The sequence below is a fragment of the Rattus rattus genome, chromosome 10, assembly GCF_011064425.1.
Source record: "Rattus rattus isolate New Zealand chromosome 10, Rrattus_CSIRO_v1, whole genome shotgun sequence".
NCBI lineage: Eukaryota > Metazoa > Chordata > Mammalia > Rodentia > Muridae > Rattus > Rattus rattus.
In genome coordinates, this window is record NC_046163.1 from 64,291,969 (window position 1) to 64,436,147 (window position 144,179).

Here is a 144,179-nt window from a genome sequence, read left to right on the forward strand (position 1 = left end):
CAGTGTATGAAATATTGCTCACATGATTTGAAACCGGAGGTAGTGAAAAGGCATGAGAGTTGATAGTAGAAAAGAATCCGCATTCTGTAAGATAGCAGAATATTCCCAAGATGGAATTCTTCAGATAAAAAAACTAACAGATTTTTTAAACCTAATTTCAAGTAGCTTAAACTGATGAACCTGGTTCACTATTTTATCTCGTTCGCTCAGTCTGCAATGGTCAGGTGATCGCGTTATCCGTTTGTGGATTTGCCTCCAAAGCAACACCAGTTGTTTAGTCTCTATAAAAGTTGACGGGCCGGCCTAGTGCACTTGAGTGGGATGCTTTTTTTTCCCTCCATCTTTATTAAATTGGGTATTTCTTATTTACATTTCAATTGTTATTACCTTTCCTGGTTTCCTGGCAAACATCCCTCAATCCCTCCCCCTCCCCTTCTCTGTGGGTGTTCCCCTCCCCATCCTCCCCCCATTATCGTCCTCCCCCCAACAATCCCGTTCACTGGGGGTTCAGTCTTGGCAGGACCAAGGGCTTCCCCTTCCACTGTGCTCTTACTAGGATATTCGTTGCTACCTATGAGGTTGGAGCCCAGGGTCAGTCCATATATAGTCTTTGGGTAGTGATTTAGTCCTTGGAAGCTCTGGTTGGTTGGCATTGTTGTTCATATGGGGTCTCAAGCCCCTTCAAGCTCTTCCAGTCCTTTCTCTGAATCCTTCAACAGGGGTCCTGTTATCAGTTCAGGGATTTGCTGCTGGCATTCACCTAAGTATTTGCCATATTCTGGCTGCGTCTCTCAGTAGAGATCTACATCCGGTTCCTGTCAGCCTGCACTTCTTTGCTTCATCCATCTTATCTAGTTTGGTGGCTGTTTATGTATGGGCCACATGTGGGGCAGGCTCTGAATGGGTGTTCCTTCTGCCTCTGTTCTAAACTTTGCCTCCCTGTTCCCTCCCTAGGATATTCTTGTTCCCCTTTTAAAGAAGGAGTGAAGCATTTCCACTTTACGGAGGATAATGTGACAAGTGAATGCTCATTTCGTCTCCAGGAAGCCATGAAAATAAGCTAATTCACAGTCGGAGGTGGCTCAACTGCTTCAGTGCTTACACGTAAGAGCCTTAGGGTCTGAGTAAAAGCCAGGCGCAGAGGCAACTGCCTCATGATGCCAGTGATAGAGGGTAAGTGGGTCTCTGCTGACCATTGTCCAGCCACCCCAGGCAATGAGAGCTCCAGGCACAGTGAGAGAACCTGGTTCAAACAAATCAGGCAGAAAGTGACTGAAGAAGACACCCAGAGCTGATTTCTGTTCTCCACACACGTCTGTACGCCCGTACACAGGCACTGTATGGAAGCATCACCTGCCAATAAAAGGCTGATGGCCTATCAGCTGAGGCAGAGAGTGGAAGGCGGGGCTTCTGGCGGAGAAGGATGGGGAATCTCGGAAAAGGGTCAGACTGGAAAACTCGTCCTGAACTGAGGAAATTGGAAGCATGAATCTGAGGAGAGGTAACCAATCATCTGGCAGACATAGACTAGAATAAATGGGTTCTGTAAGTTAGTTAGGGAATGAGCCAAAGTATTCATTCATTCATAAATAATTAAGTCTCAGAGTCATTCTTATGGGAACAAAGGGGCTAGGGAGCAAAGCTTGTGGCTGTACTCACTTATCACACATGCATATTCTCTCTCTCTCTCTCTCTCTCTCTCTCTCTCTCACACACACACACACACACACACACACTGCTTTGTGTACCATGGATAACTGTTCATTATCTTTCTCTCTCTCATTGTATGCTGTCTCACACCCTAAAGGATTGATATTTCTATAAGAAATGTCTTGCTCCAATTTTAAGATGCTCTTAGCTTCCCTTAGCTTCTCCACGCCACCTGTGTGAGTCAGGTACATCTTCCTTTTCTCATACTGTATGCTTTTAAAAATACTTTTAAGGGAGGTTTCACCAGTGTGCATGCATGCTTCTGCTCATGCAATGGCTATGTAACATAAAGGGTGATAGACTAAAGGCCCAAGAGATCCCAGCTCAAGCCAAAGCACTAAGCTCTGTGAGCTGGAAAACCTCACGAGCCTCCAGGCCTCTGTGTTGTCCTCACTTGTCGGATGGGTGACTTACTTACGGGAAAGAAATGAGTTAATGTATGCCAGGGACTTTAGATTTCTGCTTTCTCTGTTCATCATCACGTGCGTCTACAAGATTTAACTTCTATTTTAATGGTATGATGTATGCTTTATCGTGTAACTTGTTGCCTTATCATTGCCTTAGTTGTACATTTACTTTACTTATGATATATTTAATGATGCTCAAAGAGGAAAGTTGGTTGTATTAGTATTATATTATAATATTAGTATTATAGTATTATAGTATTATATTATAATATTAGTATTATAGGAAGTGGAGACTTAGTTGTAAGGCCACAAGTTGTACACACACACACACACACACACACACACACACACACACACAGGTGCATTTCTCACTCCCAGGGCGTGTGCCTTATCTACACTAAACAAAGCAGCCAAAGGACCGCCAGCTCTCTCATACCCTGTCTGTGTCCTTTTGATTTCTAAATTCTCCCTACTTACGAAGAATAATGTTTACTGCTGTTTTGAATTTTTCCTAATCAAACCTGGCATCAGAGACCTAAACAAGCTTAAATCTTGACTAATTTTGTTTTTATTTCCCCTAAAACATGTGGAATGTGTTTGCTCTATTGTTTTAAAGGGTTGTTTTATTGATCCTTTTAAACGATCCCTTTAGTTACATCAGAGGGGTTTAGATACAGTGCCACAGCCTGATACTGTAATGATGTTGTTAAGACTTGAGGTGTGTGTTTATCTCTCAGTTGCTGGCTTTTACCTTTGATGCAGCCTTTGTCACCCAACTTTCAAACCTTTCTCAAGTTCTCCAGAAGCAGATGCCGGGTGCTGGCTTCTCATCTTACATCACCTTCCCCAAGACAACCATCACTGGGTTGTGAGCTAAGATTCCTGTCTTCTCTCACGATGCTGATATTAAACGCCCCCATTCTAGTTAGAATTTAGTGGGCAGAGTAGCCTCTACCTGTGCCCCTCTGTCCCAAGAACATACAAGTCTCCCTTATACTTTGCCATTTAGTCCTTTTGACCATTGCTAAAGAGAAAAGTCCTTACCTTGTTTCAGGTCACTTCCCCAGATGACACCCCCAGTTCTCTGTGCTGGGTATCTTTATATTTTTGGATACTTCCTGAACATAAAAGTTTTATAGCCCATTTCCAACCGTAGCATAAATACCCCTTTTCTGGTTGGTTTTAATTTGAAGTTGTTTTGATTGCTGGGTATTGAGCAGTTTAAAAAACTAGGTTTCATCGTCTTACAGAAGCTCCCAGAAGCCATCAGGAAACTGAGTCAGGGGCTCCTGGGTTTCCCCAAGGTCAGTCCAATAGATGACCTCCTCACATTTATATACAGATGGTTGTTTTCTTTTTTTTTCACTCATAGAATATTTTTATTAGATATTTTTTATTTATTTATATTTCAAATGTTATCCCCTTTCCTGGTTTCCCGTCCATAAACCCCCTATCGCATCCCCCCCCCATCCAACCACCCCTTCCTGCCTTCCCACCCTGACATTCCTCTACACTGGGATGTCGAGCCTTTGCAGGACCAAGGACTTCTCCTCCCACCAGTGCCTACAAGGCCATCCTCTGCTACATATGCGGCTGGAGCCATTGGTCTGTCCATGTGTACTATTTATATGGTGGTTTAGTCCCTGGGAGCTCTGATTGGTTGATATTGTTGTTCTTATGGGGTTGGAAACCCGTTTTTTAAATCATCTTTTATTTATCAACAATTTCACACAGGAATCCAATGTGTCTCTCTCCTATCCATTCCCCACACTTCTTTCCCACTTCCTCCAAACACTCACGACATTTCCCCATCCATGTAAACAAGTGAGTCTAATTAATGTTGCCTGCTGGAAGGTTGAGTGCATGAGTTCGCCTCAGCTATGGGTATTTGCACAAGATCAAGCCAATAAGAGCAACCGCATTTCCCAGCAACCCTCCCATCCTTTGCTCTCACAAGCTTTCTTCTCCCTTGGCATCTCCTGAGCCCAGTGGGTAGAGATGGTGACACAGATTTTCAGTTTAGGGCTAAGCATCCAGCAGCAACCTGTTTCACCACTTTCGACTCGTCATGAACTTTAACTGCTGTCCACCACAGAGGAAGTCTTCCTGGCCAAGGTTGAAGGAAAGATCAATCTATAGGTACACAGAGATATTTTGAAGGAAGTTTTACATCATGTACAGTTTCTCACCTAGGGCCATAAAGTCCTGAAAAAATTTACAGTACCAGACATAGATGCCTTCTTATGAAGCAGGTCTAAGATCCAACAGTAAAGTGGTTGGTTCCCCCTTGCCCAACCCAATCTCCATGCCACTTTTGACCTAGTCAGTACATCTTTCTAGGAAGGTCGATATTGTATTTTGCAGGTCAATGTTGCATGAGGCATGGATGACTGAAGAGGTACCATGGATGATTTTCCTCTCCCAGTGGCCTGCATGGCACTTGGGGCACTATAGAAAGCTAGTCAGTAGGTAGGAAGTGTTCAAACCAGTCCTAGCTTGAGTTCTTCATGTCTTGTAATCAATGCATGTTGTCTTTATCAACAAAGTCTTACCATCTATTTATAGTGGGCAGCCAAGAACAGCAGTGACTCCTGTTTTGAATGTCTCTGCACACTGCAACCTCGGCCTGTCAGTGACTCGTAACTCACAGTGAAGTACCCCGCCTCTGGAAATGAGATTTTCATTTAATAACCTTTGTCTTATGACAAAAGCATTGTCCACCAATGCAAGATAACCATATTCAAACTCTTAAAAAATGAAATCATATTCTAAGCATTAACATGCAGAGTAGTGGGTTTCCATTAGTGTTTTTTATACAGCTTAGTTTTGGTGATCCTGCCCCACCTTTCTCCCCTCCCCCACCTACCTCACCCCACCTCAGTCTTCATCTAGCCTTTAGCCCTCAACAGTCCCTCAGCCATAGCACACCTGTTCTACTCCCTCCTTACCCCTGTTTCTACCTGTCATCCCCGACCCCCTACCCCTGACCCCTGACCCTCGACCTCAACACTGCCTTGTAGTCACTTTCTTGCTTTATGACCTCTAAGGTCATTCTAACCTTATGTATATACTTTAAATGTGAGATGAAGTATATTTCTTTTTTAAATTGTGGCTCTTGGGGGGAAGTCGTGAAATATTTAAGAAGTTGAGTCTCACTAGAGGAAATTGATCACTGGGACCAGGACATGAGGGTGTACGGTCTCACGTACTCCCAGCTAGCTCTTGTTGCTTCCTGTAGGTCATCAAAATGTGATCTCTCAGCATTCTACTCTGGCTTCCTGCCTGCTGCCTGCGGCCATGCTTCCCTGGACATTTTGTTGTCTCCTTCTTATACCTTAAACCCAAATAAAGAAACTCTCCCATGCGTTGCTTTTGGTAATACACTGCAACACCAGGGTGCACATGAGGACACACTGCCACATGTTTCTCACAACTCACCCCTTTCTGATACCTTCCATGTACATAGATGACATATGGATCATGTGGTCTGTTCCTTTTCCTTTGACACAGTTAGCTACCAGTGGATGGGTTGTCTCTCACCCACAGGAGCAGGATATTAATTTCTTGATTTAATCTTGCCTGTCTGATCATCACTATTTATCTTCTGGGGCTTTATTTTCTTACTTTCTGTCCTTTCTAGCACAAAGCAATCAGATTCATAAAAAGTCAGCAAAACCTTTCCCTTGGGCTCTGAAAGGCTTTCCCCAGGTTCAGAAAGGTAAGGCCATCCTATGTCCAAGTATAACTATTTCTGAACAGCTGACTAGTGTGTGTACAAAAACCAGCAACTGCAGCTCTCTCCTTTCTCTTGACTGTAGCCTCCTACTGAGACTAGCTACCCCCTCCCTCTGCTGTATATAATCAATGCAGTGAGGTTCTGGGTTATAGCCATTGGTGGTGTATCACCATCAGAAGAGTGTGCAGAGCCTAGCTGATCCCAGCTTTTATGTGTCTGTATGTCTGTCATTTCTTTCCTGTCCATCCTTTCTGCATTGCCTCACATTTCCAGACCCATGCTGTGTGGGATGTTGCACTACCTGCCACCACCCTCCAGTGTTTTATTTGCCTAGATCCCTTCTTTCTACACACTAATGCTCCCTATGGATGACCACATAATTGGTTAATGATATGCATCATTGATACTCAACAAAGACTTACTGAGTATGAAATAAAGGCTGCACCATGATCTGCAGGATACACATAGATCTAGTCTCCCAATTTCTATCTGGATTGAACTTAAAGTCCACTGGGAATTTAAATCAAATTAACAAAAAGTATCTTTAACAAGAGGAACACTGTATTCAACTATGGGCTAAGAAGGAATTCCAGGAGGAGATGGTCCTTGCCAGAAACATGAAAGAGGTAATAACATGATCAAGAAAAAAAACATGGAGTAGAGACTGTTCTGGATAGAGTTTATAGCACACCCAAGGGTCTAAGAAAACTGCAGCATGTGCAGAACCCAGAGGGGTCAGTGTGAAGGTGAGGGCAGCATGTGGGGGAAGGGATGACCAGGGCATTTCTACAACTGCTTCCTGCTGCTCACATCGTTTTAATACCTGGAATGTCCTTTGTTTTCTTACATCTTCTCACATTGAGTTTTATTCCTGGATAACATCATGGTTTGGACAGCAAACACCTTACTATGTGACGTACAGAGCACAAACCTGAAACTGGTTTTCATAGAGAGGGAGCCATTGTTCTCCTTCACTAGAAAAATTTCATAAACATCAGATGCAGTTATTCGCTCTGTCAAAATGACTTGCGGTGATGTGCGAGACCACAGTTACAGTCTCTAGAGGCTGGGCTGGGTGATCCTGGCCAGAATGTGTAAGAGCAGGCGTTCAAGTAGAGGCAAATACTGAGTCAAAATTAAGAGTCATGTGAGGGCTCAACCTTAAAAAGTAAGACAGAAATATCTAGGAATAAAACACTTGGATACGAGACTCATGAGTCTTAAACTAGAGCAGGGGATTTGGATAAAAGAATGGGGGTGGATTCTGGTTCCACTCCATGCTATGCTGAAGCTGCCCCAGGGACATGTTTTATAGGGTGCAGATGGTCTTAGCTGGGAGTGAGGAAAGACCTGTTAAGGGTTGAGCTGGTTATTGAAGAGGTCTCAGTGTTTTGGAGGTAAGAACAAAAATATCCCAATGCAGTCTGAGAAGCTCCACATGCAAGGCATTGTCGAGTGGCAGAGAGCGTTAAGGCTTTAATGAAGATTTCACAGAAACAGTGTTGAAAAGAATGCTGGGAGATGAGCAAGGGGATAGAGACACGTTTTGTGAACATCACCTCACATGGAAGAGAGAGATGAGCGAGTAACTTCATAGTCTGTCAAGGAAGAAAGAGCAGTGTGGGACAGTGTTCAGTTTCCAGAGCCCTGAGAAACATGAGCAAAACCCTGGAACCATTGATCACCAGCACTACAGGAACTAACCATGGTTATTCACACACACTTCCTGCACTCAGGATGCAGAGGGAAGAGAGCCCCAGGCAGGCCAAGGTCACTTTTGAATACATAGTGTGTTTGAGGTCAGCTTGTTTTGTAATACACTGTCTCACATTCGACGAAGTGGATATAATAGAAAGCTATACTCTGAAAATGTAACCTATATGATGCATACCAAAAGTGTGTTACAACCTTGTAAACCTGAGGCCATCCTGGCACACATAGAGGTAAGAATGGAGACATTGTCTTGCATATTCAGGGCACACAGGAAATAGGTGATGCTATGCAGGTTGACACTAGCAAGCTAAAAAGTCTGGTTCACTGCACGGAGCCCATGATTGGTGGCCTTGGGTTGGCTGGTGGTTTTAACGAGATTTCTGAGACGTCAAAGAAGGCTGAGATCTCCGATTAGCAGTGAGGATTCAGCCTATGCCACCTGTTAGAACAGGATAGGGTGCTACAGTTGTACCCCAGTATGCTGACCTTCAGACCAATAATTGAATTTTAGTAGTAAATGTAGAAGAGAGACAAGAAACAGAATCCTTGGCATAATGGTGGAGCTCTAACAAAAGTCCCAGGAGTCTCCAAGAAGGCTGAATTTTGGTAGCTATTGAGGGAAAATCCAGTGTAAGAAAAAAAATCAATAGCTGGTCAAAGGTCTTGAAGAAGCTTAGGTCCAGATCCAGGTTAACAGGTAGCGATGGATTCCAGCTAACAGCCTGCTTTACTTTCCCCTACCCAAACTCTGCTACGGTAGTCACCACCTCATTTCTGATAGTCTGGGTATAGTACTGCTACCCGAACTAGTAATTTACATTAGAAAATGTCTAATATCCAAGATTGTCTAACAACTTCCAGATATGACAAGGTCAACCCTTACTCAGTTTGTGTGCCAAAAAGACAAAGGTAAGGGAAAGAAGGAAAAGATAGACCGGGTGATCTGAAAGACTGATGGATCACCCACTCAGGGACACCAATACTGTTCTCTGCCTTAGTCAGTAGCTTGCAGTTCTGGGCTGGGACCTGGCAGTAAAGCCCTAGACAACGTGCTTCCCTCCTGTCACTCTGAGCCTTCAGTGCCCTCACTGTGCCGTGAGGAGTCATTGTTCTATATCCAGGATGTCACAAGTTACTAGTCTTAGGGTACCAAGACTTTCTTCAGGCCCTGCTCTTCTCCTCAATCTCAAAGGGAGCCAACAGAATCCATTTCAGACTCTGGTAGGGTTGACTGACCCCTGAAATTACTGCTTTAGGGTCTGCCTGCACTGAAAATGCCGTGAGCAAGAACATAGAGAAGAAAGAGCTTATTTGAGCTTGTCATTTCAGAAGAGGAGTCTATGATGGCAGAGGAGGTCAGACAGCAGATGCATGGAGCGGGAAGCAAAAGATCACATCTTTATCCACACTCATGAAAACTAAAGGGAACTACAAGGGGGTAAGATATTAGACTCTCAAATCCTCACCCTAGTACCTACTTCCTGCAGCAAGGCTCTACCTCCTAAAGGCTCTACAGCTTCACAAACAGTGCCACCAATTAGGAACACTATGCCCCAATAGTTGAGTCTACAGGAAGCATTTTTTAAAAATCATATCACCTTCAGGTCCATGGTTTCTGCAAGTCAGTGACACCCAGTGGAATGGTTTTACATAGAGAGAAGTTAATGGATCTTGTCCTTGGTCTGTCAGAGTGGTCTGAGACAGAGCTATTTTGATACATTTCTGAAATGGTTTTTGGTTTGGGTCTAGGCATCCCCTTCCCTGGGTGGACAAGTTGGGAGTGAGATTCTGGGCACCATTCCAGGAGCAAAGCCTAATTCTTTTCTCATCCTCAAAGAGCAGCCAATCACGGGCTTCTCCTAAAGTGACCACTTCCTCCTCCAGCAGATTGAGTAGACTCTGATATCACTGGGGAGAGGAGTATACCTGATAACTGCTTTTACTGGACTTATCACGGTAGCAGCTAGTAGGAGCTGGAGAGAACAGAAATTGTGTTCTGGGTAGAACGGGAAAAACTAGAGAAGAAAGTGGGCTCCCACTAGCTTGGATTGGGATTGTATTCATTCAATCTTATAGAGTCAACAAGATAATTTAGTTACCTGGATGTATGTTACCTTTATTTATTTTAAGTAAAATACTATCCCAGTGACTTAGAAGGAAGTTACTGGAAACATTTTCTCATAATAGATATATTCTGACTTTAGTAGCTTTGAAAATTCACAGCCAATAGTTTAAATATTCAGAAGAGGCAGAAATTCAATTTTAACTATATCATCTTATCCCAACCAACTGTGGAAAGCCGTTTTTGACCAGAATAATAGTAATAAGATTATCTGAGTGGCTCAACAACAATTTATAGTTCTCTTCCATTTAATTTAATATTTATTAAGCGCTTATTGTAGGTAAAAGATATTGTCTGGCACCCCTGACCCAACATAAAGCAAAATGAAATAACTAAAACATGCCACAGACGATGACTCTTTATGAGAAGAGTCTGCAGTCCTAGAAAGGAGCTGCACCTGCCGAGTGTTGTGGTAAAGGCTCTGCTAGTGCTTAGAGTCTATTGTGGTTTGAATGGCAAATGTGCCCCCCAGGATCATGGGTTGGAACACTTGCTCTCCAATGGGTGGCACTGTTTTGTGGAGGCTGTGGAACCATTAGAAAGCAGGGGCTTGCTAGAAGAAGTAGGCGCTGAAGTGTGATCTTCTATGTGACATCCCTCCTTGTCATTGAGCTGATCTTTCTCCCTGCTTCTTGACTTCAGAGACAATTCGAGAGCCCTACTCTCACTGCCATAGAGCCTTCCTGCCTTTGCCATCGTGAATGGCTGTGTTCTCTCCGATGACTAAACGTAGCAACCCCTTCTCTCCCAAGCAGCATTGGCAAAGCGTCAGACAGTGACAGCACAGTTAATGTAGCAGCCTATGTACTTTTCACCTTTGGCCACACTCCATATTGCAAATGCAGAATCCTGGCTTCTACCTCCAGAATTTCTATTGTAGAGCTCTAAGAAGTGTGGTCTCCATACTGTGGTCTTAATGATACTCTCTGCTCATTCCAATGAACATGTAGATTAAAGTCAAGGTTCATCGGTCTGAGACATGGTACCTAAAAGAAATCAGGAGATGGATAAAGTAGGATCATACCTTTCTAATCATCCATATATGCATCCATCCATCCATCCATCCATCCATCCAGCCAGCCATCTATCCATCCATCCATCCATCCATCCATCCATCCATCCATCCATCTATCCATCCATCTATCCATCCGTCTATCCATCCATCCATCTATCCATCCATCCATCTATCCATCCATCCGTCCATCTATCCATCTGTCCATCCATCCATCCATCCATCCATCCATCCATCCATCCATCCATCCATTCAGCCAGCCGTCTATCCAGCCAGCCATCTATCCATCTGTCCAACAATTACTGTATTTGCTTTACTGTTTGGTGGAGTAACAGAACTAAGTCATATAAAAGAATTATAATGGAGCTTTCTCTTTTTTTGTCTTTTCAGCACACGAGCAATGCTGCTTTGATCTCATTTAATTTTCTCAATAGCACTGTGTAGGATGCCTGAAAACTAGAGGGGCCATTCTTTTTTTCTTCAGGAAGCTGATAGTGAGGTTGCTCTGCGTGTGAGGGAGTTCTGCTGCCAAGACTTCACTCTGCAGATTCGGCTCTTTTCCAGTAGCTGTTCTTATTCTTGGGAGAAGTCAAGGGAATGCAAAATTCCTTGGACTTGGGTCAAGAGAGAGAAAGAGAAAGAGAGAGAAGGGGAGGGAGGGAGGAAGGGATGGAGAGAGGGAGGGAGGGAGGGAGGGAGGGGAGAGAGATCTGGAAAAAAGAATGATGCAAGGCTGTATACTTGGGTGGAGGTCAAAGGAAAATCTTGGGAGTCAGTGGCCAAAAAGCAAGCAAAAGGGGTTGATGGGCCTTGCTGCCATGACTCCGCAGTAACCGAGAGCACTTGGGAAAATCAGCAGGTCATGTTGAAAACAACACGTTCTGAGAAATGATGACAGATCCAGTGATTTGCAACTTGGATGGAGACTGCAAAAAAAAAAAAATGAACAAAGGAGGCTGCTGCAAGGAAATGATGTGCAGAGGGAGGCTTCTTAAGCTGCACACGCAGGCCTGGCTCTAACAGTAAACAAAAGGATCTGAAGCCCAGCTGTCAGATGCGTGCAGTTTGCACAAACCATTTAAACCTTGCGTCTGTGAGTGAAGGGATACTTCTGCTCGGTAGGGTGTAGATTAGCTTTGTTTTGTAAAGCTTGTTTGTGTCATAGAATAATCAGGCTCCTTAGGAAAGAAATTGAGGCTGCAGAGTCATGCTCCATCATTCATCCAGGCAGAGCCCAAATTAAAATCAGAAACATATGTGGAGGGGAGGAGCCATGACTGCACATTTAGCTGCTGCCCCCTCATGGATTCCTGTGCAGAGGAATGCAATAATAAAATTGATACAAACATACACCCCAAGAAAACATAATGATTTGTAGTAGAATACGATTATTTTCTCTCAGTCTTTTCTGTAACTATTATAATGAGATGATATTGGAAGCTAGAAACTCCCCTCTTCTCTGAGGAAGTTAGTTAAGATGGATTAAATGCATGAAAATGCTTCTCCAGCTCCTCCTGCATATCCCCTGTCCTCCAGACCACAGGGAAGGTGAGCCGTTACAATGTGGGTGTTGTCTAGAAGAAGCTTGGTTGCCATTTTCTTTTCCTTTCATGGTTGCCTCCTTCTGTGTGTCTAGACTAAGTGTCCCGGTGCCTTCAGAGGGCAGAAGAGGGTGTTGGAAGCCCTGCAGTTGGCATTTGTGAGTCACAGTGTGGGTGGGTGCTGAGATCAAACTCTGGTCCTCTGTGGACTGCTGTCAATACGCAGGTGAGGGCAGGCGTAGTGGAAGACTAGAGTCTGTGATTGGACAATGCAAAGGGTAGGTAGGGCTGAGAGTTTCAGAGACAGAGGACAGGGGACAGAGAAGGCAGAAGGACAGAGAAGATGGAGGAGGAAGAGGACAAATTTGATCCACGTGGCTTTAAATAGCCACAGGTAGCTATGGATATTATGAAAGAGCATAGAATAATATAGGGAAATTTGTCCAATCTAGGTGGGCAGTTTATATCAATATGTATTGGCTCTGAGTTCATTGTGTGGGCATTTTGTGAGTTGAGAATTTACTGTTATAAATCAGGCTGATAAATTACAAGCTTCTAGAGTTTTGATTTTACTCAGTTGTGGGAATTTGTGACAGCTAGCCACATTGGGGTGGGGGTGGAGGTGGATGGATGAGAAGGTAAGAGTGGTTCAGAGGCAGGCGAACCAAAACAGGATTTCCAATGGGGGAGGGGAAACTGCGTTACTAAAGCATACCCAGTGATAGCATGGGTTGATTTTTTAATGTTACATGCAACAGTCCTCTACCACAATGACTGCAGAACTCCCACAGCCCAAAGTGCATTTTCTTAGTGACTGCTTATCTGGAGAGCTTTTCAAATTCTACTTGGTGAGTGTCTTATTTTCTTTGTTGAAGGTAGTTGAAAATTGTTATGTATTCAGGGTATGGATTCTTGTTCATGTACTTTATTTGCATATAGTCTCTCTTAGTGTACGATTTGTCTTTTTACACACTAATACCCCTTGAGAAATATAAATTCTCATTTTGGTAAGTGTGTATATTATTTTCATCAGATTAAGCTTCTGATGCCAGAGTTCAGAGCTACCCCTTGGATTTTCCTCACCGAGAGCAGAGCTGTTGAGGATGAGTGAGTTCAGCTTGCAACGGATCGATGGGAAGTGAGTTGACTCATGGTGCAAGGCTCACCTAGTACAGCAAGGAAAGAAACAACCGTCTATACCATATAGACTTTTCAGGAGAACTGAAGAGTCAGTGTAGGCAACAGTATGGCCTATGGCTGCCTATTAGAAATTCCCAGAGTATTTTAGCCAAATACCAATCCTTGGATAAGTTATACATAATGTCTTGGTATAGACCACAGACAGTAGAACTTTGAATTTGTTTGCATTGTCCATGTACAGGACAAGAGAAAGCTCAAGTGGGAGCACGGAGGTAAGGGGAACATTTTGTCCTTACATCAGAAGTTTTCCGCCCAGTTCCAGTTTACTTGTGTCTGCCTTCGAGCCAGCCATCACAGCTCAACTGCTCTAAGCTCATGGTTTCTCTGGGGCAGGGAATGGATGGAGGAATGAATACCCTGCTCTTCAAGTATGCTGTGCAAGAATGTGGTGTCTACCCACAAAAAGGCTCTCCTGGTTGAGTCAGAGCTGAGGAGGCTGGACAAAGTATGGCTGTCACAAATCTACCAGATTTTGAGAGAATATGAAGCGCACAGAACACGATTGACAGGAAAATGCATCCAATAGCTGACTGCCCAACGAAGTGAGTCAGCTAGTAACAAATTAAAAAAAAAAAAAAACAGCTTAAGAAAGCTCAACGACAGAGGACAGTAGTCAGACCAGTAACAGGGAAAATTGATGATACAAAGACATGGGGACTGTACGTGAAGACCTGAACAAACTCAAAAGCTGAACGGTATAACCTGTCTGAATGGAGCTCAACAGAAAACTCTGGATGCTGACTTTGTCATGCTGTATTAGCTGGCTTTTGCACCACTGTGACAGAGTCCCAGAGTGAGACAATGTAAGCTAGAAAGGACTCTTGTGGTGAACTTGATGCAATTCATGTAGGTTGGAATATGTAGAAGCTGGCTCTGTATGACGAGGGGACCAGGAAGCAGGGATGAGTGCTCAAAACTCAGCTCTCTCTCTCTCTCTCTCTCTCTCTCTCTCTCTCTCTCTCTCTTCTTCTTCTTCTTCTTCTTCTTCTTCTTCTTCTTCTTCTTCTTCTTCCTCTTCATCCTCCTCCTCCTCCTCCTCTTTCTTCTTTTTCTTTACCTCTTCTATTCCCTCTGGGTCCCCAAGTCAGGGGATGTCACCATTCACTGCAGAGGATGGTTTACCCTTTCCTTTTAACCCTTTATGGAAATGCGCTCACAGAAACACCAGTCAGGATCGTGTTACATTATTTCTTCCAGCTGAACAGGACACGTGTACTGTGTTGTCTTCACTCATCAGTAAGGGGACATTGTCCTTGCCTACACTTTGAAGGAACAATGGTGTATTAATGCTGGGACTGAAGATGTTGCTTTGATGTGCTGATTCCATTTCCTTTGGAAATGCATCTCTGAGCAAAATTGTTGGGTCACACAGTAGTTCTACGCTTGGGTAACTTTTGAGAAGCAGCTCTCTTGCCTTCCAGAACTGTACTAATTTAGACTTCAGCCAACACTGTCCCAGAGTTCTCCACTTCTCCCACACCTTGACCAGTGTTTGATGCCTTCGATCTTTTGACAGTGGCATTCTTACTAGAAATAGGTGGTGGCTTGCTGTGGTTTTGATTTGCATTTTCATAAAGGTTAGAAATGGCGAGCATTTCGTTCACCACGAGCAGCCAAGTGTCTGGCTTCATCTAGGAAATTCTGTTCAGAGCTATTGCTCGTTTGTAAATCTGCTTTTTAAAAAACGATCGATGTTTTGAAGTTGCTTCTGCATTCCTGATATGATGCTTGATACCGATACCCTGTTACAGCATAGTTTGCAAATAGTATCTCTCTGTTCAGCAAGCTGTCATCTTTTTCTGTTTTGTGGTTGTTGGATTTTTTAGTGTAATATAACCCAATTTGCCTGTTTTAGCTTTTGTTTATTGTATTTTGATGGGTATGAATATACATATGTTTGCATATCTTGAGCAGTTCCCTGATGTTCATGAATATTATTTTTCTGAGACCCATATATCATAGAGGGTAATTTCTGGATTGTTCTGTATTGTATTCAACTACAAGATACATTGTGCACAACTCACTAAAGTGGCTACATAAATTTATATGTCCAAAAGCAATGTACAGGAATACTCACTTTTAGACTTGACAAAGTCACACTCAATTTTTGACAATCTATTAGATATGGAATACCTCCTTCTGGTTTTAATATTAATTTATCTGATTGCTTCTGAGGCCTCATAAGCACTATTTCTACATACCCAGAAATTCTTTTCCTATAAATTCTGTATCCGTATCAAGTTTTCTATTTCTATGTTTTTAATTGGATACTTTACATATTTACATTTCAAATGTTATCCCCCTCCTCGTTTCCCCTACAGAACCCCCTTCCCTTCCCCTCTCCCCCTTCTTCTATGAGGGTGCTCCTCCACCCACCCACTTCTTCCCAACTCCCCACCCTGGCATTCCCCTACACTGGTGAATTGAGTTTTCATAGGACCAAGGGCTTCTCCTCCTATTGATGCCAGACAATGCTATTTGGTTTGTAGTTTAGTCCCTGGGAGCTCTGGGGGTCTGGTTGGTTGATACTGTTGTTCATCCTATGGGGTTGCAAACCCCTTCACCTCCTTTAGCCCTTTCTTTAAGTTCTCCATTGTGGTCTTCAGTCCAATGGTTGGCTGTGAGCATCCACCTCTGTTTTTGTCAGGCTCAGGCAGAGCCTCTCAGGTGACAGCTATAACAGGGTCCCATTAGCAAGCACTTCTTGGCATCCACAATAGGTCTGGGTTTGGTGTGTATATATGGGATGGGTCCCCAGGTTGGGCAGTCTCTGAATGGCCTTTCCTTCAGTCTCTGCTCTACACTTTGTCCCCATATTTCCTTTAGACAGGAGCCATTCTGAGTTAAAAATTGGAGATGAGTGGGTGGCCCCATCCCCCAACTGGGGGCCTTGCCTAACCTCTAGATATGGTCTCTACAGATTCTCCCTCCCCTTTGTTGGGCATTTCAACTAACCTCATCCCTGTTGGGTCCTGGGAGCCTATTACTTTCCTTGGATCTAGAACTTGATGGCTACTCTCAGTTCTCCACCCCCTACTGCTAACCACCTCAGTTCAATTACCTGACCCTCTGTAATCATCCCCTGTCTCTCCTGCACCTGATCCTGCCCCTCTTTCCCCCCCCCTCCCCTCATCTCTTCCTCCCAATTCCCTTCAACCCTCTACCTCCCTTGAGTATTTTGTTCCACCGTCTAAGAAGAACTGACATCCACATTTCAGTTTTCCTTCTTCTTGAGCTTCATATGTTCTGTGAATTGTGTCTTGGGTATTCTGAGCTTTTGGGGCTAATATCCACTTGCCAGTGAGTGCATAACATGTGTGTTCTTTTGTGGCTGGGTTACCTCACTCAGGATGATATTTCTGGTTCCATCCACTTGCCTATGAGTTTCATGAAGTCTTTGTTTTTAGCAGCTCGAATAGTATTGCATTGTGTGAATGTACCACATTTTCTGTATCTAGTCCTCTCTTGAAGGACATCTGGGCTCTTTCTAGCTTCTGGCTCTTATGAATAAGGCTGCTATGAACATTTGTCGATTGTTGGTCTAAGAGCATAAGCCATTGGTATTCTATTCAGGAAAATTTCCCCTGTGCCCATGTGTTTGAGGCTGTCCCTCACTTTCTCTTCTGTTAGTTTCAATGTATCTGGTTTTATGTGGAGGTTCTTGATCCGCTTGGACTTGAGCTTTATACAAGGTGATAAGAATGGATCGATTTGCATTCTTCTACATGCTGAACCAGCACCATTTGTTGAAAATGCTGTCTTTTTCCCACTGTATTGTTTTAGCTCCTTTGTCAAAGATCAAGTGACCATAGGTGTGTGGGTTCATTTCTGGGTCTTCAATTGTATTCTATTGATCTACCTGCCTGTCTCTGTACCAATACCATGTGGTCTTTATCACCATTGCTCTGTAATACCGTTTGAGGTCAGGGATGGTGATTCCCCCAGAAGGTTTTTCTTTTTTTGTTGTTGAGAATAATTGTTGATATCCTATGTTTTTGGTTATTCCAAATGAATTTGCAAACTGCTCTTTCTAACTCTATATTTTGATGGGGATTGCATTGAATCTGTAGATTCATTTTCGGCAAGATGGCCATTTTCACTATATTAATCCTGCCAGTCCATGAACATTGGACATTCTTTCATCTTCTGAGATCTTTGATTTCTTTCTTCAGAGACTTGAAGTTCTTGTCATATCGATTTTTCACTGGTTTAGAGTCACACAGAGGTATTTTATATTATTTGTGACTATTGTGAAGGGTGTCATTTCCCTAATTTCTTTCTCAGCCTGTTTATCCTTTGAATAGAGGAAGGCTACTGATTTGTTTGAGTTAATTTTATACCCAGCCACTTTGCTGAAGTTGTTTATCAGCTGTAGGAGTTCTCTGGTGGAATTTGTGGGGTCACTTAAGTATACTATCACATCATCTGCAAATAGTGATATTTTGACTTCCTTTCCAATTTGTATCCCTTTGACCTCCTTTTCTTGTCTAATTCTTCTGGCTAGGACTTCAAGTACTCTATTGAATAAGTAGGGAGAGAGTGGGCAACCTTGTCTAGTCCCTGATTTTAGTGGGATTGCTTTAAGTTACTCTCCATTTAACTAAATGTTGGCTACAGGTTTGCTGTATATGGCTTTTACTCTGTTTAGGCATGGGCCTTGAATTCCTGATCTCTCCAAGTCTTTTAACATGAAGGGGTGTTGAATTTTGTCAAATGCTTTTTCAGCATCAAGTGAGATGATCATGTGGTTTTTTTCTTTGTGGTTGGTTATATGTGTTCTCTTAGGGTCTGTATGACATCTGCCCAAGATCTTCTAGCTTTCATAGTCTCTGTTGAGAAATCTGGTGTAATTCTAATTGGTCTTCCTTTATAGGTTACTTGACTTTTTTCCCTTACTGCTTTTAACATTCTTTCTTTGTTTTGTGCATTTGATGTTTTGACTATTATGTGACGGGAGGAGTTTCTTTTCTGGTCCAATCTATTTGGAGTTGTGTATGCTTCTTGTATGTTCATGAGCATCTCTTTCTTTAGGTTAGAGAAGTTTCCTTCTATAATTTTGTTGAAGATATTTACTGTCCCTTTAAGTTGAGGATCTTCATTCTATACCTATTATCCTTAGGTTTGGTCTTCTCATTGTGTTCTGGCTTTCCTGGATGTTTTAGGTTCGGAGGGTTTTTTGTTTGTTTGTTTGTTTTTGTGGGGTTTTTTTTCTTTTTGCATTTTTCACTTTCTTTGTCTGTTGTGTCAATGTTTGTGTGTTTGTGTGTGTGTGTGTGTGTGTGTGTGTGTGTGTGTGTGTGTGTGAATGTTTTCTATTGTATCTTCTGCACCCGAGATTCTCTCTTCTATCTCTTGTATTCTGTTGGTGGTGCTTGCCTCTATGACTCTTGATCTCTTTCCTAGGTTTTCTATCTCCCGTTGTGGTTTCTTTATTGTTTCTATTTCCAGTTTTAGATCCTGGATGGTTTTGTTCAATTCCTTCACCTGTTTGGTTGTGATTTCCCTGTAATTCTTTAAGCGATTTTTGTGGTTTTTCTTTAAGGGCTTCTGTTTACCTGTGCTCTCCTATATTTCTTTAATGAAGTTATTTATGTCCCACTTAAAGCCCTCTATCATCATTATGAGATGTGGTTTTAAATCGAAATCTTGCTTTCCTGGCGTGTTGGGGCATCCAGGACTTGCTGTGGTGGGAGAGCTGGGTTCTGATGATGTCAAGTAGCCTTGGTTTCTGTTGCCTATGTTCTTGCTCTTGCCTCTCGCCCTCTGGTTACCTTTAGTGTTAGTTGGTCTTGGAGTCTCTGACTGGAGCTTGTCTCTCCTGTGGGCAAGTGGGCCTTGAGCCTTTGCTCGTAAGTGTGCCAGCACTCCTGGGAGACCAGTTCTCTTCTGGTGGGATTTGAGTGTGGAGAGCTGTGTCACAGAGTTAACTTTGCGGCACTGATGGGAACCGAAAGGATCCTGTCCCAGCTGTTTTGTGGCAACTGTGCCCTGTGGGTTCCTGGCAGATCCCTCTTTAGACAGTTATTTGAGCAGAACTGGTGATCTCACCTGTGAACTTAGAAGTGACAGTATTCCTAGGAGACCAGATCTCTCTGGGCAGGTATGGAGGACTGTGGGACAGCCTTAGCTCTGGGGTGCAGATGGAGACCAGAAGCTATTTCTATGTTTTTTAAATCAACTTCTTCAATTTCTTTTTGGATTTAAATTCTTTGTTAAGAAAATAGTATGTGCTGTTGTGAGCTTTTGTTCTATTTTATTTCATAATCTCTTGATGAATAGTTGTTCTTTGTTTTTAATATAGTTAAATTTATCATATTTTCTCTTTTTAAAATTTGTGACTAAGCCTTGCTTAATCAAAAGTCAGAAAAACATTCTCCTCCATTTTTACTCAAATGGTTTTGTAACTCCTTTGGACTTGTTGCTCTCACAATAATTGTTTTAAATATTTGAGTCCTGGATGATGGTTATAACCCATTGGCTGTCGTGCTGCTTTTCTGCATGACACAAGCTGGCAATAGCTTTAGTCAGATGCCAGTGTTTCCTATGGAACTTCAATTGTTCTCCATCAACACTGTGTCTCTATGTGCTTGGTCAATGCCTCTTTATATTAGGTAATAAGTGTACCTAAGTTTCTAAAAGAACTATTTACTTGATTTCTTCTTTGTTTCAGGATATCTCAATTATTTTAGTCATTTGTTTTTTCACATACACTTTATAAATAGCTTTCAAGCTCCACTTGACACTAAATTTGTCTAGAATTGATTTCAATATGAAGTTCTCTTTTGTTAAACTCTCTGTTTCTGTCTCTGTCTCTCTGTCTCTCTGTCTGTCTGTCTGTCTGTCTCTCTCTCTCTCTCTCTCTCTCTCTCTCTCTCTCTCTGTCTCTGTCTCTCCCTCTCTCTCTCTTTGTGTGGTTGTGTGTGGTGGTATATGTACATTTGTGTGAGTATATGGTTTTTGCTGTATGTGTACTCATATATGTGGAGGTCAACTTGGCTGTCTGTGTATTTATGGAGGCAGTGGCTGACCTTGGGTGTCATCCTCTATTGCTTTCCCCTTTATTATTTATTTTTCAGGCAAGGTTGCTGACTAAATCAAAAGCTCTTCACTTGGCTAGCATGGCTGGCCATTGAGCCCTCAAGCTCTATCTGACCGTGTTCCCCAGAACTACAGTTCCAGGTGTGCATGCTATCCTGCCTAGCCTTTATGTATGTGCTGGGAACCTTCATGTTTGTTTAGTGGGCAGTTCCCTCACTGGACCATCTCCTCATGCTGTGTAATTTTTAGTAGATTTTAAATTGGCTGTCTACGTTCCATTCTTGAATCTATTTCATTATATCTTGCTTCAAGTCTTTTTTGATATTCTTTGCTGACATGAAAATATCACCTTTTAAAATTATACACCCACACTGTTAGTAGTATATAAAACACAAATTAGACACCCACACTATTAATGGTCTATGGAAACGCAGTGCATTTTTGACACACTGCTCTTGCTTATTGCTCTTATTGTCAGAAATTTTGCCTTGGAGCTCGCTCTTTCTGAATCCCATGTTTTCTAATCATTTATCTATTTTTTGGTACTTGAAAACAGATAATGTTCTTTAAAGATGTGGTAATTTTAGAATTTTACCAATCCGTTTTTGTATATTTGCAGTTTTGAGTTACCTGATGATAGCATTCTTTAGGAAAATATTGACAGAAAGGCACACAACACACAGTATACTTGCCTCCTTTCTAAAGAGAACACCTCTAGGATTTTCCCATGCTGCTTTGTGTCCTGACTTCACACACATCTCATAAGAGTAAGAAAACCTTTTGACTCTTGTTCCATAGCAATATTCTTATGCATAGTTATTTTTACATATTACTTTATCCATATAGAATATTAAATTACTCTGCTTATTTGATGGGTAGGACTCATTAATTTTTTAAAATGTAAGCGGACTCAGGAATTTTATTTTAAAGTGGAACCTTGTTATGGGGGATTATGCTTCTTAGTACTGTTTCACTCAGTTTTGTTCTTTATTTTCAAAGACTTGACTCATTTGTAAGAATGAACCACGGGCATTCTCTGCCATGCTTGGTTGGTTTGGGGACAGAAGAAGTACAGGTCTCAAATGGTGGGGTGGGAGGATACTTATGTTTCCCTACATTGAGAGGAGCTACAGTCTGCTAGGATACTCCAGGGAAACAAGTTCAGTAATCTCAGTGTGGTGTTAACTTTGGGGAGCATTTTAACACCAACCTCATCTTTCCATATCCATGGGGTTTTGCCAGTTTCATCGATTTGCACCTTGAATCAATTTCACAAGATTTTTCAATTAATTCTTTTACAAGTAAAAAATTCAATTTATTGAATTTGTTACTGGTTTTTATTACATTGTGTGTTAGTGTGTGTGTGTGCGTGTGTGTGTGTGTGTGTGTGTGTGTGTGTGTGTGCGCGCGCGCATGCACTCGTGCCCATGTATCCCCTATACATGGAGGTCAGACAATCTATAGGAGTTGGTTCTCTTCCTCCATTATATGGATTGAACTCAGGTTGGCAGCAAGTGCTCTCTCTCAGGTATATTGATTTTGTATTATTTTGTAAATCTTTATTGTATTGTATAAAATATATACATACATATACATATATAATTTTAATATATATGTAGTATGTGTGAATGTTCGCTTATTTGGGAGTATGTGCACATATGAGCTATGAGTAGAGGCCTCAGATTGATATCAGTAATATTTTGATTGTTTGTTCTTCTATCTTTCTCTGTGAGTTAGGGTTTCTCAATCAAATCAGAGCTGGATGATTCAGCTGATCTTACTAACTAGCTCGTTCCTGCTCTGAAGCTGGAATTACAGGCAGGCTGCCACGCCAACCCAGAATTTACCCATGGACTGGAGATCCCAACTCTGTACGGGTTTGTGCATTTGAGTCCAGTGCTTGTGGAGGCCAAAAGAGGGCCTTCAGCATCCAAGCCATTTGCCTAATGCAGCCCAACTTGTAGGTGCTGGAATCAGAATTCAAGGCAGCTCCACATGCTTCCCAGGTCACCAGCACTCATCCTTTCATATAGTCCATCAAAGTTGTGAGACAGGGTCTTTCTATGTATCCATGAGTGGCCTAGAACTCACTATGTAGACCAGGCTGGCCTTGAACCCATGGAGGTCCACATAGACCAGGCTGGCCTTGAACCCATGGAGGTCCACTTGCCTTTGCCTTCTAAATGCTGGGATTAACGCTGTGCACTGCCACTCCCTGCCTCCCACAGATAATTTTAAAGCTTTCTTCTTCACTCAGATATTCTGGAAGCTGGCAGGTTACATGTTGATTGCCAAATGCAGCTAAGGAGTAACTTAGGAACTGAGAGGTCAACGCCCAGATGCTACAAATGTTCATGCCTTCTTGCCTTTTGTTTGGGAAAAAGTTCTTCTCCCGGGTTCCTTAGCTGGCGTATATGATGAGATGGATTTAGAAACCCATGGTCTCCTACCCAGCCAGGCTCCTCCAGCTCTGTGGCTTTACCCCACATGCTTTGGCAGCATGATCTCCTGTCACACAGAGAGGCGGGTGACTTGACGTCCTCCATCATCTCTCTGGCCTAACAGAGGGGTTCTTTGAGGTCATGGATGACTTTCCCTACTGAAGGCTTATTGAAAGTCTGTGTGCTCATGCTCATTAAGTAACTTCTAGAAACCTTGGCAGAGTAAGTGGATAAAGGGCTGAACTTACAGTCAGCAGGACTTCGTAATGCACATACACGTCTCTCATAATATATGTGACAGTGGACTTACTTAAATCACCCAATTAATTTTTGTAGCCCCGTATAAATATAATAAAGTAGCCATAGAAATGAAAGATGTTTTCAGGTTAAATTTGACTCCGTTGAACTTGCAGAGTCAGAGGTAAGTCATTGCCGGAGCTCCCAGGATTTTTACAGAAAGTGGTTTTAAAGGTAGAAATCCTTAAAAGATTGAATTTGTGTCTGCCCCCATTTTTCTTAATCACAATCATGAGAAGCCCACTGCTTTTAGAATCCATTCATTTGCCTTGGAAAAAGTAGACTTTTTGTTGATGCAGGAAGTTTATTCTACCAATAATGCATGGGCATGCTTGTAGCTCTTAACTCATTTAGTTTCAAATCACCCCTAGCCCACACGAAGAGTTCCTTGTTCCTTTTCTTTTTTCCTTAGCAGAAGATGCTGTTGCCTTGTGTGGTACATTTATGTGTAAGTGAAGAAGAGCTGGGCGGACACTGTGGGGAGACTGAAGGTAGACAAGATCTTACTCCTCTCTCCTTGCTGACTGTGACCTGGACTGTGCATCAGGGGTCCAGCCTCTGTGGGAAGAAATAACCCAGCTTTCACAAATGGCAGCCAGGTGTGTAAATTAAACCAAACTCGTCTCTGTCAACGGGGATTTGTTTCTTGAGAGGCAGAGAATGAGAACACAGAATTAAGAGAGAGAGTATTAATTTTAGCTGCCACACATGGGTTGAATTATTCCGACAGGGGCACTGGTGTTTGGTGCTTTCCAACTGGCTGCAGGACTACAACCAGGAGACACACAATGAACATGTGTTGCAGAAACACAAGACGTGTTGTAGGAGTGACCGAGGAAGGCCCACTGGGACCGAAAGGTAATAATATCTCATTCCAATGATTCCTGCTGCTATTAATTCAGTGATAAACTGGGAGATGTTGCTTACCTATCCTAAAACATAGAACGATCCAACAGAGGGACAAAGAGTAAGTGTGTCAATTATCTGAAGTAATCTTTCTAATTTTTTTTTTTTTTTTAGAAATTGGACTCTATCCAGTAAACGTATGTTAAAAAATTCAACACTCTTAGCCCTAGAGAAAACTATATTGAGATTCTATCTCATACCAGGCAGGATGGCTAGTAACAAGTGACAGCAAATGCTGGCAAATATATATATTCACGGTGAGAATGTAAATTATGATGTCTCCTATGGAAATCAATACAGAGGTTCCACAAGGAACTACAAGCAGAACTCCCATACTATCCAACCATACTACTTGTGAGTATACACTTGAAGGGATGTCAGTCAGCGCACCGCAGAGACACCGTCACCATTTACTGCAGTCAAGGCAGGGAACCAGGGTAACAACAGGGAAAAGGAATAAGAAAATGAGATCATGTATGCGGAATAGTTTTACTCACTATAAAGAAGAATGATGTCACTGCATTTTCTCTCATGTGTAATCTAGAGTTTATCTTAAAGACTGTGTGTGTGTGTGTGTGTGTGTGTGTTGTGTACCATATCTGTGAAGTACCCACAAAGGCCCAAAGAGAGTAGCATATCCCCCAGAACTGGAGTCACAGATGATCATCAGCCTTCATATGGGTTCAAGAAAACTGCTCAGAGTTTTCTGCCAGAGAGCCAGAGCTGTTAACCTCTGAGCCATCTCTCCAGTTCCCCAGAAATTAACTTTTAAAACTATTAAAGTAGAAAGGGGACTACTTTTGGAAAGAGGAAAGGTATTGGCAGAAGGGCAAGACAGAGTAATGGGTGAAGACTTCCAACGCAGATTGCATGCACACATGGAAATCGATGACAACACCCATTGTTTTTCTCATGGAAGGCATGTTAATTTTAAAAAGAACAAGGTATCTGCTGATGACCCTAGCTTTTATGTTCTTCCACCCTGACTCAGACTCCAGGAGAGCAATGACAGGTTGGCTCTTCTTTGGTTAATGTCAGCAGTCCACCAACTAGCTTCTAGAACTCATATGGCGGCTCACGACTGTCTGTAACTTCCGTTCTGGGGGATCTGACACTCTCTTTTGGCCATCGGGGTACTACACACATATGGCACCACTACGAACTTAGGAAGGGATGGCGATGAAACACAGAAAGAGATGAAGAACACAACTGGAAGATCCGGTTGCTCCCTTGTCTCCTTTCTTCTCTCAGGCTGAATACAGTGGCGTGCTGCTACATTACACAGTCACGCTAGCAACTAACACCGCTAAATGAATAAAGTTGTGCTTGTGTCTCCAAATTTCGTCTATAGACTTACTGATCGCATTGGGAAAAAAAGAATTACCTAAATGCCACTCTTCTTTCGTGTTTCATTTCCTTTCTTTATCAGATCTATGCATTTGAAGTTATTCTTTCCTCATTAATAACAAAAGGGAATTTACTTTTCGTTAGCTAGAGGCTTTAAAACCCTTTATCTTATGATCCGCTGCTCATTAATATTTAGGTCCCTGTGCTTTGGGAATACAGCTGGGATTTCAAGAGCATTTTAAATCTAACAGTCATGACTCATGTCTGACCTGTGTATTAAGGTGTGAGAATACATCAGTGAGGAGAACAATGTTCTCAATTCTTCACTTGAAGCTTCTAGAACATTTAGCAGCAGTTCTTCACCTGTCTTTAGAGGATAACATGGACTCACTCAGTAGGTCCCCTTTGCACTGTTATTTTCTTCTGAAGATTCTTTGTCCAGGACAGTAGTGAGCAAAATATCTGTACGAGACTTAAGTCCACACTGTTTAAAGAATCTCTGTTCATCCCCAATAGAAAGAAACATGGACAACGTTTCTAAATAACCGCTCTCAGGCAAATCAAACGTAGTGTGAGAAGCAGAACACACCATGGGCCCTGGGTGCTGTCTGCTGGTGCAAACCCCTTGGGAGCAGTAACATAGGGTGCAGCAAATAAGTATTTGGTTCTGGCAGCTGTAAAACACGCCATAGGGACTGGGCTAGGCCCTTCCTTTTCTTTACTCTGCATTTTTTTCCTACTCACTGTCCACCAACCATTTAGTTTATCACAAACACCAGTTAATAGTAAAATCATCTGAAAGCACTACAATTTGGATAATTTCCTGACTGCACTGTACATTTTCACAAGTGTATTTTATCACCTATGTTGAAACAACGTAATTCTGCTAATAAGAAAAATATATGATTCCTTGGAAACCCAGACCACACTTGGTTGTCTGCTGATTTTGATATTTCTTGTATGTTCCACTACAGGATAGAGCATCAGATTTAGATCATGCTAGCTCTGGGAGACCGGGAGAGAGTGTAACAATTTGTGAATCTTTTATTTAATCTAGAAGACAGGAAACGTACCTCGCAGGATTGGAATAAGAATTAAATTAGACAAAGTACATGGAAGCCCTTTGTAAAATGGGCAGCCATTCATTGGGATTATCCAGATGTTTAGTGGGCTCCACCAACGTGCCTGCTCACGTGTATTCCAGAAACATCTTGCATTTTAGTGACACCAGTTCCCAAAGCCAAAAGGATATGGAAGTCCCATGACAGAAAATTAAACAGCCTAAGTTGGATCCCCCATTCCAGCTTCATGCTGTGACTCTCAAAATGGTTTTTAGGGGAAATGCCAGAAACAGATCTGTAAACTGCCCAGGAGACATACTATAAACACGGAATGACACCAGGCTTATGTCAGGGCAGGTGATCAAAACACAAGAGAAGCTGAGAGCAGAAAACTCTGCAATTCCAGATGGTCTCCATCTAAGGGGTGGTGGACACGGGTGATAAGTGACTCAGGGAAGCCGTGGTGGACATGTGTGTCTTCTCTGAGGACTGATGCTGTGCAGGTGCTGGGTCTGGCTGGGACGCCACACCTGTCTTTGTAATAAGGCGTGCAGTGCTGCTCTGTCTGTCTTTTATCAGAATTCTTGACAGGTTTTGCAGGCATTGCTTTTGTGACTTTCAGAGAGGATGTTAAACCCGTTTTGGAGAAGACAGAAATCTTAGAATCTGCTGCACGGGTAAATGTTTGTGAGTGGCGGAATGGGCTAGGAAGGGACAAAGAAGCCCTCACTTTGCTTTATAAATAATTGCAGTGTATCGCTTGATCCAAGTTTTATTAAAGCAATCTCTGTTTACATTTGGGCCACACAAAGTTAATATTTATAAAGCTCCTACTATGCAGGAGGCAATATGTAAAGCATACACACACACATATATACACACAATATACACTTTATATATTCATAGATAGATAGATAGATAGATAGATAGATAGATAGATAGATAGATGAATATAATAGAGTCACTGTATATGAAGAATTTGCATTTAAGGGAGAATGGGATACATAAAGTGGATATAGTATCAGAACTGTGTAATAAACGTGTTAGTTGAGCACAAAAGAAGCAATCTCATGGCATAATTGTTGGAAGTGTCACAGGCTGAATGTCCTGGAATAGTTAAATGGGTTTCTATAGAATATATAGAAGAAAGAAATAACAGTCCAGACAGGGTGACTTGAGTAACTGTGCATACATGTGAAGGTTTTTGACAATTTATAAATTCTCAAATAGCCTGGGATTAACAAGGGGTCTGGACTGGTTGGGTAATGAAACATATTTGAATGACTGAGAGGGTGGCTATAAAAAAATCAGAGATAAAGTCAATTACAGGAAGGAAGGTGGGGGGAGGCAAGGGTCATTGCGGGAGACCCTTGAAATGATGAAGAGGGATTTGTTTTCTGGTAATTGGGAGGAGGTAGAGACTAGGGCGAGAATGTGAACTTAATTCCAGTGAAAATGTGGACAGTAGATGAAGGAAGGAAAGCAGGAGGACTCAAGTGGACATTAAAGGACATCAGCTGTGGCATAACTTGGAAGCAGGTGGTAAACTGCAGAGTGACTCTGGGGCTGGGGTGTGGCTCAATGATAGAACATGATTCTAATGCATAACTGAGTGGACAGCGGTATCATTAACTAAAAGATGACCCAAACATGGGCAGACAGTTTAAGATGAGAAGGAAAAATTTAACGGGATTTTCTGTGTTTCCTTTGGCATGAGAGATTTTCATGAAGACGCTATCAGGAAGTTGAAAAGGCCCAAGACTTTGCCACTTCCAAGAGTCCAAATGGATTCTGAGCTCACAACACACATGGAGGACCACACATGCCAAGCTGCAGATGCAAAGGTTGTAAACACGCTGAAAAATGCTTAATGCCATGCAGGCTAATCCCCTCATGACAAACATGTTTTTCCAACTGTCTTGAAGGCAAGTGTGCATTAGAATCTGTGCCAAAGTGTGCGGGTAGCTTCGGCAAAGCCCCTTTCCTCTCTTTCCTCTCACCAAGCCTCACACAAGGGAAAGCCAGCCTGTATGATCAGGCATGTCCCAATCTCAAGTTCTGTCTGTACCCTCGTTCTCACTAAGGCCTTGGCCATTGGCATACACTGCCCACAGTAAGCGAATATTCTCAAATTCCAGAAGTGACCCAAACCTGAAGTCAGATGCAACCAGAAAGATTTGAATAAGTGATTCAGAGACCCTGGGTATAATATAGATGGGCCGACACAGCCATGTTCTAGGGTGTGGACAGGCAACGTGTTCTGTGAGTGTAGCATGAAACAAGACATAGGTAAAGTGCTTGAAATCCATGACGTCATTCTCTTTCTCCAATCTAGAAGTACTATCAAGAAAAAACACTCCTAGAAGCGTTGATTTGAGAGTCACATATACCCAGGAATAAAGAAATTTATTAGGGTTTCCACTGCTGTGAAAAGGTACCATAACTACAGCAACTCTTGAAAAGGACAAGCTTACGTTTTCAGAGGCTGAGTCTATTACCGCCATGGCAGGAAACACGTTGGCACGCAGGCAGAAAGGTGCTGGAGAGGGAGCTGAGAGTGCCACATCCCGATCGGCAGGCAGCAGGAAGGGAGAGTGGCTCTGGGACGGGCTTGAGCATTTACAAACCTCAAAGCCTACTTCCAGTGACACACTTCCTCCAGCAAGGTCACACGTCTTAACAGGGCTCCTCTCTACGGGCCTACGGGGGCCATTTTTATTCAAACCACTCATAGCTTATCAAGGACTCAGAAAGAAAAGGCAATAGTGGATACTCTATAGAACAAAGTAACACAGAACAAAAAGATAGGACCTGGGGACAAACCAAAACAAACAGACAAACAAAAACCAATAACAAAAACAACCCCCCCAAACCAACCACCCAAACAACCAAACAACCAAACAAAGCATACTGTTCCCTATGTGTGTTAAAAGCAGAGGGCAGCCGGAGGAAGTGTTTTCGAAGGATCAGAACCAAGGCAGGTTCAAGGTTCTGAAAGAGAATTAGAGAATCAGATTAACTTGTTGAAATACCTTGATGCATTTTTGAATGCTCTCTCCCCAAGTGAGAGTCGAGGCTTAAAAAACAGAGACTCATTTCTCATTTCAGACAAGATTAAAAAGAAGAGTGGAGCCAGCTTTTTTATTTTATTTTTTTTTTAAAACACTTGCCAGTCTGTGTCCTTTATTTCTTTTTTTGGACATTAGGCTATGAATCCGTATGGAATGGGCTCCAATAACTCAGGCTCCTTTCCGATAGTCCTCACAAAGTGGGCTTCTCTTGGTGGCACAGGCCCGTGCTTCAGCTGAACCCAGGTGCCCTTCTCTTTGGCTTCCTTTTCCTTCTGATCCTCTCCTTCACCCGCTTCAGGAAGCTGTCTCTGCTCTTCGAGTGCTTGATGTGCTCAATCCACACATTGATCCTCTTGGCCAGAATCTTGCCCGTGACTTGCTTGTTTACAATGATGCCCCCCACATGCTGGGTGATATTGTAGACTCTTCCGGTTTTGCTGGGGTAATATTTACCGGGCATTCCATTTTGAACAGTGCCCATTTCCTTGATGTCTACAGTATCACCCTTCTTGTAGATTCGCATGGTTGGTGGCCAAAGGAACAACTCCAGGTTTCCTACAAGGCCTAGGGAACACCGAGTGCCTCTCCTCTTTCCCTTTGTTTTCGTCATTTTGGTGAGTTACTGGAAAATGGCTGCTGTAGCCCAAAGCCCGATTAATCTTTTTATGCAAAACAGTTGTGCTCACTACCATTGGTGAACTTTAATGGTTTCTAAGAAGATACCTCTTGTGATATTTCCAGCCAGTGACTCGAATGGGCTTTCCGAGTGCCATTTTATCTAATGGCAGGTATGAACTCATGCCCATGCCACAAGCCGGTAACATGGTTTCCGATCCCCAGAATGCAAGTCCACGTCTGGTGCGGTAGTGAGGATTCTTAACCCCGATGAAGCTACGCCAGCAGATGGAAAATAAAGACTGGGGAATCCAGAAATTCACTGGCTTACTAGCTTGCCGTACACAGTGGCAAAGAGGCTAAAGAAAGACAAAGACCAGTTTCCGGTTGTCCTCTAACCTCTAGGGTATCTGGGGTGGGAGGTCCCGGATCTGAGGATGTTAGCGAGCACATCCTGCTTCCCTAATTCTTCGTCTTCCGAGTAAAGTACTCTACATATCAGACTTGATTCCATCAGTTATTTTATAAAACTTGGGGCTTTTATGCCCTAAAGCTCTTTTTTATCAAGCCTTGTCTTTCTGGGAATCGTAAGGAATGGGAGTCTCCCGCTCTCCACGGACATGGCTGCTCTTCCCGCCTCTTCCCATTTTAATGCTCCTTCCGAAGGGCCTACTTTGCACAGTCGGAAAATATTTGAGCTAGATAATCTCCAAGATCCAGTTCAAATACACCCTCCTCTGAGGCAGGTGCCCCTTTGGACCTTGAGTGGCTCTTGAGTGGGCCTTTGAAGCTAGGCCTTGTGTTTGGATTAGTGGTAGGAAGAGGGAAGATATTTAAGACAGGAAGAGAGGCATAATAAAAGGCATAGTGAAAGGAATAATCCCATCTCCTTGGCAGAGGATGTGGGAGTCCTAAAGAGCTCTTTCTGACTAAACCCTACGGACTGTAAGGTAGAGCTGTGGGAATACGATTTTAGTACAGTGCCCTTCCTTTTCCTATGAGACAAGTGTTTTTCCTGGAGACCTCACATAACTTAAAAAGCAAATAATTCAAAACAAGTTTTTCCAAAGGGAGGGAAATTCATTTTTGGAACTTTTCAATTTACAGTTATTTAAGTGTATATTTGCTTTGAAGTTACTTTTTTTGTGTGTTTCCTTGATTAGGCTGAAGGGCTCTTTCCAATGTGAAACTAAGAATATTGGTGGCTGGCTGTTCTCCGACATGCTATGCTGTCACATGGACTCCAGTGTGGTCGCTTTGGAGTTTGTGTCTGAGCATAGATGCAACACTGTGCAACAAACTGTTATGTCACTGTGGAAGTGTGTGGGAAGGGAGGAGCCATGATCATAGTGGTGTTCGCTTGGGTTGCAAAATGAAGAATTCCCTTCTTGGATCTCAACTGTTGACAAAAGAGAGTCTGTGATTTATCCTGCCAGTGCTCTCAGGGAGCCATAGCATAAACAATGTTTGCTGCTCACTCTCCTGCCAACGTATGTCATTTTGGAAGAATTTAATGAGTTGGATTTCTCTCATCTCTTCAAATTAGCCATGGACATTTCTTTAACACCATGGTTTCAAGTTGGTCCTAATTTACACTCACTTCTTCTACATGTTGTGGAACTGGTTTGAGGATGAATGGGCCTTACTAATCTTTGTAGCCTTCAAGACATCACTGTACCTTTCCAGAAATATAGCATTTGCTAAATGGGAGAGACTAGTTTGTTAGATAGTTTTTAGGATTAGATGGGAATTTTATAATTTAGATGCCCAGGAGCTGTTTAAACACTAAACATAAGTGAGATATTCATTAAGACTTGGTGGTTTCTTCACTGGGGGAGGGTGGCCTTTGCTAGCCTTACCTTTCTTTGTTATGTCTGCATCATAAAAATTATGAGGATTAAACACAAAGTGACTTAGGGGACCAGAAGCATAACCTAAAACTCAAAGAACTAATGTCTGGGGCCCAGTGCAGCTGGTCTGACATACAGAGGACAATGTATGGAGTCACAGGTAAGGACAGCCAAGAAGAAAGGTGAACCGTAGTTTAGAACCGAGAACGCTAAAGCCTGGTGAGTCTCACAGCTCCATAATGCTGTGCCAAGAGTCTAGGTGAAGAGTGGAAAACTCAAATCAATCATCAGGATGATTCAAAGCATCCAGATGTGCAGTGTCATCAGCTCCATCACTAGCAGCTTTGTCGGGGTCAGGCAGATGTCAGTCTTTCCACAGTCCTCCCTCCCCTCAAACATGTATATCCACTTGAGGCCATCTTGAAGTCAAGGCTTCCATGATAGTTAAGTCATGAATGAGCTCTGTGTGCTGAGCTGTGAATGATAGAAAAATGAATACTCCTTTCTGCCAGAGAGGCCCTGCAAGCAATCCAGAGCCTCAACTTGTTAGCGTCTGGACATAGCAACAGCGCTTCTGCATCAGCAGTGACTAAATCATTCATCTTCAAAAGTGAATTATACCCGGTTCTTTTAGTCCAATGATCTGAAACAGAAACAAAAGCATGAAATGGGTTTCATCCAGTGACACAACGGCTTCGAAAATATAGGAAGGCAGCTATAAATGAACAGGAGGATCCAGATGGCTCCATGTAGACCTATAATGTGATACTTAAAAACATGTCTTAAGATCAAACTTAGGACAGAATGGAAATACCATCAGGAGTGAGGCCACAGAGTCTTCTCTTAGAAACCTGCTTTCTTGTTTAACTTTTTTCCTAAGACCACAGGCTATGACTTCGGATATGCAACAGACTGTTTTGCTTGGCAAAAATACGTGCCTCAAGTGAAGAGTAGGAGAAAGGGCAAAGACCTTCAGCCTTTGGTTTGGCCACTAGGATATCAGGGATCAGAACTTATTTCCAGGTCAGCATTTAGAGTCCTAAGCCCGGCTATCTAACAGGCAGTTCAGAGGAAATATGGGTTAGGTTTCTAGGCTGGGCTCAGCAGCACTGGAAAAGATGTGCGAATGAAGCAGAGAGAAAGCAGAAGTTAAGACCACTGATATTGAGAGTTCTAAAGGCTTTGGCTGCAGAAGAGCTCAAAGCCATGGGGTCAATATCAGAAAGCGGTCCATGTAGCGAATGCATTGATGTTCTGGTCTTCAATAATTAGGTGACATTCCTAGCTTTATTCTTTCCTTCCTCCTTCTGTTTCAGGTAGAAGGAACACAAAACCAACATCCTGTCCTGATGAGGCTAGCATTCCAGAGGGGGATTCAGGCAGCATACACACAAAAACTGAAGGCACATACTGTGTGCATGTGTGCATGTGTGTGTTCAGGCCCTTGTATCCTCATGTGCAATTGCATGAATGCCACAGTGCTTGTGTGGAGGACAGGAGACAACATTCAGATCCTCCCTATCCATGTTGTTTGAGATAGGGTCTCTCTGTTGATCACATCTGTGGATACCAGGCTAGCTCCCCTGCAAGCCTCCAGGGTGTCTCCTGTCTCTGCCTCCCATTTCACTGTATCACGATCACTGCCCTGGTGTGATAGATGTGAGCTATTGGGGCCAGGTTTGCATGGGTTTACTTACTGCACCATCTCCCCATCTACAATGTATCTCATTTTTATTAATTCATAAGAAGTAATCAAAGAGGCTTAGGGAAGGCAGAGTCATGGGATATGCTCCCAGAAAAGTGACAATAATTTTAGGAAGTGGTAGGTAAAGACATTGGTAGATATGACCTAGATTCTTGTCTGGAAAATATTTCAGGTAGCCTACAGCCAATGTGAACTTCTAAGTATGAAATGTGCTATTCTAGACACAGAAAGGACAAGGTGGCTTGATGATGATGGCACCCAAACACTGAGAGATGTACTAAGTCCTAGTTTTCCATTGCATGGGGACTCTTTAAACCTGAATATCTACAAGAGAGGAGAGCAAACTCCCCAGACACTAACAAGAAGGAGAAGGAAAGATTGGGTCATCTCCATGAGCATGTCTTGTATGTGAGTTTTGAGTTACCGTCCTAGATCCATTAGTATGTGTAATTATACATGTTAATCAAGAGTCCCAAGTAAGATATTTATGAAGTTAGGCATGTTAAGTATTTTGATGCGATAGTCACAAACTCTGTACATGTATTATGTGACCACATGATACCACATAAACATATACAATTAAAATAGTAATTTTAAAAATCTGTGTACTTGAAGAAATCTGAAGATAATACCAAGGGGGTGGGAATCTTGATTCAGAGCTGGAAGAAATACTATTTTTTTTTAAACTTTGGTCCAAACGTGAAGACATGAGAATGACAAACTGGGGCGCTAAAAAATAAAAAAAATAAACTTTTTTAATTAAAAAATATAATTTACATATTATGAAATAGACCCATTACACGTCAATGGTTCTTACATATTTATAAAACTGTATCGTTATTATCAGCATTTCATCCAAAAACTGTTTCTCTTTATCTTAAAATTGAACTCCTTGTCTATCAGCAAACCAGACTGTCATGTCCCCAGTGCTCCTGGTGACCACTGTTTTGAGGCTGTCTGTCTGTCTGTCTTTCCCAGACAATGCCCGTGACTGTAATCATGCATCATTTGAGCTTTTGTGGACGGCTTCTTTTGCTCAGCACAGTGTTTTTGAAGTCATCCTCGGTGTAGACATATCACTACTTAATTTTTTGGCAAGGATTTAGTTTGTCCGGTGGATGTTCATTATTCTGCTCATGGACATTTGAGTAGCTTTATTTTTCTGACTCTGATGCAGAGTGCTGTTGTCAAAATCCGCACAAGAGCTTTTGCTTGACATACATTTCATTGTCATGTGGGTGTTCCTAGGAGTGGAATTGCTAGGCTGTTTCTGGTTTTTTTTATTTATTTATTTGTTTGTTGGTTATTTTGTTTATGAGATACTGTGTAGCCCTGGATGGCCTCAAACTTGCCATTTAGACCTGGCTGGCCTTGAACTCCTGAAGGCCTACTTGACTCTGCTTCCAGAGTCCTGGGACTAAACCTATGTGCTACAACAGCTAGCCAGAATTTTGAGGTTGTATGGAAACTTTATGTTCACTTCTTAAAGAAGGAATGAATGATTCCTCAGAGGAGGTGTAACACTGGCATTCTATCAGTGCATGGACACTGAAACTCTCACATTCTCTTTACGGCTCGCCATTTTTCTTTCTTACATTCCGACTGCAGTTATATGTCAGTGTGACCCGACTCGATGGATAGTGGGTTCTGTTTTCCATTTTGTGGGGGATGGGATCAGTGTCTCCATAAGCACAGCCTGGCCTCCAACTGAATATTTAGCCAAGGCTGGCCTGGACTCCTTATTCTTCTGCCTCCAGTTCCCGAGTTCTGAGATTACACCACCACATCTGGTTTGCATTTTCGTAATGATTAATGATATTGCATGTATTTTCATGTATTTTGTACCCATTTGTGTTTCTTCTCTGAAGAAAAGTCCATAAAATCCTTTGCTAATTTAGAATTGGGCTAGCGCGTTTTTATTAATATATCATAAAATGCCTATATTTGTTTTGATATTAAACTCTTATTAGATGTATGATCTGCTTTGAAGGATGTGAACGTTTTATGGGTGCACTTACTAGATTCATTTTTGTTTGTTGGTGATGATGTGGAGTGTACCTCAAGCACTTCCTGCTAGTAATTATCATTTATTGTTATAACTATTGTTTTGATTGTGGGTTTTATTTTGTTTGGTACAAGATTTTCGAATGTAACACATTGGCCTTGAACTCTCCATCCTCTTTCCTCACCCTCCTGAGTACTGAAATAATGGGTATGCCTCAGCAAACCTGGCAGCTACCATGCATGAATGAGTGGAAGATCTTTGGCCCGGTAGAGCACAGCCCTGGCTCTCTCTGGAGCAGCTGGATTGGCTCATTCCTTGCCTGAAATAGGTATCATTCCTATTTGTCCTGCTGGCCTTAGCCTGAACTGGTCATAAGTGTCACAGGCAATGGGAACAATCAAAGCTGAACATGGAGGGAGATGCTCATTTATCCCCAGGGCTCTTGAAGAAGTAAGGGAAACCATGAAAGCAAAGGGGAGGGGGAGAGGCTAGGAGAGTTGAGCAGGGAGCAGTGGTGGACAATGTTTTATTCATAATTTTACCTACAATCTGGCTTGCCCTGTCTTTGAGCATAAGTTGGATGTGTCACTCACCATTCCAAACAGAATGTTTACTTCTGTTCCGCAATCACACTTGGTGTAGTGATCCCACCCCTCCCTAAAGGGAAACTCGAGGTCATAGGTTACATAACTCATGAACAAAAGCCTGATTCCTGTAAGGACCGAGAAGTCACGAACCTTGCTTTTACATTTTCTCATGACAGATTAACAAAGGAGAATACAGATCCTCAGAGAGGCAAAGCTATCATCCAAGCATAGGCTCTGACTGTTAATGACATCTGAAGCCTCAGGATAGAAAGGGCAGGGAAGGAAGGACGGGCATGGGAATGTAAGTCTTTGGAGTGTCTGTCCTGTGAAAGCCATCTGTAGAACTAGTCTGCGTCTCTATCCAATCGAATCAGACATAATCTCAGTTTGCTTAGGGAGACTGAAGCTGGTAGCTAACTTTCCAAATGGCGTGCTGTGGAGGATAAATCTGCCCGTAGTTGGAACCTAAAACCAGTGGATATTGTTAAGATGCCACTTTGAAAAAAACTCTACCATTGAGACATTTTAAAGATGACACTAAGCCAGTGTTGAGATTAGGCTTTGCCCCGCTCCAGTTACCCCAAGTTGTGCAAGACAGTGGTCTATGCCCTGCCCCGAGAGACCCCTTTTACCAACAGTTTTTGGCTCCAAACCAAGACGGAGGATGGTTGTACACATCGGTTGAGCAGGGAGTTTACGTACAGACAGCATCATCTGTCTGCCCATGAGGCACAGGCTGAGGAATGATTTATCCTGGAAGGAGAAAGTGTGCTACCATATGCAATTAAAGTGCATTGAGAGGACATAGCACACGAACTTATTTCAGTCATATCAGGAAAGCACCCAGCCTGAGGAAAGAGGAAAGTTCCTCACCTGGAACACATAACACTGCCGTGGACGGCAGTGACTCTGTTGACCTGTCATCTGACTTGCTGGGGTGTGCTTAAAAGGGAAAACAGGCAGGGAACATCCCAGCATCCCAGGGTCTTCGGCTTGGTTTGCCTTTACTGGTGACACAACCTATTCGAACTGTTCTCTCTGTTTGTTATTTGTCCAGTGTGGAATTCTTGTGGTAGCCATGTGTAACCTAACAAATATTTACGTCTACACAGTATAGATATATTTGCAATGGAATGTGTGTACTGTATAATTCCTGTTGTAATGTGTGATCTGAGCTTAGAAGAAAAGAACCTATTTCTTCAGCCAGCTCTCTGGAGACGTGGGGACTACTTGACCAATGTTGCCAAGAAAACCAACATAGCTAGGGAACTGATTGTTATTTAATAAAGCCCGGCACTGTGGAAAGATACAAATGTGTCTGTGTTTATAAGACTGTGTGCTCACAGCAGTTCGCCCAGAGCTCTCCTTTTCAGAGATCGTGATAAAGCCGTACTGAAGACTTCGTAAACCAGATAAAGAAATTGGAGTGAGAAATACAAGATACTGACTCAGCACAGCCAGGGATCACGATGATCCCCGGAGTCTTTTTGTGTGATCGTGTCCCATAGCCAAGTTCACTTATCCAAGAGGAACAAATGATTAGCCGGTTCATTTTTTTTTTAAATGAACTTTGGTACTCAGTAAAATTAATGTGGAAGACATATGGCTGGGTCCTGTGGCCAAAGTCAAAATTGGAAACTGTTCCCTTCCAGGTTGTTGGCCATCTAGCTTTGAGAGAGCCTGGCTGGAGGTTTGTCCTCTCTCTGTCCTGTGTTCATCTTAGCATTCCTTTCTGAATCAGTGAATAATATCTGCCTTATAGCTGAGAGAAATTTGTCATTTTGAGATTGGTAATATGTCAGCGGCTCCGTGCTCTACCTACAGCACATGGGAGCAGGCGCCACTCCGATCTCGGTGTCCACAGGAGTAGGGAACACTCTTCTCCCAGCGCCTACCCCTGCGCAGGGTTTCCCAGAGGTGAGAGCTGGGCTGCAGTTATTTGTTGGACGTTAGCTTTCAATCATTTCCAAGGCACAACAAAGCCTTCTTCTCTGGTTATTTCTTTATTTATGCCAGCATTACAATTCTTCATTATAGCCACAGGGGGAACCGTCGGCTTAATTTTGCCTCGGAGCCACTGCTGCTGGAGTCATTCAGCTAATGACTTATGCCCCGCGTGACCGGGCGATCTCCTGAGCTTGCGGTGGGTATTGTGTTTTGTTTACTGCGTATAACTGGCAGTCATTATGCCACCGAAGGCCCCTGCCAGCTCACTGCGTTTATTTATCCCTGCGGATCTCTAGATACGCTGGTTAATATAGAAAACATTTGAATGGTTTAGTATTTTTTAAAAATCCTATAAGTTGTGAATTAAACCACTGTGCTCTCTCTCCCTCACAGGAGAAAGGGTTGGTTGAGAGTGAGCGCTGAATAGCAAGCCCCACCGATTCTCCCGTTTGCTCCATCGTTAGAGATCAGGAACGGAAGCCTGGGTGCTTTTCAGGAATACGGGGCTGTGACTCCGTCATCGGTTTTGGGCTATGAGATCACCGGTTTTTCCCCTTGGCTGCTCAGATTTTACCATATTAAGGAACCAATTTGCTTAGAGAATTGCCGCACATGTTTACAGGCTGGGTTTGATGGCTGGCAGGACTCACCCATTTAGCCCTGGGGCCAGCTTCAATGAATGAAGCCTTTACAACCGGCCTGCGAGTTTTTTGTCTTTGTTCTGAGATTGCACAGGGCAGATGAACCACATGGGCAGGCAGAGAAAGGAACAGTTTGGGAATGTTGATCTGTATAACATCGCAGCATATTACTGCATCGGGAGGGCGCGAGACATCCTCCACCCAGATTTGTGATTCCCTCCCTGTTGGACACTGGAATTCACCAATTCATCTAAATGGTCTGTAAGACTCCAGGCATCTACCTAGCTCTGCTCCTCAGTGCAGTGAATGACACCGTCCCTGACTTCTTCTTACTGGCTGGGGTTCTGAACTCCGCTCCGCATGTTTTGCCCGGCAAGCTCTTTACCCACTGAGCTATCCTGCTTGCCCCTGGCAATAATCTTGTTCAAGTGCGTATGTCTTGACACTGTTCCCACTCTGAGAGAAGGAAGAAAAGCCTTATTTTTTTTTAATGTTAGCATTTAATTAACCTCCAAAGTGGCTTTAAGCCTCCAGGACACAAGCACCTCCAGCACCCTTAGTGTTCTCTTCAGCTCCTCTACTGACGGACTTTGGCCTTCAGGATGACAGGTCGCTCAGGGAGCTTCCCCTCCCCCAGAACTCTGTAGCATCCCAATCGCACAACATCCATGACGGGAGCAGCCCCGGTCTTGTTTTTTGTTGCATTAGCCCGTGTCTGCTCGCTGACCAACGTCCATGATTTATCCAGGTTGACAGCCGGGCAGAAGCTCTGGTTCCTCTTCAAGCAGTAATGCCGCACACCAACTTTCCCGAAGCTACACGGGTGATATTGGTCAAAGCTGATCCTGTGGTGACGCATGCCTCCAGCATCCCCGGGCCCTCCTGGGTGTTTGTGGTGCTTACCCATGGGACCCTGGCCGTGGCTCACGTAGCCTCGGAATTTCCAGTTCTTCCTCAGTCAAGATGGCATGGCAGTGGTAAGAAAGAGGGCGGGAAACCTTACTGTTTTTGTGAGCAGCTGCAGACCAATCTGGACGACTCCAGTCCTGAACTTTGCTTTCTTCCCAATGGCTGTTGGCTGCCGAACTCCCATTTTCCTTTGCTTTTACATCACTTCAACATAGTTCGTTCTCTCTCTCTCTCTCTCTCTCTCTCTCTCTCTCTCTCTCTCTCTCCCCCCCTGGACTAGCTTCGTGTCTCTGCCCCTTAGTCAGCCAGTTCTGCCTGGTCACAGAGCTTCTTTTCTCTGTGGTCTGAAGTGGTCCAGTCAAACAATGAACGCTTGCCCCAGGGACCTCAGGCAGCTCGCATTGAACAAAACACAGGGTGCAAGGCAAGGGTTGGGGTTTTTTGTTTTGTTTTGCTTTGTTTTTTGTTTTTTGCCCCCCACCCCCGGGTTGTTTTTGACAGCAGGTTTGATGTAAGAATAAAATTCCTCAATTGTTATGATGCATGTGGAAAATTCAACCAATTTTTTTTTTTAAAAAAAATCAGGAACTGAGTAAGTTTGTTTGTAAGTAGAGAGCCAGGACCAGTCTCTAAGGATAGGAGCAAAATTGTTCCCATGTTTCAGTTTTATAATTTGAACATCTGTATATAACTTTAGTCCCAGAGAATCCCTCCACACTGGTTCTTCTATATCAAACACAGCCAGATGCAGAAAGGGAGTGTGTGTGTGTGTGTGTGTGTGTGTGTGTGTGTGTGTTTAAAACACAAACCAAGGAGTAATAACAACTGTGATTTCTCCTCATGACTTTATTTTTCCTCATACAGATGCAAACCTTGAGCATTAATAATATTTGCAATATTATAACATGAGAGGATATGGAAGCCGTCTGCTTCAGATAGCGTTTCTCCCTGGAAACCCTACCCCAGTTTGTCAGGAGTTTTTGCTCGTGTGTGTTTTAATTTAGTCTTATAATTACTCCTTCTAAGGAAGTAAAATTAAACTAACAAATTTTGGTGTAAATTACTCTGAAATGTCATTAAAGAATTCAATACTGGCGTTTTATCACTGTCTTAGAAATGGAATCTTATACTGCTCACCTCAGATACCTGGCCAGTCTTTTCTGCTTTTAAAAGTCAAAATGTAAGTAAATTACAAATTATTTTAAAGACTCTCCCTCATGGACACACACACATACTGACACACAGAGACACATATAGACACACACATATAGACAGACAGACAGACACACACACACACACACACACACACACACACACACACACACAAGGCAAAAGCAAGCAAATGAGATAAATCACCGATGTGACATGGGCACACTACCAGACTCAGTCTTTCTTTTTCAATTTTTTTTCAACATTTTTTTAAACTTAAATATACTCGATCTTATTTTTCCCCTCTCCCAAGTCCCTCAAGATCCTGTCCTGCTTGGTATCCACCCAAGTTTAAGTTCAGTTCTTAAACAGAGAGCTCATGAGTGAAACCTTCCCCGTGAGCCAGCCACAGCAGCAGAAAGTCCCCCAAGGAGCTGTGACTTCCCACAACCCTTAGCAGCCTCAGCACCAAGCGATCTGAATGACTTATATCAGTGACAAAAGCATCCTTCATCCTAAGCAGTTTGGTGGCACGACCCACAGTTCTTCTCTTCCCCAGTAGCATCTACACTGCGGTCTCCAGCTCATTCTGCAAAGGTGTTTTAGGCATGTGTCAGACTCAATTACTTTATAAGGCCAGGCAAGGAGTTAGTATGAGAGACAAAATTATTTGCATAACTGTTCAATTGAGCTTTGTTACCTGTGTGTGTATTTCTTATTGTGGTTTTACCAAAACAGATTTAACTTTAGACAAACAATTCTTTCTCACGCATGTATTTGGTTATTATTAGCATTCACACAGAAAATGGCCATTAAGATTCCCTAGTGTCTTGTTTTGCTACGTCTATTCCGTGTCATAAATACTTATAAAACAGCAGAGCTCTTCCCATCGGTTGAAAAGGTGGTAGTCTATTGAGCCACGCAGTTTTGAATGAATCACAGTGACTGTACCTTGGGCTTTGTACTGTCATATGAGGGCTGGGACTAAGCTACGTGGGGGTGGTGTTATAATATATAAATGATTTTGTGACTATGCTCTTAAAACTTGAAATTGAGTAGTGTCATAAAAGTGAACCCAGTGACAACGCCAGTTCTCAAAGCAGTTTAGCCTGGCACCCTAATAACAGTTTTCCCATTCAGACTTGCAGAGCAAATCCTTTGGTTTGCCTCCTTCCTCCTAAAGGAGCCTATGGAGTTGGTTGTAAGAACAGCATCCCCATGATTATCTCTGATCTGTCAATGTCTTCCCACAGAAGCCTCAGAAGCAAAGATTACCTTCGGCCTCATCATTATGACTCACATTTCTTGATGACTGATGTGCTAGTTGAAGACTTGTGATTGGACCAGAAGGGCTTTGGCTGTTTCTATTGTTGTTGTTGTTGTTGTTGGTGGTGGTGGTAGTGGTGATTTTGTTGTTATTTTTATTTTGTCACCACTACCTTAGTTTAAAACATTAACTTTTATTTTTATTTATCTGTATGTGTGTATGCTGGTTGGTCTGTACTGCAGAAGGGGTATCAAATGCCCTATATGTGGAGTTTCAGGTGATTGTGAGCCACCGCGTGGGTGCTAGAAGTGAGCAATAAATCTTCTAGAAGAGCAGCCAGTGCTCCTAACCAGTGAGCCATCTTTCCAGATCTGTTCAAAATATTCTTAGAGAGATTTTGAAATGGCATTAAACATAACATTTACCACAGTATGTTCATCTTTTCCTTCATTATAAATAGCTATCTTTGTGAACCAGTGATATAATAGGATAGCTTTTTTATTTAGTCTTTATAAAAAAAATAATTACTCAGATAGATATATATTAATCAGTTAGGTGACACTGGGTGGCCAGGGAGGCTTGCTAAACTGGTGTGTGTGTGTGTGTGTGTGTGTGTGTGTGTGTGTGTGTGTGTGTGTGTGTGTGTGTGTGTGTGTGTGTGTGTGTGTGTGTGTGTGTGTGTGTGTGTGTGTGTGTGTGTGTGTGTGTGTGTGTGTGTGTGTGTGTGTGTGTGTGTGTGTGTGTGTGTGTGTGTGTGTGTGTGTGTGTGTGTGTGTGTGTGTGTGTGTGTGTGTGTGTGTGTGTGTGTGTGTGTGATACATTTTCAGTTCCTACTTGAACCTTTACAGAACCTAACACTAAGTGTTTTAGGATTACTAAGTTAGGTTTACTTAGTTAGGGTTCCTGTGATGCAGTGCCTTGACCAAACAACAGGGAGAGAAAGTGTCTATTTCACCTTAAGTATTGTAAGTCCATCACTGAGGGAAGCCAGGGTAGGAACCTGGAGGCGGGAGCTGATGCAGAGGCCATGAAGGAGTGCTGCTTACTAACTTGCTCCCTAGAGCTTGCTCAGCCTTCTTAGCACACAGGACTACCAATTCTCACTCACAATGGGCTGGGCCCTCTCCATCAATAACCAATTAAGAAAATGCCCTACAGGGCTGCCTGCCTACAACCTGGTCTTGTGCTGGCATTTTCTCAAAGGAGTCCTCTCGAGAGACTTTAGTTTGTCTTAGGATGACATAAAATTAGCCAAGAGAGAAAGTGATAGTTTTGCGTTCTCTATCCTCAATGAATGATTAAAAACAACCACCAAAATTGGGCAGAAATTCATCAATGGCTTTTAATTTACCTCTAGAAAACAAGCCATGGAGAAAACTAGCCAAGCTGAAAGTAAAATTAAAATACCAAGGGTGAGAAGAGGCCACTGCTTCCAGGCTGGGTCATTCGGGGAAGACGAGAGCCCTGAATGCTTTCATTAAAATAGCAAAGCTCACCAGCTCCTATCAAAGGGTTGAATAGCATCATTGTCTTCAGTCTCTTTACTAAAGAGTTCTCAGTCATTTTGATGGGTGGTAATGATAATTGCGTTAGACAATATGACAGCAATGAACTACAAACCCTTCATGGCCAATGCCAAGTTCATTCTAATGAAGAGGAAAGGGGCCTGGAAGATGTGTTTGTGTGCAGGAACAGCATCATCATCTGGGGGGGGAGCACCCGGCATTCAGGACCGCGCTCAGCTGCGCTCGTATGTATGTCAGTGAAGCAGAATCTGCCTAAGGTTACTAACACTTGTTTTCTGTCAAGTTCTTCAGCATAAGGTAAGAACAGTCATAGGGAAGATTTACCGAAGACATAGACAGTTCCATGCACCACTGTGAGCCTCTCACCGCCCTCCTATTCTGTGCTCATGTTTGCCATGAGGGTGCTCATTATTGTTATTACATATATTATGCAGCAGGTGGGGTCTGTGCCAAGAGATGGTCAATGACTCTTCTAAGGTCACATGGTAGATATGAGGGACAGCAACCTGACCTTAGGAAAGATCATGTCTGTCTTAGTTCTGTTGCTGTAATGAAAGACCTCGACCAAAAGCCACTCAGCGCAGGAGAGGAGTTGCTCAGCTCTCACTTGGGGGTTTCACAATCTATCCTGAAGGAAGTTAGGTCAGGATCTTAAGAAGAATCCAAAGAAATTGCTGCTTTCTGATTTGATTAGGTTTGTGCTTGCCTGGAGTGCACCTGCCCAGGGCTCTCTCACATCAACTAACAACCAAGACAATCCTTCAAAATGGGGCTCCGACCAACCTTCATAAAACCATTACTCAACTCAAATGTTTATTCAGGGTTCTCTGCTGCACCAAGATGACAGTTAATGCTGACCTGGGCAGTGCCAAGGTCTGCTGTTACACTTTACCTTTCCAGAGAGTAGTAAAAACGCCAGTCATCCCTGCCAAGGATCCCTCTCACTAATGACTTGCATTTCGGACATTAGTAGGCCCTCCTAGGAACAATGAGACATCAGTAGCTGTGTTTTTTGCTGTGGGAGTGAGGACATACAGAACATCCCAGCTGTCTCCGTCTCTCTCTGTCAACTCAGGATCACGGTTCCAGCCAGGAAATCAGAAAAAATTGCTTGACGCATCCTTAAACACTTAACCCACATATTCCTCATCTCACTCTTGCCTAGTGCCTGAAGTAAAATTCAGCATTGTAAACTACATCCTGTGACTCTCTGAGCTGCTACTCATAGAAGTAATTAAACATAAAATCAAAAAGCTCTCCCTTTGTTCTTTTGCATTTTCTCTTTCCTCCTTCCCTCCCTCCCTCCATGTTTCCCTTCCTGTCTTCCTCCTTCCCTTTTCCCTCCCACTCTCCCTTCTTTCCTCCCTCTCTCCCTCCCCCTTCCTCCCTCTCTTCTTTCCTTCTCTTCTCTTCTTCTATGGGAGTTATGTTTATTTCCTGTGTTCTTATGGAAATTTAATTTCTTTAGCCATCTACTATAAAGGCACACAGAGTTTCTGAATTTAAAATCAAACCATTTTCTGGTTGTGGTGGTGCACATCTAGAAACCCAGCACTGGAAAGTAAAGAAACAGAGGAACTGCCACGATTCGGAGGCCACAGTTCACATTACATCAGTGAGTGACAGACCGTCCAGAACTGCATCTAAGTAAAGACCCTTTCACAAAAACAGTAAAAATAAAAAAGAAAGAAAAGGGGAAAACAGAGACAGAGAGAGGAAGAGAGGAGGAGGAAGAAAGGGAGAGAAGAGGGGGGAGAGTAAGGAAAAAAGGAGCAGAGCAATCAAGCTATTGAAATGCTTACTTGAAAACCACCAGCTCTCCTGTGGTAAGCTATAACTACTTCCCGCTTTTGAGGACACCTAATGTATAATTAAGGCTACGTATTACTTCAGCATCTGCTTCTAAGACAATGTATTTCCCAGCAAAATCTCACATGGTTAAGTGGAATAATAATAAACACCACTTTCCTATGGAAATTCAATTTTCTGCCTTTGCTCTGGATCTTTCGAGTGTATTCTAACTTGACCAGGGCTTCACATGTCTTGCCTTGCCCCATCTGCAGTGTTTACGTGTCTCCTGTCCCATCTCAGTACATACGGTCTAAACGTAAACATCTGAGATTTGTCTCCCTCTCTTGGAATGTCTAAAGAGCAGCTCTGCATATTAGCATCTTAGAGATGTGTCGTGGCAGCTGCAAATAACTTTGAGAGCGATGCCTGTGTAGCCAAGATCACATTTCTTCTATGTGCTGGCCAACGGCGCTTGCTCTCTGGCTCTGGTTCAGCCTTCCTTTTGCAAACCAACTTCCTGCAGCATGAGAATAGATATTTTTCTGGGCCAAATATTCTGAAGTGGACACCAATTGAGGACTTCTAGTGTTCTGCAGCTCTCCAGCTTTTAGACATATGAGCATCAAAAAATGCCAGATTGCCACTTCTCATGCCAAACGTTTAAGCTTTAGACAGAACAGTCAAGCATCTCAGCTGAGGCATGTGGTGCCAGAAGGAAACTGTGTTTAGGGGACCAGTGCTGTCAGGCTGGGTCAGCACGTAGTGTCCCCTTTAGAGCCATCCTCTTACATGTCTGCTTTATGTCCCTAGAATGGCCAAAGGGATTAGCTCCCTATATAAGGGTGGCATGAAGCTCAGGAACGCGTCAAGATTCCACACAAGGGAAGCCAGGCTTCACAGTTTCTCCTTTTTTTTCCTTCTTCAGTCAGCAGGCCTTCCCTCTCTCTAGTTAATCTCTGGAAAAAGAGAGAGATGGAATGCTTTCTCCCCTTCTTTCTCCTTCCCACTACAACCTCTTCCTGACTGAATTATCCATAGCTCCAGCAACAGGAAAAAGTTGTAATTCTGAATCCCACCTGAACTACTTTTGACTTGGCTAATTTGGTCTGGAGTGTGACTTTCTGGAAATACACTTAGCTGGCTAAAGCAAGTTAATTTCTAATGTAACTCATGTTTGGGCCTTACACTGGGCACAAGATGCGTATGTATAATGAAAGTTTTGGGGACTTCTCTGAGTAGAGAATGCATACATGGCTCTGACTCTCAAAGGGACATGGAATGGATCTGGTGATCACTGTCCTATTTAACGCCAGGAAAAAGTCAACGGACTGTGCCCCAACATTGTGAGTTTGCTAGATAGTCCAGAGGGAGGATAAAAGTGTCTGGCTGTGGTAAAGATGACTTAGACGGAAGGAGATGTGTTCAGAGCAGTTGTTCTGGCTGGCCTGGTTGATAGGGGTTCTCTGATGTTGCACATAGAGAGTTAGGAGAAGAGATGGATTATATAAAGACTTTTTGGGGGCGGGGCTTGGGAAACTGTATATAGGAAAGCCATAGGCTCAGTCTCCAGTGTGGCCCTACTGGGAGGTGGTGGGACCTTAGAGGATGGGGCTTGGTTGGAGGAGAAAGTTAGGCATTATTGGTATAGCCTTGAGGGGGTTTAGACACATGGTTTCTCTCTGTTTTGCTTCTTGGCCATTTTGCTGATTCCCTGTTCTTTTTCACCATAAGTTCAAGGCCACAGGACCAACTGATTAGAAATAGGACTGCCAAGACATGGAAACTTTCGTCTTCATAAGCAGAGTATCTCGAGCATTCTGTCACAGTAAAGGAAAAATCGACTGTCACGGAGGTTAAAAGACCTGGAGAGTGATATTAGACATATACATTTCAGGATTGTTAGTAGATTATCAGAGGAGAGACTGGGTCTCCAAGGGAAGTGATGGGTAGATTTCCAAACCTGGGAATTTGTAATGCTTTTAGTTTCAGGAGACAGAAGGGAAGGTTCTAAGCATTTTCACGGCCACCAGAAAGTAATAATACAAGAAGAAATATGGTTTAGATTATTTTGCACGGATTTTCTCAACTTTCAGCAATTCTTTTTCTTTATGGCAAACTTGGTAATTACACTAAAATATGAGGGCACAGGTGCTTCCTGATTGGGGCTGCGATCCATCTCTGCTTACACAGAAGAACCCCACTTACTTAGCATCATCTTGAGTTTGGAATTCTTAGACCACTAAAGTAGAGGTGTCAGACAGGGTCCACCGACAGTCACATCTGTGAGTGACAAGTAGGTTGATATCTATGTCCCTGAGGTCAGACAATAAACAGAGAGAACACCACCTTTAGGTCATCGCTCCCAGACAACCTGATTTACACTATGTCCCCTTCCAGGGCTTTCTCTATCTCTCTGCTTCAACTTTCTGGACATTCCTATGGCACGTGGTCTACGTTAGTGCTATATGTTGTGCATATCTGTTTATTTCCAATAGGAGGTATGTCCCAAGAGAATAAGATTGTGTGCTTTTCCCCTACTCTTTCAAAGTCACCACCTGTAACTGTCTGGAATACAAGGAATGCAAAATGTGTATCTATTGTGTGAAAGGAAACCTTGAGAAATACAAAACAACAGTAGGACCTTCATGGCTTGGATGTGAAGCATCCCCCACTGGCCCATAAGTTTGGATGCTTGGGCCCCAGCTAGCCGTACTCTTGTATGACCTTGAGGAGGTGGAGCCTAGCGGAGGAAGTAGCTCTCAGGGGTAACGGGAGCAGTGATTCTCATAATCTAAGTCTATGCTGCAGCTCCTTCCTGTGCAGGGTGACCTGAGATGTCTCAGTAAATCAGAAGCAAGTTCACACCGTCATGGACTCCCTGCCTCAGAGCTGCCTACCCCACCCCACCTATCTCCTCCATGATAGATTGAATCCCCCCAAGTTGTGGGCCCAAACAAATCCTCCCTTCCTTAGCTGCCAGGTGTTTGGTAAGCGTCATGATAAAAATAAGTAGTATAGGTTGCTCAGAAGAAGCAGAGGTCAGTGAGAATGGAACAGGTGTGACCCGCGCAGGGCATCAAAAGAGGCCACGCGTCTGGATGAAGCAGAGAGCGGAATGGCTGCCAGGGAGGATCCAGGAAAGCAAGTGTTCCAGAAGAAAGCAAGACCCAACAGCAGCAGGACACCACCGGTCTAAGGCTACGCTTTCTTCAGGTGAGAAGACAAGATCTTTCAGATAAGAACGTTAATCCAGCTAAAACATAATAGCAATTTTTAATTTGGATGGGGGCGGGGCAGACTCCAGTCCTCCAGATTTTCGTTTGTAAGGATTTTGTGGAGTCATGGTTTTTAGCGTGGAAGTGGGAAATAAGGAGAGGCTACTGTGCTTTTCACGAGCTGGTCAGAGTTGAATCACACACTGCAGAAGTTGGAACAGTTCTGATGTAATTCTGATACTTATCTGACCTTTGGGGGTGGCTAGCTAAATCAAACCAAGGACAATATACTATTTGTCTCTCAACAATGAAACATTGATTTGGCAATTTGGTCCATAATGATAAACCAAACATTTTGTTACAGAATGTTCACGTCTACAATACACAATGAGGTTAAGCTGGAAATACCGTAGAGGCTTTCTACCATGGTCATATTTCTCAGATCTGAAATTAAATAGTCACCATCGTCAGGTATAAGACATACAATTTTATTATTTATAGTATTAATAAAATGTAAATTTAAGCTTTTTTGTGTATTGTGTATATGTATGTATACTCACATGTGTGTGGACATACTTGTACAGGTGAGCCTCTGTGTGTGTGTGTGTGTGTGTGTTTCTGTCTGTGTGTGTGTGTCTGTGTGTGTGTGTGTGTGTCTGTGTCTGTGTCTGTGTGTGTGTCTGTGTCTGTGTCTGTGTCTGTGTCTGTGTCTGTGTCTGTGTATGTGTATGTGTATGTGTATGTGTATGTGTATGTGTATGTGTATGTGTATGTGTATGTGTAGACAGGCCAGAGGTTAGGAGGTATTTTTCTCAGTTGCTGGCCACTGTGTTTATTGAGTCAGGGTCTCTTCCCGAGCTCACCAATTCGACTCATCTAGGGAGTCAGCTCACCTGTAGATCCCTTGTCTTTACCTCCACTGTCCTGAAATTACAGGCATCCTGGACATTTTTATGGGTGCTGGGAATCTTAACTCTGGTCCCCATATTTGTGTAGCAAAGGCTTCAACCAATGAGCCATCTTCCTAGCCCAAAACTTGGACTCTTTTAAGCTTTAAACACAGAAAGTAAATTCCTCCAAGTCAATAGAATTCTGTTTATCATGCAAAAACAATAGATCATAATTGATTTATGGAATTAAACGACATGTGCTTTTGATCCACACCAGCAACAAGGCCAGTGCTATAGGCTGTTGTAAATTATATGTTGTTTTGTATCTCAGTTTGATATCAGAGGACAAAACTATCCCTCCATGATTATGTAATATTCACTGACCTTGACCTGCATTTAAAAGCTGCCAGCAGATGGTGTACATTCTAGGAAGAAAGCCCATAGAAAACAGGTTCATACACACATGTGCACACACACACACACACACACACAGGCACACACACAGACATACACAGACAGACACACACACACACACACACACACACACACACACACACACACACCACACACATAAACACACACCACACACACAAACACACACACACACACACACACACACACACACACACACCATACAGCATAAATCAGAACTGCATGAGTTTAGCTGACATTTTGGTTTGACTAACATCTTAAATCTCTGTTCAAACAGTTGGACTTAGTAAAATTTGAAATGCATATATATATGGCCCAGTTCCTATTCCCCCTTTAAACTGACAGGCATCGGTACAAAGTCAGAACATGGAAATCCCCACGGTCTTCCGGCTCCTCATTGGGTCTCATAATATCTGCTCACAAGGAACACTTAAAACTGAACCCTGAGATCACTCTTACATTGGTTATTAGGGCATCGGAACCTGGGAACAGCACTGCCCCATCTTGAGTTGAAAGGTTAAGAAAAGCCACAGGAAAGAAAAGAATTGCAAAGAAGAGAGGCAAGAATGACCCAGACACATCTAATTAGTGGCCTTCATTTAGACTCTTTCTAGTACCTACTAGAAAGTGAGGATTAAACCCTGTGGGAACTTGAGGACTAAAGGGATTTGGGCTGTTTCAGATAATAATTTGTAAACTTTTGTGCTGAGGTTTTAGAATTGCTTTGAGTGATGACAAATAAGTCACCCTCTGCCCTGCACACTTGATACAGCTATGTTCCAGCACCATCCGGCTCTCAGATTTTCCCGTTTCCCTGAAAATCCAGGATTAGGAATGTACTACAAGTAGATATCAAGGGATGATGGTTCAAAGAGTGAGGCAAAGCCCCAAGCGTTTTCTTTCTCCCCAATTGCTAAAACCATCCCGAGGACAGTCCTTCTTTCTGAGGAGAGAGCAGGCACTAGGCAAACAAAGTCGTTAGTCATTGTAGATGATGTGGAAAAACAGCCCCAAGTGCCACATCCTTCATGTCCTTCCTTTAGTTACCTGTAGACGGTTCAGTGTTCCTGCTAGTATCTGCAAAATGGGGTGAAAGGAACAAATAATAAAACTTAGGTAGTTACAAAGCTAAAATGGATGAATGTGGCTCTAATAATGGAGATCATAATCTCAGAAATAGTTGAAATGCTAGATTACAAAAGTTAATTGCTTAATATTTGGACCACCACTACGAGTCATTTTTCAGTACAGCTGCAGAATATTCTCAGCCATCTTGTGCTCTATATTCTTATAGATTACAGTATAACACAATATATTGTATTTTATATTATGTATAATATATACACAATATAATAAGTTATATGTTACAGCATAATGGCTACTTAGTGTGTGTGTGTTTTATTGTATTTCTTAATGTTTGTTTTTCTTTTGTTTTTTCTCAATTATACACTCTTGACGCTATGTCAAATAATTTTACTTCTAGTGTTATATTTATTAGTATTAGCATGCTACTAATAAACAGTCAGTTTTATTAACATTACTTTAAAGAGTTTACCCTAACTGCTCTTGTCCCATTTTTCTTTGAATAAATACTTAAAGATCGTTCAAATAATTTGTCATATATTGTTGTCGCCTTTGTGTGTGTACACACCCATACTACGCAGACATATACAAATACACTCACATACACAGACACGTGGTTTTTACATTTTAAACCACCTACCATGTTTCCATGAGGGAAAACATTTAAGAGTCAAGAATTAGGAGGTAGCTTCAGATGTTTATGGCGTTTTGTCTTTATTTTAACTTAATTAATATGTAATTACCTCATTTCCTGTCTTCTTTTCCCCCCTTCGTTCAATGTCACCCTTTCCTTTTCCCTCCCAAGTTCATGGCCTCCTCCTCTTCCTTAACCATTGCCACACACACGTTATTATACAGCTAGAAGCTGCTAAGTCCACTCCATGTCACCCACAGGGCTGGTCCTAGGGCTGACTACCTGCTGTCAGGTAATGGGTCATGGACTTCCTTCATGGGAGAGGCTAATTCTCTGTCTATCCCTTGTTGTTAATTGCTTGTAGTCCTTCTTCTAGTGATGTAACCCCTTGAGATTTTCCCCTTTGCTTTGAGATGTCCCCTGTTGTCATATTTAATCAAGTCTCTGTTAGACCACGTTGTTTCGAAGGCACAGTTTCACAGCAGGTTTCCTGGCCCTCTGGATCTTGTGGTCCTCATGCCTCCTTTTCTGAGATGTTCCCTGAGTCTTAGGTTCAGGAGTTGTGGTATTTGTGGATGTGTCCATTAGGGATGGGCAAGCCCACCATCAGTTGAACTCTGCATCAAGATCAGCAGTGGCTTTCTGTAATGGATTCCAGCTCTTGCAGAAAGAAACCCCTCTAGTGAGGGGCGATATCTGCTACTATCCTTGGGTATAAGGCTGTAGTCAGAGGGCAGTTGGAAAGTGACAGCAGTCAGTTCTCTTCTTGGGACTGTGAGCTCTCCAGCCACAGGCAGTTGACTAGGTTTCCGGTGCCAGCCATAGTTTCCCTTCTCTCAGCTCGACTTCACTCCAATGAGACAGCTGTTGGCCGTCATCATTTCAGCCTTCTGGATCCCTTTCCAGTCCAGTCAGTCACTGTTGCAAGTTGTGGCTTCAAGGCTTGGTTAGGATTCCTGATGGCTCCTCTCCCCTGGGAGCTTGCATAGCACATCCTGATAGTATGAGAGCTACTCCACAGGGCTGAAGCTTCCAGTTAAGTTCCAGATTCATTCTTCTAAGTCCTGCATCCAAAGTACACCCCACTTCAGCAACAGGGTCTAAACTTTAAATTCTGGAGGCAACCAATGGCAAAGACAGCAGTAGCCTATATTAGCTTTTGGGGAGAAGGGGCGGGTTCTTTGGAATTCCCCTGACTAATAGTTCAAGCAGGGGTTTCTCTCGCACGTACTAGAGGTTTTGTTAGGTAGTTCACGGCTCTTGGGAGTAGTTTTTATCAAGGTTGCTACAACAACAATTCAAACAGAGAACCACAAAGTATTAGTCATTGTGTGAACACATGTCATTTTTTTCTACATTATAAACCTATAGATTGGCTCGCACTAGTATTTCTGCATCTGGTTTTAAAATCTGTTCCATGGTCATTCTAGGTCCAGGGAATCCTCTTAAGAGGACGTAGATGTGAGTGGCCATGGTTGAGATGTGAGAGCCCCAAGGACATATGCACAGCTCACCTGGTTTCTGCATTCGATGGAAAGGCCGTGAGCATCCCGTGTTTAGCTGCCTATCAAGGGGGTCAGAGGACAACCATGAATATTCTGAGCGCTGATATAGCCTACTTCAGAAGATTTTCCTTCACATCCCCCCTAAGCCCATAACTACAACTCTTCCCACCTCCCTGACTCCTATTCCTACTATCATGGGACTAATGTTACATTTGTAGGGTCCTGTATTGTGTGTTCTCTCATGTCTGTGCTCACAGTTCTGCCACTGAGCATGCTCCAAGTACATTCTCTCCTGTACTTACCGCTGCCTGTCACCTGTCCAGGCACAGAGCTGTCCTCTCAGTTTTCCATCTCCTCTGAGTCCCTACCCTTAACATCTGCTGTTGGATCTCCCATTCTTCATCTCCACAAATTCTTCATCTTTCTTTACTCTCTCATTTTCATAAGTAACATATTCTGGGGAATTCCTTTAAAAATTTGCAATGGAGATAAACTTGAGATTCTGCCTATTTAAAAATATCTTATTGTTTCTATTTTTTAAATTAAAATGCACTTACATCATTTCCCCTCTTCCCTTTCCGCTCTCTGACCCTTCCCATGCACTGCCCCCTCATTGCTCTCTTTCAAATTCTCAGCTTCTATTCTATTTCTTTAATTGTCTGTACACACACATGCACACGCACACACATGCACACGCACACAAATATATACACACACACACAAATATATATACACACACACAAATATATATATATACACACACATAAATATATATATACACACAAATATATACATATACACATATATATATACACAAATAAATATATATACACATACACATAAATATATATATACACACACAGACACAAATACAAACACATAAATATATATATACACACACACATACACACACACACACACACACACACACACACACACACACCTTGCTCAGTCCTTAAAATGTTACTTGTATGTATATGATTATATGATTTCAGAGCAGATAGCTGATTAGGGGGGGTCTCTCCCATTGAGAACTGTTTCTCTCATGCCCCGCACTCCTTAGTTGCCTGTGTTCTTTGCCTAGGGTTGAATCCCCTCGAGATCCCGCCATCGGTGTTAGCTTGTCTTTGCTGCCGTATCTCTTTTACTACCGCACTTAACATTTAGCTAAATTAGATCTGAGTTTCTAGAGAGTCTTCTCCTTCAGGACTTCAGGAAAATTTACTTGTCAACCCTACTATTTTTCCCTACATCACTAGTCTTTACTAGTGTTAATAAAATACTATTTTAAAGCCAAATCTCTCTGTTTTGTGAGCTGCTATGCACAGCTCTGTGTAGAATCCCCTTTCCGTTTCAGTACACAGAAGGTTCATCTCTCTGAGTAAGGCTTTATTGAAATCCTTTCCTGGGTCTGGAATCTGTCCAGGACTTCCTTTGTGCCAAAGTTTCTGAGCTTTTTCTGTTTCTCTGCTTGGTGGGCTGTTGTCTAAGTTCTCAAATCTCTCTCTTAAATTCCCATGTTTGTCTTTTCAGTCCATCTTCTGCAAATATGATCACTTAGATTATCTCTCTGTTTTAAAGCTTTCTTCCTTTGTTCTGTCAAACTTTACTTTCTGAAAGTTATTGAAATGTTGTGCTATGAATATTCATTTCCATCCTAACCTTTGTTTTCGTGAATATGATTTATCTTTTCATCATATAAGGATGGTAATGTTTGTGTTTTATACATTTTCTTTTTAAAAATTGAAATAAAACATATATACCATAACAAGTATGTAAGTCAATGCTTTTAAAACTATATTCAAAGGTTATACAAACAGCAGACAGAAAGAAACCCTGAGCTTTTCCGTTGTATCATTATATGTAAAATGTGAATGAAATATTTTTCATTTGTCTAATATATAATGTTGGGCATCTTCTCAAATGACTGATTTTATGTGTACTTGGAAAAATGTCTCTTCAAATGAATTTGCCCAGTTTCAGACAAATTTTTCTCTTTTTACAATTGAATAATATGAAATGTTTCAATATATTCTAATATTAATTCCCATGTGGTTACATTATTTGTAAATATTTCCTCCTCTCATTACCTGAGGTTTTTCTATCTCTTTGTATTACATCTTAAAACCACAGAGGTTTTTCATCTGAAGTTTCCTTTGTATTCTTTTATTGCTATGGTTTTTGTGCCATATCTCTTGAATCTTTGCCCAGCTCGGTGCTATAAAAGTTTCCCCTATTGTTTTCCTCTGTGATTTTTATAGGTACCATTATTCCATGTAAAATTCTCATCTATTTTAAGTTAAGTTTTATATGGTATAAGTTACAGGCCTACACTTCCTTAAATTCATATGTATGCCCTTGTTCCTATACTATTTGGAAATTATTTTCCCATCATCTGATTTTAGGGCTCCCATAAAAATGGTAGAGTGGTATGACAGTTAATATTGGTTTTCAACTTTAATGAGATTGAGATTAGCCAAGGAGACAGGTCTCTGTGCATGCCAGGGGTGAGCATTTTCTCTAAACTAGGTTGTCTTGACTGAGGAGATATGAGTATATTTATTGCATTGGCTGGGCCCTGAACTATACACAGGGAAAAGGCTAGCATGGCATGAACTTCCTTCCATCTCCTTCTTCCTCCTGACTGTCTGACTGTGGTTGCAGTCCGACCAGGTGTCTCAGATTCTTGCTGTCATGACATCCTACCATGATACCCTCTTAAGCTGTAAACCTAATAAACCATTTCCCTGTGAGTTACCTGTCAGGTATTCAGTCACAACAAAGAGAAACAATAAATAATTCACAAAATTGATCCTGACAAGTAGGTCACTGCAGTAAACCTGACCTTGCAGTTCCCAGGGACTCAGAACAAGAACTGATTTACATGGGGACCATGGAAGAGTTTGCAGCTCCAGGAAAGTTAAAAGAAAATGAGATTGAGTGATGAAAAGGGATATTATAAGATTGGCTTTAAGTTAAGAAACACATTTTAGATAGTTCCCTGAGACTTTTCCCTTCCACTTGAATTGATTAACCAGCCAATGTGTGAGGTTAGAAGGCCATTCTTTAACCCTGAAGTATTTGGAACCTCTGGTAGGTAGACAGTGAGTAAATCAAGACTTTGGAAGAAGCAACTTCCCGTTGAGGGATTGCCTCCATCAGACTGGCCGGTGGTCATGTGTGAGGAGCATGTTCTTGACGCCAATTGATGAAGGAGGGCCTGGGTGGTGATGTCCCAGGGAAAATGCTCTTGGGTTGTATAAGAAAGATAGAAAGGTATCTGCATATGAGCCTGGAGTAAGCCAGTAGGCAGCCCTCCTCCAGGGTCTCTGGACAATTCCCGCTCTACTGGAGTTCTTGCTATGCCATGCTTGAGTACGTCCCTTCCCATCTCTCAGTGACAAACTGTAACCTGAAAGATGAAATAAATGATTTTCTCCTCAAGTGACTTCTGGTTATAGTTTTATCACAACAATGAAGAGGCAAACTTGAGCATCCAGTTTCTAAGAAATTTGTAGGGATGAATTTGATTTCAAATTTAGATAAGTAAATACTGAAGTTTTATTCAATTTTTCCTGTTGACAAAAGTAATAAACACAAAATATGCTTATAGTTCACATGTTCTGTGTTCTTAGCAAAATATGTGAATTATAACTGGAATTTTACAATTTGGAACAAACATGAATTTGGGTTTGTAAATGTAATTAAGTGTGGAGTCGTGGGGGGATCATGTCAGGGATGAAATGGGCGTCTGAAAACGTACACTCTTGCATTTGCAGTGTCTTCAACCCATCCAGCTCTGGAGTCTGGTGTGTTCTGTGATGAACTCCAACGTGCAGATGCAGCTCTGGTCTTAGTCATGTACTCACATGTACTGTATCTACTGGGATACTAAGGAAAGACTCTAGTAATACTCAAGGAGTGGCTGCCAACAACCCTTTCCAGGTTATGCGCGGAATAAACACTGACTGGAACAAAACCTCAGTAAGGGAACTTTTAATCTTCTAAGTGTGACTTTCTGATAAGGGGGAGAAATGAAATTAAGTTTCCAGTCTGTTAGGGAACTCCAACTTTGTTTCACTATAGGATCTTCGTTCTATATCTTTTAGCATGATAATGTCATAGAAAATAAATTCAGGATTATTCTAATTTGGACACAGACATTAGGTTAACTACTTATGGAGCAGGATACAGATTAGCTACAAACCAAGAGAAGCAGCTGGTGTCAAGGCCTTTCTACTATGAAGAGGAGCCGACTTGATTCTTGGTGACATAGGAATCTTTAAACATTCTACATAGTTCCTCTTCATATTTTGTGCAACATAACTTTCTGTTTCCTGGTCCTGAGGATTTTTTGTGTCTTTGATGTTTGCAATATAGAGTTTGGAACTTTTGTTTAGTTCTCATTGCAAAGCGCTTAATGGCACTGTCAGATAAATCAGTGAGTATATTTCGTGTTGGTGCATATTTGTGTGTGTGTGTGTGTGTGTGTGTGTGTGTGTGTGTGTGTGTGTGTGCATCTGAATATGTGTCTACATTCTTATATTTGAATGTGCCACTGTGCACACATGAAGATCAAAGAACCACCTTGGGTGTCTGTTCTCGTCTGCCACTTTGTTTGACACAAGGTCTCTTTTTGTTATAGCTTTCCCACTACATACAGGAAGCTAGTGGGCTAGCAGGCACCCAGAAATTCTCTTGTTTTTACCTCCCATCTCTTGTTATCAAGAGATATTAAATATTAAAACTACTTTATAAAGGTTCTATGGTTTTGATTGGAGGCCTTATGATTGCACACCAAGCACTTCTATCCATCAAGGCAGAATACGTCTAAAAATACTTAAATGTGCAAGAGAATATTCAATTATTTATACATATTTTACATTTTCAACATTGTGTATATTTCCTTCTTGAGTTGAGCATAGATCATGCCTATCCAGTTATCCGTTGATTCTGTTTTTGGTCTTGTATTAATTACATTGTTGATCTCAATGTTGATTATGTTATGGGTCTTGTATTATTTGTGTTGTTGATCTCCAATGTTGATTTTGTTGTTGTTCTCCCATGTTGATTATGTCGTTCTCCATGTTGACTGTTCTGTTGGTCTCTCATGTTGATTATGCTGTTGGTCTCCATGTTGATTGTGCTGTTGGTCTCCATGTTGATTGTGTTGTTGGTCTCCACATTGATTGTGTTGTTGGTCTCCATGTTGATTGTGTTTTGTTAGTCTCCATTGATTGTGTTGTTGGTCTCCCATGTTGATCCTCTGGTTAGTCACTATGTTGATTGTGCTGTTGGTCTCCATGTTGATTCTGGGGTTGTTTGCTCACCTTGTGGATTTCTGTGTTCACTGAGGTTGCAGTACCATGTACATAAGTGTGTTCCATGTAATATGAATAAAGTACCAAAGGACTGATGGTTTTCTTCTGCTATTCCTATACTCAGCACATAACATTTATTTTTGTCTCTAGAAATGCATGGCACTGTAGTTTTGTGTTCACTTTTTCTGTTGCTGAGATAAAATACCCTGACAATAGCAACAAGAGAGAAAGGGATTTATGGGATATCACCATTGTAGAGTGATGAAGTCCACCATGGTGGGAAGTCACAGCATCAGGCAGGAAAGGCATGATGGCAGGAGCAGGAAGAAAGCTGGTCACGTTGACTCCATACTCAGGAAGCAGAGAGCAACGTATGTAGCCTAGGGCTGAGATCATTTCTCCATTTCATACAGTTCAGGATTCCTGCCCAAGGAGTTGTCTCACCTCCAATGAAGATGGCTCTTCCATGTCACTTAATGTAAGACAGTCTCCCCAAAGCAACCTGTCTCTGAGTGACTTTTAGATTCTGTTGAACAATGAACCATCACAGATACATATTTCAGGATTAAGTAGACACCAGACATCCTCATTTAAGTCAGAAATGTTTGTCCTTCCACATATCTCTAAGGTTCTGAACTGTAGAGCCAAAACATTTATCACAATACTGTTATGTTGGTGTTAGTTTCTAATAAGTGCTAAAGACAAGTCATGAAAATATATCCTGTAATGAAGAGTGGCTTTGAGTCTGAACTTTTAGCTTGGTTATTGAAAAGTGGATACATAAATTAAAGGATCCCCTTCAAGCAGCTATTTGGGGATTACGTAAGAAAAGCAGCTGAATAGACTCCCTAGCCTGACCATGGATCCTGGGTGATTGCAAAAACACACCACAGAATCTGCAGTTTCAAAATCAGCTTATTTAAGGAAAACGGCTAACTTCCCCATTCTGCCCCCAGTGACAACTCCTCCCTCCTTCCTTAGTCAAACAGCTGACCCAGTACTTTTCTCATTTGGCAATCATAATTTTAATATCTAAATTATGAATATTTATGAGAAGGAAAATGTGCTGTGATATCTTATTGATTTTGGATGTGTGACTGTTTACCAAACTGATCAGATGTAGCCTTTTAACACCACACGTCAACTTTCTCCTCATAACTGACTTTCACCCCGAGTGCCTGACTTTAGAGTAATGTCACTCTAGTTTCTCTGGCTCTTCTAAGGAACTTCTAAGCATCTCCATCTTTGCTCATAATGCTGTTGACAATGACTGTGTCAGGAGATCTGCAGTTCTATTTTTGTGAGTGTGATCAGTAAGAGCCAACATAGCTGATCCAAGTCCCTTTTTCCTCTCATCCCTTCCTAATACTCACAAAGGAAAGGAAGTCAGCTCTTAATTGTTCAAGTTGGAATGGACAAAGTCCGTGTCCTCATTTGGCCTGTGTGGATAGAATGGTATCAAGAAGTAGGGCTAGAAGCGGCATACCATTGACCCTTCAGCATTTGAACCAAGGGTGTTCCTCATGGGACAAAAACATTCATGACACTCTTCAGAACTGAAAAGGAGTGTTATGGATGCAAAGTCAATTTCCCAGGAGCCCCAAGCAGCCTACCTCAAAATTCTCACTGAAACTTCAATCCAAGGAAAATGTGAAAAATTCCTCAGTGGCAAACTCTTGGACTGATCATTAAAGTCGTTTTAGATGTGAGAGAAAGGGCTTCCTTCATGCTGATTTTTGAAGAACACTTCAATGCTCAGGCAGGACAGGATCATGATGCAGGAGGCATCCTTCACCAAACACCTCCCTCCCCTCATGCACTGATTACTATACCCAGGTTCCTAAGGGTAAAGGAGACAGTCAGTCAGAACAGACGAGTAAGGTAATGGAAATTCTGTGAAAGTGTTTGACACTGATAAGTCACCAGGTGTGGAGATGGGACAGAAGAAAGAATCTCTGAAGTCGTGCTTTTGTCTTTAATGCCCACCCCTGTGTGTAGTATAGTACACATACCTATGTGCTATATTATGAAGTTGGGTTCATGGGTATCTTGTGCACATGCATGTGGAGGCCAGAATATGGCAGCTGAATGCCTTCAATCACTTGGAGTAACTTTGGCTTTGGCAGAAGGGTCTGTCACTGAACCCAGGATTCACTGATTGTACCTTCATCTGCCTGGCTGCAGATTCTAGAGGATCCACCTGTCTGTGTCTATCTGCCACCCCTCAGCCCCAGAATTTTACATGGAGATGTGGGATCTAAACACAACTGTTTATGCCTTAGCTATCTCTACAGCACCTAGGATATGATAATGGAAACCTTCAAAAGGCAAAGCAAAGACAAAATAAAATTTAAAAAGATTAAAATGAATGTCCCAAGTTCTCTAGGAGAACTAGATAAGGAGTAGGTTATACATGATGAAAACACATAATGTATACATAAAGAGAAAAGTAAGTTGATTTAAAAATACTAAGAATCCCCACACATAAAGAATTTGCACACACCAAATGTGTATCTAGGAAGCTCAGAGAACATTTAAAAATGAAAATAAATATTTGAAAATCACCTAGACATATTTTTTAAACTAAAGATAATCTAAGATAAAGGAAAAATCCTAAATAATAACAGGATGTGCAGGGCTGTGGGTGGAAGGGTGTGGGTGGAGGGGTGTGGTGTGGGTGGAGGGGTGTGGGTGGAGGTGTGGGTGGAGGGCTGAGGGGTGTGGGTGGAGGGTGTGGTTGGAGGGGTGGGTGGAGGGGGTGGGTGGGGGTGTGGGTGGAGGGGTGTGGGTGGAGGGGTGGGGTGGAGGGGGTGGGTGGAGGGTGTGGGTGGAGGTGTGGGTGGAGGGGTGTGGGCGGAGGGTGTGGGTGGGGGTGGTGGGAGAGGTGTGGGTGGAGGGGTGGGGAGGGTGGGGTGGAGGGGTGGGTGGAGGGCTGGGGGAGGTGTGGGGCGGAGGGGTGGGTGGAGGGCTGAGGGGGTGTGGGTGGAGGGTGTGGGTGGAGGGGTGTGGGTGGAGGGGGGTGGGTGGAGGGGTGTGGGTGGAGGGGTGTGAGTGGAGGGGTGTGGGTGTAGGGGTGTAAGTGGAGGGCTGAGGGGTGTGGGTGGGGGTGTGAGGGGTGTGGGTGGAGGGGTGTGGGTGGAGGGGTGTGGGTGGAGGGATGTGGGTGGAGGGGTGTGGGTGAGAAAGGAAAGATGCTCATTGCAGGTTTTGAACGATGCAGTGAAAGCTGTAGGAGAGTAAGTGGAATGTGTATGCTGTGGAGAAACACTCCACCAAGCCAGTGCTGCATCCTCCATTTCCTGTGAGCCTTCTAATGTGGAAATGTTAGAGAGGAGCAGGGAAGACGGCACACTGCAGAGACAGGTGCTGTGGAGGATGACTATTGGAGTTCAACACCCACAACTCACAGGACAACTGCCCATTCCTCAGTTGTCTTCTCACCTCCACATGTGTATCCTGCCACATATGCACACACACTCATGCTACATAAATAAATAATAAATAAATAAATAAGGTTTAAAAGGAAATAATGAGATTCTTGTGCAAACAAAATAGAATTCACTAAGGCTGTAAAGAAAACCTTGAAGACCTTAAACAAAAAGAAACAAGCAAACACAACAATAGTTCCTCAGAAAGAAGAAAAAGGTATAGGTCAGAAATATACTTCCATATTATAGAGCATCACTGAAGGAATAATGGAAGAGAACACTCTTTTTTAAAGAATTGGGTTTCTTTCCTTGTATGTATGCTGTGTGTATGGGCACTGATATCTTCCAGACATACCAGACATTCCAGGCATCAGATCCCATGACAGATGGTTGTGAGCCATCATGTGGTGGCTGGGATTTGAACTCAGGACCTCTGGAAGAGTGGTCAGTGCTCTAAACTGCCAAGCCATCTCTCCAACCCTTGAAGGGAACACTTTAAATCCCTTTTATTTTTATTATTCTTGATCACACTGGCAGTTAACCGATCTTCATTATCCTTTATAATACCCGTACCAAAGTTTTCCAGAGAAAACTTGTATGTGTAATATAGATTCTATTGGTATCATTTGCATAGGTTGCATAATTTGTGTAAGAGAAGCTGTATTAAATTGCTTGGATGACTACAGAGGCTGTCAGTTTTTCTAGTGACCTTCTGAAAATGTGGGGCAAGGGAAGCTAGTAGAGTTTATACCCACAGCCTGAAACCTTGGAATAAGAATGGTCAATAAGGCGGTCCCAGTATGAGGATGAAGACCCAGGTCTGTGTGGAGAACTGAAGGCCTAGAACCACTGGCTAAACAAAGTGAGGTCTTGTGTCCAAGAGCAGTAAGGGCAGACAGTCTCTCCACTGAAGAAGACCCCAGAGAGAACACGAGTTTCTCCTACTTCCAATTGTATGTGGTAGCTGCATCATTGCTTTAGTGCACAACTGCATTCTGGGAACATCTTTCAATTTGCTGAATGGCATACTAGGATTCTTTGAGCATACACTGCTAAACATATCCTGAGATGTGTTTGGCAGTTAGCAAGGACCTTGGCATCCAGTCAGTCAACCAATTTAATACACAAAATCTCTTCCCCTGCTCCTCCTCTCACCTACTAGACATATTTCAGTTGTTTTGAAAAATCTACCTTTGATGCTGTTGATTTTTTCGTTCATCCTTTCTTTACAATTTTGCTGATGCAAGCTTTCATTTTTATGCCTTCTCTTCTGTTGACTTTGGGATCAATATACCCTTCTTTTCCATTTCTTGAAGTATGAGCTTAGGTTGTTTGTTTTGTTGTAGATTTTAATCATCTTTGCTCTTTTCCTACAGACATGTTTTAAAGTCTTTTTCAAGTATTACAGTGCTAGCTGAAACCTAAACCTTTGTCTGGTTGTATCTTCACTTTAATTTTGTTCTAAAAATACTTCTCAATTTCTTTTGTGGCAACTCCTTGAGCCATGCATTATTCAGAAGTGTGCCATTTAACTGCTCCATTTAGTACTCCTTGACTACTGTGTGATCTCTTGTTATCTTCTGTTACTGGTGTCTGGTTAAATTCTGTCGTGGTGTGACAGTGGACATTGTATAATGTCACCCTTTTAAGTTTGTTATGTGTTAGGGCTCAGAACGTGATTTACCTTGGGATGTATTCTTTGTGAACTCGACTTGTGTGAACTCTGCTGCCCTTGGGGGAGGTCCCTACAGGTACCTACTTTACCACTGACTGGTGGTTTTAAGATCAACTATGTGATACACGATTGAACGCTTGCTGGATTTTTGTTTTTGAGAAATAGGCATTAAAGTCTAAAGCAGGAGGCATCATTAATAGCATAATTATTTTTCTCCTCGATTACTTTATCTCCTCAATTTTCTTTCTCAATCCTGCAACTTCTATCAAATCTATAAGCAGCTACCAAATGGATACAGTACTTTATAAATTATATTAACCCTGCATTTTACCCATTTAATGTAATAATTATGGTAAGTAAAGACACTACTCTCTAAAGTTAGAGACGCCCCATTCCAAATGAAGCACATCAGACTTGACATGCATGAAATTATCAATATTCCTGTGACAGAAAACCTACTACAAGGAATGATGGTAGCTCCTGGCTTAAATCCATGAGGAACTGTAAAGAGTTACCGAAATGGGTCTGAAATATTTTATATGGGTCACAGTTCTCATCGCAGGAAAGGTGCTATGTTAATGTTAGCTATGACTTTGTGGTTTCCAGTTGGTTTAAAAAGTGAAATTTCACTGCAATTATTTACACACAATATGAAGAAAAGACTGATCATCCTTTTACATAAAGTTATATATCAGTTATAAAAGCCTAAGCCTTAAAATACAAATGAACCCACTTGAAATCATATCATTTAAAAATATATGTTATTAAAGTCAATGTCTAGTTGATAACCTTTTACTATGTAATTTTGTAGGTGTTTTAGTTGTATTTCCTTTAAGAATTTAAAGGCTGGATTGAAATGATGTGTTTACATACATGTGCACAGTCATACATAATCTGACACATATTACAAAGGAAAATTTCCAAGTTAAATCTATGTGGCAAAAAAAGAGTTGACCCATTCTATATTTTAACAAAACTCTTAACTTCTAATTTCATTCATAAAACAGACAGTAGAGTTTATGTCCACTTTTATGACAGTATTCCCATGAGTTCTTATTAATAGTATCTATGTCTTCATTTACTAACATCTAATATATACTGAGTCAGAGTAGATCCTCTACAAATAAATCTTCAGACCAACTAGATAGATAGATAGATAGATAGATAGATAGATAGATAGATAGAAGGATAGATAGATAGATAGATGGATGGATAGATAGAAGGGTAGATAGATAGAAGGATAGATAGATAGATAATAGATAGATAGATAGATAGATAGATAGATAGATAGATAGATAGATAGATATCTCCACCTTCTAATAACAGTGAAATGCCTGGCAAACCAACTCCATTGAGATCAGTGATAGACTCTGTTGTGGGGAGAATCAAAAGTGCCAGAGCAGCAGCAACTGGGGGTGGGGTGGGGATAAAAGACGGAAGAAATCAGACACTTAAGGGAGGAGGGCCATGCGGGGTAACACGGGGTAACACCTGTCATTAAGCAATTTCCCAAGTTTCCTAGTAAGACACTTTCAGTCTCGGCTGTGTATGATGGCTAGACCACACAAAACAAAACAAAGCAAAACAAAACATCAGAACATATGTGATATTTTGGGATAATCGTTTGTGCACTGTGCAAGATTGGAACCGTCTGTGAGGCTAGACCAATTCAGGCTGGTGGGACATGGAGTGAACACCTATAATCCCAGGACTCAGGAGGCTGAGACAGGAGGATCATGAGTTCAAAGGCAGTCCAGGCTAAACAGTGAGACCCTGTCTCAGAACAAAGCAAATAAAAATAGCAAAGGAGACATTCTTACTGGCTGATAAGCCAGTGAGTCTGACAGGAGTTTCTAGCACATTTGGAAAATGGAGGGATGAGACCCATCCTGTCTGTGTACCACCACATCTAACAATCCATAAGACCCATGTCCCCAGGTGAATGAGCAGGCGGGTCAATGTAACATAGATGGATAGGTATAAGCGTCAGAGTCTTTAAGATGTATTTTCATTTGAAGGCTTATTTAATTGTATTCTTGCAAAAAGAAAAAGACTAGATTCATGTCTAGATTCAAATACCTATCGTCAGAACGTCACATATGCTGTCCATATATATATGTATTTTATATATACATATATATACACACACACACACACACACATATATATATGTGTTCAAAGGCAGTCCAGGCTAAACAGTGAGACCTGTCAGAACAAAACAAATAAAAATAGAGAGACAAAGGAAATGGAGGGATGGGACCCATCCTGAATATATATTCAAGCAGACCCTTTTCACTCAACCACACTGGTATGATGCCAGCCCTCCTCATTACAATCATCTGGGTTTGTGCATTTATGCAGTTTTCTCATGTTGCAGCCTCGTAGAATTTTTCCATCTGGATGACTAATGCAGAGGGATTTTCCCCCTGTGTTGCTATCATTCCTGATGTGAATTATTAATATATGTTTTTATTTATAATCCATTACCTTTAAAAAACCGTCACGGATGAGCAAGATGCAGCTGCACTCTGGCTCATCAAATAATGTCTCTCTCCAACTATTTTTTAAAGTTCTAGAATATTCCCCAACATGTTTCCATGAGTGTGTTTTCTCTATTTGCAATCCCTTGTGTATTTAAGGGAAATGTAAGCCTTATGTTTCTTTCTCATTTATACTTTACTCATCAAAATGTTTTGTAAAGCAATTTCAATGTCCATGGAGATTTTTATTACTGATTTTCTAAGAAACACAGAGTTCTGCTTTGCCAATCACAGAGGGAGAGAATAACAAACAAGATCAAAGACGGAATTTTGGGTCAGAACATGAAACCAATAATGCTTGAGCCCATTCTAAACTTGACAGACCTACACTGAATCCCTAAGAGACCATCTCCTTTCGCTAAGTTCAATCAGAACTTAAAAGTCATTTGTGAACTGTTTTTAACAAGCTTATTGCCAAGTTTTAACTTCCTTTTATCTACCTATGAACTGTGATATACATATATATATGTGTGTGTATGTGTGTGTGTGTGTATATGTATGTATATATATATATATATATATATATACAGATTTTTCACAAAATACAAAATACAAGATGTGGTGATTTGAATAAGAATGGCTTCCATAGATCCCCATGTTTGAATACTTGGTCCCTAGTTCATGGAATTATTTGGGAAGGACTAGAAGGTGTGTCCTTGTTGGAGGAGTGGAGGAGATGTGTCATTAGAAGTGGGCTTTGAGGTTTCAAAAGTCCATGCCCCTCCTGGCTAGCTCTCTGCCCTGTGCTTATGAATCGTGTGTTCATTCTCAGCCACTGCTCCAGTGCCATGTCTGCCTGCATGCTGCCATGCTCACCAACATCATGGTCATGGGCTCTAACTCTCTGGATCCGTAAGCCCCGAATAACCCCTTTCTCCTGTCAATGTCTTTGGTTATGGGTCCTCATCCCAGCAGTAGAACTGTTACTAAGGCTCAGGTGAGTGGAAATGGCTCAGTTGGTTAAGCACTTCTTTTCCAAGTTTTGAAAACTGAGGTTCAGGTCTATACACCCATATAAATCCTCTGCAACCTGGTGGCCTCTCATCTGTGTGCTCGGGGGATCCTGGAGCAATCAGTTTAGCCAGACTAGCCCAACCGCTGAGCTAAGGATTCAACATCTAAGGCTAATGTGATCCAAGAAGCACTTTGAGGGCCAGTGGTGTTCAGCCTGGGTGAGTCGCTCTCCTAGTTGTAGTACAAACTGAGTACCAGTGATGAGGACTGTGAGGCCCCCTCTCTTCGTTAAGTTATTCCTTGCCGACATTTTTCTTCAAGGTGTTTCTTCGCTCTCTTTTCAGCATTAACTGTAGAAGAGAACAAGGTTCTGTTATGACATTTCCGTGCGTGTATGTTTTGATAACATTCAAATTCCCTGTAACAGGTTTTGTGGCTAAGTAAATGTGGCCAGGACACCTGAACATCATTTTTGCCACGTGATCCACATTCTAACCACCTTCCAAACATCCACTAAAGCCGTTCAGGAAATCTTGTTTTGCCCATTTGGCAATGGCCAAAACTCCAAGAAGACACCCATCCCTTTGAGACTGAGATTTAAATCCAGAGGCAGGGTATACGGTTGGATAGACGCACAGCCCACAGGGATCTTTGCGTTTGAGAAATAATTTTTAAACCATAAGTCTATTATGAAGGTGGGGGAATGAAGTGAAGGAGAAATGGAAGAGGAAAAAAGCAAAGGAAGAAAGTTTTTATTTTCTATCAAGAATGTCTGAAACGTTGCAACTTATTATTCTCTAGTAAAAGCTACATTTTAAAATGTTAATGCTTTGAGACAGGGTTTCCTGTTTCACCGGCTAGAATTTAATTTGCTAAGTAGCCAAGGATGACCACGTGCCCCCTGATCCTCGTGCCTCAATATCCCAAATGCTGGGGTTGTAGCCATGGTCCACCACATCTCACGTGATTTGGAGCAATTTTAATCATCACTTTCACTGGCGAGGAAACTGAGGCTCAGAGAGGTTGAACAACTGGCTGAAAGGCAGGCACGGAAGGGGAAACAGTGTAGAGTCCGACTGCAAAGCTTCCATTGAGCAACTCAGAGGCCCCTTTCAATTTTCTGAAGGTCCACAAACTATATATCAAGTGCTCAATATTAAATTCTGTGCATACAGAAAAAAAGAATAAAATTCATCAATGGACCATACAGCTCTGTAGCAAGATTTTTTTCAAACATTATTTCCTGCTTCCTTCATATATTTTAAAATTCTGAGACAAATATGTACTAATTTTTAAAAAGGAGAAAGGCATCTTCTCAGGTCAGGTCCTTGTCTAACTCCTACCTCTATCTGCTCGGGCCTACATTTCAAAGTGGGGGAGGAGATCTTCCATTGCCCTGGCTAGAACCTAGTGAAGCTGCCCCTAGATTACAGGGTTGGGGACAGAAGGAGAAGGCAGATTTCTGAGCGAGCATAGCTGTTTTGCTATTTGGATTCATTTCTCTTTCCCCACGAGACCAGGTGTCTTTCTGATAGGCTGGCTGACTCTAATTGCAAAGCTGACAGATCGGTTAGATGCAGTCACTGGTACAATAATGAGGTATGATTACGATCTAAGGCATCCTTCTCTCTTGCATGAGAGATACCAATTAGTATTAATGAATCAGCTCTGGAGAGGCAAACAGGTTTCCCGCTTCCCCAGATACGAGAATGACTTGATTTTACCTGAGACATTTTCCCTCCTATTTTCTTTATTATTTTACTTGCCTCATCTCATAAATAAAATCTTTGAATATAATCAAAGTGCTCGGCAATACTCTATAGAATGCTGGTCAACAGTAGAATAAAAATATTGATATGATTACCAAGGTCTGGAGGTTGAAAACCTACAGCATGGCTCTGGTTGTACTTATGAAGTCAAACCTGTGTCCTTTCTATTGTGCAAGCTAAGTCACAGGTTGATTTATGTCTTAATTGAAGGGAAGAAAAAGGCAGTATTTGCCAGGACCTGTGGCAATGCCTTATCCTTGGTGTGTGATATTAATCATGCAAATGTTGGGAAGTAATTGGCATGTTGTCAAAAGGCCTGGTAAAAATAAGACCACTTCTAGAAATATATCCTAACACAGTAACAATAGACTGATAGAAATTTCAATTTCTGAGAATAAGTGAACCACAAAATAAATTTAGGGATACGTCACCAAGATAGGGACGGTCACTTCCTGTCAGATCACAGCAGCATCCTAAGAGATGAGGCCAGCAACCTGGTAGATGCTCAGTAAATAGTCATCGCATGGCTGCAGATGGTATGAGATGGTACGAGTCTGATAGACGGCATTTTCTTTGGAAATAAGTAACAGTAATTTTAAGCCAAGTGAACCAATGCAGCACCCATTCGATTATTCCCTGCACCAACTTTATTTACAATTGAACATGGTTTTAGAAGCCGCACATCTCCACATGCCAGTGAGCCTCCAGAGAGTAGTATGGAATGGATCGGTGATAGGAAATACCTCTGGGGAGCAGGGTTGGGGATGCGGAGCAGGAAAGATGAGCTTGCAGGCAAGCCATAGTCATTCTGTGTTGTTGGCACATGAGTTATACATATGCACTTCAATCTTAAGAAGATTACTAAAGAGTATGCATATTTCTCCATGTATAATATCAGCATATTCAAAACCCAATTTTCTGACAGAGTATTATTATAGTAAGAAATATACAATGTTTTAAAAGCATGTATTATGTGACAGTAGGTAATATAACATGTTTTAGACAGATAATTGAGGCAAATGGCTTTGATTACTCTCTCAAATCTCCATCCCCATATTTCTTCATGGTTCAAGGCTTGCTGCTTAAATGTATGGTGGTGCTGTGACCCAGATGTCTTATATGCTAACATGTCTGTAAGATACATTTTGAGCCAATTTTCTAACAATGAATAAGTCCTTCCCTCTTTTGTATTATTCTTTATTTTACATTTTAGTATCACACTGTAGCCAGAGTTGGTCTGTAACTCATTATGTATTCAAGGCTGCTTGCTTCCAGACTTGAAAAAAAAAATCCTCCTCCTGCCTCAGTCCAGCAACTGATGGGTGTGAACCACCACACACAGCTTCTTTATTATTCTTAACACCAGGTGCCACAGGTTTTGTTTTCGCCCTTAGATCCTTTCCCATTGCCTTCTTCTGACCTTACCTGTATATTCCATGGGATCCATGTATACCATCTGATCCTACTGGATGGTGCTACAGCCTCTAGAGCATTTTCTGGGGCTTCAAATAGGACCAACATTAAATGTGTTCTTTCTTTTACATAAAATGACAAATAATGTCTTTGTTCAACTGTTAAAAACAATCATCCTTCGGGACCTATATCATGTGCTTATGTTTTGCGAACTCCTCCTACACTGATACTTTAGGGACCACAAAATACACCTATGAAATATTACATGCATGCAAATACACATGTATGTCTTATATATGTATATCTAACACATGTGTGTTATATATTCTGTCATCATTTTCATGCCTTATCTTTCCACTGCTTCTCCTGTGATGCTCTTCTGTTTCCCATCATTGCCTGGCAACATGCATCAGTTTAGTGTCAGATGCCTTCCAAGATTATTAAAGAGATTAAGAGAGAGGGCTGTGATGGGGGAGAGCAGAGAAGGCATAGAGAGCAGAGAAGGAGCCTCTGACATTAGGATTCTGGGTTTTCCTAAACAAGAAGTTAACATAATCGAGACAGAAGAAATCGAGACATTGGACAAGTTTGAAACTAAAAAGAAAATATTTACTTATAATATTGAAAATTGTTGATAAATTCTTGGTGAAATTAATGAAAAGAATTTGCATGTTATTTTGGGTCAAAATATAAGGCAGCATGAAGAAACAGAAAAAGTCAGTCTTTTAATATAAATTATTCACAGATTTAGAGTTGGAAATTGTGTGAAGTGCACACTATCACTATAATCATTTAGACTTTTGTATGTGAGATCAGTAGAAAAATTCCAAATTTACGGAGCAGATTCATAAAATGGGTAGTTCACAAACATTTAAAAGATTTTCTGAAGATGTCGTCTGTCTCCCATATGTTGGATGACAGTGAAGGATGCAACTAGGGGAGCGGCTGGTAGATTAGCTAAGGAAAGGGTACAGTTTTCTAACACAGCTATGACAAGGATATAAGTAACTCGGCATAAGTGAATGTCTGCACAAGGATTAACATCAATAGATTTAGTTGTGTGCCTTTTAACTAAAACAAATCAATGTTTTTGTAAGTGATGGGAGAAGACATTTTTTTTGGTTAAGCATTTCTTGAGATATATAGCTGAAATAAGCATTATGAAATATCATGACTAACTGTTCACTTTTACTTACCAGATCCCTATACTCCCTGGTCACACAACTCAAGTGTGGTTTTTACGTTCCCATGATTCTAAGTCCCCATGTGACTGATTCTCACCAATAGAGTATGAGTCAAAGTGACACACAACAAGTTCAACTTTGGTCCAAATACAACATAAAACCATGTCCTGTGTACTTACTGACTGTAGAGGAACCCAGGCCGGGAGAAGAGGACAGAACTTCAGGATGCAAGAAAACCTTGTCCCCAGATGACTGCAGGATTTATAACATGACTGTTTCACATTATAATTCACTAGACATATGGGATCTAACAATGTCATCTCACCCTTCCAAATTCTAATGCCTACAAGGATAAGAGAGGATACCAGACCCTCACAATAGTCACATTTGGTTTTGAGTTTTCTTCCCCTGATTTTTTCCCCTGTGTTCCATAGTTCCTTTCATTAGTGTGAATTTAAATGCATATGTCTCATATATGGTAATGAACTACATTGCTCTTACATCATCTCCATTGCTCCATGCTTGAGCTTCTTGTCATGTTTTTCTCATTCTCCAGAGCACTTATCACAGTAATTGGCAGGTAGTAGGCGTACTGTAAACGGTGCTCATTTATCTTATAATTGTGCATATGGAAAATTTATATTTTTCTGGATCAAGGTATCAAAACAATAGATTCCAATCTTATAAAAGGTGCCAACTCCTTACTTTGAAAAGAGGAATGATTCATCTGACATATGTTAGAAAACACACCTGTGGCTTAAGAAATACAGAATGGAACAAAACAACGTTCCAACTGATAGGAAACTTACATTCAGTGAGGAGACAGAAAACAACGAATAAATGTGCGTCATTTCAGGGACCAAGAACTTCAAGAAAAAAATAAGGCATAGTTAAGCATAGGAGGGATCTGAGAGAGAGGATGAGACTATGTTAGACAGAGATGATGTCTGAGCAGACAGAACAGAAAGATGGTTTATTCCATGTCAAGAAAAGAATGTTCGGCAGAATGATCATGACCACTCTAGGCAAAGTTCTTGAGGCAAGAAGGGGCTTATGGCACTGAAGAGATTGTAGGATGGTTTCAAGCACACACCATAAAGAAAATGGAAATGGTCTAGAAAGACAAGTATGGGATAGACAGAAAGGTTTAGGCCTGATATTTAGAGTTTGGTTCTATGCCAAACTTCATTTCTCAAGAAACACAAAAATCACGAAAGATGCTAGTTAGTGGGGTTTTTGTTGTTGTTGTCATTGTTGTTGTTGTTTTGTTTTGTTTTCAGTTTTAGATGAATAGAAGGGATGATGAGAAATTAAATAACTACAAAACAGGGGCACAAATCAAGATGATATCCTAAATCTGATTGGCTGATGTAGATTTACGTTATTATGCAGGTATAGGATAGAACAAGGCCTGTCATTGGGTGAGAAGGAAGGATGGGTGGGAGAAAAGTTTTATAGAGGCTGAAGAGGCTAGAGTGAGGAGGAGTGAACTGAGAGAACATGGCGGCGGATGTTAAGATTCCTGTCTGCACATATTACAGGTTGTTATGACTGTTGTTAAGGGATGGATGTGTACAGGATTTTGTGTTGTCTAGATGGGCAAATTATATTTTATCTAGGTGGGCAGTTTATATCCTTATCAATTTGTTGTAAGTTTATTGTGTGGATGTATTGTGGATTGAGAATTTAACATGTAAATTTGATTGTTGGGTTACAGTTTGTTGAGTCCTGATTTTACCAGATGGCTGGAACTAGAGAGTTCACTGCTAGCAGAGAGCTGCCGGGAGAGATACTAATCTGAGATCAGTTAGGGAGAGTTCCAAAGGCCCGCTGGAGCCAGAACTAGAGACTGACAGGGTACACATGGGAACTGGTTCTGCTGTTTTTTTTATTTTTAGTGCAACAGGCTGAAAATTTGATTGGCCTCCAGACTGCTGTGCAACCTTTCCATGTATACAGCTATATACTATACCTCAGACATTAGGGGTGGATGGCCTGGGAGCCTATCTATCTGAAGCTTTGTCCAGTAATCTAAACTGCTTTTATCTCAAAGGGAAGTCTTGAGGTGGCCAATGACACCTGCCTGGGGACAAAGGCACCTAGCTTGCTCTGCTTCTCTTACTACAAAAGATTGGGCTTAAGTGAGTTGTAAGAGAAAAACTCTACATTTTTACATGAATTTTGGTGCCATCATAGTCATAATAGTTATACCCCGAATTACGTGATGTTCCCCCGAGAACTAAGCCCCACTATACTACAATAACATTTACATTTCAGTGGATGCATGTAAATGCAAGTACCTGAAGAATCCAGAGGTGTTAGACCTTCCTAGAGCTGGAACTCCGGCTCCAGGCAGTTATAAGCTGCCTAACTTGGGTGATGAGAATCAAACTCAGGTCCTAAGCAAGAGCAGCACTTGCTCTTAACCACTGAGCCATCTCTCTAACCCTCTGATGAACATATTCTTTAAGTGAGATTCAGATGTTTCTCAAATGTAGCACATACTGATTTAAAATTCAGATCACCAGTTATTTTTATTAGATAATTTCTCACCTCTATATTTAAACTGTCAACCTGCTGATGTCTATCAGTTGAACTTTGTAAAAATAACATATATTTGCTTTTCCATTGTATGCACAATCAAAGAAAGAGGATGTACCTTTTTCTGTTATGTGTTCAATTGTACAGAAAATGTTTGTGAACTTTTCAAAAACTGGAAACAGCTCCTGTGGATGTTTTGTGTAATTACTTGACATCTGTATTGATAGTTCAAAATCTACGTCCAAATAAAACTTCCATAATATTAGTTCTATAGAAAATGAACACATAGACCAACAGACATGTCACATATACAGGACACTTGATCAACATCAAGTCTGTAGCTCTAGCATACACCAAAGCAGATCAAGTACGATCTTGGTTTCACTGACCTCTAAGGGTGGCTTGGGCAGTGCTCCTTATGATGGAGATGATTACAAACAATTTAAGTTTTTCATTAAAATATGAATAGAATAAACAATAAGCCTATGACTAAACACACTTTATCTTCTGAAGGATATTATAGATATATTTTTATCCACATGGGGAAATGTTATTTCATGAGAAGACTACAAAAGAGAAACATATATGCATCTGACTTAATTTGTGATTAATTTGGTTAATGTTATCTGTGATGGTTAGGTTATTATCAATTTGACAGATCTAGAATCATCTGAGAGATGAGCCGTAGGCATTACTGAGGGATTATCTTGATTGAATGAATGATGGTGGGAAGACTGCCCAGTGTGCTGTTCTGTGGGTAGGATGATGGACTGGATGAGAGGGGACAGGGAACTGAATGGAAGCACAAATCTTCCTCCTCTTTCACATTATAGAAGTTATGTGCCCAGCGGCATTAAGCTCCTAGTGCCTTGACATCCCGTCACAATACCATGAGCTGTGAACCTAGAGAGCCCCTTTCTTCCATATGTCACTCTTATCAGAGTACCACACCAATGGGAAAGATGCTGAAATAAAATCCGAATTTGTATAATGTACATAGTTTGCATGTACCTGGGGGAAATATCTATACAGAGAAGTCCAGTCCAGGAAAGCACATACCAGTGAGTGAGAATAAGCCCACAGGTCTGTGGGTTTGTAAGATTCTCAGCTTCTGCTGCTGGGTTACTTGTGCCCCAGTCATATTGATCAGGACTGGCACTGCCTATTTTAAAGAACATTAAGTATAAGACTGTGGTTTTCCCAAGAATGATGCAAAATAGCTATGTTGTTTTAAAAGGAGTCATCAAGGAGATCAACCAGAAGTTGCTTATGAAGGAGCAAAGAGAGGGTGAGGCTTCTAGTGGTTTTCAGGTTTTTGATAATCCTTTGAAAAACATGACTAATACTAGAAGGGGTCCTCGGAAATGACAAGGTGGGCATTGAAACATCACAGCTGGGAATAACTTACCACAACACTGAAATATGGATGTTTTCCTACAGTTCAGAGATACAAGTCCCCTCTTTGATCTTATTAAATAGAACCAATAGGAATTAATAGAGTCAGGTTGTAATTTCCTAGTAGGAAAGTAAAGCCACTTTGGGAGAAGGAGGAGAATGAAAGTTTGACAATTGCTTCCTGGGAACTTGTGGTTATCTAGAGAAGGTTATGAAGAGAAACATGTTTGCTCATGTATGTCATCATTTGGAGAAGTAAAGGGAGTCCTGTAGATTCCAAACAGTAAGTCTTTAAATCATTTCCTTGATTATTCCTGCAGAAATATGAGAGAGAGTGGAAGGCAAAACATTTGCATTTCTACCACCTGCCATGAGAAATGAAACTGATATTTTAATGACTGGGGTGGGTCTTTTTAATCACAGACATAGTAAAACTATGTGGATCTGGTAAACATACCATTTTCTAAACTCTTTTTCATTTAAAACATACTCAGAAATAAATACATCATTCTGCATCCGAGAATCAAAATGCTGCTGACTTTTATAGTCTTCATTAGATCAGTTTTAGGTTCTTGTAGAGTACTTTAGTGTTCTCTCTCTCTCTCTCTCTCTCTCTCTCTCTCTCTCTCTCTCTCTCTCTCTCTCTCTCTCCCTCTCCCTCTCCTTCTCCCTCTCCCTCTCCCTCTCTGTCTCAAATGTCTTTAAATAATACTTAGAGGAACATAAAACTTTGAACTCCACTTCAATTCCTTTTCATAGGAGAAATTCCAAGGTCAGTGTCACTAGGTTGATGAAAATAACTGAAAAGTATTCCAGCAAATGATCAGTTTTCTCATGCGCTTGGAAATCCGACCTTGCTCCTGTGCCTTTGTTGAATGCAGTGAATCTCAAGAGTGAGAGCGACAGCTTTGGGATCTGATTTAATTTTCCCCACCTCTGCACTTTGTCTTCAGACCCTAGCGGAGACAGAAGAACTGTAATGTCTCATCACCCATCACGGGAGTGAAAGAAACAGAACAAAGGGAAGTATTCTTCCCACCTCAGTCAGGCAGATGGCAGAGGTCACGTTTGATAGTTACCAGAGCTGACAATTCCTTCATGATGCAATTTCAGAAGGAAAAAGGGACCCTGGCCAGGGACCAACAGGGACGCTCTATTCCTGCACATTCAACAGAGCCGTTTCCTGTGGATCATTAGCTGACCCAGGCAATGCTGTGGAGTAAGCTGGAAATTAGGACAGAGCTCTGGAAAGCATTTAATTGTTACCCAAGCATTTCTGGAAGTGTTTGAAGACCCTAGCAGGGAAGAAAATCCCCTTGCACAGAAGGTGAAGAAATTGCTAAAAACCAGAATGCTGGGAAAGCCATTTTATACGAGAGAGTTGACATGGGATTCTGAGATTCAAACTTTCAGTGTGTTAGGCCAAACTGTACTGTATATTGTATATATGTTCTTACCCGAAACAGGACTAGTTTTATCCTTATTTGTTTATTATTAGAATTGAAAAAAAAACCAGAAAAAGCAGCGTCCCTTTGATCCCTGACCCTGTCCCTGAGCCCACTTTTGGGGCGCTGATAAGCACCCAGGTTTTTATGTAGGTTCTGAGATCAAACACAGTTCCTTGTGGTCAGGTCTAATTCCCAGCTCCTGTGCACACATAGGAAGTCTTTCTGTGCACACACAGCTCATAGGACACGGATGCCAGATTAAATTTTCACCTCTGCAGCCCTTGTCCCAGGAGCAGGATCATGTTGTGTGCACGCCCTGCAGCGTCACCCAAATCACACAGTTTTATATCTGTGCCTGCTCAAGGTGATCTGCTAGATCTGAAGTCCCAGGGAGCTGGCCCTGCTTTTCTCAGCCCTGTCCTGTCTGCCACACAGAAACAAACATGCATGCGCCATGGAGCCAGCAGGGTGCAAGGGCGGCTGGCCTCCCTTAACCTTGCCATCTAGGGGAACTCATTTTGGTGTTAACCTTTGCCAGTGTGATAGCCAAAAATGGAAGCCATTGTGTGAGGCAGGCGAACTGAACTCATATCAACCTGTATGTTTGTTTGTCTTTGGAATTGGACGCTTTGTGTAGCCTTTGCCTGGTTTTCTTATGAAAACACCCCTCTTTTTCCTGTTGACATAAAAGAACATTTTTATGTATTATGAACAGTAACCCTTTGTCTGCCACATACGCTTCAAATATTCCCTGTGTGGTATATTATATACAGTGCTTCCATTAGGAGAGATTTTTAACTCTTACACTTCGAATACATGAATGCTTTGCTGTATACTTTTTGCTTTGCTCTTTTCTCTGAAACTCTTTCTCTGATGCATACCAGTTCCCTTCTCATGTGTGTAAGGCTTAACCAAAAAACAAAAAACAAAAAACAAAAAACAAACAAAACAAACAAACAAACAAACAAAGAACCCAAGTCTCTAAATTCAACAAAACACAATGGCAATGATTTTGATTATTTTCGCGCCAAGAAAATTGGTATATAAACGTATAAACTTAAACCTTCCTCCCTTCCTGTCTTTCATTCTTCCTTCCTTTCTTTCTTCTTTCTTTTGTTTTTGGAAATGGAGTCTCATTTATCCCAGGTTGGTCTAGAACACATTATATAGCCAAGGGTGACTTTAAACTCCTAAGGGCTGGGATCTCAGGCATGGGCCACCACATCTTCCTTTATGCAGTACTGGAGACTGAACTCAAGTCATCCTGATGGTTAGGTAAGTGCTCTACCCACTGAGCTACACCTCCAGCCCTGAATTTTAATATTTCAAAGCTTGCTAAACTGCTTGATTTCCCTTTCTTTCTTTTGTTCTTTCTTTAATTTCTTTTGGAATAGAAACTCACTGAGTCCTTGAACTCATGAACGTCCTACCCCAGCCTCCCACATCCTATACCTGCAAGAACCACCAGTCCCGGTTCTAGAAGACTATCTTACTGGTCTCTAGTTCTAAAGAGGAATAGCTCTGCTAATGGTTACTCAAACCATAAGCCTTTCTATGGAACAACTTCAAGAAATCTTCAAACAATGTTCTGATTTGCCTCCTGTCATTTTGAAACAGGAGTTTAACACTGAGATATATAAAAACAAAAAGTTCTGTTAAAGACTTTCAGATACCTTCTCTTCCCTTGCAAAGCTTCCCTCACAAAACTGCCCTCACAAAGGCAGCTAACGTGGCTAGTCCAGCCCTCTTCATCCAGAGGCCCCTCCTTGTCCCAGTCCAGTTCCTTTCAGTCTGTGTGCCAAGAGTTTCCCTGTGTCTCTTGTTATCTGGAGAAACCTTCTATGACACTGTGACAGAAAACTGAAAAAGATGGTGTAAATGTTTTCCTTCTGCAAGGCTGGGGAGCTGCAGATATGGAGCCACGGTCGAGTTCTTAATAGGAGAAGTGGGTACTTCTCAGTCCCCGTGACAGAATGCCGAGCAGAAGCAACATGAGGGGGAAGGGTTTTTTCTCCTCACAGTTTCAGAGAGCTGTAGTTCATCATGGTGAGGAAGCCAAGGTAGAATCCACGGCAGTGGGGTGTGTAGTTCCAACTCCTCACATGGCAGCAGACCAGGAACCAGGTTGCAGGTCTATATAATGTTCCAAACCCATTCCCACTCTGACCTACTTTCATCAACTAGACTCTGTCTTCTAAGACCCCACGACTTTCAAAATTGTGATAGCAGCTGGAGAACAAAGGCTAAAACCTGAGCCAATGGGGGAACATTTCACATCCTAGCCGTAACAAAGAATGTACAGTATCCTTGAAGGGACAAGCCAAAGCTCTTAAACAAGGTGTTACGTAAAATCTCTCTTAACTCTAATTCACCAATGATGTTACTTATTCTCCTTTCCCAGAGGAAAAATTGGACGGTAACTTTCTAGACCTTTCTAATCTTTCCTGATTCTGTGTTACAAAAAGTGAACTAATAGCCTGACTTGTAGCTAGCTCAGATAGAGCCTCTGATCTATTGAAATGTTCAAAGCACCTTTTGTTTCCAGGTTCATGCTGGGCGATCCCTTGTCAGCCAGACTTCAAGCCCAAGCGATCCTGAGCCAAGCAGCCCTCCCCAGAGGACCACCCAAGCCACTTTAACATGGCACCCCTGCATGTGTTTAACACAGAATTGAAAGGTGACAATGACGAAGATAACTGCCACATCCATCCGGACTTCTCTTTGAGTAGGGAGCCGGGTGCTGAACGATCTCAGTAAAGGGCATCGAAGGGCAAACATAAGAAAGCTGAAAGAATGGACTCATCTTTGTGAAATGAGCTCTGTCATATTAGTCTCCTACCCCTCGACATACAGTTTTCTCAACTTACCAAGTGCCGTGCACTTATATCCAGTTTCGATGTGCTTTTCTATTGAGAGGTAGAATCATTGATACTTATTTTTATGCAAGTTTTCTTCCTCCTCCTCCTTCTCCTCCTCCTCCCCCTTCCCCCTACTCCTCCTTCTGTTCCTTTTATTTAAAAAAATAAAGAAAACTTGAGTTCTATTCAAATGAAAAACCACAGAGAAGAAAAGGCAGTAGAGAAGGTTCTGAATGTTCTCTCTAACGGAGATGCTTAGAGTGCCGTGATCAGCAAGTGATCTTTGGAAGGATGTTCCCAGTAATCCTGGAGCCAAGCTCTGGCTACTGAGCATCCTTTCTTTAGACTAAGTTTCTTCAATACCTGGCTCACCCTTACCCCTTGGCATCTGCTTTTTATGACTACAGCATCGTATGAACTTGGAAACAATGTATTCTACATCATTGCATTATTAAAGCTCTCCCTTTAGTGTCTGTGGATGAGTCAGTGAGATGGGTGGAACATGGAGTCAGGTGGGTTAGTCACAGGGCAACAGACCACCTGGGCCAAGCAGTGGAATGTTATGTTCATTTAATCAATGTAGGTGCAAGGAACAAAGAGATGGGTAGTCTTTCCTGATTCTTGCTGATGCTCATGCATGTATATATGAGTATGTATATAAGAGTATTCATGAATATACATACATATATGCATGCACATGTGTATGTATATACATATATGTATATACAGTGCATACACATTATAGATACATGTGCATATGTGTGCATATGTGTGGATAGGCCTGTGGGTAAGCACATATGTGTACTTGTCTATATGTACACACACACATACCAGGTTGCATCAGCATGAGAGCCCTATCTATGGCTCTAAATAAATAGCCTTTGTCTGGGGCTTTCCTTTTGCCCTCAACCTTCTGCCAGTTGCCTGCCTAAATGACAGTTGGATACTTTAAGCAACTCACAGCACTTCAAATACTGGCTGGTGACTGTCATCTCAGCTTACTTAGCTCTGTAACCCATCAGTAAAGGTAAAACCACCCTCAGTGGTGGTTTGAGGTAACCACCTAGATTTCTTGGCAATAGCACTTCATTAGTAATTGTCAGCTGCAATTCTGAAGGTTTGTCCAACATTAGAGAAGTTTTCCCTACTTGTGAGCAGATAATGTCTGAGTATTCATCTTAATTTATTTTTTTATTTTGCTTTATTTCATTAATTTTTATTACGTGTGTGTGTGTGTGTGTGTGTGTGTGTTGTGACACTACACGTGCCACCCTGTATGTGTGTGAAGGTCAGGGAACAATTATGGAAGTTGTTTCTCTCCTTCTGCTCTGTGGGTCCTAGGGATTGAACTCAGTTCATCAGGCATGGTAGCAAGTGTCTTTGCCTTCTGAGTCATTGTGTTGGCCCTATCCATTTCCAATAAGACATTCCCAAGAGGAGAGTGCTAATTTGGTGGCATTTCAGCTCTGAGTCCAGCTATGGTGCCTCTGAACGTTGAGAACATCAGTTACCCTTTCTGCTCTGGTTGCTTCATGTGCACAAGGAGAAAAAGATGCTTGGTTTACCTATGTCAGGGGCTCATTCTGAGAATGTCATGTGCAAAAACATATCTTCGCACAGCAACACACCACCTAAGCAAGGGCTTTCTTCTTTAGGAGACCAAGTTACCTGCCTTCCAGAGGGAGCTCTTCATGGAACTCCCAACCCCCGCCCACCCCTTGCCATTCTGCTGTTCTGTTTAGAAAAACACGTTTTATGGAAACACAGACACGGAGCTGGGGTGTGGGTTTGCTGTCGTGTTTCCATTACGAGCACAGGCTCCAGGCTTCAGCCCCTGCCACATGCTGAACTTCATCTGGGCCTCAAGTGTTGAGAGTCTTCTGGAAGAGGCCCAACAATTAGAGAGGAGTGTACCGCACAGGCTTGGCCTTTGCATGATTTCAGCCTGAACTTTGTGGGGGGATCCGTGTGGGGTTCCATCCTGCAGTGTGTCATCATGGGAAGTTCTCTTGGGTATGGAAAGTTTGGAGTGTCTTCAGATTTTAGAGGAACAACCTCTCACATTGAACATCAGGAAGGCCCTTGCAACCAGGAGGGAATTCAACCCTCACTTCCTGAGACTGTTTATTTTCTGTTTGTGTGGCTTTTTACTTGGAATAAATAAGCGAAACGTACAGTTTTAAGTACAGTGGTTTCCTCCTTTGCTCTTCAGTCTGATGGAAGGTCATAGAGAGAGAAGTGGGTTCAAGTGGCTTCTGCAGATAATCAAAGGCCATGCCAATATGATTTGCTTCGTGCAGTAAGAGCAATGTTAAGCGTTGCCGGGGAGAGAAGATAGGATCCCAGGCTCGTTACGGTTCCCCTTTAATGTCAGTAACTCACAGCTGCACAGTTGTCTCAGTACCAACAGTGACTGGAGAATTTGGGGCACTTGTACACATGCTCGGCAAAAGACAGACGTGTTAGTGATGTCATAGAAAGATGAATGGAACCAGAGCTTTGATCTTCACGTGGGTCACCTCCAACTGTAATGCTCAACTTTGGATCTTAAGTATCAACCACACTCGTGAATGCGTTCTCCAGAGGCTGTGGAGCTTGTGAGAGGTGAAGTACAATGTGTGGGGTCGGAAGGCTTGTGTCAGAGGGCAGGCCTTCAAAGGGGATGGGAGAACCTTACTGTCTTCCTTCTCTCTTTCCCTCCTGGTAATGAGTTTGCTGCATCAGACTCCTTACCATGACCCAAGATGTTGGGACCTCCAGCACAAGCCCAGGAGCAATGGGTCAAAACCTCAGACACCTCCATCTAAGTTAGCCGACTCGAGTGTTTGTTACGGTCATAGAAGCTAACAACCATGAAGTCATCTCTCTGTCACACCATGTAGTGACATTTTTTCTGGTTTTTTGGAGCAGAAACACAGAGACATGGAAAGGAAGAAACTAATGAGTAATACTCACCATCCCTGGGCAACATAGAGGCCAGCACAGGGAAGTCAACAGGGAATCCTCAGCCACCTTCTCTATTACCGAATCATTTATGGTGAGTTTTCAAGATGCCCACTGAAGCTAGCAAAGTGTCTCTGTGCATCATAACCACCCTTGTATTGGTTTTCTCCTTTTTTTTTTTCAAAAGCAAAACTCAGTTATGGATTGAATATGTAATTTCCTGGGTGGATACTTGTTTCCCTCCTGGTGGCGCCATTTTGGAAAGCTCTGGAAACCTTAGGAAGTGGTGTATACTCAGAGAAAGTAAATCATGGGAATCAGCCACCTTTTGTCCTCAGCCTCTCCCCATCTTTCCTCCCATTATTCATGAAGTAGTGTCCTCTTCTGCCACATACCATTGTCATGAGCAGATTCCACTCAAACACACGGGGTTGCTTTGAAATGAGATGACACTGGCCCAGAGAGGGCCATCCCTAGTGAATTCTAAAGTAGTCAGGGAGGGAGCTTGGGTCACACCCAGACCACAAGAATGTCCTCACAGAGGCCCTACACAACCCCGTTTCCTTAAGCACAGAGTCCACTTTTCACTAGAAGAGATAAGAAACACCTCAGATCTGACGAGGAGTGGGAGGAGGGCTGCCGTGGCAAAGGGCACTTTTTGCGTGGGTTCCTGTTTTGTTGTGAGCAAACAGAGACTCAATGTGTTGAAACTGAGCACAAGTCAATCTTCCCCCATTTAAGGTGTTTCTGCTGGTGTTCTGGTCCCATGGTGGTAAGAGGAACAGGAGAAGCATTAAGCCAATAATTTCCATGCAGAATTAATGCAATTATAGCTGGTCATAATCATGAAAAAAATAGGTATGTGTTTCTGAGGAAGGAGAAGATGGGTAACTCAGTTTTGTGGGACAATATTTGGAAAACCACAACAACCTTGGTAGAGAACCAAAGTCAGAGAGTAATTAGTTTTGGCCTTGGGGATCTAAGAGTTCTCTCTTGAGAATACTGTATTCTTCCTTGTAGCACAAAAGTATCCGTAGGCATATTTAAACAAACTAGTGTTGCTTCTTAATAATACTTTATTTACAGATATAAGCCACGGGCCAGATTTGGGTCACAGTCTGTAATTCATTCACTCTTACTATGGGCTACTATGCATAATATTTCAGATGTGTGTCATAAAGAAGCCAGCAGACAGTAATTAGTGCCTGTTGTGTGTAGATACAGAAATGAATTAAGGTTTAGTTTTAGGTACAGACATTATTTTCTGGTAAATAGACTCCCTGTTTGAAAAATGCCCTCCTCATCCATAAGCCACTGGTCCATCATGGTCTCTTCCCAATGCGATGTCTCTGTGCTTCATCCCAGGTCAATGCCTCTCTGCTCTGTCTGCCAGCTCTACACTGGGGCCAGAAAATAGCAGTTTTCTCCCTGGAACAGAGGCAGATTCATATTGAAGGTACTCACAGAGGCCTTATTTAACCTTCAAAAACAATGCAAAGACCCGGACTCCTTGATGCTTGCTTTGAAATGAGATGACACTGGCCCAGAGAGGGCCATCCCTAGTGAATTCTAAAGTAGTCAGGGAGGGAGCTTGGGTCACACCCAGACCACAAGAATGTCCTCACAGAGGCCCTACACAACCCCGTTTCCTTAAGCACAGAGTCCACTTTTCACTAGAAGAGATAAGAAACACCTCAGATCTGACGAGGAGTGGGAGGAGGGCTGCCGTGGCAAAGGGCACTTTTTGCGTGGGTTCCTGTTTTGTTGCGGGGTTACTTTGTCTCCACACCAACTCTTCAGCTGTGTGCTGGAGAGAACATCACATTCTTCATTCCTTTTTCATTACTTGAGAATTGCTGCAACCATTATGCAAAACCAATAAAAGGAAATGTTTTAAAAATGTCATTTGGCAGGAAATGCCCTGCCCGAGAGCAGCACTGGTCTCTGGGGACAACAATATGCATTTTGTAAAAATTTCTTAACAGACAATTTATGGTTTCTAGAAAACAAAACAGGAAATTGAATTAAAAGGAGAAACATATTTAAATCATACATAAATGATGATGTATCTAAGCAGATTGTAAAATATCTCAACTCTGGAGTAAGACAAGGTCATCTGCAGACAAGCACTGGCCTTGGCTGGTAGACTTCAGATATGAAGATGCATTATGTTTACCTGATGTAACACCACAACTCATGAAGAGATGAAAACGACTTAAATTGCAACTATAGCCCTAATAATAGGTCATTGGCATCTGAATAGACAATGACTTTGATCTTAACCCTATGACCCTGTCTCTGGCATGACTTTAGGGCAAACCTAATGGAGAGCTTTTCTTTTATGCTCAGTTCCTCATGAAGAGTAGGAATTTTTAAAAATCCATTATAAGAAAATGGATTTTCTATCTGGGAGGGTTGGTTTGGTGCTGCTATGTGTTTAAATGCCAAATTCTGTACCCCAAGATCCGGTTGCATCGAGATGAGCAAATTCTAAAGTATACTAGCGTTGGTTGGGCAACCTTGCTCCCCAAGTTATTTGGTCAATAAAAGGTTAAAGCCTGTGATTGGACAGTAGAGATAAGGCAGGACTTCCTGGAATTGAGAAAGAAACTTTGGGAAGAAGTAGGAGGAAGGGCCTTTCCCAAGGAGGGGACATGGGCTTGACTGTGGGCCGATAAGTTGTAGCTCATCACGTAGTTGGATGGGCCTGGGTGATGGGGTTAACTTAGAGGGGCTAGTTGACAATCTGTCCAACTAAGTCTAAGCTTTGAAATTATTCAAAGGTCTCTGTGTGGTTATTTGGGGAGGTAACTGGTTAAGGAATAACTGCCACCATATTAATTTCCAGCATTAGTAACTATGTGCAGGATATTAATAGTAATTTTCTATCAGAGAGATAGCACAGTCATTTTGTACAGTTACTGTGTACACATAGTAGTCTTTTTCTAGTGTGTTTATTTCTCCTATGAGAGAAAATAGGTCTGCACCTAGAACCAATACACAACTATAATCTACTTCTGTCGACAAGTTTTGTTTTGCAATGCTTTGGAACAGCAGATGGTAGAAGGGGATTTTTCAAAAGCCTATGTTAGTTTCAGTTAATGATCACACACACACACACACACACACACACACACACACACACACACACACACACACACACACACTCTACCTCCTGCCCCTCTATCTCCAACTTGTGAATCACTTACCCATTGTTCAGGACCTTGCCTGCCTTCACCCTGCCATGCTCCCTCCATAATGGTCATGTACTCACTCTCTGAAACTATAAGGCCTCAATGAATTGTCATATACACACGTACACACACACACACACACACACACACACACACACAAACATATAAATTTCTGCCCTGGTTCTGGTGTTTCCTCACAGCAGTAGAAAAATAATTATGATAATATCCCAAGCCTGTGCCGCATAGAAAAATGTAGGGTTGTAGGCCTTCGTCCACTCAGTCACTGGGCCCACACTGCCACCGGGGCAATGCTGGGATGTTGGGAAGCACAGAGACACCACTCCAGGGGTGGGAAAGGGCAGACTGAGATGTGGGAAAGCCAGAGCTAGTTCAGGGGTCTGCACCGAAGCTGGGGCCATGGGGTCCTCAGACTCTTGGACATCTAAAACTGCTAGGAGTCTCAGAAGAGCAGAGAATGGAGTTGGAGTTCTGAGGACTAGGGACAACATCTAGTCCCCGGGGCTATTGCAGAGGGGGCTCTGGCTTGCCCCATTAGAGATTGTCCTTATCTTAAAGGAGGCAGGCTTAGTGGCAGTTGTGACTGGGAGCTCAGAGAGGCCTTCTACAGGAGAATAAAACTGCAGCTCTGTAGACAAAGACCTCTTTCATGGCTCCCCGTGGGGAATCTTGATGAAAAGAGACAGCCCACGATTCTAAACAGTTTATTGTCATGGTCGAAAACAGAGTCATAAAACCTTACCCCACTTCTCAGGGTGGACCTGAGATTAAATATCTTCTGCAGGGAGGAATGTCTGGGAAGGGAGGCTTATTAGCTAAGCCCTCCGGCCTCTAGGTTCCTCACTAGCATGGAGAACTATGTTTTGGGCCTATGTGACCACAGGACATGTTCCAAGTCAGGAGTCTGGCAGGGAGCTGGGAGTTGCCTAAGCCTCAGGTGAGTGCCCACCCAGTCTCTGGGTCTCAACCTGCTCTACTGTACCAAACTTCCTGGCATGATTTTATGGCCCACGGAAAATGGTCTTTAAAAAGAACTGGCTATCGCTCCACTGGTGTTCCTGTATGGTTACAGGAGGTGGCCTCTTCAGCTTCCATATCCCTGTGTAGTGAGCCACAGCCAAGGTCACCCCCATTGATTCGTGGGTGCCTCCCTTATGCCAGAACTCTGTCTTTTCCCGGAGATGCCCCCAACCTCCTCATCCTCCTCAGTTGCAGATTTCCATTCATTTTCATGGACATCAAGCCATCTCTCCTGCCCTTCCCCACATCTGTTCCTGAAAATCCCCATTCCCCTCCCCATTGCCCCTTCCTCCCAGTTCCCTCCCTCCACCTGCCTCTTATGATTATTCTATTACCTCTCCTAAGTGAGATCCAAGCATCCCCTCTTGGACCTTCCTTCTTGTTTCCCTTCTTTGGGTCTATGGAGTGTAACATGTACTTTATGGCTAATATCCAGTCATAACTGAGTATGTACCATGCATATCCTTTTGGGTCTGGATTACCTCATTCAGGATGATAGTCTCAAGTTCCATCCATTTGCCTGCAAAGTTCACAATGCCTTGGTGTTTAATAGCTCAATAATATTCCATTGTGTAGGTACATTTTCTTTATCCATTCTTCAGTTGAAGGACATCTGGGTTATTTGCAGTTCCTGGCTGTTACGAATAAAACTGCTATGAACACCATTGAGTAAGTGTTTTTGTGAGATGTTGGAGAACCAACCCACTCACAAAACTTTCAACCCCAAATGTATCCTATCTACAAGCAATGCAGACACCGGGGAGGGAGCAGAGACTGAGGGAATGGACAACCAATAGCTGGCCCAACTTGAGACCCATCCTGTGGGCAAACACCAATCCCTAAAACTATTAATGATACTGTGTTATGCTTGCAGATAGGATTAAACTGTCCTCTGAGGGGCTCCACCCAGCAGCTGACTAACAACAGATGCAGACACCCACAGCTAAACAGTAGATAGAGCTTGGGGACTCTAATGGAAAAATAGAGGGAAGGATTACGGACCCCAAAGGGGATAGGAACTCCACAGGCAGACCAACAGAGTCAACTAACCTGGACCCTTAGGGCTCTCAGAGTCTGAACCACCAACCAAAGAACATACACGGGCTGGACCTAGGCCTCCCCGCTCATATGTAGCAGATGTGCAGCTTGGTTTTCCTGAGAGTCCTGAACAATTGGAGCAGAGGCTATCCCAAAATCTGTTTTCTGTACATGGGATATGTTCTACTAACTAGACTGCCTTGTCTGACCTCAGTGGAAGACGAAGCACCTAGCCTCACAGCAACTTTAAGTGCCAGGGTGGGTTGATACCAAGCTCCTGGATCAAGGCGGCTTTATAAGAGACCCCGTGTAATGTGAGCAGGAGACATTCCCAGCTGAGCCCAGCCCAGATGGAGGAGTCATTAAGTTTGGGGATTGCTTTGTGTTTTATGCCATGGTAGATGGCTGATATCTTTGCGCTTTTGAATGTGGAATCCTTTTATCTATCCCATCATGGCTGTCAGACAACGCAGTCATAAGAACCCAAGGAGAGATGCCCACTGCCCGCTTGCGAATCCTCTAATTGGACACATCTCCATTGTACCATCTTCTTCAAGCGTCATCAGCAGGGGTGTCGAGATTTTCTTCTTCTGAGAGCCAAAGGCCAAATTTGTAAGTCAACCTATAATTCAAAGTTGTTGTTGTTCTTTTCTTTTTTCACAGACCAAGCATATGTGTTTAATTAACCTTTTGTTTTGTGTTGGTTGATGATACATTTAGTGAGAAGAAATCCCCTGATAGTGTATCTCTTTGTAATGTGATTTACTACAAAAACAGTTCTGTGATAATAAAACTTGAACTTGAGGGCTGGCTATTAAAATAAAAACAAAGCAAGGAAAATGTCTATAAAGACACAAAAAGATTGGATAGTGGGGATGTGTACAGGAGAAGGAGAAGAGGGGGCTACATTTTACTATTTGAAAGAATCACGAGGCTGTATTGGCTGGGAGGAGGGAGGTCGTGAGCTGTCTGTGCACACAGGAAACGTAAGGGCCATGTCCTGGGAGAAGGAAAGGGAGTGTTCAGTGATAGTGCTCTATAGATTTTCTTAGATCTTTAAAAACAGAAAGAAATCAGTCAAATGTAGTATTAACTATCCCATCAATGCTAGATCCTTGATGATTCATACTCCTCAGTTTGGCCACAATCATAATGATGGGAAAAATAGTGATATGATTTTTTTTTAATGAGAAAGCTAAGGCTCAGGAAGGTTGGAAGACTTCATAGCGTCACACAGGTACAAAAGGTTGGTTAAGGGCTGCAGGCTAGGCTGTCTGACCTCAGAGAACCGCACTGAAACACACTGCTGGATTGTTCTGTCCTTAAGAATTGAAATACGATGGGACACACCAGTAACAAAACACACAGGGAGCTAGTAGCTACAGCACTAAACGGCCAGTGAACCGCAGGCCACTTGAACTCAGGGGTCCCTTATTTCTATCCCTGCCATCATGCAAACTCTCCCAGATAAAAATGTCACTTGCTCCACAGAGGAGGCTAATCCTCTCCAGTCCCGTCTGGTCCCCTCTGTTACACCAATGGAGTGACTTTTGTTGAAAATAATCTTTTTTTCCCCCTCTTCAAACTAAAACAGTATTATTTTCAAGTAAGATTTACCATTGTGTGGAAATATGTTTTGTTCATTGTGTAGACTGTAATCAAGATTGAAACTAATTCAAAAATCTGTCCCTGGGATGTTTGTTGACAAGTGCCAACAGACGTGAATTCCCTAAAATTTATGACTACACTCAGCTATTCTTTTTAGTTCCAGTGAATTCGCAAGACCATATATGACAAAGTAAATTAAGAAAACTAACACACTTCCTAAACCATCACCAGTAAGAAAATGCAGTTAGGCTTTATATGTTTCATTCTATTTGAAACTCTACCGGGAGGACCTGGGTGTGTCCAAAAGCCCTTGGAAGGTGAGCCAAGGGCTCTACAGAGCTGCTACAGATGTCAGGGGTAATGAGTGGAGTGGAGAAGCCTCAGAACTCTGTTTATGCCCTAGCACATAATGATCGTACAGCAAGCCACTGTAGCCATCTTAAGTGGTGGTGGGGCTGGGATACTTTGCACCTATGAGTTGCTTTTTAAATTGATATTGCCCCCAGAAATAGAAAAGGCTTCCAATTAAAAAACTAATTGAGCGGCTCATGCCCCAACCTGAAGCACAGGTCTGCTGCAGTAGATCCTAAGATAGGAAATGGTCAGGACGTCTGCTGTTAATTAACTGGTTAAGGGCACCCCTTCAGCATGCCGCTGACATTTGCTATCCTATCTTCTTTGTCTTCTTCTTTTTTAAAAAGTTTTAATTGCTTCACTAGGGCAAGTGCTGACAGCCAGGGCTGGGAACAAAGGAAAGGCTGCAACTGGGGCAAGTTCGTTACGTCACGAACTAACATCTGCATGATTGAGTGAGACGAACCTACATTGCTGGGAGGACTTCAGTTTATCTTCATAAAATGACACCACAAAGGATCTTTCCGGCCCAGGTGTGCTCAGCCACCTTGACCACGGAAAACGGGCAAGCACTGCTCAACTTCCCAGTTCTGTTCCAACTGGCCTTTAATTTTATTCTCAATTTTTTTTTTTTTTTCTTTTCTTTTTTTTTTTTTTTTTTTTTTTTTTTTTTTTTTTGCTTCCTCTGAGTGTTCTTTGGTCAGTGCTTGATGTGTTCCCTTCAGAAAGTTATTAATGGGGAAACCCTTTCTCCTGAGCCATTCTGTTTGGTGTCCATTGATTAAGGGGAGTCAGGAGGCAATGTCTCTCTGAGGTAGAGGGCTGCGCAAGGCAGGCAGGAGAGCAAAGATGGGGTCGAAGAGTGCGCTTTCTCTCCTGCATGGGTCCTGAAGCACAGAGGCCACCATTGTTTGTTGGGTATCAGGGCTGAGAATTAGCACAGTTGAGTTTGTCCGGGTTAGGAAGAGAAGGACAGCGTTCCCAAAACCCAACTACTTTTTTTTTTTTAATAAACTTGAATCCTCTGCACTGCCTGGGCATGGAATTACTGACTGACATGCTAAACCTATTAAACATGTATTTTGCAAATTCTGAAAGAAGGGGGAAAAAACGCTATGAAAAAAAAATGACAGACGCTGAGAGGTTGTAATGCGGTTAACTTGGGGGACCGGATCCAGCTCTGTTCTGTGGATTGCTCTTAGCTTACGCTTTAAGTCTCTGCTGGCCGTGTATCTCATGTTGTTCTCCCAAATGCAACCATTCCTCTTTTATCTGATCTCCTACAGTCTCTCTGTTTTATCAATATCTGACAGCAACTCCCAAAGACCCAATATAGTCCGCTGTAATATCCTTGTGTGCACTCTTGTCTCCCTTTGAAATCCAATACCTTAGCAATGAAATAATTTATTGTGCTTTGTTTTTGGGCTTTTATTTTTTGCATGTGTTTTGATACTATCCGTTTGAGAGGGATTGTTTGGAAATTTAAACCAACTGTTAGACTCGGAGTTATGAAAGCAAGATTAAGAATTTCTCTTTCTCCTAAAATCCCTCGTAAGCCTTCATTGCTTAGTGTAGCAGACGTCACAGAGTCCCTGGGTCTGGCAATTATGGGAAATGGAGAAGAATATGCCTTGGGGTCACAGCTGCTGGATGAAGCCATGCAGAGGACCCAGTGAGCCAGAAAGAAAGAAAATCTGTGACAGTCCCATTTTTCTCAGAAATTCTGTGATGATATGGTTGTCAGAGCCTGGAGATGTGTATTCCACTGGTGTGACCTTCTGTTGGAGATGGCCGGGGTCCCACTGTGGGTCCACATCCTGGGTCCTGCATTTCTATTCTTGACTCCTGAAAACCGCCTTTTATAGGCACTCTCTGGGAATGTCTTTACGGGCACGCCACAGTCTTATATGTGCATTGTGAAATTAAAAAGCAAGACTTGTTCCAGGGAAGCCGTCAGCAGAGAACTATAAATCTTGATGGGTAGGAAAATATGCATTTCAATCAAAAGAAAAGAAGCGGATATGGCCAGCAGCAGAGCCCTCTGAGGAGAAGTTCCACAGCCGGCAGCCCCTGGCCCATCTCACCATAGCCACCCTTCCCAAGGCTTCTGAGCCCACCACCCTCAGACCACCACTGCTTTTCATGTCTAAAAACCCTTCTGCATGGCTGTGCCACAAATTCGAGACACGAATGAATAACGTTCTGCTTTCTTGCTAACCTGTGAGAATGTAGTTTTCGCCAGGGCTCTGATGTGGTTCTTCCCTTTCTTCTTGACCCTTCATCCTCTTCCTTCTCTTCCTCCTCTTCCCCTTTTCTTCATCTTCCTCACCGTCTGCCATTTCTTTCTCCTCTTCCCTCCACTGTCTCCTCCTCCTCTCTCTTCCCTCTCTTCATCCTTTTCTTCCTTCCACCAACTCTCTCTCCCCTTTCCCCCTCTCATCTTCATCTTCGCCCTCCTCTTCTTTTCCTTTCTTACATAGGCATGTTTTCTAGCATGATAGATTATGACACACAGTTGTAACTCCATAGAAGTAAGTCCGCTGTTTCTCAGTTGGCATCTTAAGAAAATGCAACTTTGTTTCTTATTATTCTGCTCAGGCAAGGTAGACTGGCTTGTTTGCTCCCGAAGTTCATGTCTCATCATCAGAGTGGACGGTCTAGGGAATAGTCAGGCAAGGGGACTGTCCTTCTCCCTCAAGACAAAAGAGAATAGGTGAGGCTGGAAGGAGAAAATGTAGGGAGGGTGGGGTATGGAGGCCTGTGCCGAGGTGTGCCCCTGAGAAATCACACCATGCCACAGAACTAGTGTAAGGTTTATTGGGGGAGGGGAGAGAGAAATACCCACCTTGGAGTGGGGACATGAGGGAGAAATAGAGGCAGACAGGTAGGTAGACAGACAGGGAGATGGGGCTGGGGGGAGGAGCAAGAATGAGAGAAGTCAGAGAGACAGAGAGACAGAGACAGACAGAGAGACAGAGACAGACAGAGACAGACAGAGAAAGAGGGTGAGGAGGAGGAGGGAGGTGGAGAGGGAGTAGGAAGGAGGGAGGGAGAGAGACAGGAGAGCTGGGGTGTCTCGGGGCCCCTTTTCTGTGCAGGACACATCTGGCATACCTGATGGTGGTGGGCAATAATGAACTGCTGCTAGGTCCTGAGAGCAGGCCAGTGGGAACACCAGTTTGCTCCAGAAGTCATCTCATCTCTGTCCACACTATATAGATAAGGCCACTCTCCTCCTTTCCTTGGAAGCTTGAGTGTCTCCAAGCGATGGTTTTTAACTCGTCAAGACAGCTGCTTCTGCGAAACTAGTCACGTTTTCAAAATATTTGCTCATCTTTATTATTGACCCACCGAGTAATTAATGGCTAGCATTAGCTAAACTTGAGTTGTGAGTCATAGTATTCTAGTAAATTAGTTGTTAGGAAACAGACTTGTTTCTAACGTTTTATTTTCCTTGTTTTAAAATATTTTTGATAGAAATATAATCACATCCCTCCCCTACTTCCTCCCAGCTATCCATACTCGAAAACCTCTGCCATGTTTCCCTATTTTTCTTATTTCAAATTGAAAGCCTATTTTTCTTTTTAATTATTATTGTTACACACACATCCATCTATACATGCATGCATGCACAAACACACACACACACACACACACACACACACACACACACACAGTCTGGATTTTGTTGGTGGTATGTGTGTCAAGGTTCACCATGATGCTTCAGATAGCCAGTAAGTGTGCTGACCCCCAGGAAAAGATAATTCTTCATCTCTCAGCAGACATTAGCTACCTGCAGGTCCCTATCTAGGGGTGGGACTCCACCTTCCTGGCTAACATATTCTCTGGTAATATCATTGTTCCATAAATTTTGTTTATACCACCATTTTCAAGGGAGACTGCTTTACGTCGATTTCCTGGTGTTCTGTCCATTATATTCTTCTGAGATGTTCCCTGATGTATAGACTCAGGAACTGTGATATATAGATATGTGTGACATACAGATGTATCAGTTGGGGAAGAGCTCCCCACTATTTTGTGTCCAGTTGTCGTTTTCTCAGAATCTCCTTATGCTGTAAAGAGCTCCTTTGGTTGAAGGTGACAGCTACACTTCTCCAGGAAAGGTGACTTAGGCTCTTCTGTTTCTAATTCTTAAGGTCCTCGCCGTATTTGAGGGAAGACTGGCTTCTGAGTCCGTGCATTCAATAAGGCGTTTTACCCTAGTCAGCCTTTAAGCAGCCGACAGTGAGTCCTCAATCCTGATGCTCCACGGGATTTTAGTGGCCAGACTTTTGTGTTTTAGTCTGTAGCAGTCTGTAGTTTCTCCAGACTTGTCATATTGATACCTGACGCTAATTGGATATGGCATCTCCCTTCACACGGGCTCACCTGCACTTTACAAAGTTTACATTATGAACACGAGTTGTTTCTCTACCTCAAATTTAGTTCATTCTCAGATACAAACTGCTGGTTTAAACACCGTGATGTTCCAGATGCCTGCATCAGTAACTGCTTGATTAGAGATTCAAAGTGCAGCTCTTGGTTTGCATACCTAAGGTTTAGCAGCTGCCGTGACTCCTCTTGGTAAGTTGGATCAACCTCTTTCTGTAACACAGAGCCGGCAGAGCCATGCAAGGAAGGGAAGGTTTATATTGGCTCACAGTTTCAGAGATCTCTCAGTTTACCGCGCCCAGGAGGCAAGCTTTTGGAAAACTGTAATGAAGACACCTCGCACGGCAACTTACCAGGACGCACATTATGTATGCAGGATTATAACCAGGAGACAAGATGTGACCTGCTTCAGCCAGCCCTACTCCACAATTTACAAGCTGGGGACCAAATATTCCAACTCAAGCCTGCAGGGGGCACTTCAGGTGCAAACCATTACATGATTGTACACAAAGCCTCAGGAAAGACCGGCGTCCTGGAGGCCAGGTTAGCTTTGGGTGGACTTAGGATAGAGGGGGTCAGCCACGCCTGAGCATCGCAACCGAACAAAAAAAATGCTGTAGCGGCTGATGGCAACAGTTAAAGATCAGCTCTTAGAAAGATACAGACTTTTCTAGAAAGAACGCAGTAGGATCCAGGTTGCTTTTTACAGGACTCTTTGCAGAAGTTGAGGTAAAATGAGGGCCCCTGCCATCAACAGGGGGCGCACCATCTCTCAGCATCCAGTGGAATGCTTACTCTCTGGTAGGCCCAAGAAATTTTTCCCTCGATAGGTATTTGTAGTTATTTTCTTTTTTTTTTTTTTTTCTTTTTTTTTTTTTTTTTTCCTGATTGGGGACCAAACCCAGGCCTTATGCGCCATAGGCAAGCGCCTATCATCATTGATAAACCCCAACCCCTAGTAGTTATTTTTGAATATTCCAAAATCTTGTCAAGATTTGTTCTGGGGTCCTGTAGAAAAGTAGACTCCAAAAGGGTTTTTGTTTTGTTTGTTTTCTGCATAAATAATAGAATTATCTTTTGTTCAACATGGAACAATTTAACTTTCTCCTCTTAAGCTTTTTGATAGGATAAGAAAAAAACCACAACTCTAGGTAGAAAATGTGTTCCCTCCCATAAGAACTATGCATTAATGAAGACTTAAGTCCTGAATGTGGGTCTCTGTACTCCAGGGTTAGGGTCTGTTGTGTGGGGATGGGGGGACCTCTCCTGGGGAGAAGCAACATACATATCTCCTAAATTCAGAAAGGAAATTTACAAAGGGCCAACAATATCCAACTTCATAAACCAATGAGACTTCTCTGGGGTTCCTTACAGGACTATGGGTCAGGGGTCACTTACAGGAACAGGGAGAACCAGAAATTGGCTATAATAGCACAAGCCCACCCCAGCATAAAAGCTGTGTCCGCAGAGCTCACTGCATAGCCTGCTGGCAGCTCACAGGGTCTGAGAAATTGCCTCTTCTTAGCTCCAACTTCTAGAATTTTTCTGCTTGTATAAAACTGAGGAGTGGCCTGGTGACTCTCGCATGTTTCAGCTTTTCCAGACAGGTTTACTTATCTTCTCAGGAACTTCTCTTTCCCTGATGGAGGGATTGCCTCAGTTCAGAGGAAACTGCTGTGCACCAGGATTCTACACCGAGTGAAAAGGAGAGGGCGGCCCGACTATTGGTGCTCACCTCGACGCTTTCCGCTGTGTGCAATGCAACCAGCGGCCAGACTTCTGCCACTGCACAGGAGGCCTGCGATCTCAAAGCCACAGTAAACCCTTTGTTTCTTAAGGGGCTCCAGAGAGAGTAGAGAGACTCTAGCAGGGAGGGCATGGCTCTAGCAGGCCTTGCCCCATTTCCTGTGACGTGTTAAAAAAAACTGCTAGATGACATAACTTTTTAATATATAGTTAAAATGATTTTTATTTTTACTTATATTTATTCTTTGCCCACACAGGATGAAACTAATAAATAACACAGAGACAATTGCTAGGTTGGCTCAATCATGAAAGATAAAAAAATAATAAAGTGGACATGATGTGCCTGCTGACATACAAGTGCTTTCCATAAGGTGACTTCTTGAAACACATAGGAAAGTGTGTATACACCATGCAGGAGGAATAGAAAATGAAAAGTCATACACCCACCGTCCTGCTTGAGCAGTAGAACGCAGTTGTCTCGAATGGATTACATTCCTAAAGCTAGCAAGAAAGGGTTATTACCTTTTTGGGCCACTTCTTCCTCCTGAGGCTGACTACCAAGGTCCAGCTACCAAAGCCTTGAAGTCCAGCAATCGGAAAACCCTTTAGCTTCCCTAATTAAAATTAAACACCTCACCCCAATGTTGGCTTTCTTCTTTTATCTTTATAAACTGTCATTTGCCTGTGGACCACAGCTGTCTCCTCTCTATCCAGAGGCAGTCCTTTGTCCTCTCTCCCAGGGGACAAACACCTCTCTTCCCAGTCCTCTGTTCCCTTCCCATTCTCCCTTGTCTTCTGTTTCCTGTCTTTGTCTCTTATTCTCTGCCTTTTGTCTTTGTGGGGCATACAAATCTCCTTTGTGCAGAGAACTTGGTCATGAAAGCCCTGACAGACAGTGATCTTTTCTGTGAGTATTCCTCACAGCTACAGGGAAAGCACCAGTTAGCAGCCCTGGCTTTCTTTTGGGCTGTCCTCACTGACCAGCTACCCACTGTGCTGTGCATGGGTTAGAATGTTGTGAGGGGTTTTTCTCTCCTTTTTCCTTTTATCAGGTTTGGACACATACTGCTGAGATGATGAGACCATGCACACTCTTGCATAACTCAAAGAGAATAATTAATTAATCTAGGAAGAGGAATTTTTTTTATCTTACTGATCCCATAGCTTAAGGGCAGAATAGATTTCTTGTCTATACCTCTCCACCCAAAAGGACCTCTAATGTCTATTCTTGCAGTAGTGAATACTGGGAGCAGAATCAGCCAAAGACGACGGGACATATAGGCATAAGAAACAAAAACCTTGGGGTAAGTGAAATAATTAAAGATATGAACTAAAAGGAACAAAGGTTTTCTGTACTTTAAAGTAGAAGTCATTTAAGAAAGAAGAATTAAATTAATAAGTTCCCAAGCCCTCCTTAAAGAAAAATAGGGTCTTCTGTGGGGGAGCATTCTGCAAATCCAAGGATATCTACAATGAGTTCAAGGTCAGCTGTGCACTAATTTAGAAACCTCGTCTCAAAAATATGTTTTTCTAAAAAAGACAAAAAGAGCTGGGGATGTGTAGCTCACTGGTAGAGCATCTTCTCGGCATGTACAATGTTCTGGCTTCAGTCCCTAATGCTGATAAAAATGTATATACATATGTATATAGTTATATCTATCGGATTTTTCTCTCATTCAGAGCCTCAAGTCTGATATATATATATATCATATGTATATCATATATATCTCATATATCATATATATACCATATATATCACATATATATATATCATATATATATATGAAAATCCCTCATATACACACTCACACACATACATACATATATTACAGAATTAGTGCCCTGAATGAGAGAAAAATATGATAAATTTCTGAATCCCCTAACACGTGTGTCTCTTGAGAACTATGTTGTAAGTTAACATGCATGACTCCGTTTTGACAGTTTCACATGATTTTAGGTTTTGTGTCTTATCTTGTAATCATTTGAATATTTGAGCCACAGGTAGCCTTACCCTGACTTCCTAAGATAAGAATAAAATGAAGAATTTGTAGGTGGGTGGGGCTCAGTGATTTATAATGAATATTAAATAAATCAAAGATTAAAAGCTACCTCATTTGTACCCTGTTCTGTGTGGCTTTGAGTAAATGAAAGCAGGGTTCTGCACATGTTTTTTAATTATATAAAAGGTAGGAAGGAACAGTCAGCAACATTTTAAAATAAGACAAAATTCTGGTTTTTACTGGAGTGGATTTGTAAACTTTATAAATAATGTTAGGGGGTATGCAAAAACTCAGAATCATTTTAGTGGTGAGGAAGAATGAAGTCAAACATCAGGCAGTTAATACCATGTATTAATCAAAAAAGGATATATTGTGTGGAAGTAAGGTATCACTTTCCAGCATCCAGGAGGGACGAACCCTCTCTCCTCCAGGTAATATTTAAACACGGAACAAAATAGAGAGCTTAGATGGCCTGAGGTCAAACAGAAGTAACCAGGCTGTGAAAGTATGGAAGAGAAGTCAAAACTAGGAAGAAAGGAATATCATGGAGTGTCTTGTTTAGGATTTCCATTGCTGTGATAAGATGCCCTGACCAACAATAACTTGGGGAAGGAAAGGCTTTTTTTTTTTTTTTTTTTTTTTTTTTTGTTTTTTCGAGCTGGGGACCGAACCCAGGGCCTTGTGCCTCCTAGGCAAGCGCCTACCACTGAGCTAAATCCCCAACCCCAAAGGCTTTTTTTTAACTGATACTTTGCAAGTTCATCACTGAGTGAAACCTGGGCAGGAACTCAGGAAAAGAATATGGAGGCAGGAGCTAAGCAGAGGCCATGGGGGCATGCTGCTGGCCAACTTACTCCTCGTGGTTCTTTCAGCCTGCTTTTCCATAGGGGCTCAGGACCACCAGCCCAGTCATGGTGCTGTCCACACTAAGCTGGGTCCTCTGAAGGTATGTTTCCTCAGTGAAGGTTCCCTCTTCCCAAATGACTCTATCATGTGCCACAAAGTCTACCCAGCACCTGGGAGATATTTTCAAGTGTTTAAACAAGCCTAGCTTGCTACTGAGCTTCAGTCTGAGCTCAGAGGCTAAGAAAACACAGATGGAAACTTACAAGACATCATGACTTCATGAATCAGGCCCTAAGCAGTGTAACAACAGCCAAAGGCACAGAATGAAATTGCTCTGTATGAGACTCAGAGAGTATCGGTTTGAGTTCAACCAATTTAACTATTGGCCTTAAAAAAAAATGTATCGAGCTTCAAATTTTTTAAGGAAATAACAATCTAGAAACTTTACAACAAAACACCTGCAATATTAAAACAATCTCAAATGTGTTTGATATGTGTATGAAATTAGAAAAGAACTCATATTTGCAACTAACAGAAAGGACTTCATAACATAACTACGCTTAAAGAAATAAATAAAAGTATGGCCATAATGAATGAAAATGTATAAAATCCTGACATACAGAAAGACAGAAATTCTAAAACAAAAAAAGCACAATATTGGACATTAAAAAAAAAATACTATGAGCTTATTGGCTGGGAACCACAGAGCAACAAGATAATGAGCAGGATGATGAGCATCAAAACTATCCCATCTAAGGACAGAAGCTGAGAGCCAGGGTTCAACTGTAGGGTCCTTGCCCACTATGTGCAAAGAACTGGACTCCATTCCACTACAGCAAAGCCCAAACCAAACAAAAAAAAAATAGGGAAATCAACATGTTTGAAAAAGATGAACAATATTTCAGGGATCTTTGGGACATTTAAAAACTCTCATGTGCAATTGGAACCCTGTGAGAAGAAAAAAGATAATAATATATAAAAAGTTGAAGAAATTACTAAAATTAATAAAAATGCATCAAGTTTTGATGTAAATTTTTCTCCAAATAAGTAAGATATGAAATATAAAGCAAAATGGGCACATTATAGTTGAACTTTCAAAGCATGAGGAAAAGTTTTCAAATAGATAACATCAGAGATTAGTAAAACTGTAAATTATTATCAGTCACAATAGATATCATAAAGCAGGACAGATTCTTTAAGCGCTGAATAGAAAGAGGCCTAAAGCTGGAATTTTGTTTTGGATATAAATATTCTTCAAATATGGATTCAAAATGAAAAACATAGGGAATCAATCTCCAATGGATTTATACCCAATAAAAAATATGAAATGGAATCTTTAAATACAGTGACACAGTCAGGAACTCAGATCTTGAGTAAATAATAATGAGCTGAGGAAATCACTAATACAGAAGTCTACACTTCCTTTTAACTAAGAAGCCCATACAAACTTAAAGAGAATTTTACAATGATAGGTTACCCATTTTGTAGTCTTACGTAGATTTAGTGTCTGTGGCTCATTGAGCCTGTAGAACAATGAAAGGAGTGGATGACATGTGCCAAGCTTCTTAGAACTTGTAGGAAGTAATATAAACACTAAATAGACTAAGTAGTTGAAGAGGGATATTATGATTGTAACCACTAAAACAAATGCGGGGAATGTAATTAAAAAGTTAATGGGTACCAGAGGAAGGACATGGCATGGGTTGAAAATACAGAGACCAGAATATGAAGAACGTTTGGTTTATCTGAAAGAAGTCAGGAAAGGAGTAACTGAAGGACAAAAAAATGAGCATTCAGAAAACAGTAGCAAAATGATACACCCGGGTTTAGCGATTTAAAAACAATATGAATGCAAATGTTCTAAGCTATCCGACCAGAGAGCAGAGGATTTTCAGGTAGAATTATTAAAAAGATGGAATTACTTTTTATCAATAGTGCATGATTTTCAATGTAAACATAAACACTAGAGTTGGAAATGCATAAGAAGGCTGGAATGGCAATATTAGTACCAGATGATTGGAGAGACCCGTATTAGTGACCATGTATTCCCAGTCATTAGAAAGATGTACGAGTTTTGGATATGTAGGCGCCCACTAACAGGCTTTCGAAACACATAAAGCAAAAGCTGGAAGTCTGAAGTAAAAATTTTAATAAGTAGTAGATTTTAAGACCCCCCACCCCAAGAGCTCGAGGCAACTATTTGAGAAGTAAACATTTAGCACACGAAAGATTACAGCGGGAACAATGCTTTTATTATCTTCATTTACTTAGGATTTAAAAACCACTTTGACCAATAGCAGAGCCTACATTTTTCTAGCACACACGGGTTATTAAAGGCCTGTACTAAAGGGGAAAAAAAGTGTCTAAAAGTCAATATCTCTATCCTAAATAGAGAAAAATTTAAATGCATATCAAATAGAAAGAAATGTGATAAAAAAACAAAACAAAACAAAACAACAAACTAGCAAAATGCCAAGACAGTAAACTGCAGTCTGAATATGGTGCTTGGTACCTGACTGAATCAGATCTCCTGAGACCAAGTCACGAAATAAATACACAATGTGGTTGTCAGTAATATTTTAATGTCAAGATACGTTTTCTAATAAAGGTACTGAGTGTGCTCATAAAACATCCCATAAAGATCTGAACAAATGGTATTCTTCTTAGAAGGCCTTGAGTGGTATCCCTCACCCAGGTTCAGGTGAATATCAATATAGTCTTTTCCAGGGCTCAGTGATGTCTCCATGAACCAACAAGGATACCCCTTGATCATTGAGGTAGAGAAAAAAGAAACACTAGGTTTCCTTCTCATGGCCTCATCCTGGAAGTGACTATCCATTGTGCTCACAAGGTATTAGGTACATGTCACCGCCTGGCTTCACTTAGTTTGGAGGGGTTAGAAAATGCTATCTTTAGTATTTCCCAGCAGGAGTACCATGAAGCAGGAACTGGTGATGACTTCTTAGTGTTCGTGACCCAAAAAGTCCTTGTTACCACCATTCTAAATTAATCAGAAAGCCTTTTCAGTTAAGAAATAATAAAACAGGCTGGAGAGATGGCTCAGCCACTAAAGGCTAGACTCACAACCAAAAATATAAGGAAAAATAAAACACCAATTACCTCGATGGAACTCTGAAATTTGCGTAAGTTTTCCAACTCTGTACTTTTCTCTATACTGTTGACTCTACAATTGTTTTTAAAAAATTAAGATTTATGTTAGTTAAGGGTGATTTATTTTGCTAGACTTAGCATTCTAGTTTCTTACCTGGATCCTAAAAGATGAAGTAAAGAACGGCCATCTTCTATTTGCAGTTCTCTCAGGGACCCACCCATCTGTGGAATGAAAAGAGAATAGAAGACTAAGCAATGATTGCGTCTTTCATCTCCCATTGCTTACAGGAATTGGTTGACATCCAGTCAGAAGGCACAGTTATAAACACTGGTGTCTTTGAAGTACAGTTGGCAAATGCAGTGAGAGAATCAGTACTGCAGTGCAAAAATATAAGATGAGCTGGAATTCAGAGTTTGTGTGGTGAGTTGGGGCTGTCCCTGTTTTCCAAAAGTGCCATCACATTAAGGAAAGCATGGCGGCCGAATCGTGGGAGGGCTAACCTGGACTAGTTTGTGTGATTTGGCAACAACTTTTAATCTGAAATATAACCGAAATAAAGCTTCATAGTTAGTCTCTAATATACATGAAGCATTCACAGAAATGTAGTAATAGTTAAGTAACCAAGGGAAAGCCCTGGACAGTGAGGGTGACTGGGCGGTATCAGCAGCAGCCCTGGGGTAAGGGAGACACAACACGGGAAGGCGCTGCAGCTTCCAAGTTAGACAAACATCCTGGGATCATGGCTTCTTTCTACCTCAGGAGCTGGGCTAGCTCAGCCACTTATTCTGCATTTAGATATTAGCTGCCTTCTCTTCACAATGATGGTGACCATGCTTACCTTGTGACATTGTCAGTTGGCTGTGGCTATATCAATGACATCAAGAAATATTTAACTAACCTAGTGTTGAGAAAAATACATTAGATTTTTAGATTTCGCCTTAAAGAAAAACTGTATTAGGAAAAAAAAAATGGCTGGGGCACTGTAACAGACTGGACTATTTTTACTTAATAATGGGCGAGGCAGAACTAAATAAAAAGGAAGCCTGTATTATTTATATTATTATATTTAAATTTTCCCTATTACTTACTTACTTGTGTTTTTAACGTGCACGTGGGCATAGGTTCATTTAGCCCATCTCCATCTTAGTCCTCTCCCGGGGTTGGCTGATGCACGGCAGAGACGAGACTTGTTGAGACAAAAGGGAGACAGAATGGAGTCCTGAAATCAACAGTGTGAACATCAGTTAATGCTTTAATTTCCATGTTCCGTGGTTATGCAAGCCCACTGATTTGGAATTTCAACATAACCTTGAACCGTCACCAACTTTAATTTTCCCCGTGCTTCCACCAGTGGTAATTGGGCCTCCCTGCTGCTGCTGCTGTGGCTGCTGGCATTGTAGTTACTGTCTTTCCTGGGCTTCCAGTGACTTCGTTTAATGCCTCTTGGCAGCTGTAAGGGCTGGAGGCCAAACTCCTGTGCTTGTCACATCAGAACCAAGACTCCCACTGGCACACCATGGCTGGCTGAACTGAGCCTCTGACTTCTCCTCAGCAAAGTCCCCTTGGTGAGATTTTTGGGCGGGCCAGGCTGAGTTTTTCTCTCAAGCTAATGTTAAAAGCAGAGCTAATGGGTCAAATACAACAGAATTCAAATCCTTGGCCATCGTCTTGTCATTCAATAAATGATTTAAATAACTTACTTGATCAACAGGACCTCGGCTTCCTCTTTGCTAAAATGAGAACAAAAAAATGCTATTTATTTCAAAAGCTTGTTTGGGATTAAACTAATTACTCTAGATGACGGGGGTGTGGGCTACAGTAAGACTACAGGAAGTTAGTAAGTACCCTTTCTTCACCTTTCCTCGGAGGATCCCTCCAGTGTGTTCCTCCGTGAGATAACTAATTCTATATTATCAGGAATGTGATTCATCTGGATGGACCCCTCCCTTAAAATCAGAAGTCTGTAAAACCAGGAATTGAAACTGCAGGACTCTGCTGACTGGCCACAAGTGTGGGATCTGCATCTTTATCTCTGGCTCTGGGTGGAGACTTGACATTGTGAACTTCCCAGAATATTATATGATTACTATGTAGTTGTAGTTTTTCTGGTAAAAATCAGGGACATACATTGTTTTCTCCACAGGAGTTGAGTTTGAGGGGAATGTCAGCTACCTGGACGAAAAGCACACCTCAGCAAATCCATGTGAATTAGAATTAATTAGAATTAGTGTGAAACTTGCCTGCGTTATAGAGCCAGACTGTGGCCCCTTTGGCCATCTCCCACTTTCACCCTTGAAAGTGTCTCACTTTACAATAAACCCTGTCTTCTACAGGGTACACTCTGCCCTATCTGAATTCTTTCAATGGAGATCATGAGGAGCAGGCTGCTTGGGGGAGGCCAGAGGCAGATCCTGACGGCAACTGAAGTTCTTGGACACCCATGAGTCATGCTCGGTCTGCAGGGTCCAGTCACTTTCCATGCCAGGTATGTCTACATCTTTCCCATCACAGGACAGTACACTGGTTGGATTAAAGCACGAGACATTCACTCTCACGGCCTAGACATCAGTAGTCAGCAAGGCCATGCTGTCTCTGGACGCTGTAAGGAAAACTCCAGCCTTGCCTTTTCTTAGCTTTGGTCAGTTTCTAGAAACCCTTGTGTGTAACTACATTGCTCCAGTGTCTACATCTATTGATAATGGGACACAACTCATGTTATGTTCTCCTCTGTCTCTCTCCTCTATGTTACAAAGATTAAAAAAAAATATTACTCTAAAGGAGAAACATAACCCAGTATTTTTCCACATTGACTAGTTACATGCATAATAACCCTACTTCTATTACTGTCTTGTTCTGCACTTCTGAGAATTACAACTTCAATATATCGTTTGGGAAGACATCGATCTACCCATAACATTAGGGACCTTTTGTTTCGTATCAGAACTGGTTATGCTTTCTGGCTGTCTACTCTCATGGTAAGTCAGTTGCTATCAGGACCAGCTAGTAGGAGGTAGCTGTGTCTCTAGGATCTTGCTCAGTTTCCTCAGCTTCCTGTGGCTTTTTGATCTCCGAGAAAAGAATTCAGACCAGAGTGCAGTGTAGGAGATAAACAGCATTTATTGTAGAGTTGAAGACATCACACTCTCAAAGGGTTAATTCGTAGAGGACACGATTGAATGGCACAAATTGAAGTTTTAGGCAAGCTAACATTACATTATGTCCAAAGTCTCTTGAATAGACAGCTTTCCTGAAGGGTATTTTGCTGTCCAGATGATTGACTGGCCACTTGAAATTGACTCTTATGGGGAGGACAATGGTGTGCCCCGTTCTTTATCAAAAGTCCTGAGTATGTAGTAATCATATGAGCATCTGGGAAGCTCAGAATGTCATATGTCGAACCAGGGCCAGAGATACGACTGAACTAATTCTTTTAGCCAATAGCCGGAGTCCTGAAGTTTCAGCTTCTGGTTTTATAAGCTGCCGACTCTGAGGGAGATGACCTCCAAGGCTACTGTCCTCTAACCAGTTATCCATGGTAGTTAATATTGGTTGTCAGCTCAACGGGATCAGCAATGGCCTAGGAGAAGCCTTTAACCACACCTGCTAGTGATGATACATATAGATTAGGTTGGAGTCTCTTACTTTATAAAGGAGTGTTTAGATGAAGTTAATTAGGTTGTAAAGACCCACTCTAAGTGTGGATGGCATCATTTCATTGGCTGGGGCCCTAGACAGAAAAGAAAGTGTTTCTCAGGACTAATGTTCATCTGTCTCTGTGTCCTGAATGCAGATGCAACGTGATCAGTTCCCTCAAGCATCCCGTGGCCACGAGGTCTCTGCTTCTGTAATCTTGATGGATTGCTAAATAAACCCTCTCTTCTCTAAGTTGCTTGCTGTTGGGTATTTTGTTCTATCAGAGTAACTAATATATTACTTAATAGCTGGGATGGACACTTATGGGTCACACTAGAAGGGACTGTCACCAGGGCATAACCAGAATAGGTATTTCCCAGCTTCAGTCACTTCAGAAAGTGGCTGCTGAACTCAGAAACAATCTCTGCCCCTTGCGGTTCAGATTCAACTGTTTGGGGCTAAATCCTGGCCATTTGCATTATTAAAGGTCCCTGGATGCTTTCAATGTTGAGACATGTTTAAGAGCCACTGGACTAGAGGAACCGAGGTCTCATCTGGGCAGATTTTCTACTTGATTTAGAAAAACCCAACTAAAGGAATAAAACCTTCTTGTTTATTCAAACCCCTTGGGACCAGAGGTACTTGTAAATTGTATTCAAACTGCATTAAAACTATGAAAAAGTAATGTAATGTGTATATAGTACATGATATAAAACTTGCGGTATGTTCTGGGCTGCATCTATAGCAAACAGTATTTCTGTGCAGAAAAATGTAAATCTCTACACTATAGGGAAGCTGATGTCAGCTCTAGCTTCTGATAGCCAAGATGAATTGATACTAAACTTTGGGCAAGAAAATTAGAGTTTTTAGATTTTTACAGATCACTGAATTGAAGACTATAGGATTGTAAACGTGATTATAAAAGTTGGTGTTATAGAATCCAGATTTTATGGGTCTGCATTGTGCTCCTGGCCCTGTTGTCCTAGACAGAAGAAAATTTGAAGAAGAAAGTTGCTGTGTAGTCAGAAAAGTCAGCCCCAGGCACCCACCTCAGCCGAGAAGCACTGACCCTGAAGCCTCTCTACTTTTGTAGAACGGTCTCAGTTATTCACAAACTTCCAGTCTAGTGAGAAATGCATTGAGGACACTGACTTATACCCATTCTCTCAAGAGGATCCACTGGTTTGAGTATTATCCCCCAGATCCCTGTGCTTTTCTTAGCCTTAGTCTGTGAACACAGGTGGACATAGAGATGAGGACCAAGGAAAGACAGACACACACAAAGAGACAGACGTGTGGGGTCAGGTGATGACAGAGGCAGGGGGTGGAACTGTACAGCTGCTCGTCAAGGAAGAAGGAGGGTGTTCATAGTGACAGCTGTAAGTAAAGCAAAGGTCTGGCAGAGAGGCCTGGGGACTTCAGAGTGGGCATGGCTTGACACTCAGGCCCCAGATTTGTTTTCTCTAGAACTGCAGTAGAACTGTCTATCAGAAGCTTCCAGCAGCTCGTGTGTCAGTCTCCCTGGAAACTGTACCTCGAAGCCGAGCAACAGTAGTCTTGAGAGCAGCGGTACCCTGCGCTTTAACAATACCTGTCCCCTCCCAGGTCTTTCTGTGTAGAGTGTGGGCGAAGCCCCCGAGATTTCTCAGGTGATTCTTGTTAAGTCACGATTAGTGATGCTGGCGGCTGACTCTTGGTTGTTTTGGTAAAAGTCACTCTCTAATTCCTGGGTTTGGAGCTTATCATGGGATGTGTGCTTTGCTTGTAGGAAATAATAAATAAGCACAGTCAGGAGAAATGATTTCCTGGCACATCAGTTGCAAAAGAGCTAACTATGTGCCTGAGAAAAGATGTGTTCTCAAAGAACCAGGGTGTTTCTCACTTAATTGATGAAATCATTAACTCTGAGTTTCAGGAGGTGCGGTGCATAGCTCCCCCCAGGAGGCAGGGGAGCAGGAATTCCATGAATGCTTGCAAGGTGGAGAACTTCACTTTTGTGCAAACAAAATTATTAGAGTATTTCCAAGAGCTGCTACCCCATCTTGGTCCAGATTGGGGTGGGGACAGAAGTTAATGGAGAAGGAAGATAAAGTTAGAGTAGTAATGAAAAGGAAGATTAAAAATGAAAGTGTTACATAGTTGATGAATATGAGAAATTAAAGGCAAACAGCCAAGGACTTTTGAAACCTGAAGACAGTAAGATTTTTTTTTCTTTTCCATTTTCTTTCTTCCTCCTTTTCTTTCTCTTTCTTTCTTTCTTTTTTTTTATTTTTATTTTTGTCTTATTTTGTAGGGAAGGATAACTAATACACAAGAATTAAACTTGGTTTAGGGAAGAGGAATGGAAAGAAAATGAAAGGAGAGAAAAGATGAACAGAAGGGATGTAGAGTGGAGGGAAGGAAAGGGGGAGGGGAGAGAGGAAGGGGAGGGAGAGGAGGAAGAGGAAGGGAAGGAGGAAGAGGAGTGGAAGGGGAGGAAGTCAGGGGAGGGGAGGGAGAAAGGGGAGGAGAGAGAAGAGAAGAATGTCTTTTATAATCTGTCAGATGAGGGAGGCATAAAAGAAACAACGTCTTTACATTCAACTATGCTTTCAGAGGAAAGCAAGCAAGAACCATTTCTCCAGGGCCACAGGGCCTGTATCAGCAGGAAACAGAGGCGGTTTGGCAACTGAAAGAATGGAAACCTAATTATGCATTTAAGCCCCAATAATCTCCGCTTGCATCTTTCAATTAGAGGAGAGATCTAAATAATATATTTATCACAGAGAGGTTAAAATATGGCTGCAGGCAGCTCTAGGAGGTTTGTCCAACTGTAAATTAGGTGCCTCTTTTCAGTGGTCACAGCCCTAGGGACCCAGGCCCAGACTGACTAGTTCCTGCAGACATACCACAAAGAAGAGACAAAGTGCTTCATCTGGTGTGTGTGTGTGTGTGTGTGTGTGTGTGTGTAGTCCCACACCAGGGTGCACGGAAGCTGTTGGAAAGACAACTGTAGGACTAGGACTATTGCCCTAACTGTCCCCTCAGTTGGACTTTTTGTCACACAGATGATGGAGCTCCTGCTTTCCTGAGTCAAATTACCTGCTGGGAGCACGAGGACCCAGCAGGCTGAAGCTTTGTCTAAAGAGCAATTCTCCTCAGCCAGCTCCGCTGTGCTTCAACTGAGCAATTCTGACTCCTGTGTCTCCCAGAAAGATAAGATGGGAAGGGTGGCTTCAGTAGAAGTGAAATAGTGCTACTTGGTAAATAAAAATTACTAGCTTGCACATGCGTGTGTGCATGCCTCTGTGTGTGTGTGTGTGTGTGTGTGTGTGTGTGTGTGTGTCTGTCTGTCTGCCTGTCTGTCTGTGTGTGCGTGTCTGTCTGTCTGTCTGTGTATGTCTGTGTGTCTGTGTGATGGTTAATCTTATGTGATGCTTGGCCTGCTTAAGGAACCTTGTTATTGATCGAATGCTTACGTGGCTAGCTATTTCTTTGGAGGTAGATTTTGTATGTGATAAACATTTAAATCAATAGGTTTTGAATAATGCTGGTTCCCAACACAGCAAGGATAGGCCTCATCTAATTAGTTACAGACCTTAGCAGCGAAGAAGGTTGGTGTTTTCCAAAGAAATCACTCTGCTTGAGACTGAAATGTGATCCTGCAGGAGTTTGCAGCCTGCCAGCCTGACCACACATTTCACCTTGCTGGTCCTCGAAATTGCATGAGGTAATCCCCTAAAACATTACTCTCTGCACTGTGCGGGTGGGGTGAGGGCTAGGATTCCTGATCTGAAAACCTGAAGCCCCAGGCCTTTCCAAATCAAAACCTGAGTGCTGAGATGTCACAGACGGGAACATCCCAGGCCTGAATTCACATGGTAGTGTAGACTTAAAAGCACTTACCTAGCAACAGTGCATAAAATCCCACTGTGGCTGTGTAAAGAATAGCCTCAAACTGTGTTTTTAGCAGTTAGATCCATCTTCCAAGATAGCTTAGTATATACTAGCAAATACTCCACGCCACCCACCCTAAGCTTCTAGATAAATGATGTTCTTCTCAAGCAGAGAGAGTGTGGTATGCTTGTTGTGAGGAGTGTGTGTGTGTGTGTGTGTGTGTGTGTGTGTGTGAGAGTGAGAGAGAGAGAGAGAGAGAGAGAGAGAGAGAGAGAGATTATGTAGTATGATGTGTGGTGTGTGTGTATGAGATTGTGTTACGTATACGTGTACTTGGTGTGTTCTGTGTTTGGTATGTATATGACGTGTGTGCATGTGTGTGTGTTTGGTGTGTGCATGGTGTGTTGTGTACTTGGTGTGTTCTGTGTTTGGTATGTATATGACGTGTGTGCATGTGTGTGTGTTTGGTGTGTGCATGGTGTGTTGTGTACTTGGTGTGTTCTGTGTTTGGTATGTATATGACATGTGTGCATGTGTGTGTGTTTGTGTGTGCATGGTGTGTTGTGTACTTGGTGTGTTCTGTGTTTGGTATGTATATGACATGTGTGCATGTGTGTGTGTTTGGTGGGTATATTTGTGTGTATGTGTGTTTGGTGTGTGCATGGTGTGTGTGTACTTGGTGTGTTCTGTGTTTGGTATGTATATGACGTGTGTGCATGTGTGTGTGTTTGGTGTGTGCATGGTGTGTTGTGTACTTGGTGTGTTCTGTGTTTGGTATGTATATGACATGTGTGCATGTGTGTGTGTTTGGTGGGTATATTTGTGTGTATGTGTGTTTGGTGTGTGCATGGTGTGTTGTGTACTTGGTGTGTTCTGTGTTTGGTTTGTATATGACGTGTCTGCATGTGTGGGTGTTTGGTGTGTATATTGTGTGCATGTGCGTATTAGGCACATGTTTGGTGAATGTTTGGTGTGTATATGGTGGGTGTGGTATGTGTTTGGTGCGAGTGTGCCTATACTCTTGATTCTGTTTATCTGAAGAAACCTAGCACACTGGAGAGCCAGCAGGATCCGCCATTTGACCCTGTGGAGGGTATGCCTCAGGATTCAAAGCTATGGCTGAAGAAGTGGTAGGAGTCACAGTTCGGACCCACCTGTCAGGCATACACCGCCTCTGGTTTCTGGAGAGTCATGAGAACGTTGGTTTCTGATCCGGTGAGGGGCACATGCAAAGTCCTCCACCCCTTCCCCTTCATCTGAGGAAGTGCCCCTTACCCCATCCACTCCCCCTCAGAGTGTGTGGTAAGGTTTGTTAATGTTTGTCTGTTACTCCCCTCCGGCCTGAGGATCTACCGATATTTTATCTTAGGTGTGGTGCTAACCTTGTCAACTTGGCTGGCTTGAAGGCTATCTAGAGAACTGGGAAGATGCATTGGGCATAACCAGAGAAAACTGGCATGTGCGCCAGAGGACAGACATGGGTCACAGCACCCAACAGGCCAGTGATAGAGTGGCACAGTAGAGGAACTGGGAAGTTTGCCCTCCGTTCCTCAGCCTGTACCTTTGCTTACGGCTGCCATCCTGGGGCCTCACCATGGCACTTGACCTCTGTGGCTGGGTGGGGGCTTGGAGCCTTTGTCCTTAGAGGAGGAGAAGGGCGTTGCTGGTGTCTATTGCTCTAGCGCTCTGGCTTCGTGTACAGAGCAGTCTTGTTTCCCTGACTCTCCAGCCAGTAGGCAGCCATTGTGGGACTTGGCAGCCCCAGCTCTCATGATTATCCATTTAATCCCCTCTTGTGAACTGAATTCTTATCAGTTCTGCTGCTCTGGAAGACTCCAGTGTAATAGGAACAGGACGACACAGTGAGTACATATATGAGAATGAAATGAGGTGGATTTTGATGATTCAATACTCCGGGGTAGCCAAGGGTTGTGGACGGCAAAGAACAAAGACTGTTTGTGGTTCATTAAGTGGATTATCCCTATGTCTTGATTTCAGCTGTGAAGAACTATCAGCTGCCAATTTTAATAAAAGTGAGGTGTTTGGAAGGTCATATAAGAAGGAAGAAAGCTACACAAGCTTTCAATAACCTTTGACCCAAAAGGCCAAAAGGCACAAAAGGATAACAACTTTAATGGTGACTGGAGCTGTCAATCACTCCCCAGGTGACTTGTCTTTTTATTTTCAAATTTACAACTGTTATAAAGACCAGTTGGCTTTTGCTTACCAACTTATTCTATTGTTATTTTTAGATTCTCAAAGTTTATTCTATAAATTCACTCCCTACAGAGAACCAAGGCGCTTAGCCTCTAACAATCCAAGAGAAAATCAACAACTTCCTCTGAGTCCTTGTGACTTCCTACTGAATAGGCTTTCTGGTCAACCTATGTAGTTGATTTTTCTCTTGCGGCCAACCAAAACTGACTTAACGAGTACAACCTTGTGCCTTATATGGGAAGACTACCTCAGAAAGGATGTTCAGATGTGACAGACCCTCAAAGCCGTGTAGAAACTTTGCCAAAAGGAGCCAGTTATGTCATATTTTTGACATGCCTCAAAGTTATCTAATGATGGGAAGATAGATCCTACCATTTTGGTTGTTCAGTCTTAGACTGAATTAGCGCTTCCCCCACCTACACCAGCCTTTCCTTCAGGATGGTTCTGCTGTTCTGAAGGAATCTTATGTTTTCTTCTTACTCTGCCTCGCCCCAGCCAGCTCAGTGGTGCCAATAGCACCAGCCAGGTATTAACCCATCACAGCCCATGAACCCATGGCTGAGGTCTGAAGTACAGAAACCAAGCCCCAAGACGTACTTAGGGTTATTGCCTCTCCATCTGGAGTTGTGTGGTCAAGTCTACCCCCTCAGTTATGTCCAAGATATACATTGCAGTTGTTCTGTAAAGTAAGCTGCAGGTGGGAGGGGCACTAAGAAGCTGGTGCTAGAGAGGCGCTATTAACAGGCTTCCCCATGCTGAATCGCGTCACTCAGGATTGTTGGCATCCATCTGAGGCAGCACGTGAGACAAGGAGCAGTGTGTAATTTCAAACCTATCTTTACTTATAATGCAAACCAAAAGAGCACGGTGAGTGTTGTCCTGCCAGTCTTGACCCTGCCAGGGGAAAAAAAGCAATAAATTGAACAATAGCCACCAGAAGCTTAGTACCCGAGGAGAAATATTCTATGCACACAGGTAAACAGAACCTATATAGAGTATAGCATAGACTCTATGAATATATATGAATGTACAAATCTATAACCCCATTTAATTATAAGCTATTATTATTAAACATCATTCGTAGCTCAAGAATCCCCTTGAATGAAACCCCCGTTGATTTATTGAGACACACTGGTGCGGTACTCACTGTGCATGGGGATCTTCTCTGAGGGTATGGCCAGGATGTGCTAGAAGGAGTGGAAACCCAATTACTCCACAGACGCGCAGGTTGGAGAATAACAATTACTAAGGCTGTGCTTCCTCCAATGCTGTTCTTTGTATTTTATAATTGTGAAGTTTACAAGGGCGAATGGTAAATCTCATATACTTATTTTGTCTAGAAGACTCTGAATGCCTGAGGAGTGCTAGGCATTAGCTAAATTAAGTTTAGATTCCAGAGAATGCATGGCTTGAGGGGAAGATTAAACAAATAGATAATATGCCTACAAGTTTTAAGTCCTATAACCAAGTGAAGCCTAAAGAAGATGACTGTGAGTGGGCGGTATATTCTAGTTTAATGGCCATTCACTTGTCTTCAACCTCAGAGTAGGAATTAAATTTTAGCAACTATATCGTGCTGAAAGATTCTAAACTATAGTCAATAAAACCCCAAGAAAGATATATTTTGTGTCATACAGAGAGGAGCATCAAGAATGAGTAGTCTGAGGTGGAATGAGATGGTGTTAGAGCCAGAACCAGGGGGTATGATGGATAGAGTTTTAAGAAACACTAAGAACATAAAGAGAGCTAGGCAGAGATTTAAGGGAAGGGATGGTCGTAGAGGACCTTGTCAACTGAGGTGTATGGACTTCCTTCCAAATGTAAAGAGGTCTCACTGGGTAGTTGAGACCTCAGGAGGAACATGGCATGATTTTCATTTTTACAATGCCATGGTGACTTGAGGGCCATGGTGACTTGAGGGCTGTGGTGACTTGAGAGCTGAGTGTAGAGTGGCAAGCCTGGCTGGAGCAGAGTAGGCCTGAGGCACACCGTTCCTCTCCAGGTGAGGGAGGATGGCTTGGAAGGAGTGATCAATGACTTGATTGACTGCGTATTTTGAAAACAGAGAGCAGGCAGATGGTAGGTTCCCTGTGGAAAAGACGGAGATAAAGGATCTAAGATGCTTCCTGGAATTCTAGCTCTACAAACTAAGACACATGCTAATGGCATGTCCTGGGGTGGATAGGAATGCAGGAACAGGTGAGGGGCGTAGAATAGCCCAGCTTTGTGTTCTTTAAGTGTGAGAGACTTATTAGCTATCTAGGTTGAGTGGTGAAAGGCCTTTAGGAGATTGATTCCAGAGCTTATGAGGTCTGGGAGTCATTGAAATACATGTTTTGGGGAAGAACCCCACCCCAAGACTCATACTGGAATCAACACAGGAAGCATGAAATGACTAGGAGAGTCGATGTTAGACATATAACCATCTACCTCATCCCAACTGTCCTCTCTCCAAGAAGCCTGGGAGATATCACAGGTGATATTAGACGGAGTGAAGATCTCACAAACACACCCCCTTACTTATTAAAGCGTTCCAGATGTCTGCCTGTTTGTGGGGCCACTCAGGTGGCCCACACTTAGACTGTGATCAGAAAAGGCAATCTGGGACATGGGAACACACTTGTGTTTTTGATCAAAGGAACATTACCTAAACAGCTTCATCTGGGTGTTTCCAACAAGGCTTATCTAGACAGACAAGTCATGCATGGTAGAGTATTGTATATTAGAAAATGGGTGTTTGGTGCAAGTCACAATGTAAACTTGGAAATGTTTTTAGTAGGTCTGAGAGATGTGTTGTGATGTCTAGGAAAGAGTCGATGGAGAAAGAAGATGGGTGACCTCGGAAGGCATGCGGGCCCAGAGCTTAGGAACAGCAGAGACACCACATGTGAGGAAGAATACAGTCGAAGAACTGCTTGTTTTCAATAAGAGGAGAATGAAAAGACCCCACATTCTACAGGAACAGCACTAATGCAAATACACTCACACCGGAGTCCTGAATGATTCTGAATTATGCAGAGTTTGATGATGTTCATATTGCATTTGCAGGCAAAGTGCTGTGTGAGGCTATGCCTCTAGATTGTACTTCCACAGGAAGAGCCATAAAGCACATTTTCTGGTCCAGCTTCTGTTTAGGGCTTGTGCCTACATTAAAAAAAAAAAAAAAAACCCGAAGCCAAAAGCCAGATCTTGCTTCTGGTGACTTTCACAATAGTGTTGAAATGGCACCCGCCCTTGTGATTCCACACAAGTGTTCCAAAATAGAAATGCAAAAAGTTGGGGTCCCACACCCATTCTCCACCCCATTCACATCTCCTTTTGTTTTTATGAGCCTGCTTCTGGGAGTCCTTGATCTAAGGAGGGTTTCCATCCTCCTTGGTAACCTCTGACCTCTGGCATCTTGCCCAGTGCTAAACAATAATCCAGAATCCTTTACCAGAGAGATTAATAAAATGTGGAGAGGATAAGTCACAGGCTGCTCTCTGGATCCTGGACTCTCCATTAGTAAATAAAGTCAGCTCCAGACCTCTGTCCTGGTGTTCTAAAACATACCAGAAATTTCTACTAAAATGCATCTTCAAGATTTCTGGTTTTTCTCTCTGTGGGGTGTGTGTGTGTGTGTGTGTGTGTGTGTGTGTGTGTGTGTGTGTGTGTGCGCGTGCATGGCCAGTTTCATGGACATACAAAGGCCAGAATTCAACACCAAGTGTCTTCCTTAACTTCCCCGTGTCAAGGTCTCTCATTGAACCTGTAGCAAATTGACTCAGCTGTACTGGTTACCCATTACGCCCCAGAATCTCCCAGTCTCCTCCTGCCTGGTGCTGGGATCGAGGTTATAAACCCTGTGGGTTGTTCAGGTGGGTTCTGAGGTTTGAACTCAGGGTCTTGTACTTGAGCAGCAAACCCCTCAACAAGTGAGCCATGGCCACCGGCTGCCATGCCGCCTGCCCCTCTGTTTGGACTCAGCCTCTGGAAGCGTTAGCCAGAACCAACTCTTTCTTCATTAAGTTGCCTCCGGTCATGGTTTACACAGCGAGGGAAAAGTAACCAAGACAGAATCAGTCCAACTTGTGAGTCATCTGACTGTCCAGGTGGCTTCTTTTATCCCAAAGTGTCAGGCCCACAGAGTCACAGATGTGCAGGACACCTTGGGCTTGCTGAGAATGTCCCCCAATTTTTTAGTTATCACATTCTCACATTACATGCCTGCTCTACCTCTGTGCAACAACGTGTTAGGTGAGCTTCATAGGAACTATTTACTTGTCTTTTTTTTTTTTTTGACATTGCATCTGAGGTAGAAAAGAAAGCAACTCTCAGATCTATATGCTAATTATGGGAAAACATTTAACCTCACAATTTTGTACTATGTTTGAGAAAAGAAATGACAAAGCCGAAACAACCACTTAAACCTCTTACCCAAACACTGTAAACGTGTGTGCCTATGGACATATGCTGTGTGTGTGTGTGTGTGTGTGTGTGTGTGTGTGTGTGTGTGTGTGTGTGCGCATGTGCATGCATGCATGTGCACACATGCACACACTCTAATAAAAGGGCAGGTATAGAATATTAAACAGGATGCTTGTAGATGGCTTGGACCTTAAATATATTTAGCTATGGTAAAAACTGACCTTCAAAGGAAAGAATTATAAATCCAGTCATTCATGTCCTTTCTCTCAGGGGCTGGAGTAGTTGGAGTTTATATTGGAACAAGTTTTAGATTTTCTTGTCAAGTCAAATGGATGCACTGTTATCCTGTGATTAAAACTTTCTCCAAGGTAATTTAATCCTTACTCAAATCCAGTATCATACTTATGAAAGGTCATAAATTCTAATAAGCATCAGAGCTGGATGTGGTGGTACACACTGGGAATCTCAGTTCTCCTATACTCGAAGCAGGAAAACTATGAGTTCAGGTTCACCCTGTGTTACAGAACAAAGCAATGTCTCAAAACAGAGCAAACAAAACAGCAACGGTAACAGAAATTATGTTCCGGAAGAAGAGGTCAGGCTATTGCATCACTTTTGCACTTTGTCCCAAGAAACTTCCTTTTCACTCTTAACCTCGGAGTTCCTTCACGTGTAAAATGGATGCTGTGGCTGGAACGTTGGCACAATTGCCACGCAAGCACAAGGATCTAAGTTCGGATCCCCAGCCTCCATGAAAATGAAGGTGAGCACTGTGTCCATACCTGCCATCCTAGCACTGAGAAGACAGAGCCACCAGGTTCCTGGGACTCGCTAGGCAGCAAGATCTGGTAAACTAATGATGTTTAGTGGGTGTGGGAGAGCCTCTTTAAGAAAGCGAATTACAGAAAGATTAAGGAAGACACCTGCTATAGATCTCTAGCCTTCACACACGCACATTCCTGTGTATGCCCAGGTGCACACAAACAGGGAAGATATAAACACATACCATATGCACAACTCGAATAAATATAGGAATAATTGCATAATTTTCACACTCTCCCTGAAAATTAGTTAATTAAGAGGCATAGTTTGAGATCTTACAGGAAGGGATTCTGTAGATGATGTGTAGTGATGTCACTCCATTTCATGTGAGGTTCTGCTGCATGGGCGGGATGGTCGCCTCTCTGAAGGGTCACAGAAGTAGGCAAGCCCAGCATCCAGAATGACAACAACCTAGTCGTCCCTACAGAGCAGCTCCCTGTGCTCTGACCATTGTTCCCTGTTTCCTGGCTCTCCACTAACCCAATCCTTAAACATTGAGCAAGCTTCTGGCTTCGAGACGAACTAAGTGCATTTTTGCCTATATTCCAAAACCAAGATGACGTGCACTTCCAATCGGACAGATGTGGTCAGCCGTTGATTAGACCCAGCGGAGGAGTCAGAAACACAGCCAGAACAGCAGAGAGTAGGGAAGAGGGGTGAGCAAAGGTGAGTGGACCCACTGTTTCTTCCTTCTGGTTACTGTGTTTTCTCTCCTCTTCCTCCTCCTCCCCTTTCTTATTCTTCTGCCTCCTCCTCCCTTCTCTCCTCTCCTCCCTCCTCCCCCTCCTCTTCCCCCCATCCTCCTTCTCCTCCTCCTCCTCCTCTTCTGCCTCCAAGTTTTCCCATTTTTTTTCTGTAAGAAAATTTTCCAAGTGTTTCTCTTCCTGGCTTTCTTCGTGGACATTAGCAAAGGTGTGTCTACTGTTAGGAAAATTTTCCCATTACCTTCCAAGTGTTCACAACTGAGCAGGATTTTTGAATGGAACTCAATAAGTATGGCCAATTTCAATAAATCAGAGACTTATGTATCCATTAATGGACTCTCCAGGCTCCTTGATATTTCTCCTTTTGCTTCCGGTTGCTTCCTGTCTGTCAGCCATTTCCTTAAAAACTGCCAACTACTTTCACAGAATCATGGAATAATTGAGTTGGAATAGGATGTGAATCTTTGCTCCAAACTTCCTCTCTGCCTTAGAACAAATGAAAACGCCCCTCACAACATCTCTGCCACATTCCTTGCAGACTCAGCTCTGAAGGCTGGGTTCACATGCCCTAGGTCCCTTTCCTCCATCAGAGCCACATAGCTGCTGACATTTTGCCACACAGAAGCCCTTCCTCTGCTGGAAGTCAGCCTTGGACTGTCTGAGCCCACATTTCCCATGCTCCTGGAGGCCCTTCCTGGGGACTCCTGAACATTCAGCAGTGACTTTAGGATACACAGGACTGTAAAGAGCCTGGCTCCTTCACGTTGTCAACTGCAGTGTGACTTCTACTGGTATCAGAGCCAGCAAGAGACTCCATGGATTGTTCCAGATAACATGCTGTTGTCTGACCATTCAGAGTATGCAAATGTCTGTGCAAATTATATAAAAAATATTCAACACCCAATATTTAGCCTGTTTCTATGTGAGCTCAGAGGCTACAGACTGATCTCTGTTTTCCTATATCCCTGGATTCGCTTCTCTTCTAATTCCTTTTCTTCATTTGTGAGGTGGACTTGCCATGCCAGTTCCAAACTGACAGAATTTGCCCAGCATTTTGAACTATATGATATGAACACTCATTCGGTTTTAAGACATTCTCCTTAACAGAGAATACACCAAATAAGTGAATCTGACCTTTTAAGTATTTGTTTCTCAGTGTTATAACACATGTTTCTAGTCTCCAGGCTTGGCTTTTGTGTTCCTTTGAATGTTGTTTTAGAGAACATTCCAGATACCGGTAGCATTTGTTAAGAACTGAAATCATCTCAAAATTTACCATTCTTGATTGTTTTTACAATCTAACACATAAACGTCCAGCAGAGCCAGTATGAAGATGAGGTTAACTAGAGAGTCCCACTTCCAACAGCACACGTCTGTACGTTCTTCCTCTTCCTTTGATAAAATCATGCACACTGCTGTATCGTCTTCCCTCTCCTGTACAAGACAAAAGCAACTTAACAGAAGAAGGTCCCACATTAGCTCCTACTTGAGGGGATCTAGTCCTTTGTGGTGGAGAAGCTGGCTATGGAGTCACTCACAGCTGGGTCAGCAGGAACATGAGGTGGCCACACCACAGTTGCTTAGACCAGGAAGCAGGGGCATGATAGGAAGTAGGCCAGGCTATGAGCTGCAAGGCCTACCCTGAGTGACTCACTTCCTTCAGCCTGGTGCCGCCCAAAGCTTCCACATCTTCCCCAAAACTGTGGGGGATATTTCACATAATACCTTGATGAAATTAATTCCTCTAGTAAGTGCTCTCAATCATTGTATTTAATAGCTTCCTTCTTCTTTTCCTGGTTTCACTTTTGTTGTCCTGATTGAACCCTTAAGTCCTGGAGGCCCTTCCTGGGGACTTCTGAGTCTTCAGTAAGGACATTGGGATGCACTAGACTATAAAGAGCCCAGTTCTTTCACTTTGTGTGAACTGAAAATGGGGCAGGGGAGTTATTTCAGCTCACAACTCTATGTTTCAGTCCATTACTGTGGAAGAATTGCAGTAAAAGAGGCTGGGGCAGCTGGTCACATCATGCCCATCATCAGGAGAGAGAAATGGTTGTATGTGTGTCTACTCGCTTGCTTTTGTTAGTCAGTCCAGATTTGCATTTCTTACACAGTCAAAACTGTCCTGCCTAGTGGAATAGTGCTGCCCACAGTGGGCTGGGTCTTCCCACATCAGTTCTGGCAGTTGAGTCAAGACAATCCTCCATAGACAAACCTACAGGCCAATCTAAGGCCATCTCTCTGGAGACGCTCTTCTCAAGTGATTCTAAATTGTGGTGAGCTGACAGTTTAAGTTAACCTACAGATAATGCTTACATAACTGTTTGCAAGAGTTTCTAAGCAATGGAAGGCAGTCAGCCCCTTCCTCCTTCCAACAGATTTTCTGGGTTGAATTAGGTACATTTTTCTGTTGCATTTGCCATCTCTGAGAATATTGCTGTTTTCATCCTTGTACTTCCAGATAAGATCTGAAGCCTCCCATGTGGTCCTCAGACATTCTTATCTACTCAGTCTGACTGTTCTCCCTTCAGAGTTCCCATGTCTAGATCACATCACTTAAATTTTTATTTTTAAAAAAATTACCTTGTATCTTGTGGTCCCATATAAAACGAAGTAAGTCACTTCAAATTTTCTCAGTGTGACAGAGGTCCAAATATACATCTGAATGAATATATACATGGGAGAGTGGATAAGTATCATATCTATGATTTTAAAATCATATCCAGCTTCATAATGGGAATCAGTTTTACTTCTAATCAAAATTGAATGTTTTTGAATAATAGAAATCTAAACCTCAATAATGCTTCTGATAAAATCTCACCAAATCCTCAATTTTTTTTTCATATAAAATGAGGGGGATATATAACATATTCGTGTTAATGATTCATTATATTGAGTGATTTAAATTTAGAATCTGGGGTTTGAGGAATTGCCCAGCAATCAAGAGCACTGGCTTCTCTTGCAAGCGACGCAGGTCAGTTCTGAGCAACCGCATGGCAGCTCACAATCACCTGTAACTCTAGTCTCAGGGGATCTGACACCCTCTTCTAGCCTCTGCAGATTCCAGGTACATATACGGTGCACACACCTACACACAGATTAAACACTCACACATTTCAGTCAACCAATTAAATCTTTATGGTTAGAATTCCAATTTCTAGTCAAATTGGAATTGGTGGTTATCAAAAAAAGAAAGAAATAGAAATAAAATAGGTCATTTTATTCAGCTGGCTGTATAGGATTTTTAAAAATTCAAATACATGGAAGTTTATTAGACTGTGTGTGTGTGTGTGTGTGTGTGTGTGTGTGTGTGTGTGTGTGTGCGAGATGCACCCAACTCCACATAAAAGAATAAATTATAAGATAGGTGTGTATTATAGAAACATACCATTCACAGGTCATACTCGAATGCAGCCGCGGAGGGTGGTGATGATGTTCTAGAATCGTGGGGGTCCAAGTGGGTGTACTTACCATGGAGTTTGCTTCTCTGTGCTTCTTTTCTTGGATTGGACCACTAATCAACCACGAATAGAGAAGCCCACTTGCTCAGGTTTGGCATTTCCAAAAGTTCGTTTTGAAAGAGTTGCGGGACTCTTTCAAACTCTAAACTCAGCACCAGTAAACTATAGTTACCATGCACTATGGTGACCAAGAAAAGTCCATGGAAGATGAAGAAGCAATTGAAAGAAACCTGGGATTTGCTTTAGAAACTGAGAATGTGAAATGATGAACTTTAGGCTGAGGCCCTATCCTTGTTGAGCTAGAATGGAGGAGCCTTGATGCTCATGTCCAGCTTCAGCATTGGCATGTGTGTGTGTGTGTGTGTGTGTGTGTGTGTATGTATGTTTGTATGTATGTATGTGCACATGTGCATGGATGCCCATGGAATCCAGAAGAGGGAGCTGGATCTCCTGGAGCTGAAGTTATAGGCAGTAATGAGCTGCCCAATACAAATGCTGGAAAACAAATTCTGTTCTGTGTAAGAGTAGCAAGTGCTCTTAATTGCTGAGCCATCCCTCATTCTCAGCTTTGCACTGGGTCCCAGGGACCTAACTGGGCTCAAACACCATGTTTAGGCTAAGAAAAAACTAAAATGCCCTATTTATTTATTTATTTATTTATTTATTTATTTATTTATTCATTCATTCATTCATTTATGTATTTACTTTCTCCTTCTTTGTCGAGGGCACTGTCTTACCATGTGGTCCTGCATGCCTCTGTTGTTCTATGACATGAAGATCCTTTTCTGTTTTTATTTCAATTCAACAGTGAGATGACAACACCCGAAACGGAGCCTCTCACTTGTCCCCTGGCCTTCAGTTCCTCCGTGTCAAATGTATTTAACACAATTCAGTGCTTTTCCATAGGAAAAGAAATAGCAATTCTGGCTAATCAATATTAATTAATTCATATACATATGCTTTGGGTAAACAAACATTTTTCAGTGTAGAGGTGGTTAGAGTTAAATAAGTAATTTTAAAATTTTTGTTTTAATCCTTCGAAGACTAGTGGGAGAAAAGCTCATAATGGGACCGAAATATAAATAATGGAAACAAATGTGATATTTACTTTAAATGAGATAAACTAGTGATTTGAAATTTGTGTGAATAGATTTCACCTGTTAGGGAGGTTATGAACAACACAATGTTAGTTTTGCTTCATTATTTGAAGGAATGGTTTGGGAGGAGAGAGCTTGCCACCTTCCATTTCCCAGTTTGTTGCGAAGTCGTCTTCAAGCTTGGCTTTGCACCTAGATGATCAGCTGGACTAGAATCAAGCGAGTAAGAGGTTGGGAGTGAGCTGAACCGTTCCTAAACTGTTATCAACTCTGGGTTTCCCCTACTTCCTGACAAATCAGCAAATTATTTTTCTGAGCTCTATAGGACTCGTTGCACCATTTGGGTGGGGTCAGAGGGTCAGGGTACCCTCGACACAGCAGGTTTAAGCAGAGGAAGGTGAGGTTGGAAATAAAGAGAAGCCTCATTTTTGCAGGAGGAACCCGGGGCCAGCTATGTGCCTGCTCCGCCGGGTTAGACTCACCCTGGGTGTTTGTTAGAACAGTGAGTTGCAGATGTTCTGTGAGACACAGAATCTTCACAGATCAGCTCATGTGTTTCTATCACTGTAAAGATGATCAAAAGGATTGAAAATTATAGCAGCCCCATGTAACTGTTAACATATTTGCTAGCATTTTCCAACACAGAAGAAAAGGGGTAAGTTGTATCAGCCTTGGTAGTTGGTGAGGACATAGATAGATAGATAGATAGATAGATAGATAGATAGATGATTGATAGATAGATGATATATTAATAGATAACAGATGGATAGATGATTGATAGATATAGACAGATGATAGATAAATAGATGATAGATAGATCATTGATGATAGGTAGATGATTGATAGAGATATATAATAGATTAATAGATAACAGTTAGTTGAATGATAGATATAGAGGATAGATAAATAGATGATAGATAGATAGATAGATAGATAGATAGATAGATAGATGATAGATAGATATTTTCTCTTTCTCGCTCCCTCCTTCTCTCATAGTCAGAATGGAAATGGTTGTACTTTGTCAACTGGAACTCATTAAGAATTCATGGGGCAGAAAATATAAGGGGTACTGGAAGCAGAGGCTTTGAAAGACCTTATAGCGTGAGCTACAAAGAAGCCACTCTGCTATTCTTTCTTTTCCTCTGCTGCTTACATGTGCTTCGTCCAGAGTGTGTGCGCAAAGCAGAGCAGAGGAGAGCAAGGCAGGAGCTGTCCTATCTCAAACCTGTTTCATGTGGAGAGGCCAAGTGACAGAGGTGGACTGACTTGGTCACCTATGCATATAGGCACAACAGGTCTAACTGGTGCTTTGGCCATCCCACAAGGTTTATGGATACTGACAGATGTCACCGCAGGTGAGTGCGCAAAGCCAGGCATTGGGAATTCTCGGCAGGGAGCCAATGTTACTGCTCACTGTTAATGGGTTTCGAGATGGAATTCCAGTGTCTTTGCTTTCAATGTGGCCTCGCTTCAGTAACGTACCTGTGCTGGCTCTGGTTTCTCTGTGGAGCACACTGGTTGGTAGCTAGGTATTATGAAGGGTCAGGGTGAGGAGTAAAGGGGCTGCATAAAGTGTGGACCCTTGGACCTATTGAGTAACTTCTGGGAGTTTAGCTTCCTCATTGATCAGAGATAATAATATCCCCCCACACACACCAGGGTATCGAACTCACGAGGCTCTGTGCTTCTGTAGTGAGGACAAGAGCAGAACCAAGGAGACTGGTAAGGAGCTATGCATTTACAGAGGCAAAGCAAGGGCAAGTGCAAGCACACACAAAAGAGCTCCCATCTGTCCAGTTGCTAGAGTAGCCATGTGCGTGTTTGCTGACAGGCTGGAAGACCTTAGAGGACACTTTTGAAGCTTTCAATTCCTTATCACATTCCTTTTCTGTCAGGGGCTATTGGGCAAATAAATTAGACTCAAGTTGAGAGCATCCGAAGATGAGTTTGGCCAGTTCATTGACACAAGATGTGGGGTGTCCAACTACAGCTATGGAGTTCAGATTGAACCTGGACGTGAAAATATCTGGGTAATTTTGAGCAGGGAAATTCCTGATAATAACAGTTTACTCAAAGCATTCGGTTGGCTGATGTGGGCAGACTGGAGTCCCATGAGGAGGGACTGCAATCAGGGTCTGAGCTGGGAGCCACATCAATAATCAAGGTGTGAGGTGACGGGAACCTGCTCCAGGGTGGGAATAGTTGGCGAAGGTGCGTGGGGACATTGTTTCCATCTTAATTGCTTATTTGCAGCGAGTTAAGCTTCCAACCATAGTTTGCTTTGGCTGGTAAATCTTCCTGACTCTGAAATACACACTCCAATCTTCCAATAGGGAAAGGAAGCGGTAAGGGAGGGGAGAAGAAAAGGAAGGAAGGAGGGAGGGAGGGAAGGAATTATTGAAGCAGGCAGACAGGAGTCTCTGGCATGAAGACCATATTGTGTGGATGCTTGTTTGAATTTATTCAACCTTGAAGTATAGCCTCCCTGAAAAGACTCAATGAGAGGGCAGAATGAATATCGTGTGTTTATGCCGGGGAGCATTAGTCCACAGAGAGAAGGACACATGGGCATTGCCCTTCTAACTGAGCTTTATTGTCGTTTGAATGGCAGTTGTCAAACATTTTGAGCAAGTGTATAATTTAAAAACACTAGTAAGGTTTAGGGATGGAGACATGGCTTGATGGTTAAGAACCCTGGCTGCTGAGCTTGCAGAGGACCCAGGTTCAGTTCCTTTCATCCACCTTAGAACCATCTCTAACACCAATTCCAGGGGATGCAACATCTTTCTAGGGCCTCTGTAGACATCAGGAGTGTACCTAGATAGTACACATAAATACAGGCAGGCAGATCATCTACACACATACAGCAAAATAATTAAAACTTTACAAATGAGTTCTATGTTATGGACATACATGTAAGCAAAATGGCAGCCTTGTAGAACACCATTGAGTTGATTTTCTGACCAATAAACGAACAGTAAAATGTTCATTATACAGCAGATTTCTAAGAACCAGGGACTCAGAGCTGTGTTTTGATGTTCAATTCACAAGTGTAAGAGGTGTGTGTGTGTGTGTGTGTGTATGCGTGAATGAGTATGTATTTGTGAGTATGTATGTGTGAGAGTGTGTGTCTCTGTGTCTGTGTGTGTATGAATGTATGTGAGATCATGTGTGTATCCCTGTGTATGTATGTGTGTGTGTGTGTGTGTGTGCATGAGACAGTGTATGTGTGTGAGAGTTTGTATGTATATATTTGTGTGTGAGAGAGAGAGTATGTGTGTGTGTGCATGTGCATGAGACAGTGTATGGGTGAGAGAGTTTGTATGTATATATTTGTGTGTGAGAGAGAGTGTGTGTGTGCATGTGCATGAGACAGTGTATGGGTGAGAGAGTGTGTGAGAGTATTATGTGCCTGTGTGTGTCAGTGTGTGTGCTTGTGAGTATGAGTGTATGTCTGTGTGTGTGTGCATGCATGCATGTGTACACAGTATGACAAGAGGACAACCTTGGATACCATTCCATGCTGTCTACCTTATTTGATGAGACAGGCTGTCCTATGGGCCTAGAGCTTGTCAGTTGGACTGGCTGTTCTGTGAGCTGTGTCTCCACCGTCACAGCATCATAGCTGCAGGAGCAGGCCACTTCCTGTGGTTGTTTCTCATGGCTCTCTGGGTAGACTTTGGGTCCTTGTGCTTACAAGACAAATATTGTACCAACTATCTCCCCAGCCCAAGGAACACGTTAATATTTTTCTATTTCCTACTTCACTGCTCTTTCTAGGTCTTTCACATTTCTGGAGTTTTGTGAACTGAGAAGAGCATCGTCTACTATACAGACACCACTATCCAAGGAAACAGTTGACATCAGATTATGCAGGGTACTGCTTTGCAAAGTGCCCACTACAAAATGTCGGACATTCATTCTTCACAATTTTAGTCATCTCTCAACAGGTGAGCACACAGGTAAGTTAGACCTCAGTATCCAGACCTTTTCTCAGATTCGCAGATACCGTCTACCAATGCCAGCTGGTTTGCTGGCTCTATGATCCTCTCTTGGGACACAAGCCCACACACAAAGATCCCTCAGTAAGGCTGGATCACTAATGAGAGCTGAACCCAGACACAATGGCCATAATTGGTACAGACGTTTTAATGTCATAGGTTGGCTTTTTATATTATCCTTGGCTCTAGTGAATCCAGGCACACAGAGTCACATTCTTTACCTGTAGTTAGCTGTAATTTCAAACTAGAAGGAATTCTTTCCTACTTTCAAAACCACAAAATGAAATCAAAGAAATAAGATATTTTACAAACCCATGTTCCCCCCTTGATGGGGAGAGGTGAAAGTCAGGCACTGGCCTCCGGCTGGAAAGAACTTTTAAAACGGCTGATTTTTATCCTAGGGCCAAATTACCTGGGCACACGGTAGCCATTACAGCCCCTGGCTTGAAGCCCTCCTGTGGGCTTGTGTATACCTGTGATTCAGCACCCAGGTGCGGCAGGAGGGACGCCAATGCAGAGACAGTAAGGAGAAGCAAGAAAATAATGAAAATTGGCCCTGTTTAAGGGAGCTGTGTTTCCCTATGTCCTCAACTTCTCAGCTGTATTTTGGGAAGACAAGCTCTGGAGCGACAGTTCTAAAGATGAGAGACACAAGAAACTCTACCATATTCACCATAGAAACCCAAGCAAGCATAAAAACAGGGGCTAAGAGATGGATGCCTGGTATTTCTTAGTGGCCATTCTTCTTTGAGAAACAAGTCTGCAATGTAACCTGACATCAAAAGTTTCCCTGGGCATCTGAGTCTGTGTGGTAGACAGTGCTGAGCATTCCTCTGGGCCCCTGGTTTCCTTTATTCTCTGAAGAAACCAGTGTCAAGGTTTGTGATCTATGTCTCTGCTAGATACCATGGCCTCAAGTAACTTAGGAAATGAAAGTGTTTGTTTGCCTGACACTTCCAAAAGACAGTTCATCACTGGGGAAATTCATGACAGGAACTGAAGCAGAAACTATTGAAGAATCCTGCCTACTAGCTGGCTACTCACAGCTTGCTCAGCCTGCTTTCTCAAGCATTCTGGGACATCCTGCCCAGTTGAGGCATCCCCCACAATGCACTCTCCCCTCCCACATCAGTCATTAATCAAGCTGAAATGCCTACTACAAGCCATTCTAATGGAGACAATTCCTCAGCTGAAACCCCCTCTCCCCAGATGAAACTAGCTCATGTTAATTCAACCACAAAATCAAAACCTAACAAACACAGTTGGGTAGCTCTGTCCTGTTCAATTTTCTAGTCAGAAAATTCTAGAACTATGGTGTTTTATCTCCAGAGGAATTTCCAAAGGAAAGATAAGTCGAACCTCACAATGGGAGCATTCATGTCTGAGGAAGTGGCTGCACCCCACAGTAGAAATAATCGTCTTATGGGAACCAACCAGATGTTCCTGTCTAGCAATTGCAGATAGGACACGTTCTTTGAACCACCTTGCAGAACCACGGCAATCAATTAGATTGTATCTTGATCAAGACTGCTTAGTTATACAGACCTCTTGCCTCTGACCCCAACTCTCCCCCTATTTAATCCTAAAGCATAGGCCCATGCCCCAAAGAGAAAAGAAATGTAAAGTTCTTGAACCCCATTTGCTGTACTCTAATGTGGTCAAATTAATTGAATCTCTTGGCTGTGCCTTTCACTGCTGGTTATGCCTTGCATTGGTTTATGGACATGGCTGGCACTAAAACTCTGAAAACTCAAGTTGATAGTCACTCAGGTCATCCTCTTTGCTGCATAGTGCATGTTGCTTGGTGCCAAAGAATACATTTCCTAGACATTGTTCAATTTGGGATGACTAGAGGGTGCAAATATCTGGGTTGTGACATGTTCTTTTCTTAGTTTAATCCCCCTTGTGACAAAAATAACCTGACCCCCCCCAAATGAAAACCGCAGCTTAGAGAAGAGGTTCATTTCAGCTCACAATTTCAGGTTACAGACCACCACTGTGAGGATGTGACAATGGCAGCAGGAGTTTTGAGATTACTACTCTTACCACACCCAGCATCAAGAGGAAAGAGGGAATAAATACATCCTTGCTTGCTTGTGCTTAGCTAGATTTTCCACTCTTACAGTTCAGTACTTTCTGTCTAGGGAATGGTGTCACCTAGAGTGGGCTGGGTCTTCCCATATCAATTAATTTGATTAAGACATAGACATGAGCCAAGGAAGTATGAAATATCTCCCCACTGTCTCTTCCTAGTTAATTATTGGTCGTCAAGTGGATGACTACAAGACGGTAGTGGGACATGCCCCAGGGTGTTAAGACTGAGACAAGTCCCCCACCTGACCCTCCTGATGGCACACACGCATTGACCCCTTACCCCTCGTCATCTGAGTCCACTCATTCAAGCTCTGCTTTGAGGGAACTTCACTTAAAACAGCGACTGACTCCAATCTTGAAACATCAATTTACTTCAAACGAACCAACGTGAATCAATGAGCAGAGCATCTGCAGGATTCACCAGTTCTTTGGGTATTTTGACCCTGGCCAACCTCTTGACCTTATCCTTTTGAGAAACCCTGAGCCACACCCATCTGTCTTCTCAAACTCAGTCTTCTCTCCACAATATCGAACTCAGGTCTGGCCCATAGTTGATAATTAATAAGTAGATGTTGCTCTTTTGTGAATGGGACACTTTTTAGAGCAAATTTACATTTTAGACAAGCTAATTAGGCTACTCTTTCTCCATGTGTGCGTATGTTTACACATGTGTATGGTCACACCTGTGTATGTATGTAAATATATTCTACATAAAAAAGAAATGCATGAACTTGATAAAAATAATTCAAACACAAATAACATATTTCATGGAAGCTATTCAGACTTTGCACTATAGTTCTAGTGAGCACTACCGGAAGTCTGCAGCCTGGTATTCTTAGTTGCATTAAACCCTGATGTTTGTAGGAAAATAGACGGAACTGAAAAACCATTATGTTAAATAAATCACATTACTTCATGCTTTTTTTTTCAGATGGAAACCTTCGATTATAATTTTTATTTGTCTATAAGTAATGAAACTAGAAAGGTGGCATGGGAGGAAAAGGAGATAATTTTAGGGAAAAAGAAAACTAGTGAAAGATAGTGATAGATTGTATGTAACACAGAGAAGGGAAGCATTGGGAAGGAGTGAAGTTAGTGTGGGGGAGGGGCAAATGCAAACAAGTACACACATAAGAGAATTCTCTGGTGAGACACTGTAATCTGTATTCTTAATTTCAAATAATAAAAAGGGAACCAGAGAATGCCTCCGTGGGCAAAGGTGCTTGCTGCCAAGCCTAACTACCTGAGTTCAATCCCTGCATGAGGTAGGGTAGAGGGAGAAAGCCAATGGCTTCCAAGTTGTCTTCTTGCACATGCCGAATGTGCCATGCCACATACACATGCACACCCAAAAATAAATATGATTTAAAAATCGTTTTTAATATATTTAATTGTTCCAGAACCCACACTGCTTTTTCTCCTACCATGTTCTATCTGGCAGATTTGATTATACTGTATTTTCACGGGTCCCTTTGTTTCTGGCCTGCCTGGAATATGAGTATGCATGAGTCATCAGATCCCGTGGTTGCTTACCCATCACAACATATATTTTAAAAATAAGATTTGTATTTGTCCTAGATGTAAAAAATATGACAATATGTTTTTAAGTAATAAAGAGTAAAAACGGAAAGTCACAAAGGCTAAACGGTGGTGTGTTACTTGAAATGTTTGCCGTGGGAACATGACCGGTTTTATGCTTGTTTTCTTCTTTGAGTGAAGTAGCTTGCTCTTTGCCTTTATTCTCTTTTAGAGAATAAAGCTGTTATTCCAGCTGTCTTGCATGATGGCTGGGATTAGGCATTCAAAATGGCTCCTCTGTAGCCCGCATAGAAACGGCATTTGCCTGTTGTATGAACTCTTGGTAATTATTCAGTTGTAAATACCAAAAACCTCTTATTAAGTCCTGAAGCAGAAGCTAGATTCCCCCAATTGCATGCTTAACTTCTTTAACCTTTATTTCCTGATTCATCTGCTTTTCCCCGCTCTGGTCTAACATATGCCAAATTCTGCTTAGTATAAAGGAGAGTTTCCTGTTGAGGTAAGAAAGAAGAAGAGCAGATTAGTTTAGCTTAATGTTTCATCTCGAATGTGTAAAGGATGGTCACCTTGTGCGTGACCACGGTGGTCTGATTTCAGCTGGCTTAGAGGAATTTCAGATCACCTAGCAGGATACTGCAGCACCAGGAGCAGTCTGGAATATCCCACTCACTGAGCAGTAAGCACACAGGACAACCCAATAGAACACTGGCATGTGCCTTCCCAGAGCTGCAAGAGACAGTAAACCTATATTCTGTGCTACTGGTTGCTTGGTTTCTGGTCTTTCTGGGCATGGGAGGTGGTGGCAAACAAATGGCAGATTGTTCTTCTCCGTGATGAGCAGGTCTGAGCTTACTTAGTTCGGCTTAGTTCACTTAACCTTCAATTCTGACAAGAAAACTTGGAGCTAATCATCCCAAGTTAAAGTTGAATTCCTGCCCTAGCAGATGATGGCCACCGAGCTGCCTAATTTCTCTGTGCCCTTCACCTTTGAGAGGGATGCTAATGGAGGTATCTACGCTGAGGAGGCTAGAATGAAGGTTAAATAAATGCACAAGAAGTGCTTACAGACCATGCGTTCAGTAAATTTTACCCAGTGTGCTTTCCATAGGAAAGCCGTTATTGCTAGTTAATGTTCTAAGGAAAGTAACTCTACCTCGTGGAAGAAATAGCATGGTCCCTTTCACAGAGAGCCTTTTTCCTGTGGGATATGGACGTGCTAAGGCTTCCAACTTCCCTGTGGCTTCTCCCAGCCATTACAAAGGTTATGATGAATTTTCTGAGTTTTCTAAGGGTGGGAGGGAACCCTTCCAATTGTTATACGGTGGATAAATTACTATTTCTCCACCAGACATGGAAGCATGGGCCTGTAATTCCAGTCACTTTGGAAGTCAGAGGGCTAAAATTCCAAGGCCCTACCTGGCCATAAAAGTTGTTTGAGGCAACCTGCACAGAGACAAGGCTCAGTGGTAGAGCAAACAGGCAGCCCCAGGTCTAATCTCCAGCAACGGAAAGCAAACCATGAACTCCTCTGTCCCCAACCCTCAACCTTATTTCTCCTTTTTCCTGTGTCTACTGCTTCTTCTGGCTGTTGGAAGAGAACTGGACACCTTCACCAGGACAGGGAGGGCTAGCAGCAATTATCTGCACACTGTTTCTATGTGGCATGGTCACCCCCACAAAGGCATGATGATAGTGTTCCTTGAACTCTGAAATCAGCTCCATGCTTGTTGGTCCATTAGTCTGTGAGTGGCCGTTAGTTAAGAGGTCCGAGGGAGGACTGAGGGAAAGCATCTGCAACAGGACTGTTCCATTTCCCAGTCGGAGGATCGTCAGAAGCCACCACCCACCAAAGTCAACACCCTTGCAAATTGAAGGCATTCACATCAGTGGCTCAGTAAAAAGTTTCTTGACGTGGCATCATAAGCGTACTATCCTAAGTGCGTGTGCACTGAAACATGAACTATTCTGGAATCGAGGCATCTGCCTTTACCTCCTAGGCTTGCTAGATTTAGACGATAACACCTGGCCAATTACCCATGACTTATTTCTTCCAAGGCCCTGATGTGATGACATAGGCCTCTAATTGGTGCTCAGCCACATTTGTTTGTTAACCGTGAGTGGCAGATCTCGGCACGTAAACTTTACCAAACGGAGATGCAAATCTCTGCCTGCAGCTTCAAACACGCCAAACGATTAAGATGCTTTTCTTTGTTAGCAAAATGTCGCGAGAGTCAGAAATCACAATTTTGCCGTGCGTTTAGCCAGAGAGTCGCAGTCACCCACACTGTCATTACCACCATCATCACGGTCTGTGGGATGTCATTTGTTTTGTTTTTCACCATCCCTGTTGTTCAACTCTTTGACAAATCCACTCCACAGTAGGGTGTACAGACGTGTGCATTTCAGGCTAAATTATTGTAATGCTTGTTAGTTTGGGAGGTTAATAAACATGTATTTAAAACCGTTATTTCTTTAAACAGACTACGTGTGATTGTTTCGTCCTCCCTTAAATTCTACCATTTAAAACAAATAGTAAAATCTCCTATGGTACAGTAACTCTTCTCACATATTGAGAAGTCCCTCTGTCTAAATCCTTCACTAGAATAAAAACCAAACAAACTGTTATTCCAGTCCTCTTCCTACTGGATCCCATCCGCACAGCACTTTAAGGTGGCACGAGAGTGATGGGGATAGAGGAGACTCTCTGAGGGGAGTCTTCGGACTGTAGTGACAGACGTTCTGAGGGGGATGCCTTGCCCAGCACCTGGTATCTAAGCTGCAGTTCCTGGACTCCGTAATGGCAGCACTGGGCATTCCTGGAGTTGCCTGACCGACTGGGCGTGGGGCTCTATTCCCATTACTCCAGCCTCCACACTTGTCCCCTCTCTGTCACAGTGTGAGCAGATCCACATTGTTTATACCATCTGTAGAGTTGAATACACTCGGATTCTGTCTTTAAAAGCCAGAGTATATTCTCTTGTTTCCAAGCAAGTTCTTCACATTTTCATGTGCTGTTCAATGCAGACATACCCTGAGCCTCCCAAGAAAATGAGATGATAGCTGTTTTGATAGCATATCATTCTGCCAGGGATGTAGTCACTTCCAGAGTCACTTGACAAGCAGAGACATGAGTTGAATGGCCATAGCATCAGCCACCACACTGAGTCGAGCACAGACAGGCTCCATCATAGAATGGCCACCTTTGAACTAGAGCATCCCTTGTTGTAAGTACCGTAGGCTGTTTCATATGAAGACTTTTTAACTCATTGTTCCTTTCTCATCTGGGAATTTTTCGTCTTGACCATAGATAACTAGGCACATAAAATAGCTATGTGAGTCAAATATCACCGGGAATAAACCATGAAGAAATGTTTTTCAGAACAATTCTTGTATGTTATAATTTTACCACTTACCAAAGATTAGGGTGATTCTGCCTGCTGAGGACATGTGCCCATTTGTTTTTTCAAAAAAATGAATTGTTGCTGAATATTTGATACTGCAAAGCACAGGGAGTCTTCATTTTTTATAATTGATTGATGTTTTGATTGTGTAATCATCAGCACTGAGAAAGTCATTTCATATAAACACACACAACATAAAGTGACCAAAGTACATTCACGGCCATTTCAGAAATTATTGGAAATTCTGTCCTGATCCCAAACCAAATTGCATTAAACTATTTTCTTATGAGACTCAAGTTAGCAACTCACATATCGAGTTCTAAGAATTCTAAGTCAGGACAAGTCCAAGGTAGGGTTTTCTCAGCTCTCGGGTGCTCAAGGGTTGGGTTGTAATCACACCGTTATGTTCCTATGAGCAGAAAACTTTACATGCACAATAAAGTCTCACCCCATGCAGCTCACTCCACGTGTAACCTTGAATGTGACCAGAGTCTTTCAGGCAGCCTTTGGTGGCCTGATGCAGTGGGACAGCCCATACAATACCAAGTTGTGTCCAAAACAAAGGCTCTGGTGAAGTCCCACAATGCAACATGGGCAAGTGTTGCCAGAAACATCTTGGATTCATTAATGTTTGATTTCAAACTAACATTTTTATTGGATATGTTTTTATTTACATTTCAAATGTTATCCCCTTTCCCAGTTTCCCATCCATAAATTCCTATCCCATCCCCCTCCCCCTTCTTCTTTGAGGGTTCCCCCAACCACCCACCCCTTCCCACCTTCCTGCCTTCAAGCCTCCCTGCCCTGACATTCCCCTACACTGGGAGGGTCCAGACTTGGCAGGACCAAGGGCTTCTCCTTCCATTGGTGCCTAACAAGGCCATCCTCTGCTACATATGCAGCTGGAGCCATGGGTCTGTGCATGTGTACTCTTTGGGTAGTGGTTTAGTCCCTGGAAGCTCTGGTTGTTTTGGCATTGTTGTTCTTATGGTGTTGCAAACCCCTTCAGCTCCTTCAATCCTTTCTCTAACTCCTCTGATGGGGACCCTGTTCTCAGTTCAATGGCTGGCTGCTAACATTCTCCTCAGTATTTGTCATGTTCTGACAAAGCCTCTCAGGAGACAGATATATCAGGCTCCTGTCAGCATGTACTTCTTGGCATCAGCAATATTGTCCGTATTGTGGCTGAATGTATATGGGCTGGATCCCAAGGTGTGGCAGGCTCTGAATGGCCATTTCTTCAGTCCTTGCTCCAAACTTTGTCTCCATATCTCCTCCTATGAATATATTTGTTCTCCCTTTTAAGAAGGACTGAAGCATCCACATTTTGGTCGTCCTTCTTCTTGAGCTTCATGTGGTCTGTGGATTGTATCTTGGGTAATATAAGGTTTTGGGCTAATATCTACTTATCAATGAGTGCATACCACGTGTGGTTTTTGTGATTGGGTTACCTCACTCAGATATTTTCTAGTTCCATCCATTTACCTATGAATTTCATGAAGTCATTGTTTTTTTTATTGCTGAGTAGTATTCCATTGTGTAGATGTACCATATTTTCTGTATCCATTCCTCTGTTGAAGGACATCTGGGTTCTTTCCTGCTTCTGGCTATCATAAATAAGGCTGCTATGAACATAGTATAGCATGTGTCTTTGTTACATATTGCAGCCTCTTTGGGGTATATGCCCAGGAGTGGTATAGCTGGGTCCTCAGATAGTACTATGTCCAATTATCTGAGAAACCTCCAGACTGATTTCCAGAGTTTTGTACCAGCTTGCAATAGTTGTATATTGAGAAAACTTTATTGCGATCAGTCTTTTTCTAACCCCCATATTCATTCTGCCGCAGATGAGTTGTGAATTATAGTTCAAGGAGCTGTATAAACATCGTGTTCACTACTTTAGATCATATGAGAATGAAGAGTAAGAGAGTACTTTTATAGAAAGGAGGTGAGGTTATACTGCAGCTTTAAGAATTAATAAAGTTGTATCTTAGTGAGCCAGAGGAAAGACCATTTTAATAAAGTTAATTAATGTTTGCCTATGGATCAGCTATTTTACATCTAGCCGTGCCAGGAGCAAGGTGAAGATCATTCAGATTCCAAGTCATTGCTCTGTTACTTAACTTCACACCACAATTGAACAGACGCAGTGAGCAAGCATTAAGCTATCAGTAAAGGGAATTGGATAGGACGGAGGGCATGTTATGTTAGGTCTGCTACAGGTTAAGGGTAGCAACCTTCTATGAAAGGCTAATTGTACTTCTCAGTTGTAAACATAAGCAATGGTGTAGAAAGAAACCATAAATGTGGGCTGGAGAGGTTGAGATGTCTCCACCATGACATGGGAGCTAAAATGGTTTTCTGGCAACAGCAGGGAGCACTTAAAGACAGTGTCTTGGCTGGCATTTACGATCTCGGATCAGCCATTTAAACTCTCTGGCATTTGTTTCCTCATGGATGGGAGGGAGGTAATAAGAGTGCCTGCTTCTAACACTGGAAGATTAAAGGATTTAACACACATTATAGTAAGTACTTACCACAGTACACGCTAACACATTTTAGCTATTGCTTCAGTCTTCGGCGTTATTGATAGCGGTTTATCTTGTCTTGAATGGGGAAGAACAGTTTATGGAAATGGAAGGCAAACAGTGACAACCTGACCTTGGACCAAGCATTGAACTAACTTGGTAAACTGGTCCATGCCTTTGGGAGAGGCACTGCCCTTAAAACTCTGTTTCCAAGTCTGTATCGTCTACTGTAGTTGTATTATGTTAATATATGATATTTATATATAGTCTATTATATATGACACATATCATTGTTGTTTATATACTATATATATGTATATGTAACATATATACTATTGTAGATTATATATGTATATAGACTATATATGTCTGTAAAGTATATATTTATACATATTATAAATAATGTATATAATAGTAATATACTATTGTTGGTTCCACATCTATGTTGCCAATCTCATTGGTCTTTACTGAACCCAGTATTTTAGATTATATATAATCATTTTTATTATCTAACTAGCACGTATTTAATTCCTATCGCTTGCTTGGAATCCTCTTCTGTGAACCCTGAGAGGACTTTTATCTTCATTTTACACTTCCTGGTGGCATTACCGTTTTTTTCAATAATTTCTCTCAAAAGTAACTGATACATTACAAAATTTGAATAGTGGCATAAATACAAAGCCCATGGTGGAGATCTCTGCCCTTTGTCCAATGCAACAATGGATACATTGAAATGTAGCAATGTCCTGAGACATTCATGCTAAACATGTCTCAGACAATGATCCGTCTCCAAGGTGACCAGTCGGTAAAAACAGATGGGTTTAGAGTCATGGCTGGTCCTTGGTAATGAGAGTCTTCGAAGACCTGCGAGAAAGCCTTGCAGCCAACAGAATGTAGGACAATAACTTCCTGGTGGCATCTTTGTACTTGTTGGGTGAGACGGGATCTGCCTAAAATTGCACAGATGAGTCAAGGGATGGTGAGTGGAGGAAGTCTGATTGCCCATGATACTGCCTGGACATTTGCGTGTGAAGACTGGACTTAGCTATATGAACTAATAAATTCCCCCTTGTGTTTAAGCATCTGGGTTGGGTTTCTGACTCTTAACTGCTAACCATAAAATCCCTGTGCCATTCCCAATATCAGTCATGGTTCTCCTCCGTGCTGTTTTCATAATAAATTACTACACCCAGTACCTGGATCATGATCCTTAAATGGCAAAGCGTGTCCCTTTATCATTCTTTATTGTCCCTTCCTAGCATGATACCGGGTAAATGGAATCATCTGTGCCAGATTTGTTTAAATCAACCGAATAGTAAACAGAAAAGAAAGAAAATAGTATAAAAAGAGATGTGAAGTACATGTCTTACTGAGTGTCTGCTCTGTGTCAGTAACTAATGTGGTGGTTGAGGGAGCACAGAGAATGGAAAACGTCATGCATGTGGGCGAGACATCCATAAAAAGGATGAGTGGGTGTAGTCTCAGGAATTGTTTTGTGGACAAGAGCAATGTATGGCAAGAAGACAGACAATGGTGTGGATGGGGTCAGCCTTGGTGGATGAGAAAGGTCCTACTGAGAAGCAAGTGAGGATCCCCTTGAAGAGAAGCTTGGATCTCTTCTCCTCACCAGTATCCTGTTATTTGCAAAAACAAAGTGTGTGTTTTCCAATGGGGACTATCAGCTGGCAGAAAGACACTGTTATCAAAACTAGGGGCTGAGAGGAGGACTCAATGGGTTCCTACCTGGCAAGTATAAGGGCAAGTATGAGGGCTCCCAGAACCAGATGCACTGGCATCTTCTGTAGTACCGGCACTCCTAGGATGAGATGGAAGGTAGGCACAGGCATGTACCTGGGTGTGCATGCTAATCTAATGGACACAGCAGACACACAGATCCGAACCAAAGGTGGAAACTGAGAACTGACAACCAGGCTGTCCTCTGACCTCCATATGTACAGAGTTACATCAAGAAATGTGTGCACATGCTCATGCACCCATGTGCACGCGTGCATGCACACACACACACACACACACAGAGCGAGAGAGAGTGAGAGAGACAGACAGAGACAGAGACAGAGACAGAGACAGACCCAGAAACAGAGACAGAGGCAAAGTCAGAGTCAGAAAGACAAGGAGAGAGCAAACCTAATGCTGTTTGCTATTTCAGTTCTCTCTATGGCTTAGTGTGATAATAGGCTTTAAATAACCTCTCCCTTCACAGTTCTGTGGCTACAAGCATGGATCATCACCACACAGATCTTTTTGTTATGTGACTTCTGGAGATCCAATTACGGTCCCCATGCTTGCAAAGCAAGGACTTTATCAAACAAGTTAGCTCTTCAGCTCAATATTTAAGAAGAAATATCTAGTGTTTTCATTAGTTCTCTTTTCTATATGAAGGGAGGAGTGTTTCAGTGTTTGCCTTTTCTCTTCTGTTATATGTGCTTGGTATCCTATGGGTGTATATGATGCAAGAGACCAGGAAGTTGTCCTTGGTGTCTTATGGGAAAGTGCTGAGATGACCAATGCAGTGGAGCTTTGGAACTGAAGAGGCTACCATGGCTGGGAACTCTGTAATGGGACAATGGTTGGTACAACTTGCTTCCAGAAAGGGTGGCAGCAAGTCCAGAAGGATTTATCTTTCAACAGTCACCATTAGTAGTCAGAATGGCTTCTCTGCTCGGAAAGCATGTAAATCCAAACTCTCAGGCTTTGGCCTCTGCTTCGAGTGAAGGTTAGTACTCCATAAACCTGCCTCATGGAGTATAGAAAGAGGCTGTCCAGAACAACCAAATTGAATGACTGGACAGAACATATGAAATTGAATAATTTTTCCTTTATTGGAATGATATGGTCATTCATAGGAGATGAAAGAGTTAGAGAAAAACATGGAAATTTAATGTTTTATGAATATTTAAATCTAATGTAGTTGGGACTAGAGTGATGGCTCGGTGCTTATAAGCACTTGCTGCTGTTACCAAGGGCATAGCCAGGTTCTGGTCCCAGCATTCATACAGGACCTTACAACCACTTGTAAACTCCAGAAGAGGGATCTGATGCCCTCTTCTGTCCTCTGAGGGCACAGAATACACACTAAGTGCACTCATGTGCCTGCAGGCAAAACATACAGATACAAAAATAAAAAATATTCAAAATGAGTAATTTAGCTGACATTTTCTACTGTGAGCACATCTCTGTGTTACTCATAATAGCGTTTTTACCACTATCAATCAGTATTTCTGCAATAATGTTTCAAGGTAGAGATTCACCCAGGACTTGTCTTTAAAATCCCTACAGAGATTTCTAATGTCTTAAAGAAAGAAAATCAGGAAAGCATCACTTATTACTAGGACGTTCTATTAGCTAAAGGTAATGACTAATACTTGTAGTCTCAACACTGAAGAGAGAAACGCAGAGGGATCAGGAGTTCAAGGCTAACCTCTGCTGTGCAAAGGATTCAAGCCTGGGCTATATGTGACCCTGTCTCAAACAAATCAGGAATGCTCTCTTACATGGCTTCCTTGAGCCACTAAGGGTACAAAAGCCAAGTTTTGGGGACTCCTACTGTTTAATAATTCTATGCATACATGTATCCTTATTTCATTCATAAACTTCCACATCTTAAAGGAGCTGTTTAGTGGCTGCATGGTTGTGGCTTTCAGAATTAAACTAATAGTATTAATATAGCTTGAAATTTCCATTTCTTCACAAACATATGAAATACCAGAGCTCCTTTTAGACAGCTAATATGCAATATATTGATATTTACAACATGTTGTAAAGCTAACCACAAGCAGAAATCCTTGCATCCCTACCAAAAACCAATCAAAAGTAAGATAATTGAGTTAGCCTCCTCGTGACTGAGCACAGCATGTCCACATTAACAAATTTGCTAATGGCGTAGTCATGCGTTGTTCTTGGGACGTGAGGTACCGATTCCACAAAACAGAGTAGAACAGGCACAATAAGATCAACGACTAACACATGAGCAGCTATTCTTGCCAATTCTTTGGAGTTGGGAGAAAGAAAGAAAGAAAGAAAGAAAGAAAGAAAGAAAGAAAGAAAGAAAGAAAGGAAGGAAGGAAGGAAGGAAGAAAGGAAGAAAGAAAGCAAGCACACAGTGCCTGGAAAGTACAGTCAGCTGACCTTGAACAGAGTCAGTGTATGTCTAACTCAACTCTATGTGACACGGCTAAGCCACTTGCTCTCTGTGACCTTCACTTTATTCAACTGGGCAATAAAAGTGATCTCCTGGGGGCTCATGGGAAAAAAGCATCATCGATGGCAGAGGCTTTAAAACACCTCCATACATGTCAGTATGCTCATAAAATTTCCCCAGAGAGGGGGGAATGTTCCACTGTCCGTGGGAAGGAGGGAGGCTCCCTTCCTTTCTATTAGATGTGGGCGAACACTTATTACCAGAGCTTTAAGCTGTCCCATATCAAAATGCTGTAAACCTATATTTGGTTACAAAGCATGACATGCTCTAGTCATGAAAGGGGCAACATGGCAGGTTGACAGTGTCACACAAACAGCCCCTTTCTTCACCAATCATCAAGAAAGTTCTGTTATAAGAAAACAGGAAGAATCTTTTAGAGTTAAAAAAATATGCAAGGAAATGTTTTCCTCTTTGAGTTGGAAAATATGAGACCATTTAAGCATCACAGGGCTATTTTGGTTTTTAACCATAACTGTCTCTTCCCTCCTGACTCAACTTAAAATCTGATTATCATAATGAGTGGTGTCTTTGTGCCTTTCAAGTTCTGATTTTCTGGTAGAGACAGGGGGACTCCTTAGGTAAAGTCATTCAACTCTTGCAGCCACATCTATTTCTAGCTCAGAGATGCTCTGTTCTCTTCTCTCTTCCTGGGCTGCTCTTGTTTATTCCTTATCCTCTACCAGGTAAGTTTTGTCTTCCACTTTTGATCTCTCTGTTAGTTACCACCCCCCAGTGGCTGTGATAAAATGCCCCAAGGAGAAGCAACTTAATGGAGAACCCGTTGGTTTTTGACTCACAATCCCAGAGAGATAGAGGCCATGATGGTAGAGACCTGACAGAACAGGAATGGGCTTGGGGCGGGGTGTGGGGGGTAGGAGTGGGTTCTGGTTGTTCTCTATTCATCTACACACAGGAAGCAGGGAAAGAATGAGAAACAAGCCCAGACTCTAAAACCTCAAAGCCAGTGCTCAGTGCAATACTTCCTCTAGCAAGGCTTCACTTCCCAAATCTTTCCATTGTGTCCCGCACCATAGTGGTTTGGAGGAGAAATGCCACTGTAGTTGTGTGTATTTGGACATTTACTTGGTCCCCCATGGGTGGTGCTATTGAGAAGGTTATAGAACATCCATCGCTGATGTGTCTAGTGTAAGTTTAGAACCTGAGAATTGAGCCGTTGCCAACCATAAACTCAGCTTATGCTCAAAGTTGGAACGGACTGCTGATTAAATGAACCTTGAGCTGAACTGCTCATCGTTTACAAAGAAGAAATGCTAACATTTTTCAGTTGTTTTAAAACCCAGTGAGAACTTCTGAACAGAAACCAAACCTATATTTTTGAAAACCACTGACCCGGAATAAAACGAGAGCATTGGAATATCTTCTGGAATAAATTTGAACCAAATTGATATTTTGCTAGATCCAACTCCCTAGTTAAGATAAAGCATGTGGTCATGTACCATAACAGAGTTAAGTAGCCCACCCAGAGATTAAATATGTGGCCTCTCTCTCATTAGTACTGTATTTTATAAGTAAAACAACGGTCATGTCATGACTTCCACAGAGTACTTCACTATGAAAGGATCAAGGGGAATGATTTTGCATGAGGGGAAAGGGGCAGAGTTTGACTCTTAGAAGTTTCTGTTCTTCACATAGGCTCATGGTGAATACCCTTACAATGAGGGGGTTTGGACCAGTGTTTTCCTTTGAGCTTTGTATGACAAAGGACAAAAAGATTCGAAAACCAAAACTTCAACTGTATATATTCATTGACTTGAGGACTTCTGATTTTGGGAGTGGTAACTATGGTTGGTATTGTTGCCTGCCAAGTGCCAAGAGACTATCAAACAGAGTTGCCATCCTCTTTACCAAAGATACCAACTCGGGATCTGGTAGGTGAGATAACAGGTAAAGGAACCGGTAACCAAGTCTGAGGACCCGAGTTCTATTCTTGGGAACCACGTGGCAGAGAGAACTGGCCCCGCCCGACACATTGGCACCGCTACACCTGCATTGTAGAATCATGCATGCATGCATGCATGTGCAAACACATGCCCTTGAAGTAAGTTAATCTAGTGATATATCTAAAAGTTCTAATTATTCATATTCAGCTACAAATTCAAATCAAACCCATTACTATTGCTTAAGAACTCAAACAGTGAGCAATGACTGCCCTTTTCATCTTTTTCATGCCCATTACCTCTGGAAGAATTTTGAAAGTGTGCCCAAATATTTCAAGTATGACACATTTTCTCTAATTTTTTCCTATTAACTAAGTTATTCTATGTGTATGGCTGTTTTGCCTGCATGTATATCTATGTGTCATGTTTGTGTGTGGTGCTGTGGAGGCCAGTGGAGAGCATCAGGTGGTCTGGAACTGGAGTTACAGACAGTTGTGAGTCACCATGGACAGGCTGGGAATGGACTCTGGGTGCTGAGTCATCTCTCTAGGCTCAGACGTATTTTCTGTATGTCTGGGTTTGTCATCGTTTCTTCTTAGAGCCTGGATCAGGTCATCAAGGTTGGCTTAGGCACTGGGTCGGGGTCAGAGACAACTGAGTAGAGCCTCCTGTAGCAGTAACTGTGTTCACACAGTCTCCTCTTGGTTATCTCTGTGACTAGGGTGAGTGATTAATTCTTGTCACGCTCCTTAAATAAAATAAATTGGAGAGCCAAAGAGGTTTATTCTTCTTAGTTGTTCTTTTCTTCCGGTACGCAATACAAACGCACAGCAGTTGCTCTGTAAAGAAATCCATTCATGAAACACAATTGCCCAAATTACTGCAATTCACCAATGTGGGTTTCCGTCTCTGCAACAATTTGTGAGGTAACAGCAAAGGGATGGCTTCATTTAAGTACTGAAACTTTTGAAGTTAAAACCATTTCCAAGTAGCAGATAATTCTTTTAAACCAACACAACATAGGTGTGTTTGAGTATATTTTCTCTTTAATAACACACACACTATTTTCATTCATTCTCCTGGCTCTCTGGGCTTTTCTCCTGTCTTCCTCCATACCTGATCCTGCCCCCTTTTCCCTTCTCCCTCTCCTCCCTCGCCCAGTTCTCTCCCTCTCTCTCTCTCAACAGAAATATGTATCTGTGGGACAGGGGTGGGAGGAGTGTAGGATGGGGGGACTTCTTGAAACTCCCAGAGCCCTGGGATATTCAGGTCCAGTGCATTATGTGCAGGATATAGGCGCACCTGCCTCTTCTTCCTGCCCATCTAAAGGCCAATAATTATTCTAAGAGGGAAGTGGAGATCTTGTGTCAATTGTGACGGTTTGCACACTTCCCTTCTGCTTAGGAGTTGTCCTTTTGTACATTGTGGTGTATGCAGATTCTGCCCAATCTGTCTCTGCAGGGCAACCATAAGCTCAGGGGTCAATTTTGCCTCAAATAAGGAAATATAGAGACTTAGATCAGTAAAATGAAGCAGTCTTTCCCTTATGTGTAGCCACATATTCTCTCTAGAAACTCCCACCCATTCCTCCTCCATTTTCCTTCAGAAAAGAGCAGGCCTACCAGGAATATCAACACAACAGAGTATAACAAGATGCAACAAGGCTAGGCACAGGTCCTCATATCAAAGCTGTGTGAGGCAACCCAGAAGGAAGAAAAGGGTCCACGAGCAGGTGAAGCAGTCAGAGACAACCTCACTCCACTCTTAGGAGTCCTAAAAAACTCCAAGCTAAACAAGTATAACATGTGTGCAGAGGACCTACTGCAGGCCCATGCAGGCTCCATGATTTCCACCTCAGTCTCTGTGAGCTCCCATGAGCCCTGATTAGTTGATTCTGTGGGCCATGTTTTCCTGGTGCTTTACAATCCTCCTCCAATGCCCTCTACTGCGGGGTTCTCTGAGCTCTACCCAATGTTTGGCTTTGGGTCTCTGCATCTGTTCCCATCAGTTGTGAGAGGAAGTGTCTCTGATGATGATTGGGCTAAGGACCAATCTATGAATATAGCAGAATATCATTATGAACTATTTCTTTATTTTGGGGGAAGGGCATTTGTATTTGGTTCTATCTTAGG

At 42.3% G+C, this 144,179-nt stretch overlaps 1 protein-coding gene across 1 annotated transcript; it reads right to left on the bottom strand.

Annotated features, from left to right (window-relative positions):
- Nucleotides 1-39,529: 39,529 nt before the first annotated feature.
- LOC116911748 (60S ribosomal protein L27a-like) lies at nt 39,530-39,859 on the bottom strand. Its single transcript, XM_032915740.1, has one exon. The coding sequence runs from the start codon at nt 39,857-39,859 to the stop codon at nt 39,530-39,532; it is 330 nt and encodes a 109-aa protein (XP_032771631.1).
- Between the last annotated feature and the right edge of the window lie 104,320 nt (nt 39,860-144,179).

Coding starts and splice junctions, on each gene's coding strand:
- LOC116911748 (XM_032915740.1), bottom strand. CDS start 39,859: ATGGGTAAGCACCACAAACACCCAGGAGGGCCCGGGGATGCTGGAGGC.